Source organism: Saccopteryx leptura, chromosome 8, assembly GCF_036850995.1.
Source record: "Saccopteryx leptura isolate mSacLep1 chromosome 8, mSacLep1_pri_phased_curated, whole genome shotgun sequence".
NCBI lineage: Eukaryota > Metazoa > Chordata > Mammalia > Chiroptera > Emballonuridae > Saccopteryx > Saccopteryx leptura.
In genome coordinates this window covers 22215437-22359615 of record NC_089510.1, presented here as the reverse complement: position 1 = coordinate 22359615, position 144179 = coordinate 22215437, and the positions used below count along the sequence as shown (strand labels likewise).

The 144179-nt window shown below is 38.4% G+C and overlaps 3 protein-coding genes across 5 annotated transcripts; 1 reads left to right on the top strand and 2 right to left on the bottom strand.

Moving 5' to 3' along the window:
• Positions 1-35094: 35094 nt before the first annotated feature.
• C8H3orf38 (chromosome 8 C3orf38 homolog) lies at positions 35095-42315 on the bottom strand. Its single transcript, XM_066347400.1, has 3 exons — positions 41828-42315; positions 39022-39263; positions 35095-35769 (listed from the first exon to the last, which is right to left on the bottom strand). Exons 1-3 carry the CDS (start codon positions 41952-41954, stop codon positions 35161-35163), a joined length of 978 nt encoding a protein of 325 aa, XP_066203497.1. The 5' UTR covers positions 41955-42315; the 3' UTR covers positions 35095-35160.
• Positions 42316-51239: 8924 nt separating this feature from the next.
• ZNF654 (zinc finger protein 654) lies at positions 51240-129348 on the bottom strand. 3 transcript variants are annotated; one of them, XM_066347633.1, is made up of 9 exons: positions 129025-129348; positions 98485-98630; positions 80611-80692; positions 69812-69947; positions 67033-67235; positions 66304-66443; positions 56752-56893; positions 51852-54195; positions 51240-51279 (listed from the first exon to the last, which is right to left on the bottom strand). In XM_066347633.1, the coding sequence occupies exons 1-9, from the start codon at positions 129211-129213 to the stop codon at positions 51272-51274; spliced, it is 3390 nt and encodes a 1129-aa protein (XP_066203730.1). In that variant the 5' UTR covers positions 129214-129348; the 3' UTR covers positions 51240-51271. The 3 variants fall into 3 exon arrangements, with proteins under 3 accessions (XP_066203730.1, XP_066203731.1, XP_066203729.1); XM_066347632.1 differs by lacking the exon at positions 51240-51279 and having other exon boundaries at positions 51482-54195; XM_066347634.1 differs by lacking the exons at positions 69812-69947; positions 80611-80692; positions 98485-98630; positions 129025-129348 and adding an exon at positions 68858-69719.
• Positions 129349-129533: 185 nt separating this feature from the next.
• On the top strand, positions 129534-134508 carry CGGBP1 (CGG triplet repeat binding protein 1). Its single transcript, XM_066347635.1, has 3 exons — positions 129534-129718; positions 130291-130493; positions 132326-134508. The coding sequence occupies exon 3, from the start codon at positions 132345-132347 to the stop codon at positions 132846-132848; it is 504 nt and encodes a 167-aa protein (XP_066203732.1). The 5' UTR covers positions 129534-129718; positions 130291-130493; positions 132326-132344; the 3' UTR covers positions 132849-134508.
• The last annotated feature ends 9671 nt before the right edge of the window (positions 134509-144179 follow it).

The following is a 144179-nucleotide window of genomic DNA, read 5'->3' as shown; positions in this document are numbered from 1 at the left end:
GGATTTCCCAGCTCTTTGAGTCTCTTACTCCCCAGGCAGAAGCAGTGGCAGCCTTGTGGCTGGATCGCCAGGCTGCTGGTTCAGGAGGGGGGGACTGGGAGAGAGAATCCACGAAGGCGAACTCTCTCGTCGTTAGACCCTGCAGACGCCGGCAGGCCTTGACTACCAACAAGACTAAAGCCAATTGTGTGACATTGCCATAGAACCCCATCAACTGCAAGTCCCTGCCTGGGTGTGGCGCAGGGGCAGGGCCTGGGGTGCAGAGCCGCCGACCGGGAAGAGGGAGAGAGGAGAAGGAGGAAGAGGTTGACATCTCAAAATCAGGAAAAATCCACAGACTTTGCAGCTTGTTCCACTGTTTGTTGTTTTTTTTTTGTTTATTTTTTTTTTGTTGTTGTTGTTTGTTCCTTCTATCTTATTGCCTTTATTTCCTCCACCTCAGTCCTTCTATTCTCTGCCCATCTTATGCTTCCCTTTTCTTGAACTACACTACCCATAAGTGTTACATTTTATTTCTCTTCTTCATCCTCACCCTCCTTTGGGGTTATACTCCAGGACACTTAATTCTCACTCTCTCCTCTTTTGTTTTTTTTTGCCTTATTTTGTCTTTTTCTCTTCCTTTTTTATTTCTTCCTTCGTTTTTATCTTTTTCTTATTTTTTCCTTTCTATTTGTTTTTTCTTTTCTCGTTTTACTTTCCTCCCATTTAATCCTCAATCACGAACAAATTAGTTAATTTGGGACTCAAGGTTTTTTTTGGCTTTGTTTTTCTTTTTCGGTTTTGTTTTTGTTTTTTTCTGGTTGGTTTGTTTTTGTGGCATTTTGGATCCTCCCAACCCAAGGTCTCCATTGTATTTGGTCTTTGCTCCACTTAATACAACGTATTTTTACTTATTATTTTTATTTTTTCTTATTGATTATTCCTTTTTTTGTCCTTTTTTCTGGTTCCCTCTTGTCCCTCTCATTATATCTCTTGGTTGACCGTCACCCGCAGGCAGATCAACTTATGCTTGTCTAAGATTTTCTTCCTTTTTTTTTTTTTTTTTAATTTTTTTTTTAATTTTTTTATTTTTTTTATTTATTTTTTTATTTTTTGCCCCCTTGAACTCTTCACCGCAAACCAGGCCCTCCATTATAGGCACGATATTTCCCTGAGGAGGGGAGAGGAGGGAAGGAGAACAAAGAAAAAAAAAAAAGGGGGAAATAATAAATTATTACTGCTTTTTTTTGTGGGGTGTTTTACCCTTTGGGTTTTTTTTTTGTTTTTTTTTTTGTTGTTGTTGTTTTTTGTTTTTTTTTTTTGTTTTTTTTTTGTTTGTTTGTTTTTTACTTTTTACTCTTTATTAATTCTAATTAGTGCTATCAACAAGACCACCCTCAGATGCCAATAAGAAAGAGGAAATCGAATATTATGGATACAAAAGAAAGAGAGGTAACACAAATAGATGTGGAAAAATCTATGGAGAAAAGACTTAACATATTGGAAGCCTTGGAGCTAAATGACAGAGAATTTAAAATAGAAATCTTAAAAATACTCAGAGATATACAAGAAAACACGGAAAGGCAATATAGGGAGATCAGAAAACAACTCAATGAACACAAAGAATATATTACCAAGGAAATTGAAACTATAAAAACAAATCAAACAGAAATGAAAAACTCAATTCACGAACTGAAAAACGAGGTAACAAGCTTAGCTAGCAGAACAACCCAGATTGAAGATAGGATTAGTGAAATAGAAGACAAACAACTTGAGGCACAACAGAGAGAAGAAGAAAGAGACTCAAAAATAATAAAAAACGAGAAAGCCCTACAGGAATTATCTGACTCCATCAGAAAGAATAACATAAGAATAATAGGTATATCAGAGGGAGAAGAGAAAGAAAATGGAATGGAGAATATACTCAAACAAATAATAGACGAGAACTTCCCAAGCCTGTGGAAAGAACTAAAGCCTCAAATTCAAGAAGCAAACAGAACACCGAGTTTTCTTAACCCCAACAAACCCACTCCAAGGCACATCATAATAAAGATGACACAAACCAATGACAAAGAAAAAATTCTCAAGGCAGCCAGGGAAAAGAAGAGTACAACATATAAAGGAAGGCCTATTAGATTATCATCAGATTTCTCAGCAGAAACTCTACAAGCTAGAAGAGAGTGGACCCCAATATTTAAAGCCCTGAAAGAGAGGAACTTTCAGCCAAGAATACTATACCCATCAAAGCTATCCTTCAAGTATGAAGGAGATATAAAAACATTCACAAATACAGAAAAGATGAGAGAATTTATCACGAGAAAGCCCCCACTCCAGGAAATACTAAAGGGGGTTTTCCAACCAGATTCAAAGAACAAAAGAAAACAACACCACAAGTAACAGCTCCACCAAGAACACAATAAAACCAAACTTAAACTGTGACAACAAAGGAAAAAAAAAAAAAGGGGGGGGAGAGAATGGAGATTAACAGTAGCAAAGGACGATGAAGTGCAGAAATACTTATAAGATAGGGTACTACAATGAATATGGTAGGTACCCTTTTCATTACTTAATGGTAACCACCCTAGAAAAAACCACCACAAAAAAACATGACTTAAAAAAGGTAGCAACAGAGGAAAGAAGTATGGAACACAAACAAACAGAAACAAATGATAGAAAAACAAAAGAGAAGAATCAAACTAGATACAAAACTAACAGAAAGCAATTTATAAAATGGCAGTAGGGAACCCACAAGTGTCAATAATTACACTAAATGTAAATGGATTAAACTTACCAATAAAAAGACACAGAGTAGCAGAATGGATTAAAAAAGAAAATCCAACTATATGCTGCCTACAAGAAACACATCTAAGCAACAAGGATAAAAACAAATTCAAAGTGAAAGGCTGGAAAACAATACTCCAAGCAAACAACACCCAAAAAAAAGCAGGTGTAGCAATACTCATATCTGATAATGCTGACTACAAGACAGAAAAAGTACTCAGAGACAAAAATGGTCACTTCATAATGATTAAGGGGACACTGAATCAAGAAGACATAACAATCCTTAATATATATGCACCAAACCAAGGAGCACCAAAATATATAAGACAGCTACTTATTGACCTTAAAACAAAAACTAACAAAAATACAATCATACTTGGAGACCTCAATACTCCACTGACGGCTCTAGATCGGTCATCCAAACAGAGAATCAATAAAGATATAGTGGACTTGAACGAAATACTAGAACACCTGGATATGATAGACATCTACAGGACACTTCATCCCAAAGCGACAGAGTATACATTTTTCTCTAGTGTACATGGAACATTCTCAAGAATTGACCATATGTTGGGCCACAAAGACAATATCAGCAAATTTAGAAAAATTGAAATTGTACCAAGCATATTTTCTGATCATAAAGCCTTGAAACTAGAATTCAACTGCAAAAAAGAGGGGGAAAAACCCACAAAAATGTGGAAACTAAACAACATACTTCTAAAAAATGAATGGGTCAAAGAAGAAATAAACGCAGAGATCAAAAGATACATACAGACAAATGAAAATGAAAATACGACATATCAGAATCTCTGGGATGCAGCAAAAGCAGTAATAAGAGGAAAGTTCATATCACTTCAGGCCTATATGAACAAACAAGAGAGAGCCGAAGTAAACCACTTAACTTCACACCTTAAGGAACTAGAAAAAGAAGAACAAAGACAACCCAAAACCAGCCGAAGAAAGGAGATAATAAAAATCAGAGCAGAAATAAATGAAATAGAGAACAGAAAAACTATACAAAAAATCAATAAAACAAGGAGCTGGTTCTTTGAAAAGGTCAACAAAATTGACAAACCCTTGGCAAGACTCACCAAGGAAAAAAGGCACAGGACTCAAATAAATAAAATCCAAAATGAAAGAGGAGAGATCACCACAGACATCATAGATATACAAAGAATTATTGTAGAATACTATGAAAAATTATATGCCACCAAATACAACAATCTAGAAGAAATGGATAAATTCCTAGAACAATACAACCTTCCTAGACTGAGTCATGAAGAAGCAGAAAGCCTAAACAGACCAATCAGCAGGGAGGAAATAGAAAAAACTATTAAAAACCTCCCCAAAAATAAAAGTCCAGGCCCAGACGGTTATACTAGTGAATTCTATCAAACATTCAAAGAAGACTTGGTTCCTATTCTACTCAAAGTCTTCCAAAAAATTGAAGAAGAAGCAATACTTCCGAACACATTTTATGAGGCCAACATAACCCTCATACCAAAACCTGGCAAGGATGGCACAAAGAAAGAAAACTACAGACCAATATCTCTAATGAATACAGATGCTAAAATTCTAAACAAAATACTGGCAAACCGAATACAACAACATATTAAAAAAATAATACATCATGATCAAGTGGGATTCATCCCAGAATCTCAAGGATGGTTCAACATACGCAAAACGGTTAACGTAATACACCATATCAACAAAACAAAGAACAAAAACCACATGATCTTATCAATAGATGCAGAAAAGGCTTTTGATAAAATACAACACAATTTTATGTTTAAGACTCTCAACAAAATGGGTATAGAAGGAAAATATCTCAACATGATAAAGGCCATATATGATAAACCATCAGCTAACATCATATTAAATGGCACTAAACTGAAGGCTTTCCCCCTTAAATCAGGAACAAGACAGGGTTGTCCACTCTCTCCACTCTTATTTAACGTGGTGCTAGAAGTTCTGGCCAGAGCAATCAGACAAGACAAAGAAATAAAAGGCATCCATATTGGAAAAGAAGAAGTAAAGGTATCACTTTTTGCTGATGATATGATCCTATACATCGAAAACCCGAAGGACTCCACAAAAAGATTATTAGAAACAATAAACCAATACAGTAAGGTCGCAGGATACAAAATTAACATACAGAAGTCCATAGCCTTTCTCTATGCCAACAATGAAATATTAGAAAACGAACTCAAAAAAATAATCCCCTTCACGATTGCAACAAAAAAAATAAAATACCTAGGAATAAACATAACAAAGAATGTAAAGGACCTATATAATGAAAATTACAAAGCATTGTTAAGGGAAATCGAAAAAGATACAATGAGATGGAAAAATATTCCTTGTTCTTGGATAGGAAGAATAAATATAATCAAAATGACCATATTACCCAAAGCAATATACAAATTTAATGCAATTCCCATCAAAATTCCTATGAGACTTTTTAAAGAAATGGAACAAAAAATCATCAGATTTATATGGAACTATAAAAAACCCCGAATAGCCAAAACAATCCTAAAGAAAAAGAATGAAGCTGGGGGCATTACAATACCTGACTTTAAACTATATTATAGAGCCACAATAATCAAAACAGCATGGTATTGGCAGAAAAATAGACACTCAGACCAATGGAACAGAATAGAAAGCCCAGAAATAAAACCACATATATATGGTCAAATAATCTTTGATAAAGGGGCCAACAACACACAATGGAGAAAAGAAAGCCTCTTCAACAAATGGTGTTGGGAAAACTGGAAAGCCACATGCAAAAGAATGAAACTCGACTACAGCCTGTCCCCGTGTACTAAAATTAATTCAAAATGGATCAAAGACCTAAATATAAGACCTGAAACAATAAAGTACATAGAAGAAGACATAGGTACTAAACTCATGGACCTGGGTTTTAAAGAACATTTTATGAACTTGACTCCAATGGCAAGAGAAGTGAAGGCAAAGATAAATGAATGGGACTACATCAGAATAAAAAGTTTTTGCTCAGCAAGAGAAACTGATATAAAAATAAACAGACAGCCAACTAAATGGGAAATGATATTTTCAAACAACAGCTCAGATAAGGGCCTAATTTCCAAAATTTACAAAGAACTCATAAAACTCAACAACAAACAAACAAACAATCCAATAAAAAAATGGGAAGAAGACATGAATAGACACTTCTCCCAGGAAGAGATACAAATGGCCAACAGATATATGAAAAAATGCTCAGCTTCATTAGTTATTAGGGAAATGCAAATCAAAACTACAATGAGATACCACCTCACCCCTGTTAGATTAGCTATGATCAACAAGACGGGTAATAGCAAATGTTGGAGAGGCTGTGGAGAAAAAGGAACCCTCATTCACTGTTGGTGGGACTGTAAAGTAGTACAACCATTATGGAGGAAAGTATGGTGGTTCCTCAAAAAACTGCAAATAGAACTACCTTATGACCCAGCAATCCCTCTACTGGGTATATACCCCAAAACCTCAGAAACATTGATACGTGAAGACACATGTAGCCCCATGTTCATTGCAGCACTGTTCACAGTGGCCAAGACATGGAAACAACCAAAAAGCCCTTCAATAGAAGACTGGATAAAGAAGATGTGGCACATATACACTATGGAATACTACTCAGCCATAAGAAACGATGACATCAGATCATTTACAGCAAAATGGTGGGATCTTGATAACATTATAAGGAGTGAAATAAGTAAATCAGAAAAAAACAAGAACTACATGATTCCATACATTGGTGGAACATAAAAATGAGACTAAGAGACATGGACAAGAGTGTGGTGGTTACCAGGGGTGGGGGGAGGGAGGACAGGGGGAGAGTTAGGGGGAGGGGGAGGGGCACAGAGAACTAGATAGAGGGTGGCGAAGGACAATCTGACTTTGGGCGAGGGGTATGCAACATAATTTAATGACAAAATAACCTAGACATGTTTTCTTTGAATATATGTACCCTGATTTATTAATGTCATCCCATTACCATTAATAAAAATTTATTTTAAAAAAAAAATAATAATGTTAAAAATATAAAACATTCTCATGTATTACAATCCATTCATTTCCTACCGCTCATGTTCATGGTTGCAGGTAGCTGGAGCCAATCACAGCTGTCCTCCAGGACAACACCAAATTTTTATAGGATAATGCATAAGGTACACGGGTCGTTGTATGGCTCTCACAGAATTACATTTTAAAATATGTGGTGTTCATGCCTCTCTCAGCCAAAAAGGCTCCCGACCCCTGCTTTAGGGAATATATAAAATTTGACTTGTATAAAACTGAACTTTCTTTTTAAAACCGGCGTATTCTCCTGATAGTTCTATCTCTATTAATTCCATAATTACTCTTACTCTGTCCTATAACCTCAAAAGCTTGGATTAATTCTGTGCAAATCTTACATGCCATCCCCCACCTCATCCTCAGTCAGGTTCTGAATTATTTTACTCTTATCTTAAGACTATTTCTCAGGCCCATCCCCCCCACCACCACTTCCAGATCCAGCCTCCTCGCTATAGGTAACTCTCCATCACCTGTGGTCTGGAGTATTGTAATGGTTTAAGTATCACATATCAGATTCATCAGTTTTGCATTTCAGGTCTTGATTAACTCTGTACCATTTTAGTATTTCTGAAGCAGACACAAAATCTTATAATTCCCTGCTTATAAGCCCTAGATATCTTCCCATTCTATATGAATAATAAAAAACCCTAACAATCAAAGCTTCTCCTGAAACTTACTAAATTGCATTTCCTCTCGTTCTCCATCTCCATAGTCAAGAGAAACTGGGTCATTCCCTGTACTCCAAGTTTACTCCTAGTTTCAGGGAGTAGTGCAAGGTGTTTCCTTCTGCTGTGCTTGCCCTCTTCATTTCCATCTCTGCCTTTCATCCTTTGGCTTCTTTGGCCAACTTCTCACTCAATTCTTTCCAGTCAAAATTCATCTCCCCAACCTCCCCTAACTCTTATAGTCCCTTTAAAAATGATATATCCCACGAACCAGTGCAGCCAGTAATTCCAGGTCCTGAGTGACAACAATGCGGGATGAAGAAAATAGACTTAAAGAGAAATAGAATGGAATCAGGAGGGCTCTGCAAGCTGATGGCAAGAACAGAGCAAAACAGCCCCCCCCCCAGTTTGCTTTATTATATAGTCATATGCAAATAAGAGAGTCTCAGATACATCTGAGGGCAACCCAAGAATTCTCCCAACTGCAGAAACCTTCCACTCAGCATAACTGAAATCAACCAACATTAGGACAAACAAGGGGTGAGAGGAAGGGCATGTAAATTGCTTCTAGCAACTTAAGCAAGCAAGTGAAGTAGGGGGATGGGATGAGTGCAAATACTCAGCTTCTTAGCCAATATGGAGGTCGGGTTGGGGGGGGGGGACTTAGCCTTTTGCTAAGCCTCGAACTGCAAAGGGCTTTGCCACTTGCAGTCTCCCACATATCCTCCCTTTTTTATTTTATTTTTAATTTGTGTGCTGAGATTTGCACTCATCTGATTTCCTAGGTTCCAATTCAGAAATAGACTGACAAGTCACTACAGCTAACAAAGCCAAAAATAAATTGTCCAGGGTCATTTCCTTTTCATGTTGCCTGAGCATCTCTTCCCATCTATCCTCAGCTTCTTCAGTTGCTGATAGCAGTTGCTCCTGGCCTGGCAGCTGGGGTGGAGGCGAAATCTCTCTAACCTGGTGTCAGATCTTTCTCTGGAATCATGGTGTCTCCCCAGATGTTCAGGAACCACCGAGGAGCCTCAGCAGACCTAGGAAGAACACACACATATCCTCGGCCCCACAAGAGAACAAGGTGGGTAACACTTTTGCAGAATAACATGAAATTTCTGGTGTTCTGGTCCTGACTGGCAATTGAAAAACATCGCTCTAGAGCACTAGTAGTCAACCTGGTCCCTACCGCCCACTAGTGGGCATTCCAGCTTTCATGGTGGGCGGTAGCGGAGCAATCACAGTATAAATAAAAAGATAGATTTAACTATAGTAAGTTGTTTCATAAAGATTTATTCTGCCAAACTTAGCAAAAATATGACACAAGGTACTTGATAAGTAATTATTATTATATGCTTTAACTTGCTATAACTCTGCTTTATAAATTTTATAAAGTTACTTCCCTACTTTATAAATCACCATTACTGTGAAACCGGTGGGTGGTTAGAAAATTTTACTACTAACAGAGATACAAAAGTGGGTGGTAGGGATTAGGTTGACTACCCCCGATCTAGGGTATGAAGCAAAGTTCTGATGATGACCTATAAGGCTGTGGCTTTGTGCCCCGTACTACGTCTCATTTTCCATTGCTCTTGCTCACTGATCCACGCTCACCATTTGTCTCTTTGGTGTTCCTCAAACCTGTAACCATGTTCGGACGCCAGGGTTGTGGACTTACATTCCCTCCACCTGGCTGGCCACGTGATTCAGTCTTGCATCTCTTTTAACTCTGTTTAAATGCTACCTTCTTAGGAAGTTTTCCTTCATTATTCTATAGAGAAAATAATCTCTCCTTCACAACCTGACCTTCTAGACTGCTGTTTGGTTTGTTTTCTTTTCCCAATAGCACTTACCACCACCTAGACTGTGTTATATTTTTCATGTTCATTTCTTTTCTTGTTCTACTAGAATATAAGCTACATGACAACTGAAATTTTTTGGTCTCTTCTGTTCATTGTTCTTTTATTTACCACCAAGACTAGTGCTCAGAACATAGTAGACACAGAATCAAATCTTAGTGAACAAATTATTTAATAGTTAAGTTAACATTGCACTCAAGAGGGAATTCAGTGATTGGTTGGTTAATTTTACATTTAGAGTAGCATCTTATTATTTACATAGTTCTGTACAACAGATTTTGGTCAAATCATGTTTTCTAGTCCTGGGATAAAATCCAAATTTAAAAAAAAATTTAATCATAATTCTATTAATTACTAATAAATATTAAAGTTAATGTTTTATCTATTCCTCTCTTTTCATTCTCAAATCACTGCTGAGCTCCAGATACATTCTGCCTCATATTTATGCCCTTGCTATACTCTTTTAACTTCTCTACCCCAGTTGTTAATACTGTGTTCTAATCTATTTACATACTCTGCCAAATTAATCTCTCTAAAGAGCACTATGACAAGCATTCCCTGGCTTAGAAAATTACTGAGGTATCTCAATACCTAACATAAAGTCTATCAAGCTGGCCCTAACCTACCTCCACTCTACTGACTTTTATTCTTACTTATTCCGTCATGCTGTACCACAGGGCCTTTGTGTACACCATCAATCCTACCTGTAAAGTTGCTCTTCTACATCAAACTTTAACTTACTGTGTTAAACATCAGATAACAAATATTTTAGGTTTGGCAAGCCACTGGTCTTGGTCATACTCCTTCTACTTTGCCCTGCAGAGCTAAGGCAGCCCAACAATAAATGAATGAATACAGGTATGCCCCAATACAATCTGAATTGCATATAACTTTCATGTTGCCAATATTCTTTTAATTTCCTTCAACCATTTAAAACCATTCTTAGCTTGATATGTTATGCAAAAATAGGTGTGGGACAGGCCCTGGCTCTTGGACAGTTTGCTAACCTCTGTTATACATGAATCTAAGTCTCTCTCTCTTCATTTATAGTTCAGTCTATTCTGCAAATGCTTCAAAGTCATTAGTACTAACTGTGCTGTTCTTTCATTATTAAAATTTATTCTCTTTATATAAAAATATTAACCATAATTTAAAACTCTGTGTAAGGTTTATGCTAGCATTTGCTGTTTGCTGTGAATAAAGATAAAGTCAATGTTAGTCACATCACGTTAAACATTGTCACATAAAAAAAGTAAGATCTGTTATTGAAAACTTGTGTATAGTTTATTTCTTCAACTGTAAGATAATTCCTCACCCCCCCTCAGCCCACACACATACTTAACATTTCTGACATTGTTTTTTCTTTATATATCCATTGAGCACAATGTTCATTTTTAGCATCAAAAAGTAATTGGCCTGACCAGGCAGTGGCACAGTGGATAGAGCGTTGGACTGGGATGCGGAGGACCCAGGTTCGAGACCCCGAAGTCGCCAGCTTGAGTGTGGGCTCATCTGGTTTGAGCAAAGCTCACCAGCTTGGACCCAAGGTCGCTGGCTCAAGCAAGGGGTTACTCGGTCTGCTGTAGCCCCAGTCAAGGTACATATGAGAAAGCAATCAATGAACAACTAAGGTGTCACAACGAAAAACTAATAATTGATGCTTCTCATCTCTCTCCATTCCTGTCTGTCTGTCCTTATCTATCCCTTTTTCTAACTCTTTCTCTGTCTCTGTAAAAAAAAAAAAAAAAGTAATTGAATGAATATATTTTACAGTAAGGCAAAAAAAGTCACTTTGATTCCAATCAGAAAAAGAAAAAACTTCTGGAAACTTTCCTTTTAGTTTGATTTATAGCTTATACTATGATGACCACAACTTCCTAGATCTGGGACTAGAATATGGTATTGGTTTGAGATGTTCTATAAAGTACTCAGATAATATTACCATATATCTAAAGCATGAAAGAAAGCAGTTTTCCTCCCAAACATTGTCTAGCTGAGCCAATGAACTGAAGGTCAAGTTAAATAACATAAAATTGTGCTCTTCAAATTTGTTTGCCTGTTTATCCCCTCAAAGAATATTGAATATCCACTGACCTGTGGTGGCGCAGTGGATAAAGCGTTGACCTGGAAATGCTGAGGTTGCCGGTTCGAAACCCTGGGCTTGCCTGGTCAAGGCACATATAGGAGTTGATGCTTCCAGCTCCTCCCCCTCTTCTCTCTCTCTCTGTCTCTCTCTTCTCTCTCTCTCTCTGTCTTCCTCTCTCTCTCCTCTCTAAAATGAATAAATAAAATTTAAAAAAATTTAAAAAAAAAGAATATTTGCAAATTTATCCCCTCACAATTTTTTTTTTAATTTATTCATCTTTAGAGAGGAGAGGGAGAGACAGAGAGAGAAGGGGGGAGGAGCTAGAAGCATCAACTCCCATATGTGCCTTGACCAGGCAAGCCCAGGGTTTTGAACCAGCGACCTCAGCATTTCCAGGTTGACGCTTTATCCACTGCGTCACCACAGGTCAGGCTCCCCTCACAAATTTTGAGTTGACATCTGCAATATTCAATTAGTTTGAGAAGAGTAATTTCCATTTTTAAAATAAAAGTGTTAAATAACTTTAAAATGTAGCTAACTTCATTGGACTCTGTACCCACCAATATCTATTTAAATATATATAAATAAGCTTGTCTTTACAGTTAGAAATTATATTTGTACTTTTTTAATTTCTATTTTTATTCCAGTTGTCCCACAGAATTTTATCCCAATGTAATATATTTTATGCTTAAAAGACTGATTGATCACAGCACTCCTATGTAAGAAAAACTTCAAAATTAAAAAAAAAAAAAATTCCCTACAATGGTATTTTAGGTCACCAAAGGAGAGATGCACAAGGCTTGATTAGTTTTATAAGAAATTTACTTATACATCTGCAAACAGGTGGGGAGAGGCCAAAATGGTGTCAGCAGTGATAGAAAGGAAGAGAAACCCTAGAGGATGGGGTTTGGTGGTAATTCCTGCCACAGAGTGAAAATCTCTGTTGCCTGTGGCAGTTAAGCGATGGAGGGGGTGATAACTGACTCAGTAACAGAAGGTTCAGACAAGTGTCGGGAGGTGACTCACTGGCAGGATGTCCAAGGAATCAGGTATTGAAGCCAGAGGCCAGATTCCTATGTTGTGTGTGCATGTGTGTAGGGAGTTTCTTTCTTCTGGCCTGACCAGCCTTACATTCTAGCCTCTTTTTGTTTGTTTGTTTGTTTTTGTATATTATGTTGGAAAAGGGATGAGGGTCTCTTCTTTTGTAGCTGCTTCCCGTTGAGTATGCAGGTCATCTTGAGTGTGGGAGAAAAGACGATGTTGACCAGGTGCCTGTGGGAGTGGCTCTGTAGTACCATGATTTTGCCAGTGGTTTGGTTGGTGAAGGCATGAATGAGGTCTTGAATGAAATTGGAGAGAAATATAAAGACATAGGATTCAAAGAGAAGTAATAGTAGCCATAGAATTTCCCTGTCCTAGACATCACGTGGAAATAGCAGTTGGGTTCCAGGAGATTTTTTTCCCCGTGGTCAGGCCTCCCCCACAGGGTCCCGTCTTATGGTTTTGTTGGGCCTTATCACCAGAAACTCAGGTGCCAACGGACACTAGGTGGTTGAGAAGGAGGCACATGTTGGATTGGGAAATTTGTGCCGTGGGGCTATATAAGAGAAAGGTCATTTCTGTATTGGAGGACAGTGGAGCCTGGGAGGGGAGGGAAGCTAGATCTTTGGTCAAGACCAGGCCAAGGAAGTGGGGACAGCCCAGAATCTTTGGGGGAAGACAGTCTAAAGGAACTTTGGAGATATGGGGTTTAAGCCCTACTTGTCCTTGCCATGGGATAGGGTATTGCGCTCTGGCTGGGCAGTAGATGGTTTTTTTAAGGAAACTGAAATAGGGGAATGGCAGGCAGATATAACAGGTTAGGAGGTATCTCAGGCTCAGGCATCTGTGCCATCCAGCATTGGACCAGGGCTGAGGTAAGGATGTAGAGGTTGGAAGAGGGAATGTCAGGCAGAGGCCCAGTGAGGATGGTATCAGAAGAGGAAAAGGAGAGGGAGGATGTTGGGCCAGTAGCTGCCACCATCGTAGCCATTCACATGCAGGTTCTCATTGAATTCAGGCAGATGATAAAGAAACAGTGGAGCCAAAAAATGGTGGGCCGTTCCTTTATTAAAGTCTTGCACTGGCCGACGAACAAATACACAGGGCTCTCAAAGCCCTTGATGCATTCTCCGGTTCCATAACCAGAAGAATCTTCTCCGGTTCCTCCTAGAATCAAAGGCCCCACCAGTCTTAGCAGAGCTCACAAAGCCCCTCAGCTCTGGTTCCCCATCTGCACACCTTCTCTCTCTCTGCCAACATGGCTTCTCCTTCAGCACTCTGCATTCTCTCTTCTCTCACTCTGCAAACATGGCTTCTTTCTGCCTCTTCTCTTTTCTTCTCTCTCTTTTCAAAACTTTCTGGTGTGAAAACCTCTTCTCCAGCAAACATTAGCAAAACAATGGCCCTTCCCAAGCAGGAAGGTAATTTGCAATTTCACAGACCACATATACCTGGTGCTGCCCAGCCCCCAATGCAAACTATAAGTGAGCAAACATAAAAATCATATTTTACAAATTATTTGACCAACAGAGGGGACATAGAGGGTAATGATGATGCAGAATTGGGTGAGGATGTCTAAGGCTAATGATGGAAGTGGGACATCAAGGAAGAATAAGGAAAGTGTGGATAAAGGGGTGACTTCTTGGATGACAGAGGAGAGAGGAGGGATCAGTGAGTTGGAGGGAATACCATCGAGTTGAAGGGAATACCATCAACTCCAGTCATTGAGATGGAGGAAGGAGATAGCAGCCCTGAAAATTTGGGGAGTGTCAAATAAGTGGCACCCATATGCCTGTATCTAATAGGAAACGGCCTTACTGGACACCTGTGGAGTTACCTGAGGCTCCGTGATTTGGATGGTGGGTGTGAAAGCCTGTGGTGAGGGTGGGGCCCCTTAAGTCTTCTTCCCTCAGGATAACAAGAAGTGTTGCTGTGTCCAGGCCCATGCTGGGGAGAAGCCAGGGCTGGGATGGAACAGCCCCTGTGCCTTGAGGGGCTCGTGGGTATTCTCACTTCCAATGGCCCCACCTGACGACAGAAGCCAGTTTCCTTCGTTGTGTGTGTGTGAGGGGGAGGTGCTTTCTTCTGGCCCGATCAGCCTTACAGTTTTAAGTACTAAAATTTTCTTCTGGATTGTTATAATTTTTATTATTATATAACTTATTAAACAATTAGTTTACACGTTTTACTGGACATTTTAATTTAATTATATGTCAAGAGTTCATCAATTTTATTACTTTTTATATAAGCATGAAAAATCATGCTTAATAACTGGAGAGGAACAAAAGTATAATATCACCCAATATTTTTACACACATTCCTAACTAAGATCTGCACATTACAGTGTGTATAAATTTTACATCAAAAGAAAAAATATCTATCACGTGGTGATTTATTGCTAAGATTAATTTTTTTTTTTCTCACAGAGACAGAGAGTGAGTCAGAGAGAGGGATAGACAGGGACAGACAGACAGGAACGGAGAGAGACGAGAAGCATCAATCATTAGTTTTTCATTGCGCGTTGCAACACCTTAGTTGTTCATTGATTGCTTTCTCACATGTGCCTTGACCGCGGGCCTTCAGCAGACTGAGCAACCCCTTGCTGGAGCCAGCGACCTTGGGTCCAAGCTGGTGAGCCTTGCTCAAACCAGATGAGCCCACACTCAAGCTGGCGACCTCGAGGTCTCGAACCTGGGTCCTTCTGCATCCCAGTCTGACGCTCTATCCACTGTGCCACCACCAGGTCAAGCTTTTTTTTTTTTTTTTAAATCCTTGATTTTTTTATTTTATTTTATTTATTTATTCATTTTTTTTAGAGAGGAGAGGGAGAGAGAGAGAGGAGAGACAGAGAGAGAGAAGGGGGGAGGAGCTGGAAGCATCAACTCCCATATGTGCCTTGACCATGCAAGCCTAGGGTTTCGAACTGGTGACCTCAGCATTTCCAGGTCGACGCTTTTTTTTCCACTGCGCCACCACAGGTCAGGCCAGCTAAGATTAATTTTAGTGAATGACCAAATGAAACTGCAATTTGTTTTCTTTCTTTAATTTTGTGGAAACTGAATAATATCAAAGAAAGTTTAACAGCCACCTGACTTGAAAAACCTCTGTTGAACATTCTGTCCTGATTCTCTTTCACTACACCAGTCCCAGTAATTCAAAATTCTCTGTGCTAACCACAGAAGAGGTTTTGTTACCACCAGGCAAAGCACTATAGTGAGGCTTGGGAGAGGCAGGAAGTAGATCTTTCTTTTGTAAAGTGGGAGAATGGTAACTATAAATGAAAGATTGAAAAAAAAAAAGACAGTTAATAATGCTAGATCACAGGTATAGTCAAGGTCATTAAGGGAAAGTGCAGGAGATTGGAAATAAAGTCTTTTTTTGTGGCAGAGACAGAGAGTCAGAGAGAGGGACAGAGACAGGAAGGGAGGGAGATGAGAAACATCAATTCTTCGTTGTGGTTCCTTAGTTGTTCATTGATTGTTTTCTTATATATGCCTTGACCGGGGGGGCTACAGCAGACCAAGTGACCCCTTGCTTGAGCCAGCAACCTTGGGCTCAAGTTAGTGAGCTTTTTGCTCAAACCAGATGAGCCCGCGCTCAAGCTGGCGATCTCGGGGTCTCAAACCTGGGTCTTCTGCATCCCAGTCCAACACTCTATCCACTACACCACCCCCTGGTCAGGCTGAAGATAAAGTCTTAACACCAGTTTAAAATTTCAGAAGTCTTTTGGTACCCCCTAGAAGTACATGTGTTGCAGGTGGAAGTCCACTATAACAAAGCCAACTATGACACAGACACCGAACAAGCAGAGAAGTCTTGGCCACCAGATGTCACTAAAATTCCACACTCTAAGATGCTATCTCAAGCTTCTTTCCTTCAAAAATAATCAATGGCAGCATTTGGGTTCCAAACAAGAAGAGGTTAAAGTCTCCTTGACTTCTTAATTTAAAAAGAGAAAATAATACGATAGAAAAAGAAAGGCAAGGTGGTTTTGGGCCTTCACAAATTTGTGTCCAGCAATATGTAATCCCAAAAACATGTTTAAATGTAATTAAAATTTAATATTTTAAAGTAGCTATTCTAAAATGAAACAACTTGTAAAAACAAACATTTTGTTAAAATCCTCAGAAAATTAAATTGTTTTATAGATAAAAGTCAACCCATCCATTAAAGCAAAAATACCTTAGAAAATGAAATGTATTTGTTTATTCATCTACAAAGCGTTATGCAGCCCCTGAAAGTTTTTATAACTCAAGTTTCACTTAGTGTTGAAAAATTAGCTATTGCTTAGTTATTCAATAGTGGTGTATATTTATAGTACTCACTATATTTTATGTACCTTGACTACTTGTTTATTGGTATGTTACCTTTACTACGGGTAAAAGTTAAACTCATCGCTATGCAAAGTCTAGTAACTGGGTACCAGAAGTATTTTGAAGATGCTTGTGAACAGCTCTTGTTCTAAGTCCAAGAGCTTCAAAAATGCCAGCCTTCCAATACTACCCTCTATATTATAGAGTCTATAATGAAGAAAGATCATAGCTGACTGTCTGAATACAAATACAGAAATATGACATACTTATGTATTTACTAATTATGATAATAGCTTTATTTTGACTATGAAATAACTGTTGTAAAGTGACCAGTGAGTTCCACAAAGACACCAAGTCCAGATGAATTTTTGAGGAGTTTATTGGCCGGTGGCTACAGGGGGCTAGGACAAACCCAAATCCTGCAGCCCCTAACACAGCTCTGAGGCCCCATTTTAAAGACAAAATTATACACTGGCTGGGCTTGGGAGTAGGGGGAGCACGGTACAAAAGTCATTAATTTCATAACAAGCTCATTGAATTTTACTGTCTTGTTACAACGTTTATCTATAGGATCTATTAAAAGGAGAACATTGCTACACCTTAAAGAAAAGAGAAATGAAAAGATTCTCTGATCAGTTCCATCTTCCTTGCTCTGGAGTTAAATTATGACTTAGCTGACCCAGCTGCCCTTGTAAGCCCTCCCTCCTGCATTCTTCTCTTTCCTTCCTCCACAGAAAGGAGAGGGTATGAGGCCTGACTTTTCCTCTTTAAAATGGCGTTGCTAATGCTAAGTTTTATAATTTCTTGGCACCTTATCACATAACAAAGAATATAAATATTCTTTGATGAGACTCTCCCCTCCTCCCAATATATTGTACAAAACAGATCCTTGCTCTACATACTTCTAAAAGACTGTCTCTTGGTAAGTATCATGTCATTAGTCATTCTATAATAGTTCATAGAATGCGCACAAAAGAAAATAGTTTTTTAAAAAATATTTTTAAATTGTTAATTAAAAAGTATTTTTCATTCCAGTACTGAAAATGTCTCAGACTAAACCTGTAAAGCCAGTAGCCGCAGCCACTATCACAGCCACCAGGCCTTTACAGGTTTGCATTTGATTCAGATAGACAGTAATGAAACAACGGAGCCAAGAACTGGTGGGCCATCACCTTTAATCCTAGCTTGCATCCAGTAGATGAGAAATACACACAGTGAGAAAATAGTTCCCTTTCCATTCAGGGCTCCCAAAGCCACTGACACATCCGAGTATTCCTAGAATCAAAGGCCCCATCAGTCTTATTCACCTCTGTCCCCCATCTCCCTCTCTCTGCATAAACTCTGCATAAACTGGCTTCTCCTTTAGCATTCCACCTCTTGGCTGCCTCTTTTATGCACTGCTGATGGCAGGATTTGAGTGAGAGTGTCCCCGTCTGCCTTACTTTATAGTGTAAAAATTAAAGCCTTTAAAGCCAATATACAAATAGGGAAGTCTCTGATACAAAGCCACTTATCTGAGGCATAAATGGGATTCCTCATATGAGTGCACCACCCCACATCATGCAACAGTCAAGGGTGTGGGGAAAAGCTTAGTTTTGAAAAGATCTTAGTATTAAAAGTGTGGGAAATGCTTAGTCTTAAAACTAAGCCTTAGGCTATAAGGACCTTGCCAACTTACAGCCTGTCTCTCACACCCATTGCAAACTATAAGCAAGCAAACATAAACATCATATTTGCAAACTTATTTGACCTACAATTCACACATAACATTCTTTAGTCATATACTTTACACAATAATATTCTTACATGGAACCACCAAAAGAAAAATCTATCTGCAGATATTACATGGATTACCAATCTGTTCCTTTGCATTCAGCTCAGGAAAGTATTTATCATATTATGTTTCTGTATTTAGATGTGCTTTTAAATAAGTTTTCAAATATATTATGTTTCTGTAGTAAGCCAAGAAAATGAGATTGGGAGAAGGAAGGTGTATAGAACTGAGTGTTGGGCAGCATAATAAAAATATATTATGCTCACTTTGTTAAAGATGGCACTGCCCATGTGGAAGCCCATCGCCCAGGTGATTATATTAGTTGCCCTTCTTGCTTGTGATAGGTGTGATTATGTTAATGTGTGTTGGGGGAGGGCCTTCACGCCAAAAGGTTTTAAAAGGAAGAGAGATCACGTTGTTCCAGGTGAAGAGTGATTATGTTCTAGGAGGAGTCCATGAGAGAGGACAGCAGAGAAAGGCTACGTGGAGGAGAGGGGAGGCAGCCAAAATGGTGGAGTGCTGAAGGAGAAGCCAGTTTGTGCAGAGTTTGTGCAGAGAGAAGGAGATGGGGAACAGAGGTGAATAAGGCTGGTGAGCTAGAAACCTTTGATTCTAGGAAACTCGGATAAGTCAGTGGCTTTGGGAGCCCTGAATAGAAAGGGAAGTGTCTTCCCACCGTGTGTATTTCTCGCCTGCCGGGTACAAGCTAGGATTAAAGCTGATGGCCCACCAGTTCTTGGCTCCATTGTTTCATTACCATCTGTCTGAATCTAATGCAAACCTGCATGGACCAGGCAGCTGTGATGGTGGCCGTGGCTACTGGCCTTACACTGAGTCATTTGCACAAGAGCTATGTGAACTTAAAATCATCAGATCTCCCTGCCATTATAATTCGCATTATGGACCTGGAGGGATGTCATTTCAAAACAGGATATAGATTGGTTGATATCTCACCTGAGCAAGGTACTTACATCAAGAAAAAGCCATTAATGACATTAACAATATCATAAAGAAATGTTTTAATCTCTGCTTTTATCTCAAAACCTCATGTGAATACTCTTCCTCTAAGCAAGCAGTATTGAAGAAAATACAACTTTGTAACTTCTTGCCCAGTTTTTTCATACAGCATGTATAGCCAGTGGCCAGGGTCACCATCACAGCTGCCTGGCCCATGCAGGTTCGCACTGGATTCGGACAGTCAGTAAAGAAACAACGGAGCCAAAAACTGGTGGGCCATCATATTTAATCCTAGCTTGCACCCGGCGGGCAAGTAAAAACACACATGGGCCTCCAAAACCCACTTACATTCAGTGCTCACAAAGCTACTGACTTATCCGAGTTTCCTAGAATCAAAGGTTTCTAGCTCACCAGACTTATTCACCTCTGTTCCTCATCTCCTTCCTTCTCCCTGCACAAACTCTGCACAAACTGGCTTCTCACTCAACACTCTGCCATCTTGGCTGCTTTTTCTGGCCTCCTCCACATGGCCTTTCTCTGCTCTCCTCTCTGCTCTCTCCTCTAATATTAATCTCAGGAACCAAAAGAGCAAGCTCCCGTTCTGCCCCCATTTTATAGTGTAAAAAGCAAAACCTTTAATCCAATATACAAAATAGGAAAGTCTCTAATACAAAGTCACTTCTCTGAGGCATGATGGGATTGCACCACCCCACATCAAAAAGGGTGGGAAAGGCTTAGTCCCAAAACCAAGCCCCAGGCTACAAGGATTCTGCCTGCCCAAAGCCTGCCCCCAACACACATTAATATCACCTGGGTGACAGCCTCCACGTGGGCAGCGCCATCTTTAATAAAGTGAGCATAATATATTTTATCTGCCCAACACAGCATGATAAAAAATATGATGTAGATGCAAGGGAGAAGATCAAATTATATTTCATTCCGTTCAACACTAAGTAAGTATCTTGATGGTTAATTACTGAAAAATAACTGCTTTCTTTTAAAAAGATGAGTTGATTGGCTTTGTTGTATAAGCCTCTTATTTACCAAAAAACCACCTTCATTGCTGCCTCCAAACTGGTGTTCCATCATTAAAGATTGACACATTCATTCTACTCCTCACCTAAATGTATTTCCTAATGTAATCTTATTTTTCATATTTAACTGCTTTGCACTTATATATCTAACAACACATTGGCCAAATAATGATTCAGACACTGCACATCAATGATTTTGTCTGTAAAATAAAATGTCCTCTTGGACTGTTCATCATAATTCTTATTGCTATAGCTTTTACCCCAATAATATTAAGATTTTTAACACAATTTCTCTCCAACAGGTACACACCATATTCATAGTCCGGTGTTGTGAAGACAATGACTTCTCAGAGACCAGCTGGAGTGCACTAGGGACCAAGGGGAGACCGCCTCACCATCTCCTATACAGGTTTCATGAGATGGCCCAACCCTAGTCCTCACAGGTATTTACTGATACACACAAATAGAAGCAGGGACAAGAATGAGGAAGTCAGAAAGCAGAGAAGAGAATAAGGAAGTCAGGAAGGGGAACTTCTTTAGAGCAGACAAAAGGGCAAGGGAAGTAGCTCAAATATCCCCACCTATTGATTAATTAGAATAGCTAATTATATCCCTATTGTGCTGTGTTTAGCACAAACTGAGTACTGCATTCAGTACTTTCCACCAGTGATGCCATTGTGGCTTTTGCCTCAGAACACTGTACTCTGTCCCTATTCTCTGTTCCTATTCAAGGCCTTTACACTCCAAGAATACTGGGAATGCTGTTCTTTGCCAACTTTGGGCACCATCTGGCCAGCAGTCACGGCCATCGCGGCCATACAGATGCAGGGGCCCATTGGATTTGGGCAAACTGTAAAGAGACAGTGGATCCAAAGAATGGTGGGCCATTCCTTTATTAAAGTCTTGTACCGGCCGATGAGCACCACACAGGAAAAACACTTCCCTTTCACTCATTCAGAGCTCACATAGCCCTGACACATTCTCCAGTTCAACAACCAGGAGAATCTTCTCTGGTTCCTCGAGAATCAAAGGCCCCACCAGTCTCAGTGGAGCTCACAAAAGCCCCTCAGCTCTGGTTCCCCCTATGCACACCTTCTCTCTTCTCTGCACCAACATTCTGGCCAAAAACCTCTCCTCCAGCAAACATTAGCAAGACAATAGCCCTTCCCAAGCAGGAAGGTAATTTGCAATTTCAGAGATCACAGACCTGGCGCTACCCAGTGCCATTTTTTAACACTAAAAGACAGCAAACTAAAAAAATACAAATTTTACAAACTCATTTGCCCAACACCATTCCAACCTCTTTTCATGCCTGTTGGGCAGATAAAATGTATTATGCTCACTTTGTTAAAGATGGCGCTGCCCATGTGGAGGCCATTGCCCAGGTGATATTAATGTTTGTCTCTGTGGGCTGTGGGCAGGCAGAATTCCTGTAGCCTGGGGCTTGGTTTTGGGATTAAGCCTTTCCCACCCTTTTTAATGTGGGGTGGTACTGTCCTATCATGCCTCAGAAAGTGACTTTGCATTAGAGACTTCCCTATTTTGTATATTGGATTAAAGGTTTGGATTTCTACACTATAAAATGGAGGCAGAACGGGAGCTTACTCTCTTGGTTCCTGAGATTAGCAGAGCAGAGAGCAGAGAAAGGCCAAAGTTTTCTTGCCTATGGAAGAAAATTCCATTCCTCTTCAGCAGGAAGCAACTACATGAGAGACCCAATGCCCCTTTCCCTTAGAGAATTCAGAGCCAAGAATCCTTGAGTGGGGCAAATGCAGTAGGTAGTTAGGACAGACATCAGACATGAACAGAGCAGGAATGATAGGCCAGGTGTAGAGGATCACCAGAGCAGAGCCCTGAGTGCCTAGCAACAGACAAAACCACAAGCCCTTGCACCACTCCCTTAAGCATGAACCCCTAGAGAAAACATCTGTGCCTCAGTGTGTTTCAGCTCCTGGCCCAGAGAAGCAGCAGTCAGGCAGAGCAACATGGCTGACATCAGAACCAGCTGCTTTGACTCATGTTCCCCTACCCTGGTGCTGACCAATCAGTGACCATGATCCAGAGAGGGCACACCAGGGAAGCTGATGAACATTCTATTGAGATCCTCCGGAAACCTCCAGATAAACTGTCACAAGGGCACAGCAAGGGCACAGCATGGCCTTTTCTCCTCCATTAGTCTCTCCAGGAGGATGTCTCTCTCCTCCCTCAACCCCACCCCCAAGCTCCAACGGCCCTTCCTTTGCTTCAGTAACTCATTTCCTGAGCCCATTTCTTCTATGGCTCAATTTTACTGATAGATATGTGAATTCCAAACTGCCCTCTTGATGTTCCGCTTATCTGTCAGACCTCACCCTAACTGGACTATCGCCCCTGAGACAGAGGAATTCCAAGAAGCTGGCAAGCCCCCCAAGGAGGAGCATTCCGGACATACCAGGACTTTTGATTCAGCACCCACTTGCTCGAGACTCTCCCTTTACCCTATAAATTCGCCCCCCTAGATTTTCTCCTCTCAGAACTGTGACTGAAGGCAAGGACGCCCCTGTCTTTCACCAGTCTCCTCTACTGTGGGTTCCTCTCAGTCCAAACCGTCCAGCCAGACTCTCCTCGGAACACGGGCTCCTCCCAATCTCAGGCCTCATAGACTACTCCTCTACTCCTTCAGGACTACTCTTTCAGGATGCTCACTCTACTCTCTGAGGTTCACAGTTTGGGAGGTTTCTACTCCAAGCGGCTACCTTCTACAAGCTTCCTCAAAAGTCTAGGCGCCTAGCCAGGTTGCTTTCTATTACCATTACAATATCCTAAAAAATCTTGACAACTTTTGCCACCAGACAGGGAGGGCATCAGAGATTCCTTATGTGCAGGCCTTTCTTCCCCCTTCGCTCCTGTCCTTAATTTCTGTGCTGCTTGTTCTATGCCCAGGCCGTTTTTGGCCAGAGAAACCTCACCTAAAACCTCGGCTCCTAATCCTTCCTTCTCTGCAGACTCCCAACTCTCTCCCCCTCCTGCCTGATCCCTGGGGACACCCCTTTCTCAGGACTCCTCTCTAGTCCCTTTGCAAATCTCTATTGCTCCAGTCTCTTCCTTCCAGAAAGCCCTATCTCCTCTCTTAACTGAATCCTCTTTCTCATTCACCTGCAAATATCAGTCTCTTTTCTCCCCTGCTGGCCAGGGGCCCCTCCCTTCTCCACTGTGTTCTTAAATCCCTCCTCCCTCCTTAAAAGCTGTGGATCTGGCTGCAATGCCTGTCTCTCTTCTTCAACCCCTCCCCACCGGCTTTGGCTGTATTTACCCATTTTCCTCTTGCCACCAGTTTCCACTACAGCTATGCCCTTCTCTCCCTCATCCTCTCCCCTCTCTTCAGAGCTCTAGCACTTTAACCTCCTCCTCCTCCTCCTCCTGCAGATTCTGACCCTCCTTCTTTCCATCCAGCTATTCACGCTGTCCATCCATCTGCTTTCTCTCTTCCTTCCCTCTATGCTGGCAACTCCCTGCTATCTCAAAAAACTAAAAAAAAAAAAAAACAGGGCCCTGGCCGGTTGGCTCAGCGGTAGAGCGTCAGCCTGGTGTGTGGGGGACCCGGGTTCGATTCCTGGCCAGGGCACATAGGAGAAGCGCCCATTTGCTTCTCCACCCCCCCCCCTCCTTCCTCCCTGTCTCTCTCTTCCCCTCCCGCAGCCAAGGCTCCATTGGAGCAAAGATGGCCCGGGCGCTGGGGATGGTTCCTTGGCCTCTGCCCCAGGCGCTAGAGTGGCTCTGGTCGCGGTAGAGCGACGCCCCGGAGGGGCAGAGCATCGCCCCCTGGTGGGCAGAGCGTCGCCCCTGGTGGGCGTGCCGGGTGGATCCCGGTCAGGCGCATGCGGGAGTCTGTCTGACTGTCTCTCCCCGTTTCCAGCTTCAGAAAAATACAAAAAAAAAACCAAACTAAAGAAAAACAGAATTATATATTAACGATGTGAATAAGTAATCTGTGTTGTCTCTTTGTTTCTCAGAAAATATCTCTAATATAATTTATTTTTATTTATTTATTTTTTTAGATGCTGCAACTAAGAGTTGAGGCTCCTTTTTTTTAAGACTTTATTTATTCATTTTAGAGAGGAGAGAAGAAGAGAGAGAGAGAGAGAGAGAGAGAGAAAAGGGGAGGAGCAGGAAGCATCAACTCCCATATGTGCCTTGACCAGGCAATCCCAGGGTTTCGAACTGGCGACCTCAGCATTCCAGGCCAACGCTCCATCCACTGCGCCACCACAGGTTGGGCTCTAATATAATTTTAATTGAAACAAGTAAAGCACACTCATTTAAATTCCTTAATTTATCATTTATATATAAAATCTTTGTTTACTGTGTAACTGTGTCTGTTTCCAAGGCCTTAAACCAATAATTACCCACCTCTTAAACCAGGCTTACTCATCCTCATGGACTCTCCCTGCAATACCCCTATCCTTCCTTGCGATACCCCCATCCTTCCTGTTCAAAAACCTTCAGGGGCCCTGGCCGGTTGGCTCAGCGGTAGAGCGTTGGCCTGGCGTGCAGGGGACCCGGGTTCGATTCCCGGCCAGGGCACATAGGAGAAGCACCCATTTGCTTCTCCACCCCTCTCCTTCCTCTCTGTCTCTCTCTTCCCCTCCCACAGCCAAGGCTCCATTGGAGCAAAGATGGCCCGGGCACTGGGGATGGCTCCTTGGCCTCTGCCCCAGGCGCTAGAGTGGCTCTGGTCATGGCAGAGCGATGCCCCGGAGGGCAGAGCGTCACCCCTGGTGGGTGTGCCGGGTGGATCCCAGTCAGGCGCATGCGGGAGTCTGTCTGACTGTCTCTCCCCATTTCCAGCTTCAGAAAAATACAAAAAAAAACAAAACAAAAAAAAACAAACAAAAAAACCTTCAGGGGCTTATTGCCTCATACAAGCAATACACCTGATCAATGAGGCAGTAATTCCCCTCCATCCAGTAGTCCCTAATCTCTATAAATTACTGTCACACATTCCCTCAAACACCACTCACTTCACAATCCTAAACCTCAAGAATGCCTTCTTTACCATTCCTCTACACCCTGACTCTTACTTTCTGTTTGCCTTGGACTGACCCAAACACTAATGCAGCCCAGCAATTTATGTGGACTGTCTTACCCCAGGGGTTCAAAAACAGCCCACACTGTTTGGGAGGCACTAGCTCAGGATTTAGCAGCATGCAATCTCAAAACTAGTACTCTCTCACAATATGTAAATAACCTACTCCTCTGCAGCCCCTCCCTGTCTGCCTCAAGGAGACACACCACCACCCTTCTTAGCTTCCTCTCTGTAAAGGGATATCGTGTCTTCTCTGCTAAGGTTCAACTTCATTCTCAGTCTATCTAGGCATCACCTTAACCCCCACCACCTGAGGTCTCACCCTAGATCAAACTCAGACCCTCCACAGTCTCCAACCACCTACCACCGCAGATCAAATCTTTTCTTTCCTCAGTCTAATAGGCTTCTTTAAACACTGGATTCCCAATTTTGCTCTCTTAGTCAAACCCCTCAGTGAGATCTTCTGAGCATGGCTTTTAAGGTCTATAATGGCCAAGGAAGTAACAGATAAGGCAAATGAGGCCCAAAGAATTCAGGAAAGACCAGCTTTTGGCATACGCTCTTAAAGGCTCCAGTGCCCTAAAGGGCTTCATAGAATTCCATCAGGGCCCTGCTCCAGAGTGGAAAGAAAGGTCATTGAACTGAAGTCTGTGAGGCTACCCTGCCCCACCAGTTGACACGTCTGTGCTGTGGAAAAGGGACACAAGAAGGTAAGCTGCCCCCTTGCTCCATGGAGGGAGGGTTCAGTCTCTTCTAGCCCTGCTCCAGCTACCTGTGACCTGACCTGGCCCAGCTTACTGGGAATTGCCACTGAAGGCCCAAGGACATTGTTCACGAGCCTAAGGTATTTCTTCCAAGTAGCAGATAAACTGATCTCATTTCCTGTGAACACAAGGGGCATCTACTATGCCTTGCCTGAATATTTGAGTTTTATTTATCCCTCAAAGATCTCTCTATTGTGGGTATTGACAGTTTGATTTTGTTGCTTTATTTAATGTATAGTATCTCCTTTATTCCTCTTGTCTCAATGCCTCGTGCCTATTGTAGGCTGGGACCTGCTGCTAATTCCAGCTAGAAGCAGTGGTCATTAGGACTTGAACTCTAACTGCAAAGTATAGAAATGTAACCCCTCTTTCCCTAAGTACTTGCAAGATTTAAAGGTTACTCAGCAAGCTGTCCAAAGACTGTCCAAGAGGTGCTTCCAGAAGTACATCACCCAAGGACTGACTTTCACATGGACAGGTCCACACATCATGATCCTGACAACACCCACTGCTGCTAAAGTAGAAAAGCAGCATAGCACCTATATGTGTCTTTCTATTAATTGGACAGAAACCTGTACCCTAATCTATCTCACCCCAAATAATCAACCTAATCCCACCCCATGAGCCTCTTCCAGTTCCTAGTACACTACCCATCAATCTAAGGACCAAACGAGCTGTACAAGTAATCCCTCTTCTTGTTTCTTTAAAAATTTCTATAAAAGTAGGTCTAAGGGCAGGGGGACTGGCCACTTCCCTGTCTTATTCCTTCTCTCTCTCTGAAGCCCAGTGAATTCGTAAACATGGAATCAGTGGTTTCACACAATCTGGGTGTCTTGACTATTGCCTTTCATTAGTCCACTCACTCTCCTATTTATTTTTCTAACTTTTGGACACTGCCCCTTATGTTTGTTCACTAGTTTCTTTACAGAACCGCATGCAGACCTTAGCCAATCAAAAAATTGAAAAAAATCTACCTAACCCTACACACCAACCCTGAAACCTGCCCTCGTGAAACAGAAAAATCTGAAACCCTATATCAGCAAACCTCCTAAATCCTATCTACAGGTCCCCTAACCCTAAAGCTCTCCCGTATCCCTGAAGAACTAAGAGAATGAATAGCATTCACCTCTTAACACTTCTCAGTCTTTTTACCCTTCACATAAAAGGGGACAAGATCACTGGATCTTCTTGGCTGAAGAAGAGCCTACAAACGGACATGAAACATTTCTTTTAGCTCAAGCTAACTGCTCTCTCCAGGGCTGCCAGGAAAGAATATCTCTAACTTTACCATGGAAGAACTTTCACCCCCGCTATACAACCCTACTTATCTCTGCATTCCTAATCTCCAAATACTTGCCTCCTTCTTTATCAAGTTCCTAAGGCCAGGATGAGAGAAATCTCTAGGATTACCTACAATCAAATGCTCCTACACTTCTATTCTCCAATATCCCAAGGAGAACTTCACGAGGGAAATATCAAATAGGTAGGGATGACAGCAGGAAGAAGCCGCCCCTCAGCCCGAGAAGTTCCCTCCTGAATGTTCTCCAAACCCCCTTCCTTTTAAACCACACATATTCAGTCCTTCTAAAAACTTACACCAACAGGTTCCCTGTCTCTAAAAATCTCCACATGTCCTCCCATCTGAGAGGAACCAGACCAGCACGTCTCATGAGGCTCATCTGGGAGACCATGTATCGCTATGTCACTCTGTCCACTCGGCACTCGCAGCAAGCAATTCACAATTATTACCTCGCAAGATTTTTTTACTTCCTCACTCAGGTTTTCGAAAACATCACCTGGTTCAGACCTTACAGCATGGAAATTGACGACCTCCGAAACTGGATGGGGAACTGGCTTGGCAAGGTTCCCTTCTTGAGTTCTCTCCAGAAGAAGCAATAATTTTCCAATTTTTTTCTCCTCTTTCTTCTCATCACCCCTCACCATATATTATAAAATTAATAACTGCCTTTCTTTTATATATAACCACAGAGTTGAGAAATTATAGATAGGTGAATTCCAAACTGCCCTCTTGATGTTCCACTTATCTGTCAGACCTCACCCTTACTGGACTATTGCCCCTGAGACAGAGGAATTCCAAGAAGCTGGCAAGCCCCCCAAGGAGGAGCATTCCGGACATACTAGGACTTTTGATTCAACACCCACTTGCTTGAGACTCTCCTTTTATCCTATAAATTCGTCCCCCTAGCTTGTACTGAGGCTCTTCTCCCCGGAGAAGTGCCCGGCAGGGTTCCTTTCTTCCTTTCAATAAAGCCTGTTACTCTGGTCTTTTCAGACTCTCATGGATTCCAACATTTACATGTGACTTTTTTTGCCATAAATAATAGTTAACAAGGTCTGTTTGTACAGAATTCTCTCATTCTCAATTTCCTATGGTTTTAATTTTTTTAAATTGATTTGAGAGAGGAAGGGGGAAAGAGTGAGACAGGAACATGGATCTGTTCCTGTATGTGCCCTGACCAGGAATCAAACCAGCAACCTCAGCATTTTGGGATGAAGCTTTAATCAACTGAGTCATCCAGACAGGGCTCTGTGACTTTCTCAATAAATTTTCTTTTATAGTTTGAAGAAAAATCCTCTAGAACACATATAATAGGAACTGCAACTTTCTCTTTGCTAGAACTTTCCCAATAGCTTTTTTTTCTGATTATTCTGATTATACTTGTTTAAAATAACATTGAAACTTTTTACAAGCTTCTTGTCAAATTATTTATTACTTTGCTATAGATTTATTTAATATATGAACCTAGTCTACAAATTCAGACCGACATGTTACAGCTTCATAGTTGTCAGAGGCTAGCATGCATTATTTCTGAGGAATACATGTTTATGACCCAAACATAAAACACATACAGAAAAATAAGCATAATCATTAAGACAAAAGATGTTAAAGTGTCTTAAGTGTCCAAATAATGGACCCAAGGTGGAAACCCCAGGGACTGATGTTAAGTGACATGGCTTCCTGCCATCAAGTGCTCAGTGTGCAGGAATGCATCTCTGGGTGATACTTGTGATTTTGGACTCTTCTTCACCTCGTATGACAAATTTTAAACTAAGATGTATTATTTTGCACTTGCTCAGGAAATATAAAATTACTTAATTCATTTATCAGATGTGAAAAATCTTATAGCAATATGCAAATATTTGACAGACCACATGCTACCTACCTGTGGTAAATGGAATGCAGGCCAAAAAGAAGTTTCAATATTCATCACTGTCCTTCCTTATAGTTCAGCTGATGTTTTGAAAACATCACACCGAGAATCTCTTGCACAGCACATGAACATCCTAATTGGGCATTCACACTGGAGTTGTTTTTTTTTTACTATTTAAATTATGACATTTAACTAATAGTGGTTTTTGTTACTATCTTCATTTTTCAGTGAGTCATTTTTGTGAATTGGTATTAAAGAAATATGTATCAACCGCAAAAGGCAAATTCAACCAACTTTGAAATTAATACACAAGCCCATTACTGAAGATGAACACCAAGTTAACTTCATGCCGGATGAGGTAAACTGATCCACATGGTTCTTGTCATGTACACACCCACATAACGACTATAAACTAAAGAACATAACACAATTAACTTCATGAGTTTTTATAAAAATCATCTTATATTAACAATTTGCAAAATCTGAATTATGTGCATAAAGTTGGTCAAATATAAGTTTGGTATGTGAAAACAAAGTTTCAGTGCATTTTTTTCCCTCTAAAATTGCCAAAATATTTACCAAGAATCTCCATTCTTTTGGCAGCATTGCTCTAATCCCAGGGTTAGGATTTTCCCTATAATTCTGAGGAAACAACACATGATGACAACGGGTCAAGTAGTAACAAGGGCATCAATGAGATCACAAAGAAACATTTTCTAATAAAATAAACTTTATTAAACAGGAAACATTATATAAGTTAAACAAAGTGAGAAAAGCTTAAGAAACCAAACGAAGATACATTATGTGCCATGTGTTGTCTGTTAAAATACCCGGTACATGGGAAGTGCTCAGTAAATGTTTACAAATTGAAAGAACATTTAAGAGAAAACACTGATATATTTAAAACCAACTTTTTTCTTAGTCCTAAACTTTTGTAGATTAAGGTTGCTTTTAGAGTTAAAGGTATGGCTCATTCTGCAATTTCTCTTAATTCCTTAGAAGTCCGTAAAATTTCTCCTAATGGTTTTGTGATTGTTCCACTAGTTGCAGCATTAAAGCTCCTGACATGTTTACCTTCTGTTACCTTGTTTCTGTGCTAAAGCTACTAAATAGTATCATACAACTGTATTACTCCAGGCCCTGGCCGGTTGGCTCAGCGGTAGAGTGTCGGCCTGGCGTGTGGGGGACCCGGGTTCAGTTCCCAGCCAGGGCACATAGGAGAAGCGCCCATTTGCTTCTCCACCCCCCCCCCTCCTTCCTCTCTGTCTCTCTCTTCCCCTCCCGCAGCCAAGGCTCCATTGGAGCAAAGATGGCCCGGGCGCTGGGGATGGCTCCTTGGCCTCTGCCCCAGGCGCTAGAGTGGCTCTGGTCGCAGCAGAGCGATGCCCCGGAGGGGCAGAGCATCGCCCCCTGGTGGGCAGAGCATCGCCCCCTAGTGGGCGTGCCGGGTGGATCCCGGTCGGGCGCATGTGGGAGTCTGTCTGACTGTCTCTCCCCGTTTCCAGCTTAGAAAAAAAAAACAGAAAAAAAAACCTGTATTACTCCGATCGGTACAATCACAACAGTAAAACCTCATCTCTGCTCAATAAATCTTTTGTTAAAACTTCCTAGAATTAACCCAATGACCTTATGAGCAGAATTTACCCAGTGCCATGCTTCCCACAAAAAATCTTGTCCAAATCTACCATCTGTCTCCAATGTCACTCTTAAATATTTGTCCACTCCTATTCTCTTTGAAGAAATTATCTCTATTTTATTATTTTAGTAATGTCTTTATTATTACTAGAGATTACTTGCAGGCTGTAATTTGGACTTCTGTCAACGACTTTGTAGTTTTCTAAACTAACACATGGAAATATATTTAGACCACATGAAAACAAAGCAAAAGTTATACAGAACGGTAATTTCAAACAACTTCAGGATTTCTAGTGATTAGAAAATAGAAAAATATTTTAATGGCTTTGTACTTTTTTCTCTTTTCTAGCCTAGATTTGAGATATGTAATATTTTCACTTCTTTGTTCTTTCCTATAAGTAGAAATACACACACTAAACACATACACACGTACCCTTAAAAATGTATGTTAGAAAAAACAAAGAATAAAATGTTTTTCAATAAGCATAATTTATGAGGAAATAATAAAAAATTTCCTCAACAATGAACTTAAAAGTATTATTCTTGCATTGCTAAGACTGAAACAAATAAGGTGCTCTGATAAATATTAACAAGAGGGTCCACTTGATCTGAGGGGAAGAAACACTTAAGCCAAATCCTCAAAATGAAAACCAAGCAGCCACACAAAAAGCTAGGGAAAAATTAGACAGATGATGTGCACAAAAAGTCTGAAAAAAAAACAAATGCTCGACTTACTGAAATTTCCAGTTGTTAAACTCCATTTCAATCATAATTCTTTTCTTTCTACAGTATATCGTCAGACTGAAACAACAAAAAATTAAATTCTTCAATTCTGTACACTTGCCAATAGAAGCAAAGGGCTAGGTAAACGAGGATAAATAAATACAGACTACATAGTAGATGTCAGATCAAACAGTGTGCACAAATGAGTGGAATCAAACCTAGACGGTGATGAAAACCAGAGTGTGAAGTCTGGTCTTTGTTTTGGAGGTGATGAGACACCACTGAAAGTTCTGAGCATGGACCAAATGGCGACAGTTGTACCTTAAAGACATTTTAATGTCACAAGTATCTAAGAAATATTTAAGCAAAAAACCCCAAAAAACTAAAATAAGTCTAGGTTTATGTAAAGAGAGTCTAGTTACAGAAGCAGCTGAAATAGAAAATACTGCAGACAAGGCAGAATTCCTCCAGTTCTTTTTCCAAACTGGGAAGTATCCACTTTCCCTATAGTAGTTTCTAGGTAATCTTAAAGCCCTCCTAGTGTATGTCATTCTGACCTCGGGGTTCTGAAATTCAGCATATTTTAAGTGAAAGTTAAAATATCTCCCAGATCTGCATTAGTGTAGGGCCTAACTTTTTGTATATCCACATGAAAAACTCAAATAGACTACATAATCAAAAACCACCACTGATAAAGAATCACCAAAGACAAAATCTAGATGCAGAAGTCTTTTGTTCACTCTATTCACTCAGTTCAACATCAGGTCCTATGGGTGTGTCCAGCTGTAGATATTCACACAAACAGTTCCTAATTTAGTCTAAAGATTTCAAAATTTTAAGTGTGACTGAGAGAACACATGCAGAGATTACAGCTTTCCTTGAACATTACACACATTCAAAACTCAATATTAAAGATAGAAGGCAATTTCTTCCCATCCTGAGCACATGTAGTTACATTTCTGCAGCTCTTGAATCAACGGCACAAAGAAAACCAATGGGGATAGTTTTTAATTCATCCTTTACTTAGCAGATGACTTCCAATTTTTTTTATTTTTTATAATTTTTTTAAAATTTATTTTTAATTTGTTTATTTATTTTATTTATTCATTTTAGAGAGAAGAGAGGGAGGGAGAGAGAGAGAGGAGAGAGAGACAGGGGGGAGGAGCTGAAAGCATCAACTCCCATATGTGCCTTGACCAGGCAAGCCCAGGGCTTCGAACCGGCGACCCCAGCATTCCAGGTCGACGCTTTATCCACTGTGCCACCACAGGTCAGGCAGATGACTTCCAATTTAAAGAAAATTTGGCTTTAACTCTAAACAATACACTATTCTAATAGCAGACAAGAGAGATTTCCCTCCTTTATTAAGTTTTAATTTGGACCATATCAATTTGTACTCCTTATAAGAGGCGTAACATTAAATAAAAACAAAAGTTTTTTTCCTCCTGCTTCAAAAATTCTTCTCAGTAACCCTAGATGAACACGAGCAGTGTTAAAGGCAAAAAGTTGGAGAACACATAAAAAACATCATTCCACCATTTCCCAGTTGAATATTTTCCCAAATGGCATTTTTGGAAATTCAAATACAAACTAAGGCAAGTAGCTGCTGTAGGGTGATGAGTCATTTAAACTTTAAAGCAACTATGTAAATATTTTGGCAATTTAGCCTCTTAAACCTAGAAAATCAAATTAGAGGTGAAAAAAATCCTAATAATTTAATTAATGGTGTAGGATTATATGCCCACATTATAATTTCTTTTCTTTTTTTCTGGTCACCCCATCTGTTGGTCAAATAAGTTTGTAAATATGATATATGTTTGCTCGCTTAGTTTGCAATGTGTGTGGGAGACAGGCTGTAAGCTGGCAGTTATTATAGCCTAAGGCTTAGTTTAAAACTAAGCTTTGGCCCACACCCTTGACTGTTACATGATGTAGGGCGGTGCACTCTCATGAGGAATCCCATTATGCCTTAGATAAGTGACTTTGTATTAGAGACTTCCCTATTTTGTATATTGGATTAAAGGTTTTGATTTCTGCATTATAAAGTGGGGCAGACCGGGAGCTTGCTCTCTCGGTTCCTGAGATTAACATTAGAGAGGAGAGCAGAGAAAGGCCACATGGAGAAGGCCAGGAGAAGCAGCCAAGATGGTGGAGTGCTGAAGAAGCCAGTTTGTGCAGAGTTTGTGCAGGGAGAAGGAAGGAGATGGGGAACAGAGGTGAATAAGTCTGGTGAGCTAGAAACCTCTGATTCTAGGAAACTCAGTATAAGTCAGTAGCTTTGTGAGCGCTGAATGAGTGAGTTTTGGAACCCACTGTGTGTATTTCTTGCCCGCCGGGTTCAAGCTAGGATTAAAGATGATGGCCCACCAGTTCCTGGCTCCGTTGTTTCATTACCATCTGCCCAAATCTAATGCGAACCTGCACAGGCCAGGCAGCTGTGATGGTGGCCCTGGCTACTCGCTTTACACCATCCCAGATCAAGTAAGAGGAAAAAACAGTAGTAAATCAGTTAAAAGTCAGAAACTGGGAACACCTTTTCAAAATTTTCAACAGTATGTTTCCTTTATATGATGTTACTACAATAATTAAATACACCATAGGCTGTTTTGAGAATAGCATTTGTAATTGTTCAAAATAGTTCAAAAAATGCTGTAGGTTATATTTACCTTGGCCTACAGTGTAGAACTTTAAGTATAATCCTCAAATTTTAAAAGTAAATTTTTCTACACTTGCTAAATTATTGGGACTTTTTACAAAAGAATGTCATTCAAGGTTTCCAAAATAAGAACTGAGTTTACATTAAACAACTCTAAAATACGCACTTTTAAACAATACTGTCATAAGATGTGTTTGTAAGCCTATCCAGATTGTTAAAAGAGAAGGAAATTTGAAACAGGGAAGGCCTGAACACCATCCCTCCTTTCCCACATGGAAAGTACACACAGTAGCAGAATATCTCAGTAAAATGAAAATATTACCTGGTTTCTAAGGCACACCGTTTATAACATCTAAAGTACGATTTATTTGATGAACTACATTAAGCTCTCAGAATATTTGTTGCAATCAGGTAGAAAGAGGCAAGTATTCACATATGTTAGTTTGCAGTCAAAAAAGATATTTCAACTAAAATATGTCACTGTAGTATCCGGCGGAGTTCCGTACAGCCTGCCATCCAGGGCTCAGTGCCCCGAGGGTCACTCAGCCTCAGCTCTGTTCCGCGACGCCTCACGTCCACTGCACGGATCGGTCTCCCCCAGTGGCACTGCCCAGCGCCTGCCTTACGTTCTGCTGTCCTCCGCTGGTACACAGGGAAGTGACTGCATTATGAAAGGCCTCCAGATCACCTGGTTCAAAGGTTATAGATGGTCTCCCTAGTGCTCCAGGAGCAAGGGAAGCCTCTCCAATAATCCTCAGGTTGACAAATTTGATTTTCCAAATATGCGCTGCAAAAGGGCAGCGGATGAGTCCAAATATTTGTTCAAAAATGCCCAAACAAGTGTCGCCTCGGTGGACAGTTCCGGCGACTCCAACCATAACCAGACCATGGGGAGAAGAAGTACATTTCAATCCGTGGGAATCAAGGTTGGGACTGAGGAAAAGATACTCTTCTTTCACTAGCGACAGCAGACGGAGGCTCACAATTTCTGCTCCTTGGAAGTCTGTCACGTTTTGTTCCGAGGTTCTGTAATAGAACCTGAGCTTGACGTCATGCCAGAAGTGCTGAGGCCCCCATTCCTTCCGAGGTGGTCCAAGAAACGGGTTCTGGGAATTCAGAAGCTCAAAGAACCAGCGGCAGAATTCTTCTCCTAGTCGATGAAAATCAAGTTTTTCCTGCTGATTAAGATAAATACAAAATAAAGCCAAGGTTAATCCTCATATCTATTTTTCTATCTTGTCTGCTTGAGAACGAGGTTTTAAGGTACTAATTATAGCACAAGTGAAATGAACTACATGAAAATTCACTGAGCCCATCATGCATAGTAAGTTCTTTCTGCAGAAAGGGAAAAAACATTTTAATATTTCACAGCTTAAACAACTAAAAGTCAGCTGAGAAACTGAGTTTAACAAAGCCTCTTAAACTATCGCACAAACAGTCAACAATAATGATTTACAAAGCATTTTCTGTTGATTGTGGGACTGGTTTCACAGGTGAGGAAAAAAAATGTCAAAAAATGTATGCTTTACATGAATATACACTGTGGCCATAAATCATACCACAATGAAGCTGACAATAAACAATCATTACCATCGTCTTCAAACAAATACTTCTAACATTGAAATAGGTTACATTCTATGATTGTAATGAATTTTACACTACTAGTTCTCTTTACTTTCCCAAATAAACTGTTGTGGCAAAAGAATACCTGACAGGCTAGATTTTAATTCTCTGATTTTTCCAGAGCACATGTTATGAAATCCTGTATTTACTGAGCACATGCTATTGAATAGACTGGGCACTGTCCTTGGCACTTAGTGTTATTTCCTTTTATCTTCGCAGGCCTTACTATATAAATATTATCCTTACGCCCATTTTAAATAAAGAAAATGGGGCTCAGGCCCTGGCCAGTTAGTGCCGTCGGTTAGAGTGCTGTCCCAAACACCAATGCTGCTGCTTCTATCCCTGGTCGGGGCTCTTATGGAAAGCAACCAATGAATACACAACTAAGTGGAACAACAAATGAATGTTCCTCTCCCTCTCCTTCTTCCTCTCTGTCTAAAATCAATCAATAATAAAAAAAAAGGCAGGGCTCAGAAAACTCAAGTTACTTGTATAATTCACACCCAGTATACGGCAGATCCCAATTTGAAGTGACATGTTATGATTTCAAAGTCAAGATTCTTTTCAGTACATTAAGAAAGCACTTGTTAAGATCCTTTGCTAATGTGAAGGTACTACTATCATTCACTGTAAAATCTCATTAATTCCAAGTTATGTGGTATGTGGTTTAAAAATCTGCAAATAACCTTGGGGTTCATTCAGTCAATATTTAAATATTCACATAGTACCTAAAATGTAGAGTGGAGATATAAAAAACTAGAAACTGCCAGTATCAGGCAGAGGAAATTAAAACAATTTTTTCTAGATTAAAAAAAAATATCAGGAGATGACGTCAGAGTAATGGCGGGGTAGGAAGCAATACCGATAAATCTCCCCCAAAACTCAACAAGATCTTCAACCAGAAACAGAAAAACCTATCCTTGGAGCCTCCAGATGTTTTGCAATACACCCGAAGGTATGGTCGAGTGAAAAATTGGCTAAATATATAATCAAACCCCGAAGGAAATAGGGAGTAAGAAAATCTCCGCCTTCCTCACTAACCTAAACAGGGCGGCTTTCACTGGGAACTGAGAATATAGAAACTAAGGCAGGCAAAGGGGGTGAATAGATCCAGGCCGCGGCACAAACGGCCGAACCAGGCTGTGGCATGGAGATCCAAGCTGAGGAAAAACTGTTCCTGTGGCAACCCAGGCAATACAAGCTAACACTCGCGCCAAACCCAGACAAAGAAAGACAAGTGGGGCAGCCATTTTCCCCGATCCCCTGGTCGGCGCGTGCAGATAGTGGGCGAGAGATTCCTTCCAAAGCCCCGGGAGTGGGCGCCCGTGTTATCCCACAGAGAGGCAGAGTCAGAGGCCTCTGTGTGGGCCAAAAGCGGAATCTCAGGCCGCCCCAGCACCCTGAGGGAGCCGTGAACAGGGACAGAGCGAGAGCCAATTCCAATGCTGGAACTTCTCCGTGCCGGTGGGGGTTTCACTCAGAGTGTGAGACTTCCGGCCTGATATCCTGGTCTGCGCGCGCAGATAGTGAGCGAGAGTTTCCTCCAAGCGCCCCGGGAGTGGGCGCCCGCCTGTGTCACCGGACAGAGTGGCAGAGCCAGAGGTCTTTGAGTGGGCGGAAGCCCCGCCTGATTATGCTAGCAGCTCTGACTGACTGAGCCTTACCCAGAGCCCTGTGCTGAGTGGAAATAGAGTGGGGAGTGGCCAGCTCTTTGAGCCTCTTACTATCCAGGCAGAGGCAGCAGCAACCCCATAGCTGGATTATCAGGCTACTAATTGAGGAAGGAAAGACTAGGAGAAAGGCTCCAGGAACACGGACTCTCTCACTGGAGGAGCCTATAAATGCTAATGAGCCTCGACTGCCAACAAGACTGAAGCACAATACATGACATCGCCATAGAGACTTATCAACTGCAAACCTCTACCTGAGCGTGCCAAAGGGACAGAACCCGGGGTACAGAGTCACCGACCAGGAAGAGGGAGAGAAAAGAAAAAGCAAGAAAGTAACCTCTCAAAATCAAGAATAATACGCAGACTTTATAACCTATCCCATTTTATTGTATTTGTTTGTTTGTTTCTCTTATCTTCATTCTTGATATTTTTTTTTCCTCCTCCAATTTGGTCGTTTAACACTCTGCCGGTTTTACCCTCCCCTCTCCTTGAACTACACTACCCATAAGTGTTACATCTCCCATTATCTTTTCTTTCCTCTTCCTTTCTCTCTATGAGGGTTGCACTCCAAAACCCTAACTCTCTCTCTCTCTCTCCTCTTTTTTCTTCTTTTAGTGGTTCCCTCTTTTTTTTTTCTCTCTCTCTCTTTCTTTTCTCCCTCTATATTAGTTTCTTCCTTTCTCCTTTACGTCTCCTCTCATTCAAAAAAAAATATCAAATGTAAAAAATACTTAAGTTTCTTTCATGGAATTTTTGCAATTTAATAAAATTTTTCAAAATAAGAAAGGACTTACAATAGTATTCTTTGAAAATAGAAAATAATTTACAGAGAACTAAAGGCTAAATTAAAATTAAATTGATCCTGCAGTCTATACACCCTCCCTTAGAAATCCAATAGCCCTCATTTGATAAGGGAATACAACTTTTTTCCCTCACAATCCAGAATATTTTATATACATTACTAAATGTCAAAAATATTGTCTCTGATGCTCTACTGGTTTGCCTTTAGGATACAAAAGATATAAAGTAAATCTGAAATTATAAAAAGCAAAGTATTATTAACATTTTACCACAGATTTAGGATGATGTAAAGAGTTTGAGACAGGGCTATGGTTCAAGTTATAAGATCAATTTTACCTGTTGAAAGAGTCTAATGTCCTCAGAGGTCTTAACTGGCTTTGGTGTTTCTCTCAATTTCAGATGTGACTGCTTTTTCCAATAATCCTTTGCATACTGGATAAGACTGTGCTTTTCAGCAGCTGGAGGTGTAATAACCCCCTGTAATGCCAAGTATTTAAATATGACATCTCGATGAACTTTTTTACGCCTCAGAAGTTCTTCTACACTTTGACTGTATGCTAATATTGCACGAATGGCATCTAGAAGGAAATTGTAAAGATTAATAGAAAAAAAATCACGAGTCAATTGTAAGTTTTTACAGGATCAGCAGAAACTGTACCAAATGTTTATACTCTTGTCAGAGCATTTTTGCTTCTGCATGAGATGGTTCTTATTTTTAAAAAACAGGAAGTGGGTTGTCCGGTTTTGGGCTTTTAAAAAATTTCTCTATATTTTAAACTTCCCTACCTAAAATTTCTTCTTCCTTTCATTTCTCAGAACATATAGTGAAACTTGAGCATTTCTTTTAAAGAATGGTATGTTTTAAGAAAAAATTTGAGCCAGAGAAAAAAATGTTTTTCTAATAAGGGCAATGAACCTAAAATCAGTTACATCCCTAAAAATTGGTAAAATTAAAATATATTAGATGGGCAAAAACTTGTAGTTCAAGCTCCTCTCGCTACAGATAATAAAACTTGAGGATACATTCAGTATCAAAATTATACTTCTAAGAGTGGCAGAACCCAGAATTACATATTTTTAATTAAAAATTATATTGGATGACAGATCAAAAGATTACTTTCAATATATGAGGCATACAGAATAGCAATAAACTAGACATACCATGTACCTACCACACAGGCATGTTTTTACCCTTCCCTACTTAAAACCATTCCATCTTTCCACCTACCTCACAGGCAGCTGTTACCTTAAATGTCTCTAAACAATATAGTTTGGTATTTATTGAACATTCTGTAAACTCAACCTATCAACAGATTGTCTTTTGTAATCAGCCCTTTACTTAACGTTGTTTTTGAGACTGATCTATATGAATATACATAGCTCTAGTTAATTCATTTTCCCTGTTGTACCAGTAAATGATGTGACTGTAATATCACAAGGTATCCATTCTTCTGCACATAGGGCTTTACTGTGTGTGTCTCAATTACAAACACTAGTTTCATGTCTCCAAGCGCAGAGGGGCAAGCAGATGAGTTTCCCCTAGCCTAGGAGCTTGTTAACAATGTGGAATTTCTGGGCTCATCCCAAAACCACTGTAACAGAATCTGCACTTTTATAAGACCCCTAGGCGATTCATAGACACATCCAAGTTTGCAAAGCTCAGGTCCAGACTCTGTGCCTTGGAGCAAACAAATCTTGCATTTTAGGAGATAATGTTAAACTTATTTTCCCAAGTGGTAGTTTTAAAAGTTGTTCAGATGGTCACCAATGCTTGAAATTTATATACACTACTCACAAAAATTAGGGGATCAAGGAACGTGCAGATACTCCAGTACTTTCAGCCTTTTGTGTAGTGCATTTTTACCAATAAAAGTTGGTTTTGCATCTCATCCACATAATCAACCTTCTTTGACTTGTCGTTTGCTTTTCTGATGTTCTTGTTTAATAAAAAAAAATCAAATGCTTCCTTTTTTAATTGCTTCATATTCATTTTGAAATATCCCCTAATTTTTGTGAGCAGTGTATTTAGTTTTTTGCCAATTTGGTACAAAAAAATATTGCATTTTGGTTTCCATTTCTTTGCTCTCTAAAGAGATTACCTTTTCATATGTTTAGCAATCATTTTTCCCTTTTGAAGAAACATTTCTTCAAATCATCAAACATTTTTGCACTAGTAATTTTCTTTTTCGTATTTGCTTTTAGAGCCATCAATTAAATCCGGCACTTTGACCTATCACAATTTTAAATTCCCTCACTTTGACTTTAGAGGTGACAGCATGTAAAATGTTTAAATGCTGAAGAACTATGGTAAGTCTAAAATCATTTTCAGTCTATATTGTTAGGAATTTCTTCTTTCAATGTTCATGGTTCAAAGTTTCAACTGAAAGATGTTCTAAAATGACAAAAAATGTAAATCTGACTCAAGTAGAGAAATACAGCTTTTAACTGCATAGTCTTTTGTAGATAAATCAATTACTAATATAAGGCGGCCGGATTTTTCACATTTTAAAGTAGAACCCAGTAAGTTTAAAATAAAGCCAGGCAGGTGATACACAAAACGAAATAAACGCTTAGGCTATCCCATTGCATTTTTACCCTATTATTCCCTTACACTCAGGCCGAATGTTAATAACCCTTGAAATACACTCCACCGAAATGTTCACTTGGCTCTGAAAGTGATGTATTTCCTCTACTCAAAATCATCTCAGAAAAAATCTGGATCCAAAAAAAGACGTAACTTCGAACAATCTGCTTTTATTACGCAGCGGCTTGGACAGAAAGGTGCGACATCCTCTTCCAAGCTCGACAACGCCCGAGCAGAGGCTGACGCTCTCGTGTTGGTCGAAACAAAATGAGAAACTCGCTGGTCCCCTAAAATGTTAAAGTGACTATTCACGTACTGTGTGACTCCTCGAAACAACAAGCATTCGCCCAAAATACTGAAAACGAGCAAAACCAGCACGGCTTCCAGGGCCGCGACCCCCCGTCCCCCCGAGAGTCAGGGCGCGGCGGGGCCGCCCGAGGCCGCGGGACAGCTGCCGGGCCGAGACTCCCGAGGGTTCGGCCCCAGCGCGACCCGGGACGGGCGCGAGGAGGCCGGGGAGCGGCGGCCGCGCGGGGACAGGGGTCCAGCTGAGCTCACCCTGGCGGTCCTCGGGCTGCACCAGGCGGTTGGTGATGGTGTCGCAGAGGGCCATGATGTCGTCGTTGTCCAGCAGGCCGAGCAGGTCACGACAGCCCTCCCTCTCCGAGGGGCTGAGGGCCGACATCCCGGCCCCCAGGAAGGGGCAAGAGGACGCCGAGAATCCTGTAGCTCCTCGGGGCCCAGGGGGCCGGCGCCCCGCTAACAGGCACCGGAAGTGCCTTCCCGGCTGTTCTCCGCCAAAGCGCGTCGGTATTCCAAGCCCTTAAGCGGAAGTGGCCGCTAGCGAGGTCCAGCTGGGAAGTCGGCGCCCTCAACTTGTCGTTCCGGGCTGCCCGGGACGCAGCGCAGGCCCCCGGAGCTCACTTGAGGGAAGCACCCCGTTTACACCGCAGACATCGACCGTCCACCAGAGAGCTGGCTGCGGAAAGCGAAGCCCCGCCCTCCTCGGGAGGCCTCCTCCGAGAGAGCACCTAGGAGGACTGCGCAGGTGCAGGTGCGTGGACAGCGGGGCGGCCCCCAGCGCACGGCGGACTCCCGTCATGCCGCGGGGCCGGCCAATGGAGGCACCCGCTCCCCGCCCGCCGGCCCGCCCCGGGAGCGCTTGAAAGTCCTCGCGGGCACTTTTAAGTCGGGTGCGCCTGTGGTTTGATATTTCAGGTTGTATGGTGCTGTGTTAAAACAATTTGGTTTTAACATCGCCCGCAGAGAAGTTTTCTTGTTTGTTTTAAATCGCCTGTCCTGCGCCACGCCTGCCCGCCTTCCAGCCGACTGGCCGCTCCAGCCAGCCGAGGTCGGCCGCGGCTTCCATTCCGGACCTCGCGGGCTCGGCCGTGGGCAGCGCTGTCGTGTACGGGTGTAAGGTCAGCGTCGCTGCAAGTCAGAGTTGAGGGTTGTGATGGCGATTTACTAACAGTGACCACGGGCAAGCTCTTTACCCTTTTTGTCCCCCAGTTTCCTATCTCGAAGCGAATCTGTCAGATACCGACAAGGGTTGTTGGCGAAGAGGGTTGGGGGGCGGGTGAAGAACAGTGCCTGGCCCTTAGGAAGAGCTCGACAAATATTAGCTGTTATTATTACTATGAAAGCAACCCATATTCACGAGAGAGAAATAGTCATGCCATGCTGGGCCAAGTCCGGGTTAAGAATCAGACTTAAAACACTCGTGTCTGTCTCCTTCCATAAGTATGTTTGTTAACATTTAGTCAGTGTATTTATTGTCAGTTAGTAGCTGAAATGTATGCACATCTGCGATCCCGTGAGCAAAGTTAATATTTTTTAGTGGTTTTTTTTTTTTTTTTTTTTTTTTTTTTTTGTGGCAGAGACAGACAGAGAGAGGGCCAGGTAGGGACCCACAGACAGGAACCGAGAGAGATGAGAAACATCAACTCTTCGTTGCAGTTCCTTAGTTATTCATTGATTGCTTTCTCATATGTGCCTTGACTGTGGGGCTACAGCAGACGGAATAACCCCTTGCTCAAGCCAGCGACCTTGGGTTCAAGCTGGTGAGCTTTGCTCAAACCAGATGAGTCCGCGCTCAAGCTGGTGACCTCGGGGTCTCGAACCTGGGTCCTTTGCATCCCAGTCCTGTGCTCTATCCACTGCACCACTGCCTGGCCAGGCAAAATTAGTATCTTTTTTTTAAAATTATAGTTGTCAATCTTAAAATGTACTGTAAATATGTTCTCTAAAATAGGCATTTAAAGCGTGGGCGTTATTTGGGGTATTTTACTAAACAGATACCACTTCTTCATTTTTCATTAGGCCTAGTATCTAGGTATTTAAGATTCATATAAGTGATACAAACTTTCCTTCGAGGACCTTTTGGGAATTTGTTAAGGAAAGAGATGACAAGTAAGTGCTCATAATGCTAGTATGGAACCACATGGACGACATGCCCAAGTTTTTTTCCTTTCATTCATTCATTCAAAAATGTATTTATTGAGTATCTAATTGCTTGCCAGGCACTGTTCTTTATGCTTCAAACAAATGCAAGTCCTCTGGAGCTTGCATTCTAGTGCAAGGAAACAAACAATACATATATAAGAAGCTATATACTGTCAGGAAATGCTATGGAGAAAAAAACATCAAAATGAGGGTGATGGAGGATGTTGCTATTTTATTCAGGCTGTCAAGAAAGCTTTCTTTAAGTAGTATTCCAGGAAAGACCTCAAGAAAATGAACATGAACTACAGAAGAGTGTCTAGAGGCAACAGTAGACCTAAGAAAGGAATGGGGTACTTGTCATGTAGGAAGGAGGCCAGCAAGCTGGAGCAGCTTGTGGAAGAAGGGATTAGCAGTGAGATTAGAGTTGTAGTCAAGATTGATCTAGAGCAGGATATGATAACGCTTTGTTGTGGGATGCTTAACAGCATTGCTGATCTCTACCCACTTGATGCTAGTAGCACTGCCTCCCCCAGTTATGGATAACAAAATATATCCAATTTACCAAAGGTTTCCTGGGGGACAAAAAACACCACTTCCAGCTGAGAATCACTGATATTGAACCACCTGTTCAAAAGTGCTTTCTGAGATGGTGTAAATATTCTGTATCTGCTTTGTTCACTATAGTAACCATCAGCCACAGGTGGCTTTTGAGCTCTTGTAACATGGCTAGTACAACTGAGGGACTCAATATTAAATTTTATTTGAATTTTAATTAAGTTTTAATGCCACATGTAGCTAGTGGCTACTGTATTAGTGCAAATCTAGAGCCTTGCAGGCCATTATAGACTTTGCCTTTTTTCTCTGTCTTCATCTCCTGTTATTCTCTTGCTCTCATGCTAGAGAGTGTTTCTCTTGCTGTTCGTTTCTTAAACTTATCTCTTGCTATTTTGCCTAGCACAGTCTTATCTCAGATCTCTGAATGGTGCTCTTTTCCTTCCTTCATTAAAGGTTGTGCTCAGAAATCACCTTATCAGGCCCTGGCCAGTTGGCTCAGCGGCAGTGTCGGCCTGGCATACGTAAGTCCCAGGTTTGATTCCTGGCAGGGACACAGGAGAAGTGCCCATCTGCTTCTCCACCCTTCCCCCTCCCCTCTCTCTCACTCTTTCTTTCCCTCCCGCAGCCAAGGCTCCATTGGAGCAAAGTTGGCCTGGGCGCTGAGGATGGCTCCATGGCTTCTGCCTCAGGTGCTAGAGTGGCTCAGTTGCAACGGAGCAACGCCTCAGATGGGCAGAGCATTGCCCCCTAGTGGGCATGCTCAGTGGATCCCGGCCAGGTGCATGCAGGGGTCTGTCTCTCTGCCTCCCTGCTTCTCACTTCAGAAAAATACTCCCCCAAAATCACCTCATTAGAGACTTTCATCCTGCTTAAAATGATCACCCACAATGCCATCCTGATTTATCTGCTCCCTACCCCCTTAATTTTTCTCCATAGCACTTATGTTTGTTGTCCTGCAGTAGAATGACAGTTCTGTGACTCAGGGATTCTTTTTTATTTTATTTTATTGTCTAGTACAGAGTGTGGCACATATTAAGTATGCAATAAATATTTATTGAATAAATGATGGTTTGCTAAACTATTGTGGATTTTAAACTGAGGAATGGCTTGGTATCACCTGTTTCAAACAGGATCATTTTTGGCTGCTGGTCTGAAGCACAGACTGAAGAAGGGCAAGGTGAGAGAGAAGGAATCCAATTAGGAGGTTAATCCAGTGAGAGAAAATGGCGGATTGAGGTAGAGTGGAGGACACGATCATGAGTCAGGGAAGACTGGAAGGTTTTGGTTGTGCACGCAGAGTTGCCATTTACTGAGAGGAGGAAGGCTGGGAGAAATAGGTTTCAATGGAGAATAATGAAGTCTTCAGATGTGACCAGGCTCCTGGAGAAAGTGATGCCCAAGGGTATAAGCAAAGAATGAGGGCAGGTCAGAAAGAAAGTGAAGAATTACAGGTAAAGGGAGCGGTAGTGAAAAACGCATGAAATAAAACAGCATGGCTGTTTTTTTTGGCTGGAACCAAAGACAGTACAGGAGCCATAATGTGAAGAGAAATTTAATAGGATTTTAACAGTAAGGGCTCAGCTCTGGGCCCTGCACAGATTTAATTCCTATAACCTTGCAAGAACAGCTCTTTTAACAGATGTGGAAGTTTGAGTTTAGGAATGCACTTAATTGCTTAAGGCACCACAAGCATAAATAAATATAGCTGATCCCTACACCTCTTTCAGCTGTTTCCATTAAATCATGTTCTGGCAGTTTCATTTACTGAATGCTTTTTGAGGAAAAAAGTTTTCTAGATTAGAGTGATTTGGGGTATTATATCATGCTATTAAAATATCCGTTCACCCAAAAGTAGTTAAGTACCTATTAACAGGAGACTGCTTTAAATTTCCTGGAAACTGAGAGTTTCTGAAAAGACTGAATTTAAAGGGAAAGAGTTCATCTTATAAATAGGAAGAAACTTGCTCTAGATCTGCCACTTTCAAACCTAACAGTGCACCAGTCACCTGGAAGACTTCTCAAAGGGACAGATTGGTCCCCACCTGCCCAATATTCAGCATTTCTTACAAGTTCTGAGGTGATGCCGATTCTGTTGCTCTGGAGACCACACTAAGAATCACTGCTGGTAGAAGAGAATAAAACAACAAGCAGCTATGTCTGTAGCCAACTTCATCCACTGTCTCTGAAATCACTGATCTTCAGATAAGTCTAGCCTTCTCAATTTGGATATATTAGATCCACTCATGCTCTACATTTGTAGGGAAAACTGTGTGACAGAATGGAAACTGCATGGCATTATGGTTTGGGGACACATCTGATTTTTCAATTCCATCTGTTTATAAGCTGTTTGACTTTAGTCAAGTTATTTAACCTTTCTCAACCTTCATTTCTGAAAAGTAGTGTTCTTACCGTTGTTTCAACAATTAGGGATTACACATGTAAAGTAGCTGTTACACAGTAATTTAGTAAAACAAGAAGCTATTTCTTCTCCAGTGTGCAGCACCCATAGATAAGACATGAACCTCTCTCCCACTTTTAGTTTTCATTCCATGTACTGTTGGATTTTATTCATTTTAGAGAGACAGAGACAGAAGGGGGAGAAGCAGGAAGCATCAACTCCTGAAGGTGCCTTGACCAGGCAAGCCCAGGGTTTTGAACTGGTGACCTCAGTGTTTCAGGTCAATGCTTTATCCACTGCTCCACCACAGGTCAGGCATCATTTGGTTGTTGATATCAGTATGGATCTTATGTTACGCTATGAAAAGCAAGATATCTGTGAACTTAGTAATATTTGATTGCTTCTCAGAATTCCTGAAGTTTCAGAAAAGAAAAATTGAAAGTGTAGTAACCGCAATAATTTTATCTAAATACCTCAAAACACTTAATAGTCTTAAGTTCATATGACCATAAATCATAGTCTGAGAATTGTAGATCTCAGCTCTAGAATGCTTTAATAACTTTCTCATAGTGTTTTTCAAAGTATAACATTTGTAATATGTGCAAAACACTGTATTTAACACAGTACATGTTCTTTTATTGATGAGTGCTAGCTCATCGAATTAAAGAGGTTCTTTTTCTATGTCAGGCCTATTTTTTCCAGTTGCAAGTTATAGCAAGTAGTGTAGAGGTTTTCCTTTGTCAGTGCACCAACAAAGTAGGAGCCCTCCTACCCAAGGATCTGACTTTTAGATATAGATCAATTGGCTTAGTCATTTTCCTATTGAAATGCTTTTGCAGATAGTAATTTTCATCATCATCATTTACATCTTATTTCCAAATGAATTCACAGTTTTTCATTTTTTTCTTTAAGTTCCACCAGAAACTCTTCATCTTTGAAGAATTATCAGCGTAGATAAATCCATCCAGTGTCTTGTTTTTGGAGTTCTGACATTTGTCTTGTACCTGCTAACCCTGCAGCAGGTACTGTCTCACCCTGAAGCCATGTACCTGACAGGACTGGAGTAACCAGCATGCTTATCAACATGTAATCCCTGCATGTGGGCATTAGGTAAAATAATTTCTAAAAAGGTCTATTTATGTAAACTTGCTTTTTTCTCTATATTTTTTAAATCACTCAATAATCTGAATATTAACAGAAATACCTCATTCTTTTAGGAGACATAATAGAAACTTCTTACATATACCTTAACCCTAATTCCTTTTGAGGCATTGTGCTACATAAAACTGAACACTTCATTACCAACGAGGACAATGTTTTATTGAACAAATCTATGTACAGTACAAAAAATTTCTTGAAATGAGACACTATTGTTGATTTATTGCAGTTCAATGGCTCAGTTTTAACCTGTACTCTTATAAAATGCAAAGTAAAATAATTTAATGTTCAACAAGGAAGCACAAATTCCTTTCTTGCTGAATCTGTAATATCTTTCACATAGTAACAATTCCAGAATGCATATGCAGCATTTAGTCATTCTGAGAAGGTGTTTTACAGTACCAAATAAATTAAAAAATAAACACTATCATCCCTTTTAGGTTTCTCATCCATACAACAGTTTAAGCAAAACACGAAAGGAGTACTTCTGAACCTTCAAGTGTGATCTGAGAAGAATCACAAGTTCATTATTATAAATTATCTACTAATTATATAATTGGTGGTTTAAAAAAAAAGAATATGGCTAAAGCCCAAAGTACCAGTGTCCTTGTCCACGGAGATTTCTCTTTTCTACCTCCTCCATAATATCTGAGCAGCAAAAATTCAGATTTGCTCTTTTCTTGACCTTACTGAAACAAAGCAGAAAGCTAATATTTAATGTTTTGAAGGCAATTTTTATTTAAAAACAAAGGATGGAAACTTGGTCCATGTAAGATAAACACATCCTCAAAATAGTAGAAAAGAAAGAATAAACTGAGGAAAAAGAAGCTTTTCTTCTGGATTCCAAATTAGAACTGTTGGAAGTTTATGTATCCTCTAAAAGCAAAATGATGTAAGTTTATGTTTTATAATACATATATAAAATGTACACATTTTTTCAATAGCAATCACTTGAGGAGTATATGAAGAGGTTAGAACAGGGTGGTCAAACAGAATTTTATAAGACATTTCTTATGTATAAACCAATTTGATCTCAGTCTTTCAGAAACAGTTTTCCCTTAGCAACACAAAAGTAGAAATAAAACCAATTAAAGACAAAAAAAATAACCTATGGAATATGTTTAAAACATCTTGGTATGAACTGGAAAATGAAGGTAATTTGTAGACATCATAGTTTCAACTTACAAAAAAAAAGTTAAAAATGTGATAGAATGTTAAGTTGTAATTTTAAACTTCTGGAAAATGAAATAAAAAATATATTAAAAAAAAAGAAAACAAACCAAAAACTTCATTGTCCAAATGAACTAGTTTCCAAACAGACTTTTTATTATGCGATTATTTTATACTAAACTTAAATAGGTCTCTAGTACTAGATTTTTAGTGTAAGGAGTATGGAAAACATTTTAAGCTGACTTTAAAGAATTTTAAAAATCTGATTTGTTTACTTGTTATTTAAGTATGATTCTACAGCCTAATGTAGGCTACATAAAAAGACAAAACAAACCTAAATTTTATTGGAATGAATTTATGACTGTCAACTATATAGTACTGAATGCCCATGACAAATAAGCTAATAAAAATGGGAAATTATTTAGATATGATCTATCATGATTTCAAAATCCTAGTTAATAGAAGTCTTGAAGCTACTGTGAAAGAAATGTCCCACAAGGGTATCACTCAAGAAGCTTTAATATCCAAAAATCGAATATTCAAAATATTTGGATGTAGTAGGGCCTGATCTGATTATCTGCTTTGAACAAAAATGTGTCAGTTGGAATACTGGACTATTTGGCCAACACTGGTACTTCACTAGCTCAGGTTTTGAAGAATCTGCCTTCGCATCTTGATTCGTTTCTCCCTGCTACAGGTTAACGCATTATTAAGTAAAAGGAGGTCGTCAACCTTCCTCTTTTAAAGAATGTACAACACATCCAAGAGGGCATTTTAAAAAACTTTTTCTGTCTTAATGATTTATTGACTATTAAGTTAAAATCTTCCTTAGGAAAATTACTGGTCATTAAGGAAAATAAATGCATCAATATATCTTATTGTGTTCTTGCTGTGCAAATTTTTGTGTAAATATTTATTTTCATATATATATATATAAAAATTACAATTCAGACCAAATTCATCACTAATAAATAAGAAAGCATGAGTAGTATGGCTTATTTAATAATTAACTTCCCTAACTGAATAAAACCAATTCTTGACCTGATTCCTAGCTTACATATTTTTTTACAGCTAGTTATTTTTATAGGACTGTACTTAGATAACTCACATTAATGTCTAAAGGACCTTACTATGAATCATCAAGCAATGTCCTAACACTACTCTATATACAGATAAAAATATCCCAGTGTGCTTATACCATTATTCACATTGAGAAATTTGTAATTCAGTGTTTTCCTTCAACTAGATAGCCTTTAATGGTCTTAGATTCCTCCCATCTGTCCCCAAAGTTACCAGTGGTACTTGTTCTATTTAACCGACACTGCTGCCTTTTAAATAAAATTCATTGGTATTGAAAGGTCCTCTCAAAGCACTGTTTTATTCTTTTGCTTTTGTTTTTAGTTTTCAATGTTAGCATGCCATTCATTGAACTGTGACCTATTTAATCATCTGAAAATAAATTACCATCGTTTATGGATAGAATGATGATAAATCAAGTTTAATTTTCATGTGTCAGTTTTTAAAATATAATAAACTAAAGAGCAGTGGATTCCTTAAACCATGTTTGACCAGAAGGGAAGTCATAATCAGATTACACATGATAATAAAACAAATTTCATTTGTAGAATACTATAACTTGTTCATTGTAAACCAACCTCTCCTCTTTTTTAAATACAGTGGTACCTTGAGATACAAACAGAACAACATATGAATTTTTTTAAGATACGACCTATGACTCAGTCCGTATTTTTGTTCGAGATCCAAGCGAAATTCCGAGATATGAGTGGTGATTGGGGAAGCCGCCGCTAGGTGGCGCATTGGCGCACGGGTCCAGTATAGGCAGTTTGATATATGAGTTGACTGACTTACGAACTCGGCTATGGAACGAATTAAATTCGTATCTCAAGGTACCACTGTAATGGGTTAACTTTTCCCTTTCTGTAAGGCTATAGCTGGTTTCTCTTTCTGACTAGTTGCCTGAACATGTTTCTCACATAAGCGAAACTGAACATGCTGCTATCAATCTCACAAACTTTTTTTAAAATGTGGTTTTCTGGATAACTGGTACTTTGGGAGTTTTGTAATAACACTTTTGGACTCTAAACCAGCACATCTCTGTGAGTTCATTCTAGACAATGTGCTTTGTCTTTATCTTTGTTATCCGAGACCACTCTAAAATTAAGGCCATCAGGGAAATAGCAAACTGATGATGCATTTTCTTGTAGTGCTTTTTTCACACTACTGCTTGATCGACAGATCTTTCTGAAACATTTTAATCAGGCACCTGTAAAACAGAACACATCTATTAATTCAGATTTTCTAGATGTTCAACTGGAATTCTAAGTCAGATTCCTGTTTTATACTCTTACACATTCAAAGAATATTGATATCAGCAGAAAGGCAAGCTCTTTTGCTCATTTTTGTTTTTCAGTTATTTTGTGATTCTTGTAAACTGTCTTTAGGCTCAATTTTATTTTGGTTACATTTTAGCAGACAGATGAAAGACATTTCCATCATAATTACTTTGTTACTAGAACTTTAATTACATGAAGCTCAGAATGAAGAAAAGCCTCAGATACAGTGAAAGCATAATCAAAGAGAATGAAATACGTGTGTACAAGTTATGGCTCCCACAAGTTCACAGGCCTGTGCCCATGCAAATTACTTAATTTATCAATTTCAGTTTGATCTAAAAAACAGGACAGTACTATCACCTCATAATGGGAGTATGGACTAAAGAAAATATATAAGACGTGCTTTATTATCTAAGCTCCACAAATGTTATTTTTTAACTTCAGAGACCTATGTCATTTTCTATTTCTACAGATATAACTACTGAGAAGGTAGAAGACTTACTTTCATCATCTGAATCAAATCCAAAGAGTGTCTGACATTTCTTTTGTGCAAGGTGAGCCTCAAGTGCTTCTGCATTACAGTAGGTGGTCAGGCATTTGCCACATCTTAATCTTTTCATTGATTTTTTACAAATGTTATCTTGATCAGAACAGGCGTCTATCCTATCAGTCAGAAATTTTCTGCGTTTTGGCATACTAAGGTACCGTTCATCAAGGTAACTGGGAGGCAAGGGTCTGACATATGGCTTTGACACAATTAAGCCATATGAAGTACGTTCACTCGTCCGATTTGGTTTGGATGGTGCCTGAGATACTGGCAGGGGACTGTGTTCTTGTGGTACAACAGTGGGTAAAATGGAACCGTTTTCTGTCCTGGTTCTATTTGTATCAATTTTCAAAGCAGGGTCTGATGAAACTAAAGGTGTCTGTTCTATTCCACTGTGTCCATTGACTAAATCACTAATACAATTATTTTCAGAATTTGGCTCTGTGTCAGGCATCTTTTGGTCTATCAAGCTTGTATCAGAAACAGTGTCATTAGAATGTTCATTTCCATTCTGAACTAAATTGTCTGTCTTCTTCTCCCTACTTTCTAGATATGTCTTTGGTTCTGTAGAATCTTTCCTTGATTTGCTAGTAGAAACTGGCAGGCTAATAGCTTGTTTCTCATTAGTACATGAGTCTTTTTCCTGATGATTAGGATTGGAGTCTGTAAGAACATCCCAAACAACTGCTTCACCTGGTTGTGCAGATGATTCTGGCGTTTTACTTAAATAGTGCTGAGCTTCATGTTCATATAGCAGAGGAAGATCTTTGAAAAGCTCATGGCATTCTGGAAAACTACACTGAGCTTGAAATATCCTGTGACTTTTGATGTGCTGAGCAAGCTGGAATGGCAGCTTAAATGACTCACTGCAATTAAAATGCAAACAAAAGTACACATTGGGATAGCTGTGTCTATTGAGGTGATCTATGAAATGCTGAGAATCTTCAAACTGCCTTTGACAAAATTTGCATTTCCCTTTGCTCCACTTCATTATCGTTTGCCGCACATTTAAGTCAGTTGGATGTGCAGTTCTTGCATGTTTATTTAGAAATCCAATTCTTTTAAATATCCTGACACAGCCAAGAGCAGGGCACTTAAAATTTCCTTCTTGATCTGTATCATATATGTCTTTTGGATGGCACACAGTTCCATTGATTTTATGAAGTACTGAAGTTTCTTGATTCAGATCATAATCGTCTTCTTCATAATCACCTTCTTCGTCCTCTTCCTCCTCATAGTCATCCTCACATACAGGTAAAGGCTCCAATACATTATTTACATAGCTATCAGGACTGCCATTTTCAATAATGTTTTCAACAGCATTTTCCGATACACGTAAGGGAATTTCAGTGAATTCAGCCACACACGCAGGGGCCACTTCTCTGTTTCCATCACTGGAAGTATTAATAATCTGCCCTTTCAAATCTTTATCACCAGAATTCCCATTTTCAAATGAAATTAAAGAATTGGAACAATATATTTCTCCAAAGGCAGAAGTTTCCTGATCCTCTTGTTGAGCTGCAGCAATCTGCTGTCTTTGTATTTTTTTAACATGATTCTTTAAATGCTTCTGCATAAGTCCTTTGTTTCTAAATTTCCTACCACATATAACACAGGAAAAACTGCCCTTTTTCTGATGCGCCTGGGCATGCCTTACAATGTGACCACCTAGAAATTCCTTGTTACATAACATACAGCGGTGCCTCGGGACGCTGTGATCTCCTTTAGAAGCGTTAAGAGCGGTCAGGTTTCTCTTGGTGATAACATGGCCTTTAGGTTGTACTCCACACCCATCATCAGGGTCGAGCTCTCCAGTGCTCTGGTCTGTAAGCGAGTCAAGCCCTTCATCTAAACCTTTCTGTTCCACTGTTCTTTTAAGATTACCTGTAGAATTCTCCAGTGTATTTTCATTTAGAAATCTAATTGCTGACTTATCACTCAGTAATGCTACACAGTTTTTCTTAATCATTACAAAGTTCCAGAACTCAGGATCAAAAAACAATCCCTTTTTCAAAATTGGAAGTAATTCAAAACGAACACGATTTTGAACACTACTCGTGCCTTCATTATATTCTTCATCTGGACGTTTGTAAAGCTCTTCAACAGTATGATAAGCTTCCAAGGAGCGCTCAAGAAAAAATATTGAGAGTGCACAAATCCTGAGGATCTCCAAATCATTTGGCAAAAAATGTGCAATTGTTTTATATATTAGACACTTAGTTTTGGGATCATCATGAAGGTCGAGTTGTAGAGCACAACCACATATTTCAACACAAATTTGTAAGCCTTCTTCTTCCACCTGTAAAAAGAAAAAAGTATTAGTACTAAATACCTTTTAAAAAATGTGTATCTTTTTAAAACACAGCTCTGAAATGAAAACTAAATACATTGTATCTCAAATGTGCAATTTTCCTCAATGGGTATCCTTAATTCTTAATGTAAAAAGAAATCGTTTTAAATTTGAGAATTACCTGGAAAAGATAGCATTTTCACTTTCAATGTATTTAATTTTCAAGTTTGTTAAGCCATACTATCCGTAATACAAAGTGTTTCATAACCTTATGATGATTTAAAATATAAAATGCATCGTAAACTTAAGAAGATTAAAGTTTCTTATAAATCTAGATCCTGTTTATTTTAGGTACCAATCTCACAATCTGACAGAAGGATTAAATGATATGTATTTAAATACACTTGTCAATTTTTGATGTTAAAAATATAATTTAAAAATGCTTAAAGAAACTTTCATAAAGCTGCACTAAATATTACTTCTTTTACTTAAGTAATATCATTTATTCAAGGAAGAGGAGAAATGTAGAACACTTGAAGAGGGCACTTACAATCTTTTCAAATCTAATAAGGTTTCAGAATAATGAACCTACTGGAAGTTATCTGAAATTTATCTAAGCTTTGAAAATTTTATGTATGACACAAAGATAGTAACTGTATTAGCTTTTACTGGGGAATTTGTTGTCTGGCCACCCTAATTCAAGTTATAAATAATGATATTAGTGATTTGGAATGATTTAAATGCTTATTTGAGTAGAAAGAGGTACAAAAGTAGTATTCCTTAAAATTGTTTGTGTGTGTACACATCGTACTTTCCTATATATGGTATGCCAGAGACGACAGACAGGAAGACTACCTAACTAATAGTTTCATGTCCTATTAGTCCTTTACATGCTATGTAACCCTGCTTAACTATTTACAGTTCCACAAGTAGATCGTAACTTCGCACATCATATTCTTGTTTTATCTAGATGCTAAATTCCTACCTACCTCCTGTTCGTTCTTTGGGCATCAGTTGTACTCTGAACTGATTTTGGCCCCCGCGCTGGAGTAGAATTAAACATTCTCCGTTCTCCAAAGTCCAGTCTGCACCCTCTCTCATCTCATGAAATTATAATATACACAGCTGCCCAAGTTTATAATTTTCAGAAACATGAGAAAAGGACAAAAAGGAACAGGACACTCTTACCTGACATCCTTTAACAATTCCAGTATATTTATGGATGGAAACTTCAACTTTTAGTGTAATATTCAAGTCCCTTTAGTATAATATTTCCAGCACCTACCCCCACCTCCTGCAGGCCCTCTGATTAGTTTCATCTCCTGGGGACTCCACCTAGGTTTCTTTAATACACTACTAATGTCACTGGACAGTTGTGAGAAACCATAAAATGAGGCAACAGTGCTCTGTAAAATACAAATGTATTATCCTCCTTTATTATTCAAAACTCCGTTTAAAGCACCCTCTGTGAAGCCTTTTCACATATGCCATCTGTAAGGCCTCCTCTGACTCCTTCGGCCTCTGTGCCCCTCTCCACAGCCCTGAGGCACGCGCATGACCTAGTCCATTAGATAGAGAGGACTGTAAACATTTAAGCACATTTTTAATATTTATTTCATCTTTTGAGTTTTTCCTCTTATAATGTATTCTTAGGTTGACCAGACTTGTGAAAATAAGAAAGCTTTATGAGAATTGGCTGGACTTCACCTATGTTAAACTTTCTTTAATAAGTTAAAGTCTCTTCATTTTGGTGCAAATTAGTATCATATATAAAAAAAATATATAGATACATCTTTATTTTTTTAAAAAGTTTTACACGTGACTCTGATGCACTTTAAATGTTGAGAAGTATACTGTAGCATAATTTGTTTTCTCCCTTTTTTGGCAGGGAGAGAGGTTAACTTTGACAATGCATTTGACTGACATTTCACTATTTAGTAATGAAGTTATTAAGGCTATTAGCAGAAGAAATAGGAAAAAAACAAAAAACCACTGATACTATGCTGCCAACTTTATGTCATGGGACTATGATCTCTACATGGTCAGCATCTAGTGAGTGACGTGATAATGAATGTGATAAATAAATAGATACAGAAGAGAAAAAAATCACATATATTATTTAATGGATGCCTCCTTATATATTTAAAGTAACCCACATAAAGATTCAGTTAAAATGTATGTTCTACTCAAACATACATTTGTTAAATATGTTAATATTTGAGGGGAAATAGTTAAAGGAGCTGCAGGATGTATTTTTATGTCTATATAAGAGTCATGTAGAATTGCACTCGCAGTTGGCTCATTAAAAACTTCAGAACTATTTTTAAAAACAGATAATGGGCTTATACTACAGTATTATATAAAATAAACACTTTAAAATTTGTCCTTATGTTTCAAAATGCCTTGTATTCATGGCTTCTTTTCACCTAAACGTCAGACTTAAAACTATGAACCGTATTTCTTTTTGACAGTGAGTTGGTATTGCTGATATATAGTTTGTCTGCAAATTAGTTAACTGTCATTTAATTTTCATTTAAAATAAAGGGGTAAATATATCCTCTTTACCTCATCCTTAATGATTTTCATGAAAGGAAATATGACTCTCACATTAGTTGCTGTTCTTAAAAGCTGGTAGCATTGATCTACAAAAACGTGCTTTGAAGGATTGGACTTAAGCTGAAGTTTACTCCATATGAAAATCAACTCCCTGTAATTGAGAAAAAAAGAGAAATATCAAAAACACAGTTTATAAAAACACAGACATTACTTCTCTAGTGCCCTGACTGAGACGCACAGCGAGTAGGCATCAATGGGTATCATGTAAAACCCCCAGGCTGCTTCTGCCGCCTGGATGACACTAATGGGAGCTGGGAGTGGGGGTGGGGAGCTCAGAAATGACAGTTTGCAGTAGTAAGGAATGAATTCCAATCATATGTTGACAAACCTAAGGCATCTCTAGTACCTAATCAAAACAAATTCTCGTACCAGTGTACCAATATTATGACATTACTTTAAAAAAATAAACAAACTTTGGCCATTAATTAATACCCTACCTGCAAATTTAGAAATCAATGCTATAGACTTTCAGCAAAGACATGGTTCTTATTTTTCATCTATTAAGATACCAAAAGTATACAGATTGAACGTGTAAGTATATTAGAGTATTAATTCTGAAATGTTTTAGGTTACCTGCCTTTCCATTAAGATGCAATACTTTCAGTAAAGACAAGCTATGTGCCATTTAAAGTGTTTCAGAGGTATATTATTTTCTAAAATATGGCCAAGGTTATTATATAATCAATGCTATTAGATGAAGCAATGGGTTTTGAGGCAAAGGATATCATAAGGTATACTTGATATATTTATATTTGGATATCACATTTTAGCAAATTAGAACTCTTTAAACATATCATTAAAATTACATAAAGTACCTCACCAGGCGGTGGCACAGTGGATAGAGCATTGGACTGGGATGCAGAGGACACAGGTTCGAAACCCTGAGGTTGCTGGCTTGAGTGAGGGCTCATCTAGTTTGAGCAAAGTTCACCAGCTTGAGCCCAAGGTCGCTGGTTTGAGCAAGTGGTCACTCGGTCTGCTGTAGCACCCCCCATCAAGGCAATCAATGAACAACTAAGATGCTGCAACAGATAATTGATGCTTCTCATCTCTCTCCCTTCCTGTCTGTCCCCATCTGTCCCTCTCTCTGTCTCTGTCACACACACACAAAAAGTTACATAAAGCATCATAATCTGAAAAGTATTAAAATAATTAATGAAAACATTCTTTTTGAAAAAAGTGATTTACTCAGTATGTACTTTGAGCCCAGTATATACACACACTATTAAATCTAAGGACAGCTGGACTGTCATGAAAATGGACAGTCTACTTAAGACAAAATAGAAAACACAAAACAGAAAATGATGGCAAGCAACATATTAGCACTAAACCCAAACTTCCACCTCTGTTTCATACTAGCTATGTGAGTGTTCATAAGTTCAGTCTACCACCCACTTTTTGTTCTGCACACATACTCCTTTGAAAACTCACTGGGTTTCACACCTTGCTCTCAACTCTCTAGCTCTTACTTTACCAATTTCCGTGCCTTGGTATATTTCAATTAAGATTGCTTTCTATCACCTTAACCCTCTTAGAACAAATAATATTTCTGCAAAATTGATGATCTTTTCCTACATCAGTCAGTGACACTACACATTCCTCCAACCTATCTATTTTTCATAGTCTTTGCATTTTGATTCTACTTTTCCTAACAGCCACCCCATTTTTTTCTCTATGCCACCACCTTAGCCTTGTATTTTACACAAGTACTTCTACAGCGTTTTTAACTGACCTTTTCCACCTTCCCGGTCATTTCCTTAGCACTTACTCTATAATGCCATATAGTGTCAATAGCAATGGAAACGGGTTTTAGAATAAGCAGCATCAGGATTTGAATCCTGGGCACTCTTCTAGGTTGGTTCCTCACAGTTAATTTGCTTCTTTTAGTCACACTTTTGTTTATGTTGATTGCTCTCCTTGGAAAGTATTTCTCTATTTCTAAGATAAGCTTATCTTTTCAATGTCCATATCAAGTGTCTCTTCAGGAAAGCTTTCATGAATACAACTAAACTAACGTGGTAAGACTTCAGAACAGATCTTATCCTTCTTTCTGATTTCATGCCTTTGTATATTTTCTTGCTTAGGTCCTGGTTGCCCAACTACTAATAACTATAAATCTCAATGATATACTCTATAGAAATAGTGGCAAAAAACCTGAGATTGGGAATAAGAGAGCGCTACAATCAATAGGGCACGATATGCTACCTCTATGGAATGGCATCACCCAGTTTGCAGTGAGCTACCTTTACCTGGCAGTACCCCTAATACACAAGGTTGGAACCCCAGTGACCATGTCTCCTATGTGACCCTCCTTTCCCCATTTATGCCACAGGTTGAAATTTTTGAAATTCAGTTCTTCAAAAATTTTCTTAAAATTCACATCACTTTGCCTGACCAGGCGGTGGCGCAGTGGATGGAGCGTCAGACTGGGATGCAGAAGGACCCAGGTTCGAGACCCCAGGATAGCCGGCTTGAGCGTGGGCTCATCTGGTTTGAGCAAAAATTCACCAGCTTGAACCCAAGGTCGCTGGCTCAAGCAAGGGGTTGCTCGGTCTGCTGAAGGCCCGCGGTCAAGGCACATGTGAGAAAGCAATCAATGAACAACTAAGGTGTTGCAATGCGCAACAAAAACTAATGATTGATGCTTATCATCTCTCCATTCCTGTCTGTCTGTCCCTGTCTATCCCTCTCTGACTCTCTCTGTCTCTGTAAAAAAAAATAAAAAAAATTCACATCACTTTTTGACAAGCGCCCAGGCACTCCAGCCTCGGCAGCAATGACTAACTCTGTGCATGATGTGATAACATCTACTCTCAGGAGGCAGACATGTGTAAAAACTCAGACCTTGAGCAATAGGATATAAATAACTCCCATGTCACTACTGTTCCAATTATTTATAATAACGGAACAGAAGGCGTAAATGGGTTAAAATATTAATTCAGGAATAGGAAACTGACCCTAGTCAGTTGCAACTCTGAAATGTTCTCAACTCTAAACTATGAAGCTTGGGGTCTATTAGCATTCCTTCTGGTCTGCAACAGGAGAGACTGGAACCAGCTGGCATAAAAGACAAAGAGATTTTTTAAAACCCTAGCAATCTCAGTGTCCCTGGTGGCACTTCTTTATTGAGGACCAACTATATATCCCTGTCCTTTTAATGGTTCATGTCATACCACGTTATCTTTCCAATAAGTATAGGCATACCTAATATTTTTGCACTTCACTTCAGTTTGATTCACTGATGTGTTTTTTACAAGGTGAAGACGCTCTCCAAGTAAAAGATTATGACTGCCTTTATCGCAAAGTCACTGTACTGCGATACTTGCTGTACTGTGGCGGCTGGAACCAAACCTGCAGTATCTCCAAGGTATGCCAACACTACGGTCCCCTAAACTGTTAAGACATAGGGTGCTATCATTTTCAGACTGACGGGTTTAATTCCAACCTCATCTTGTTACTAGCTGTGAGACTTTTATCTCTTTTATCCAGTTTTCTTATATATAAATGGAATTAAGGAAGGTAAGTGAAAAGTCCTGATCCATGGATAGAGCATTGATCAGGGATGCTGAAGTCCCCAGTTCGAAACCTTAAGGTCACCAGCTTGAGTGTAGGCTCATCAGCTTGAGCATCGACTAGCTACATTAAGAGTAGGGTTGCTGGCTTGAGCGTGGGATCATAACATGATCCCAAGGTTGCTGGCTTGAGCCCAAAGGTTGCTGGCTCGAAGCCCAAGGTCACTGGCTTGAGGCCCCAGGTCAAAGCATGTATGAGAAACAGTCAATGAACAACTAAAGTGAAGCAACTATGAGCTGATGCTCCCTCCCCCTTACTCTCTCTCTCAAATCAATTAAAAAACATATATTACTGCCTGTCTTAACCTTTAATAAAAAGAAATTAAAGATAAGTGAAAACACCTGGGTAAAATGTCTGATATATAGTGTGTCTGTAAAGTCATGGTACACTTTTGACCGGTCACAGGAAAGCAACAAAAGACAACAGAAATGTGAAATCTGCACCAAATAAAAGGAAAACTCTCCCAGTTTCATACCTAGTCAGTGCAGTTCGATGTGGGCTCACGCACAGATTTTTTAGGGCTCCTTAGGTAGCTATCCTGTATAGCCTCTACAGACTCGTCACTGACTGATGGCCTACCAGAACGGGGTTTCTCCACCAAACTGCCGGTTTCCTTCAACTGCTTATCCCACCGAGTAATGTTATTCCTATGTGGTGGCGCTTCGTTATAAATGCACCGATATTCACGTTGCACTTTGGTCACAGATTCGAATTTAGCGAGCCACAGAACACACTGAACTTTCCTCTGTACCGTCCATATCTCGACTGGCATGGCCGTGGGCTGCTCTGCTGTATACATGGTGTTACGTCATCATCTGTGCATGCACACATGCTGCCACATCATCCTACAGAAACTGGGAGGGTTTTCCTTTTATTTGGTGCAGATTTCACATTTCTGTCGTCTTTTGTTGCTTTCCTGTGACCGGTCATAAGTGCACCATGACTTTACAGACACACTGTATACTGATGTTTAAGACTCACTAGTTTCCTGTATTCTTTCCTTGTCTTTATAAATATTTTTTTAAATTGAGAGGGGGCAAGGCAGAGAGACAGACACTCACATAAATCCCAACTGGTATCCACCCGGCAAGCCTCGTATGGGGTGGATACTCTGCCCATCTGTGGCTGCTACTCTGTCACCGGCAACTGAGCTATTTTTAGCACCTGAGGCAAGACCATGGAGCCATCCTCAGCGCCTGGGGTCAACTTGCTCAAACCAATCAAGTCATGGCTGCAGGAGGGTAAGAGAGAGAGAGAGAGAGAGAGAAGGGGCAGGGGTTGAGAAGCAGATGGTCGCTTCTCTTCTGTGCCCTGACTTGAATCGAACCCAGAACCATCCACATTCCAAGCTGACACTCTACCACTGAGCCAACTGGCCAGGGCTTGGCTTTATAAATCTTACTAGTACCAAGCTATGAGATTTGTTCAATAGATGTTTGCTAGTGATCTAAAAAAAACAGTCTTCTTAAATGTTCAAAGCATTTAGAGGAAGCCTCTTGAGGAAATAGGGTAAAGGAAAATGTAGACATGGAGTGAGATAAAAGATGATGGTGGACATTCTAAGGAAGGGGTATATTATCAACAAAGGAATATAGATGGAAGAATACAAACTGATCAACTGTATCTAAAAACACATGACATAATCTCTGCAACAGATTTAAAGATAAAAAATGGTAGTTGGAAATTATGGGAAAGTATTTCATTCAATATTATATAAATGAATGTTTAATATATTAGAAATGTATGTATTTATTCTCCAACTTATTCCAAAAAATAATTTGAGACTCCTTACAGAGATATTTTCAAGGTACAATATAATTTTTTTCTCTTTTCCGAAGAGAGAGAGATCTTCTCTTTGTTTCTGTTAACTCAGGAGGAAGAAACTTAGTAAACAAAATGTAATACAAGATACAGTCAATTTTGCAGGAGAAGCTACCAGTATGGATTTTAGCTTTCTAGCAGGCAAAGCAGAAACGTCAGGCTGTGCTTGTGAAGCTCCCTTCTGACTAAATTTACAAAAGGAGGATCAGGCTTTACTTGTATACTAGGTTTTGAAGGAAAACATGAACAAAAAACAAAACACCCTAAAGACCACTAATATTCTTCTTTGTGAAGACCCAAAGGGAATGTTTCATGAAGCTAAAATTTTTTCAAACGAGAGTCCTTTAGAAAATATAGCACCAGTCTGGTGCACAAACTCATTTACCAGGTATCAAGTACTAATAAAATCAAAGCCATCATTTTATCTGGTTCCCGAGTGTAGGCTGTAACAGCTTTCACAAACCACCCTTACTACATAGGGTTTTTGTTTTTCTTTCATACTTGACCCATTTATAGTAAGTGATATTTAAAAGCAGAGGCTGTGAGTCAGGCTACCTGGGATTGAATCCTGGCTTTATTATCTATTAGTTGAACAGCTTGGGTATAATATAATCTATCCCATAAAACTTTGAATAAATGAGATAATGCACATATATAGCAAAGCTTATAGGAAGCACTCAGCAAATATTAGCAGCTGTGATTACTACATCATTGTTATTCTAGTGATGGTAAGAGAAATAGGTTTAGTAGCTTACTCTACTAGCTTGAGATAGAGCAAAACTGGACTGGGGATCAGGTTCTGTTCTTAAAGGGGAAAGATAAAGGGTAAGCTGACTCAGGGAAGGTCCAGACGAAACAGACAACACAGACCTTGTAGGCTGGAAAAAATCCCGCTCTTCAAGTTACAGTGAAAATCAACTTTGAGAAGAAAAAGGATCTCAGCATTAAGAACTATAGAGCAGAGGTGGAAGAAGTAAGAGGGCAGACCATCAGAACTCGGCCTGCTCAGAAGCAAGGACAGAGAAGCAGGCTCAGGATCCCTTCCCAGCCAGGCAGCTGCCAGCTGCATTACCCAGCTTCTATTCTCGGAGGGCAACTGGCCAGGAGCAGCAAAGATAGGCACTGTTCTCTTTTTAAGGTCCCTCCTCTGAGAGTAGAAATTGGTGAGCCAAGGAAAGAGAAAATAAAATGTTTATTGTTGTTTACACGTGATTCCAATTTACTTAAGAGTAGATTAAAATGAAAGACTGAAGATACCTTGTTTAAATATTTGAATACCACCAAGGGTAGAGAACATTCCTATCCCACAGGAAAAGATCTACTGTAATGACCACATTCTGTCTTAGAGTAACTACATATCAAATGATAATACTTAAGTGTATGTATTACCACTGCCTCCTGATCCCCTCCTGTATTTGGAATTCCAATTTCCCAGGTAAACTTTTGAATAAAAACTTCCTTAATCTAACCAAGTATATTCAGCTCTGTTACTAATTAGTTATTTGACTCTATCTCTTAATCTGAAGATTTTAATCTGTAAAACAAGAATACTAAATGAGGTTTAGCTTTAAATCCCCCTTTAAGCTATTGTTTTAAATATTTAAAATTAAAAAGTATTGATTAAAAAATGTCTATAGCCCATTATCATTTTAGATTATTATGTTCAGCAAATGAAACCTAGTTTTCCCTTACAATTTAATCAATTTAATGAAACGTCAAAGTGGAAGGGGTAGTGTATATGAGTGTGTGTGCGCGCGCATGCATGCGTGCACTGGGGAAGAGAGGGCAGAAGTTATTAGAATCTTTTTACAATTATTATTCATAGTTTCATTTAATACCACTTGAAGGATAAGTACTAAAAACACTCTCATACCACATTCTAAATTACATGATTGTTAGGTATATTTGATGCTTCATATATTCTACTAATAACTTCTAAGTAATTCTTAAAATGTTTTTTAAAAATACTTAAAATGTTTTAAAAAAACTAACACAATACCATTTACATTATACACAGGTATAAATTTAACAAATATGTACAAGATTGTATGGGGAAAACTACAAAACTTAGGTGAATTTATTCAAAGAACTAAATAAATGTAGAGATTTTCCAGGATAAGATACAATATTGTCAAGATATAGGTTCTTCCCAAATTGACCTACAGATTTCTTGTAATCCTAATCAAAATCCTGGCAGGTCATTTTATGTATATTAACAAAATGATTCTAAAGTTTATACAGAGAAGCAAAAGACCCAGAATAACCAAGGCAGTATTGAAAAATAACCAAATTGGAGGACTCATCTACCAAACTTAAAGTCTTACTAAAAAGCTAATGAGGACACTTGTTATTATTGAAAGAACAGACAAATAATCAATGGGACGGAATAGGAGTCCAGATATGGGCCCATATATACAGGCAATCAACTGATCTTTGATGAAGGAACTACAATGGAGGAAAGACACTCTTCAACAAATGATGCCGGAACAACTAACTGGACTTACGCATGCAAAAAAATTAATCTAGACACAGACATTACAACTGTCACAAAAATGAACTCCAAATGGATCATAGACCTACACATAAAATTCAAAATTATAAAACTTTTAGACTATAACATAGGAAAATACCTAGTTGACCCTGGGGATGGTGATGTCATTTTAGACATTACACCAAAGACATGGTCCATGAAAGGAAGAGCTGATAAGCTGGACTTCACTGAAATTAAAACACCCTGCTCTGTAAAACACAATATCAATAAAATTAAAAGACAAGCCACAGACTGGCAGAAAATATTTTTAAAAGACACATCTGGTAAGTGACTTTTATCCACAATATTCACAAGAATTTAAAGAACTCTTAAAACTCAACAATAAGAAAACAAGCAACCTGACTAAATAAATGGGTCTAAAACCTTAACAGACACCTCACCAAATAAGATACACAGATAGCAAGAAGCATGTGTAACGGTGCTCCACACCAAATATCATCAGGGAAATGCAAATTAAAACAACGAGATACCACTACAGACCTATTAGCAGAGTCAAAATTTGGAACCCTAACAAATGCTGGTGAGAATGAGTAACAGGAATTTTCATACATTGCTACTGGTGGGAATAAGAAATGGTACAGCCACTTTGGAAGACAGTTTGGCAGTTTCTTATAAAACCAAACATATTAACATACAATCCAACAGTTGTACTCCTTGGTATTTACCCAAAGGATTTGTAAACGATCCATTCAAAAACCTGCACACGGACGTTTATAGCAGCTTTATTCATAATTCCAAAACTTGGGAACAGCCAAGATGTCCTTTAGTATGTGAATGAATAAATAAACTGTGATACATCCAGACAATGGGATATTATGTAGCACTAAAAAGGAATGAGCTATTAGGCTATGAAAAGACAGAGAAAAACCTTAAATGTATAGTACTAAGTGAAAGAAGCCATTCTGAGAGGCTACATGTTGTATGATTCCAACTATATGATATTCTGAAAAGGCAAAATTATGAAGACAGTGAAAAGATCAGTGCTTTCCAGAGATGGAGGCCAAGGGGAAAGATGAACAGGCAGGGCAGAGGGGCAGAGGGTAGGGGGCAGTGAAACACTCTGCATGATACTACAGTAATGGGTATGTCCTATCTGTCGGAGCCTATAGAGAATAGAACACCAAGAGTGAACCGTAGATGAACTGTGAGCTTTGGATGATTATGACGTGCCAGTGTAGCTCATCCTTGGTAAAATCTGAGCCATTCTGGTGAGTGACCTTGATACGTATGTGTGGGAGCAGAGCGTACATGGAAAACATCTGTACCTCCCTCTCAATTTTGCTGTAAACATAAAGCAAGTCAGATAAAGAAAAAACTAACAATCTAAATTTAATTTAAACAACTGTTTCATTTTAACACAAACCTTAAACATTTATAGTATCAATGACCGGTATATGATCTTTTTTTTTTTTTTTTTAAATCTTTGGGTCTTATAAACTATTGCCTCTTATTTAACATTTTCACATAACTTTTAAAAAAATATCAAGTCTAAACTCTGCTGACCGATTCTCCTTTGGTTCCCCATCCTATTTCCATTTCTCTATTAGAACACTCACCAGATACAGTACATGTCCCCGTTCTGGAGCTGGGGAACAAGAAAAGATTCACAGAGTTGCAAGGCTAACATAGTCTTGCCTTCTTTTTCAGTGTTACAGATGATATCAATTCCACTCTTACGATCAGTTTTCAATAAATGCTGTAAGAGGAAAAGAAAAATCAGTTCACATCATTAAAAATATCTAAAAAGTTAGTTGCAATAAATGTTTAAACATTCAGAAGAAATTAGATTTCTAGTTTTTTTTCTATAAAGACTAATTAATTGTAGAAAAATTCTCATGGTTTCAGTTTTACTATATGGAACCTACACTTTACAATGATTACTTTTAATCTCATTAAATGTCTATAATTTGTAGGTCATTAGGGTCCATATTAGGAAAAGATTCTTTCATTTTGAAAGAAAATAACAAACATGAATATTTATTTTAATATTTTATTTAAAAGGCACAGTAATAATGCTTTTCAGTTTTTATTTGATCTGCGTCACATTAAAAACTCAACATAAAGAATGATTATGAAATGAATATTTTGTTAATTTCATCATGTTACTATCAGATTTTGTCTAATTCAACATGAGTTTAAAGAATGGTGCCAAAGAGAATTCATCTAGATAATGTAATTTAGAAACCTTTGGTGTTATTATAAAAAGAATTTAACAAAACTTGGCTACATTTTCTTTTCATTATTGTAAGGTTAAAATGATAGGCAAACAAAGTATTAAACAATACCTCCTGGAATAGCTGATCTTCTACAGGTGACATAAACAGACACGTGAAGAGTGCTTGATGGAAATACAAGTCTTTGCTGATTTCTGGGTGATTTATACAGGATTTAATAAGAGCCACTGCTTCAGGTATGCGTTCACAAGCAATTAGGTATCTGGCACGTAGTTCAAAGAACAGTGGGTTTTCAGAACTTAAGTATTTGTTCACTATATTAAAAAGAGAACAGACTCGTATTACTCTCAAGAAAAGATTCTCTCAAACTTTTGATTGTTTGAAACTTTATCACTAACATGTGGCACCTAATTAGATTAACTAGTTATTTAATTAAATAATACTTTCTTAGGAGTTTACTTTTGAAAAGAATATACAATTATTTGATTGGAAAAATGGAAATATAAATGACAACAAAACAGTGCTCAAGAAACACCTGCGATTTCTTCTCAGTCTAAAAAAAGTAAAAATAATTTTTAAAAAACCTGAAATATTATTTTTTCAGTTCACTAATATGTTAAAATAACAGAGTCTGGATATCCAGTCTAAGATTATGTACTTCTCATTCTTAGTGCTAAATATTTTCCTTACACTTAAGATGAAAAGGCTGAATCCTAGCCACTAAAACCATATTAGTTCAGATTAATTATAGAGAAATATATCTGAATTAATAAAAAAGTTAAATCATACATATATTTTACTTTTCCACAAAAGATTAAGCCAAAAGGACTACTTAATATATGCTCATGTGTCACTAAGAATAATTACTATTAAATACTTTCTTTTACGCAATTTAAAACAATACAAACACATCTTTATCTACATCAGTTTATTTAGACCTAACAACAACCTTATGACAGGTAACATAGTATTTGTTTTAGAGATCACAAAACTGAGTCTCAGAGAGGTCAAATGACTTGCCCAAGGGCAAAAATTAAGTGGCAAAGCAGGAACTGGAACCTATATTTCCTGATTTTGGACCCAAAACTATTTTATTTAGTTATATATGTTTACATTAGCTTCTAAAATGCTATGAGTGATGTTTTATTTGGTCTTCAACATTTGCCTTGCAGTTGTTTCCAGTGTATGATAAACATTGATTTCTACAGTTAATGCAGAGATACACTTCAGACTAGTCTTTACCCTAATGATCACTAACTAGAAGTCACCGTATTAATGGGGCTCTAGAGCAGCTTTTCCCAGTGAGGTATGTCACTGTAAGCATGAAAGGATTATGTATAAAAAATGATATAGACATATATTAAGGCCATCAACCCTCACAGAAACCCACAATATGTTCTAGCTCCTACTCAGAGAAGCCTAAAAGCTCTACTAAAAGCCCAAACTTTCTTGTCCCGTTTTCACTCCTTGTAACGCTCTTTGTAAACCTCCTGCTCACTGGCCTCATTCCCTAGTCTCCTCAGAGCTGCCTTCAGGGTGTCGCTATGGCCTCACCTATACTTGACTCCTCATACCTTTCCTCAATAATCCAATTCTTCCTTCTCAGTTCCAGCTGCCTCCTTCTTCCCTTCTTTTATTCCTTCCCGAGACCCCCACATCCAGTTCCAGTCTCCTTTGATCCCTTGGGCAGACATCACTAGACCGCAGTCACATACATACCTTCGCCCTTTCCTGGCCTCGTCCCACTCCCGTCTCACCCCACCACTGCACTGCTTCTGCGGCCTTACCTCCCCCTCCTCTCACATCTGCCGTAGGCCTCGTACTCGTATCTGGGGTCAGCTTGCTCCTGAGCCCAAGAGGCACAGCTCTTCTCCACTCCGCTCTCCTCACCACCCGCCACCACCCCTTGCGCTGGGACAAATGGAAAGATCCTAACCTGCTCAGCACAATCTGTGGTGGGAAGTGTCTTTCTCACCAGACCAAGGTCTGAATGGTTCCAGAGCGGGGAGTTCTTGTCTTTCCCTTTGGCCATCTTATCATTGCACTTCACAGGGTCTCCAGCTTTCAAATGTTTCCAGTTTTGAGTTTATTTTCTACTGCTCAGCTTATATTCTAAGTTCTGGTGACCAAAAATGTTCTGCAGCTCAGGAATAATATTGCAAATTTTTTAAAAAAGAATTAACTAGAAGCAGTTGACAAAGCCTCCTTCCTCAGAAGCAACTGTTGGCCCCCAGGAACCACTGTGCATCTAGGTTTGAGAGGAGGTGATGTCAAAGAAGGATGCAGGTGGTAAGGGGATGAGAGAAAATTTAACTTCTATCAATGGAGGAAGTTTGGGAAATACTGCTCTACAATATTTGGAATTGAAACTTATCAATTAGTCACCATGTGGCCATTCATTCAATCAACATATACATATACTGAGCACCTCCTCTGTGCCAGCCCCTGGGCTAGGTGTAGTGACAGTGACAAAAATCCGACAACTTGCAGCCCTCACAGTTTCCCGTGTAAGGGAGATCTCATGTGCTTCAGTAGGGTGGTTTTTGTTTTGTTTTAAATGGGTGTTCCTACTTAAACAGATTTTAAAAATACAACTGAAGTGACAAAAAAAATGAACTCTCTGTAAGTAACATATGGACAGTAAATATGTTAACACTCTGAATTCCCATTAGAATGGGAAATGACTAGAAATAAATGTACCTATGTCTAGTGTCAAAAATCACTCTCAGGGCAGGTTAGTACAACAAATGAAACATACTTCATGTGAAAATATATAATCTTACTCAATATTATAAAATAAATAAAAATAACTATTACTGCTCTAGTTAGAAAAGGAAATTGTGTTTGCTTCTCACAAATGGTGGTTTGGATTTTGAGTCCCCTGAAGTACCTAGCTCCTGAGATGCGGGCTGGGCTTTAAGAACAGCTTGCAACACTGGATCTTCCCATGGGCCACCATCTCTAATGATTCGAGTCACCAGTTCCAGATTCACATTTCCATATCTGCGGAGGTGATTCTGGCATTCCTAGGAGAGAAAAATCATTTTGGCTTTGTGAATTTAAAGGGGTTAAAAACTAAACTTGATCATCATTGTCAATAAAATGACTGATGGCCAATGAGGCAGCTATTAAATTATAAAAGAGAAAGGGTTGCTAAGTAACCTAAGGAGGGTATCAAAACCCCATTAGTACACAAATCGACTTCAATACCAAAGGTTACACAGTTTGTACATAACTGGACTTAGGGAACCCCATTATAATAGGGATCAAGTGTAACCTAAGGAAAAATCTTAAGGGATGCATCATTTCTAGGAAAAGAACCAGGTTGCAAAATGTAAAACTTAACTGCTCAATTAGGTTTACATGAGGGCTCAGAAAACTTCTGTTGACAATGGCCTGACAGTAAGAAGGGGGCAGAGGAGTCCAGCGCAGACTCTGAGTGACAGGTAGACATGGGTGCCCTGCCCCGATCCCAAATGTATAACCTTAGTTGTGGTAGAAGGTTGAAAGATGAAAACTCTATTCCCCTTTGTTGTGTTAGTGCATTTGCAGTCTTGGGACAAAGAAATGACAAGCTAAAGGAATGAATCCAACCTATAATACAAAGATTTTGCATTATTAAGATAAAAATGTATTGATAAGTTGGACATTAATTGATAATTTGTCCATGCATATTCTGGATTTTTTTAAAAAAATATTTGAAATGTTTTTAGAGAATGTGATATCTTAGACTTCAGATTATAATATGAATTATGTAACAAGTTTATAAGCATTTAATATTTAGGAGAACTTGGCTTAATGAATTTATAAGTTTGATTTTATTAGATTTAGATTTACAAGAAGTAACTTTGATTTTGCTTTTTAATTTATTATAAACTTTGTTCAATGTTGTATCTTAAAATGTTTCAGGGTATTTAATTTGGTAATTGGAAAAGATTGACTGAAGGCCTAGTGAAGTTAATAAATTCATTTTTTTAAATGCATAAACTGAGCTTAAAGCCTTAAGAAAACACTAGATATTAAAACTGGCAATTTAAAATTTTAATAAATTGCACATCAATTAAAGCAAAAAAGGCAGAATTTCTTTCTGTTCCAAAAAAAAACAAAAACAAAAAAACCCTCAGACATTAAAAAAATCAGTAACAGTTGTAAAGCAATGCTTCAGGATAAAACAATATACAGGGATGGGCAAAAGTAGGTTTACAGTTGTGAATATGTGAAAAGAGAGTTTATTCTTATATAAATATTATCATTAATTATTGTATTGTTTATTTGTATTATAACTGTAAAACTACTTTTCCCACCTCTGTATGAATAGTAACACATAATACTTATTGGATAAATCACCAGGCTGCCTATTCAAAGTGGCAATAAACACTATGCTTTTTACTAAATTGTTATGGTCTTTCATCATTTGCATGTTGCACATATATGTCACTTCACATCTGCATGTTCCATATCTATATGTCACTTCACATTCCTTGTTAGAATATATGAGGTTTTGTTATAAGAGAATGAGGTAATAGAAGAAATCAAATTTAAGATAAAGAATCATTCAGTTAAAGAAGTCAAAGGACCCTTAACTCAAAACATGAAAACAAGTATCATCTAAAAGTCATTTTTAGGACATTCCCAAATTAAAACAAGCAAGCAAGCAAATGAGCAAGCAAGCAAACACCCTATAAACAATGGGCAAGTTACTTAACCTCTCTGTGCTCTTTCAGTTAACTCCTCTGCCAAGAGAATACTAAAAACACCACCTTCATAGGATTGTTGTGAGGAGTAAATAATAAAAAGTACTGAAAAGTGTTTTATACAGTGTCTAGCATACAGTAAGCACTTAAACACTAGGTATTGTTTCTTCTAGTATTTTCTAACATTTTGAATAAATATTCTATTTTAGGACACCCAATTGCCCTGGCATAAAATTATGTTCCCCTGTGTCAGCTTGTTATAGCTGACTCAAAAAATAAGATATAATGCTATTGATCAGCTATGCTTTTTTAAAAAAACATAGTAATGTTTTTTAAAACATAGCAATGTTTTTAAAAAAACATAGTAATGTTTTATTTACAGAACATAGTAATGTTCTGTAGCAAAAGCTTCATGGTTAAAAACAATCATCAATTTCAAACCTCAAGGTCAACAAACTCCTAGATTACTCTAGACACACATATTGGAGTCTGTAGAATTCAAGTTGGCTTTTGGTCCAATCAGAGAACAAGAAATAGAAGGAAGGTGAGCTGGATGCTAACCCTGAATCCCTGGTGAGCTCTAGCTCTGCTGAGTGCTCGGACAGCCCACCTTTCCAACTGTGTTAGGGTAAGTGAGGCACCAATCATACGTTAACACTGTGGGACCTAGAACTGGACTTAGGCTGAAGTCAGGATATGGTGAAACAGGTCTGTTGCTAATTTCCTAAACTTAACTGAAAATAAGAATCACTTGGAGGTCTTGTTAAATAACAAGTAACAGATTCCCAGGCTCCAGTTCCAACCCACTGAATCAAAATTTCTAGGGGAAAGCCCTGATGACCTGTCTGTAAATCTAACAACCTTTACCCTATTGTCAATTTTGGCATAGTTTTTTATCACACCTCCTACAGTTACTGGGTACTTTTATAAATATTCATACTATAAACTATACACTTGTATTCCCCTCAATCTTTCCATTAACCGTTAGTAAATTGGTTTAAAGGTCATGTTTTCTAAAATAATTATAAATATGAATTTTGTTTTGTGTATGTGTGTACTTGAGTCAAGTATACTATATTTTGGAAGACCATTTCTATGAGAAATTGCTCTGGATAGGAAAGGAGATTAAATAAAATTTTATTTTGTTCCATTTAAAAAAAACAAGATGGAAGAGAACAAAGAAGTTTGTAAGTATCTTTTGGTTCCTCCTTCCTTACATAGTATGGTGGCTTTTTTGGATGATATTTAATTTAAAAGCCTTCAAAATGAAAAAAGTAGTAATGAAATTACTTTAGAATTCACATCTTATCTTTCCTAGAGTATATATACATATTTTGGGGGTTTTTTTTAGAATGTTTACTTAATGATTTGGACCTGTATATTAACCTAATCCTTTACTAAGTCATCTGTCTGCTGTTACTGATACCAACTGCACTGTGCTAAATATACAGGGAATTACACAGGGTGGGGAAAAGTAAGTTTATAGTTGTTCGTGTAGAAAAAGACAATAATAAATACTACAAGAATAAACTGTTTGTGTACTCACAACTGTAAACCTACATTTTTCCATCTATATAATTCCCTCAGAAACATCACTGCCAAAGGTAGAGAGGAAACAAGACTCCTTCTCTCACTCTTCTTTTGGAATCCATGTGATGTGAGCTTCAAGTTTTATCGGATTTTTCTTCCCTGAACTTGTTGCCACTTTGCTGAACTCTTGCTGGCTACGGGAAGATGTCTGTAAAGCTGCAGACCAGTGTTCTGACTACTCTGCACACTTGATCGGAACCCTTCACACGCTTACCACAGGATGAAAGTCTTAACGCTCCAACTTCCTGATTAAGGACCTCCGGTCTTACCTACACGCTCATTCATCTATTACACATCAGGAAGTCTTTTCTCTAGTCGGGTCTCTCCCATGTCTCTCAAACTCACTGTTTATGCTTTTTCTCATATGCTCTTTCTCTTACAACGTCCTATGAACTCACCTAAACCTTCCTGTAAACCTATCTAAATCCTTTCCTAACTAGCTTCCCACTAACATTTTTTGCTAAGAAGCCTCCACTAGCTACCTTACTCCTAAATAAACTGAATTCCTTCTCCTGCAGTATTGAAAATCTCCACCAGTCCAGTCTTCTGGTGTTTATCATGTGAGAGAAGGGCCTTGCTTTATTTAGTGTTAACATCACACTTCCTGGGTAGTTAAAAGCTTCAAACAGTCAGGAAAGGAAAGACATACCAAAGAAGATATATACTTAATAACTTCTTAAATCAAAATAGGGTTTTATGGAAATATGTGTAAATAGAAGCACTATGCAATATGTCTTACTTTTAATAAAATGCAGATTTCAGAGTAAAATTACAGAATACCACAGTCAGATTCATCCATAAGCAAGTTATTGTAACAAATCAAAGCAAAAAACATAAAAGGTCTTTTTAATGGGGTTAATTTTATAAAAACAGAGTCTTTAAACTATATTAAAATATTTACAATATTTTGAAGTGAGATGAGAATGATCATGACATCTTTTATTACCATTTTCATTGGTTACCTTATGGTGAAGCACTTCAAAATTTGTAAAATTTAAAGATGTTATGCTGTTTTCTTTTACAAAATAAAAAAAAAAATAATTGCAAGCTTGTTCTTTTCTGTGATTAAGTTCCTATGGAGTAATTACATATTTTAGAAAAAAACACTCTGAGTTTACCCATATAAAGAGGATAGTATAAGAATGAAAAGTTACTGCTTTTCAAAGGAAAGTTTTTATGAAGAAAATCATTTTAAATGAATGTTTAGAAGTGTTTGCATCATTACATGGCTATTGTTGCCAAAAATCAATGTCATCTATAACGCCTATATCTATGCCATAAAAAACTTAAAATTTTTTGTTGAAAAATATTTCACCTGGACCATTTTAATGAGTTTTCAATTCATTTATTAAAAATGGTTAGTATTCAAGAAAACACTGATTGACTTCAGGAACAATGGATATTTAATACTCAAGTTTCAACAAAACTATAAATTTGGTTGAAGACATTTAAAATGGAGAATCATAACTTAAAAACAAAAGTTTCCATGTAGGTCTACCAAAGGTATCTTTTTCACCTATATGATGGGTATTAAAACAAAGTAGCAAACTCAACTCAACTTAAAATTACTCTGAATTATTACATGACCAAATATTAAAAATTTTTAAAAATACAGCGTACTTACTCTGGTGTTAAAGTTTTTACACTATTAAACTACTGTATATTTTAAATGTATTTTTATGTTTCATAATGTATACAGTATTAGTACATGTGCACATAACAAATATATATAGATAGGGGATATCTATATATCAAACTGAAAAAAGAACCTAGATGCATAAGCTATCAGAAGTCGGGAAACTCCTAGTTTTAGGAAGTACTTGTTTTTAAACTCAGCTTTTTCTGTTGATCCTAATGTCATGTCAGTTTTCTTTTTCTTTTTTTCCTGAATTGAGAAGCAGGGAGACAGATACACTCCTGCATGCATCCAACCGGGATCCACCTGGCATGCCCACTAAGGGGCAATGCTCTACCCATCCGGGGCACTGCTCCATTGCAACCAGAGCCATTCTAGCACCTGAGGTGGAGGCCATGGAGCCGTCCTCAGTGCCCGGGCCAATTTTGCTCCAATGGAGCCTTTGCTGCAGGAGGGGAAGAGAGAGACAGAGAGGAAGGAGAGGGGGAAAGGATGGAGAGGCTAATGGGCGCTTCTCCTGTGTGCCCTGGCTGGGAATCGAACCCAGGACTTCCGCACACTGGGCTGCTGCTCTGCCACTGAGCCAACCGGCCAGGGCCATGTCAGTTTTCTTTAACATCTCCTGACCTGCTTCTTCATTGTCACTTTTATAGGCTTACACTCTTGTCTAGACCTCAATCTGCTATTACTCAGATAATCATAGTCAAGTTTCTTCTTCCTCCTTCCCAATAAGGCAGTTTTTAGAAGGTTTCAAAAAGTCAGACCATGAAGTATTTAAGCTAGTAGTATAAATTAAACATTTCTTTATCCCTTTTCTTTTGACATATACATTATTGCAAACACATGGTTATTACATTATTTCATGTAATAGATTAGAGAATACTGGAAAGAATGCTGGACTGAGAGTAAGACACAGGTCCTTGTTCTGCTTCTAGAAACCTCACTCCATTGAAGCTTAATTTTCTGATATGTAAAATAAGGGATATTTAATTAAACAATTTCTAAGGTGAATCCCAGTTTCAAAAATTTAAAAATACACGAATACCTATAAACTAGATATACTAAATTTTTTATAAACTAGAATCATGTACTTAGTGAACTTTTTAACGTATCCCTTATGTGACTTTTAAAAAAATGAATATTTAAATTATGTCACAGGTTACCTATTTAATAAACATAATTACACTTTTATACATTAAAAAATTTAAGTAATAAATGTAAATGTTACTTAAATAAGCAATCACTTTTATCTGAGAGGGAAGCCAATCATAAATATAATAAAAACATCAACTGAGAGCAGCTACATTTTAAAATTAGTGAGTGCCATGCTATGAAAGCGTATACCTCCATTAACATTTTAAAATAAAAAATGAAATAATATGGCTAGCAGAGAAGTGCTATTGTTACCGTTCTAACCTCCAAGACAGACCCTGAAGCAGAATTAAGGGGTATGCATGATTTGAGCACAGATTCCTACACAAAGAAATAAATTCTGTATAAAAACTGATTCAGCAGAAAGAGCTCTAGAGTCAGTCAGGAGAGCAGTCACAGTTCTGGCTATGCCACAAACTGGACAAGTTATTTCATCTCCAATAAAGACTGTTAACAGATGAATGAATGAATCTTCTGATCCTTGGTTTCATCATTTATTAAAAAATTAGATTGGATTTACTGCCCTCTGCCATTCTTTAAAGCTAAATCTTCTATGCCCCAATATTTTATCTGGGAAAACATAAACTACTCCAAGCACTAACATGCTAATTCTAGTTATCTTGTATTGGTACACTCTTCAAGTATGAACAATGAATGCCTCACTGATCCTGATGTGCTTTCAGAGCTAGTCTCAAAGTGTAAATCCTGTCATTGATTTTGAAGGCACCTACATGCCTATTCCTGACAACACAAAATTGCAAGATGTTCAGAATATAAGATCTTTATGATTGGAGGCTACAGGCATGAACAACTGTTAATGCACACTGATGAGTAGTACCCACTTAAATGACTGCTGTTCTATGTGTCAGGGTACAGTGACCACTCCTGAAATGCAGAACTTACTGACGCTGACAACCCTATCTTCTGGAGGCTAGCTCTTGGTCCCCTGAGTTTAAATGTCTAATTTATTTATTATATAGTATTTTAAGCTTGAAATCAGGCTTTCATGTGTCTTCAAGTGATTATAAAACCTCACCAGTTATACTGAAGTAAGGTATTTCCCTCTCAAACAGGTTAATTTTTATTGATTGATTTTAGAGAGAGGAAGGAAGGGAGAGAGAGAGGGAAACAAGAACATCAATCTGTTCCTGTACGTGCCCTGACCAGGCATTGAACTGGCAACCTCTGTGCTTTCAGGATGCCACTCCACCTGATCGAGCTATCCAGCAGGGGCTCCACAGATTACTTACTAAAATATATACAGGAAGTAGAAAATATTTCTGAGGTCATGATATATGACAATTATTAATCATGAGTAACAGTTTCAAAGAGATAAATGCCGGCCTGACCTGTGGTGGCGCAGTGGATAAAGCAGTGGAGGATGGACACAGAAGGAATAACTAACTCAAGTTCAGGAAGTAATATTAGTCGTTGCTTACTCAGTGTGGCCCTGAGACCCACATATCAGTGTCACCTCAGAGCTTGTTTGAAATGCAGACCCTCAGGCCCCACTCCAGAATACTGAGCCATAATCTGCATTTTAACAATATCCCCAGGTGCATGGCAGAGAAGAAAGCACGATCTTATGCTGGTATGAATCTATGAAAGATGCACAGAAAGAAACCACTTGGAGAAAGAGTTTATATTAGCAGTATAAAATTTCAAAAGAGGACACTGAGACTGCTATTGGATTTTCAAAGGTCAGTCAAAAGCCTGGAGAATTCGCAAAGCTTAGTAAATGCAAGGTTTTAGTGGGAAGCACATGATGGACTGCAGGTTGGCCCTCCTGGCTCTCTAAGGGCACAGCTCAATTCAGAAACTGGAGGACAATTCTAGAGGTAGAGCTAACATGAAAACAGATGGTGAAGTCCCTCCTAAGAAGAAGATGCAAAAGGCACAAGAAATGCAGAGTGGGAAAAAGCCACAGCAATGAAATGGAAGAAATGGAAGAGAAATTAAAAAAAAAAAAGAAAAAAAAGCACAACAAAAAGGAGTAGCTTTAGATTTTAAGCAGGAGCTAGAAATGGTACAAAAACCATAAACCTTCTTTGAGGAAATAATTATATACTTTTTTAAAATCATTTTTATTTATTTATTCATTTTAGAGAAGAGAGAGAGAGAGAGATAGAAAGAGAAGGGGGGAGGAGTAGGAAGCATCAACTCCCATATGTGCCTTGACCAGGCAAGCCCAGGGTTTTGAACCGGCAACCTCAGTGTTCCAGGTCGATGCTTGATCCACTGCGCCACCACAGGTCAGGCAGGAAATAATTATATTGATAACTGAATGGAAACCCTGCTTATAAGAAAAAATAAGAAATATATTCCTTCAGAATGTTATGATTTCACAGACTGAAGACAAGTAGACACTGCCTCTCCTCTATTCTACAGACACCTCACTCGTTCCCACTGTCAACGCTGAGCCAACATCTCCACGAAGGATTCCCTGACGACTCATTTAAACCTGAAATTTCCTCCCCAATTACTCTGTGCCATCGGTCACATTCTAAAATACGCTAATATACCAGTTTGATTTATTGTCTTTCCGTTTTCACTACAGAATAAATTCTCCAATAGAAAGATTTTTCCGTTTGCTTGCTATCGTTTGTCCCAGAACTCAGTACCTAGCACATAGTGGAAACTCAACAGGTATTTGCAGAGTAAAAGTTTAGAATGGATTATCAAGAACACAACTGTCAGAAGAAAAACTGAATGGGAAATTAGTAAGTTTTAAATACCTGAATTTAGGTTCTACTTGAAATGTAAGCTCCATGGCAACAGGTATTTACCTCTTTGCTGAACGTAAGAATGGATAAAGTAAAATGTTCATATAACGTTCCTAATTTCACTAATTCTAACATGCATTTTTTGTCACTTCGCACAACTCTAAAATCAGAATATGTTGTATATTCAATATCTTAGAATCCATGTCAGCATAGTATTGGTCATAATTTTTAAGCTTTTAAAAGCCAAGTACAATAGCTTTTAGTTATTTTATTAGAAAATGCTGGATCACTCATACTTTTAATGTCACTGAAGACAAAATGGTACAGAAAAACAGACATGGATGACTGAGTGGAAAAGCAAATTGGCCCTGGCTGGCTGGCTCAGTGGATAGAGCACTGGCTCGGTGTCTAGATATCCTGGGTTTGATCCCAGTCAGGGCACACAAGGGAAGCAGCCATCTGGTTTTTCCCCCGTACTTCTCATTTTTCCCCCACCCCCTCACAGCCAGTGGCTCAACTGGTTTGAGCTTCAGCCCAGGCATTGAGGATAGCTTGGATGGGCTCAGCTTCAGCCCCAGGTGCTAATAATAATAGCTTGGCTTATTTGAACAGTGGCCCTAGACGGGGGTTGCTGGTGGATCCCGATAGGGGGCACATGCGAGTCTGTTGTTTGTCTATCTCCCCTCCTCTCGCTAAAAAAAAAAAAGAAAAGAAAAACAAGAAAAGCAAATCTATACTCAGATCCTGAATGTGAAGAAGTTTTAGATATGCCTTAGCCAATTAAATTTGCTTATAATTTTTCTATTTTGTGTATGTACCAGAGTGATTGATCACAAAAATCTATTTAGTCTAAAAGCTTGCTTTTAATTAATATGAAATAAAAACCCTAGGTGAAATAAAGCACTGCATGCCCTGGCCGGGTTGCTCAGTGGATAAAGCATCCACCTGGTATGCCAAAGTTGCAGGTTTGACACATGGTCAGGGCAACACACTAAATGGAACTAAGAAGAACAAGTTGATGCTTCTTTCTCTTACCTTCCCTGCCCCCTTCACGCTCTCTCAAATCAATGAAAAAAATTTAAAAAAAAGAAAAAGAAAGAAAGCACTGCAGGACTTTTACGTTATTCTGCGGATCAGGAGATCACCTAAAGATGGACAGTAGTACTCCTGCTTGACCACCAGCCTTTCTTTTTTACACCATAGGAATAACTAACTGTAAGATGTGTTGTCTGAACAATTTACCTCTAGGGGGAGCTCAAAGCACATCTTCCTTTATTCTACCCAGGAGCTGTGCTGATGAGATCATTCCAAGGACACATTAGTGAGCCACAGTACAAGGTATTTCTTCCTAAGTAAATGGTAAAATGATCAAATGTTCTTGCTATCTACAGAGAAGTCTTAGATATTTTTTACTCTCTTCTCTCATATAGAATGCCTCCAGAATATCTGCCTTCTATGTTGGGGCAGCTATTGAAAAAATGGATGAGAAAATAATGGTACAACCAAGGAGAAAAGTGGCATGGAAGAGACAGCTTCAGTCTAGTCTAGGTAAGGGCTGAGCTCTACATGGGGCTCTGAAACCAGAGCCTAAAGCATTAAAAAAAAAAGAATGTATGTCCAGGGTTTACGTAGGCATCTACAAGAGCGGTGGCAGCAGGCTCCAGTATAGCAAATGTAGAAATGGAATCCGATACCAATCTATGAACTGCTTAGAAAGACAGCTGGAAGTTCATTTTAAGAAACTTCCTTTTTCCACTTAGTATAATGGGATCCAAAACATCATCACCTTAGCAAATATAAAAACATACAGGCAATAACCAATATACTATTTTTAGGGGAAGAACAAAGGCCTGTTTTAAATGTAGACAAAATGTGAAGTAGTAAATTGTTTTACCTGGAACGATCCAAGAATATCCTTTAAGGGCTCTTCATAAAACTCATCTCTTCCAAAGAACAGCAGCAACTCAAAGAAACTCCTAGGAAGAAAAAGTGAATGATAACTTTCATTACTTCTTTGACTTTTTGTCCCAATTTAAGAGTCTGAAGAGATAACAACTATGTGATATCAATTATTTAGTTTTAAAACAGTTGGTTTTGAAACATGATATTGATCATTTAGGATTCATGTTTGTTTTCAATAAAATTTTAATAGAAGTGTCTTCAAGGAAAATTCAAAGAAATACACTTACTGTTCTACAACAGAATACACAATTACATTAATCATGCCTCCCAGTGTTCACACTGCAGAAAAATGCAATAGGATACTTACTAGGTGGCAAAACTGTGGCCACACATGTGAAGATGATCTAAAATGGGCACATACTCCTATTATAATCGCCCCCCCAAAATTCAAAATCTAATTTTTTCAAAGGGATATAGGGATGAATAAATTGACACAAAAATCTATTATTGAGTTACCGTGAAACTCAGCCAACACTTATATTATAGCACTATCACCAATTATGTATTTAACTAATGGCACATGGATCCTCAAACTCGAGGCTTACGTTAATTATAATATCCTACTATGACAGACTGCCCCAAATCCTCATTTTTAAATAAGCTATTTGGAAAATATTGTTACTAAATATTTTATGTGCCTTTAATAATTCATTAGTTCATACATAAAAAAATTGACTTATTTCCTAACCATAAACATGAAAAGCTATAAAATTATTAATGTATTATAGCAATCCTAAATGACAAATCCCTCAGGATCTTTAAAATTTAATTCCTGTAGAAGATACTCAACTAGGAATACCTAAAGTATTTTTATAAACACTTTTTGCTTTTAACCTAAATTAATCACTAATAAAGACTGAAATTTTTAAATGCAAACATAACTATGAGACTGTATTGTTTTAAAAATGATATAAAAGACCTAAGCATTACACAATAATTACAAAGACCCTTCGAAATACAGCATAGCAACGGTGCCCCACCAACTGATATTTTTATGAATTTGATTTAAAATTTTTAAATGTCAACAAACCAAAAACCATAAAAGCAGTCAAAAGCACAATGATACACTGAAAAGGAATCTTTGCTGATTTCCTTAATTAAAAAGCTTATACAAGAAACTTTTTAAAAGGTAAATAACCCAGTAGAATACTGGGAAAGACTACTTCACAGTAAAGAAATGAAGGTGGATTTATTTTTCAAAAATGAAAACATGTTCTACTTTACTCATAACTAAATAAGTAATTATGAACATGAACTACAATTTTTCCTTCATATTTTTAAAAATAACAATGTTGACACAGTCCATGATGGCTTTGATATGGAGAAAAAGACTCTTGATACTTTGTTGGAGGGGCAATAAATGGTACTCTGCAGGGCAACAAAGTAACAGTCATCAAAAATTTAAATGCATCTGATTTAGTAATTCAACTCATAGAAATTTAATTCTCAAAATATATACATATAAGCTCAAAGATGTGTACATAAGAATATGCATCCATAGCTGGTTTTTAGTAGCAAAAGAATGGAAACATATTAAATGCCCATCCCAGAGGACTGGGTAAATTGATTATAATACACCTATACAATGAAATATGCAAATCTGAATGAAAATATTATTGAGAAGATATGTCTATATGAATAGATAAGGAAGAAATTTCAAGATATACTGCTAAGCTAAGATGCGGAAATATATTCATTTCATTATCATTTGTGTAAGTAGAGGGTACATGTACACCCAATGTATATTGTCTACTATCAGAGGGATATGCAACAAACTGATAAAAGAAGTTGCCTCTACATAGGAAAAACAAATGAGGTCAACAATGAAAAGGAGAATTGTTTTTCATTAATAACCCTTTTTGCAATTATTGACTTAATAAGTATGAAAAATGCCCCATTAATGTATCTCTGCAATCTTCTCCATACGTATTAACAAAGCATTAATTCACATCTATCTCTTCTTTAAATTTCTAACAGAATAGGCCTTTCGATCTCCAGTCTAGCAACTCCCCACTTAACTAAAACCCATGTCTGCCATTGTTATCTTCCTGAAACAGAATGAGCTGACTACTTTCAGACTCTACAAACTGCTGTTTGAATTGTACCGTCTAAAGCAAAGACCTTCTGCTGACACAACTGCTTTGTTTGGATAAAATCATTATTCTAAAATATTTCACTCAGTGGCAAATATTGAAAAACTGTGATGTTTCGGATGAAACCTGGGTTTCTTTGTGCTCTTGAAAAGCAGGAACCCCTGTAGCAGGGCTGGCATCTCCCCATGGCAAGTAAGCTGAGTGGCGGCTGCGGGGCAGAAACCTCTTTTCCAATTTGCCAGCCTGCACCCACCTGTCCAACACAGGGCCTGCTTGGCTGAGTTATTACTTATACTGCCTCCCAATTCTATTTAGGTATTTGAGACCACTGAGCTAGAGCAGGAAATTGAAATCCCTCATCGTAACATAAGCCTTATGTCTGATCCAAAACTGCACTTACACACGTAGCTTTTCCCACAAATTCCATGCTCCCCAAGCACACTAACTCCACTCCCTAATACTCCCCTGCTCCTAAGTCTTTAGATCTGTTGCTTCCCCAAGACCTATTTATATACTTTCACCTAGGAACTTGGCCTAAAATTCCCGTCCTTTTCTATAGACAAGCAATTGGTTGATTCTTCTATACTGCCACAGTACTGAACTTTGCATGTTATTATAACACGGAGGCGTTAAATCTGCACTAGGTAGAAGGGAGTGGGGCTGCATCATTATGTTGAGTAGATAGTACTGCTGGCCGAGCAATTGCGTTGAATTGAAGACAGAGTTACAGAGGTAGGTTATTAGTAGAAATAAAATGTGTTATGGCAGTAAATTTAGAGATAAGTATGTAGACCAACATGACCTTTAGGTAATCAAACAAAATATGCAGAATTATATGTCTGCATTATGTGAACATGAAAGGGGAACCGACATATTTTCCAAAAGACAAGTTTGTGCATGCGCCACAATCAGCTACCTCAATAACAATGCGCCACTCCATGATAATGATATTAAAATGAGAAAAACCACATGCAAAATAAGTAAAGAGTAAACAAAGACAAAACAACATGGTATAGCGAGCTCTGCCTTCGAGTAAGATTCAGGTGAGTCAATAAGCACTTATGCAGTAGTGAAATCAGTAGGGGGGAAAATCCTCGATTATATGTAGAAGTAGAAATTTCGTATTTCATGCATGTTGTATTTTCTATTGTCTAGTGTTATAAAGATGAACTGTTTAGAAACCACGCTGTCTAGCATTCATGAAAGAGAACTCTACAAGGTATGGGTAAATGAGTCCAAAATAGAAAATAGGACCCGAAAACATACACAGCAGTCTACAGCTGGTCTGGCAAACTACTGCCCACAAGCCAAGTCTGGCCCAAGGGAGGCCTGTTTCTATATAAGAATAGTTCGCCATATTTAAATTGTTTTTAAAAATCAGGAGAATATTTTGTAACAAGTAAAAAATTGCATGAAACTTAAATATCTTTTTCAATTAATAAGTTATTGGAAGACAACCACACCCACCTATTTACATATTAATTATGGCTGTTTTCACACCATAATGACAGAATTGAGTAGTAGCAACAGAGGACTTATGGGTTAAGCCTAAAATATCTGGCCCTTTTACTCACCAGTAGTCTTGAGCCACGCTAAGTTTGAATCTCAGCTCCACCACTCGCTTGATATGTAACTCTAAACAAGTCTCTTAATATTTCTATCTCTTGGTTTCTTTATAAAATAGAAACAAACAGTAATAGTAGCTACCTCTTGTAAAACACTTAGAACAATCCCTGGTAGTACTCTAGGTACTAATTTGCTAATAATAATATAGTACTACTATTTTTATTATTAACATTGCCATCCAAGTTTCCTTCAGTAATCTAAGGAAACACAGATTTTCAGATTTGTTCTTCTCAGCTGTGCATGTGTCAATTTTATTGAAATATAAACATTAATTTTTCTTCGTTTAAATTATGAAGATAAAGACATCTGACTAAATTCAAAACAATTTGTTTCTAGAAATATTATATGATATAATATCCGTTTTTAATGTTGAATGTTTAAGACATGTTTGTATAATATGTATTTAATGATTAATATATAATAGCTTATACATTAATCAATTTATAATTAGTTCTAACCCAAAATACAAGTTACCTAAAGTTCACTGATCTAAATTAATTATTCAAGATTGAATTACCTAAACAATTATTTTTAGTGGGAAAAATACATTATAGATGGTATGCCTTCTGAGTTAAAAACAAAAATACTATATATAATCATACCTATTTACTTTTCATACATCAGTATATTCCTGTTAGCTATGAAAGCTTTTATAATTAGAGTACCTATTTATGAAACAGACTATATTGTCATTGGGATGTCTGGAAGTTAGACTACATTTTTGCATATATTACAAACGATAATAAAGTACCAGACTTCCTTAAAATACACAGACACTAAAGTAGATTTTTTTGGTAGTTAGAATTACTATTCTCTTTTAGGTATCTGTGGCATATAAATAATTTTCACACTGAAGAATATGGATTTGACATCTATCTACCATAAGAAAATTCCAGTAAATTATGATGCTAAGTTCTCTAATACAAGAAACCCATTTAGCAACAGAGAGTGCAACACAGAGAAACAAAGAAATGGAAAATAAACAAGAGTTAAAGACACAGGAAATGGAATGTACCAGTCTAACATGTTTAATTGGGTTTCCACAAAAAGAGAGAGAATGGCGAAAGACAAAAACTGAGTAAGAATTTTCAAAACTGATGAAAGACACCAATCCTAGATCTAGGGTAGCCAAGAAATCTCAATAAGGACTAATAAAAAATAAATATATACCTAGCTAATGTGACAGTAAAGTATAAAATAAAATACTAAGAGCAATGTATAAAACAACCAGAGAAAAATATAGACTGTTTACAAAGAAATAGTTAATTGAATTAGGAAGAAGAGTCTAAGACACAAAAATGTATAGACTAGAAAATTTGCTATAATAACTAACCTTAGCTTTAAAAATTATATAGTAAAAATACATGACATCAATAACATTTAAGTTGCAATGAGAAGTTTCAGTATAAGTGTTTCCGTGTCCTAGACTGTAGGAATGTAAAAAGCATATAAAGTACACACTTCAACAAGTTAAGCACTAAATTCTCCTTAACTAATTTATAATTTACATAAAGTAAAACTTCCTTCAATTTTTTTCTAGAAGTACTGTACACAAATTGATGACAAAGGTGAATCTCTAGAAAAACTATGACATAACAAGAGTAATGTAAAAGGAACTAGTCAATTAAAACATTTCGTAAACCCTCTACAATCAAATCTAAGCATTGTATTGGCACACGGACAAACAGCCTAATAAAATCATACAGAAAATCCAAAAATAGCAATTCATGTGAAAAGTGAGTACATGAGAAAAGCAGCATCTCTAATCTGCTAGTAGGGGAAAAGTTGACTTCTTCATATTGAACAGCTAAACATAAGAAAAATTCAAATTGAATGAAAAAGTTAAATATAAAAATTAATTCAAAAAAATCCCATATAACCTGATTATAGAAAACTTTCTGAACTAGGAAAATTCAAAATTCAGAAGCATAGAGGAATACTGATAACATCTAGTTACATTTTAAATGTCTAAAAATATAAACATAGCAAAAGTTAAATGAAAAATATACATTTGCAACTTACATCACTAGAAGGGGTTGAAAATATACCTAATACATAAAATGCTTATAAAAATTAAGACAAAAACTCCAACTTACAGAAAATGGACTTGAAATATATGCAGTTCATGTAAAAGGAAATATGGTCTTTAAGAATAGGCAAAGAAATGTTCAGCTTCACTCCCAATAAAATACAAATTAAAACTACAATGAGGTCCCATTTCTCTTCTTTAAATTAGCGAAATATCAAAAGTTTGACAACACAAAACTGTGGTGAGGTCAGAGGTAAATAAGGACTCATTTTGTGGGTAAGAATGCAAAATGGGACAATCTGCATAGAGGGAACTTTGGGACTTAGCAAAATTACATATCTATTCATCCTTTGACACAAATTCTAGGAACCTTCCCCCAAAACCTAGCAAAAATACAAAGTGATCCATGCAAAAGGAAATTAATCACAGCATTATTTGTGCTATGAAAAAGAATGGAAAAAATTCAAATACCTATCATTATAAGACATTGAGTAAACTATGGTAGATCTACAGAATACTATTAATTATAAAAAGGTTTACTTTTTGCCCACTCCTTACTATTAAATGAAAAAAGCACAGTAAAATATGTATTCATTTATCTACAAAAAGGTCATGATGTATGGATGTATATCTGTTACATGGATCTTGCTTTTCTATCCAACCAATTTCTATCTTTTTAAATAGGTTTAGAATATTTACATGTAATGTAATATTTTTAAGTTTGGGTTAAAATCTATCCTAATAGTTGTTTTCTATCTGTTCTAGCTGTTCATTGTTCTGTTTGACCTTTTCTTACACCTTTTATGGATTGAGTAATTTTATGATTCTATTTTATCTCCACTTGAACTTTATATATACACCTCAGTAGTCAATGTTTTCAGTGATTATCCTAGGGTTGACTATGTACATCACTAATAAGTCCTAGCCTATCTTCAAATAATATTATCTGCTTTAGGTACAATATGTTTGTGCTATTTTTTTATTAATTTTAATTTAAAATATACTATAAGCCAATAGTACACTTCACTACAATTGTTGGCTTAGTCTTGGCATTTAGAAAATATAAGCCGTAGGCTGGCTACCAGTTTTTGTAAAGAGTTTTACTGGAACACAGCCACGTGCATTCATTTCTGTATTTGTCTATGGCTGCTTCTGTGCTACAAGAACATAGAGCAGGGGTCCCCAAACTATGGCCCCCGGGCTGCATGCGGCCCCCTGAGGCCGTTTATGCGGCCCCCACCGCACTTCCGGAAGGGGTACCTCTTTCATTGATGGTCAGTGAGAGGAGCATAGTTCCCATTGAAATACTGGTCAGTTTGTTGATTTAAATTTACTTGTTCTTTATTTTAAATATTGTATTTGTTCCCGTTTTGTTTTTTTACTTTAAAATAAGATATGTGCAGTGTGCATAGGGATTTGTTCATAGTTTTTTTATAGTCCGGCCCTCCAACGGTCTGAGGGACAGTGAACTGGCCCCCTGTGTAAAAAGTTTGGGGACCCCTGAATAGAGGAATACTTATAACAGACACTCTACGGTGCCTAAGTTTAAAGTATCTGGCCCTTTAAAAATTGTTTTCAAGCTCCAGCTTTAGACAGTTATGTTTCAGTGATTAAAAATAAGTAAAATTCCACTTTATATATATGGTTCAGCTTTCACCATTTCCAGTTCTCTTCATTTCTTTGGGTAGATTTTCTGTCTGGCATCATATTTGTGGTACATTTTTTTTTGTAGTTCAGGTCTTCTGGGAACGAATTCTTTCAGTTTTTGCTTCCCTAAAAACATGCTAATTTCTCCTTCTCAAATTGAGAGTTAAGACTTTTTTACTTCCAGCATTTTAAAGATGTCACTTTGTTGTGTTCTGGCTTACATAGTTTCTGAGATGTCTGCTGTGTTTCTTATCTTTAGTGTTCTAAGTTAAGTAATATCTTTTTACTTTGGTGGCTTTCAAGATTTTCTCAGTGATTTTCAGTCTGAATGTCAAGCAGCTAGGTAAACTTAAAACTATATAGGTAGATACATTGTTATTAACTTAATTAGGGTACTCCATTTTTTTTACTTCTTCTTTGTAGCCATGTCAGGCAGAGCACCTAAAAAATGTTTCATTTTATAATAATAAAGCCACCAACACAAAATAATTACAATTCTTAAATTGATGACAAAAATACCTGTAGGATTTGCAGCTGGCTGGAAAAATACACGTAACTTTATGCTTCAAGTAGGTACTTTTGTCACCCACGTGCGATTTGTGGCCCCGACTAGCACTAACCACTGCACAAAGAGACTGCTGACTGACGGGCTCACTCAACTCATGCATGAATCGCACGCCTCCCCACCAACACACCTCCCCCGCCCCGCTTGTACCTGTGCACCCGACCGTGGTATTTTGTGGAAGAGCCACACCGACTAAGTGATAGGAGGAAGTGTGTGTTGTAAATGATCCTGCTTATGTTCTCTGAATTTCTTGAATCTGTAGTTTCAGGGTTCTCTTTAGCAGTAATTATATCTCTTCTGAGGCCTCCTTCTACACAAGTCAGTGGTTCTTCTCATCAACCATCTCGAGTCTCTGGGCTCTACCAATACATTCTCTTTCCTACATTCTTCCATTTTTAGGGTCAACAGCAACTTATTAGAGTGCTAAGTCTGATTCACCATCTTCTCTTTGTCTCTTCTCTCAAGGAAGAGGGTCTATAAATTAAATTCCCTTGATTGAATTCTCCATAATATATGATTACATTTCCCTAACTAGTTCTTGGCTAAAATAACTTATATATCTTAATGAAAAAGGAAACAAAAATAAGTTTATTGATGATCATTTCCTACAAGACCAACAGGAAATTATTTTCTGTCCTCCCATGTTTCAAAATTAGAATGGAAAACTTTTCCAGAATATCATAGCAAAGGAAAACCAGAGCCAACAGAGTACAGTCTACATAAGTCACACATTTATTTCAATTATGTAAAAAAATACATAAGTTTGTCTTGGTGCTTTGATCCTGCAGGATTTTCTTTTTCTTTTCTATTGAGCTATAATTGACATGTAACATTGTATTAAATTCAGGTGTACAACAAAATGATTCAATATTTGCACTGCAAAATTATTATCACAAGAAGTTTAGTTAATATCTATCACCACAAGTCACAATTTTATCTTCTTGTGATAAGTGCCAAGATCTACTCCCTTTAACAACTTTCAAGTAGTATTAACTAAAGTTACCATATCCCATTACATACATATGTGCATGTTTGTATGTATATCCAATGTTCTTTATCCATTCATACATCAATGGGCTCGAGTCACTTCCATGTCTTGGCTATTGGCTATTGTAAATAATACTGCAGTGAATACAGGGGTGCAAATATCTTTTCGAGTTAGTGTTTTTGTTTCCTTTGGATAAATACCCAGTAACAGAACTCCTGGATCAGATAGTAGTTCTATTTCTAATTCTTTGTGGCACTTTCATACTGGTTTCTACAGTGGTAGCACCAATTTACACACCCACCAACAGAGCACAAGCAGTGGTGGGAGTCAATTTAACAACCGGTTTTCAGTCCTAATGACCGTATTAAATATAAAAAAGTGATTTACCAAAAGGTAGTTTATTATTCAGTGCATTTAATACTTAAACAAGAACAATAAAAGAGGTACACAAAACTAGATTATGTTATAGGAAAGAATCTTAAAATACAAATGAAAAAATATCAAATAATACCTGACAAAAAACAATAAAACTGTTATTTAAGCTATTTCCATAGTGCTTCTTGATTGGTGTCCTCACTTGCAATTTTTTTCACCTTTGGGTGGAATGATCATTACCACGGGCACTTAGCATACACTGTTGCACAGATGAACATTAAAAAAGAGTAAAGAATATAAATTTGTGATTTCCACATTGGGAGGCTGCCCAGGCACCCCCCTTAGATAGAACCCTGATAACAAGTGCCATTTTAACAACCGTTTTGCCGAACTCCACAAAAAATTAGGTATCAGCTCTGCCAAACTGGCTGAATCCCACCACTGCACACAAGGGTTCCATTTTGTTTACATCCTTGCCAACACCTGTTACTGTTTGTTTTTTTTAAATGTAAACAACTTTATTTAAAAGATATGCTTTCCTGAAAATGTTTTTTTTTCCTTTTGTGCTCTTTCCCTCCACCTCCCCCATCCACTCCCCCCCCCCCCCCTGCAGCTGTCAGTGTGCTCTATGTATGAGTTTAAAGCCTTCTAACAGGTGTGAGGTGATATCTCATTGTTGTTTAGATTTGGACTGGGTTTCCTTTGCTGGGCAAAAGTTTTCATAGTTTTTTTTTAATTTGATGTAATCTAACTTGTTTACTTTTGCATTTGTTGCCGTTGCCTACAATGTCAAATGAAAAAAAAAATCCCCAACATTGATGTGAAGGAGCTTACTGTCTACGTTTTATTCTAGGAGTCTTATGGTTTCAGGTTTTATGTTCAAGCCTTTAATCCACTTTGATTTGATTTCTGTGTAAAGTGTAATTAGTGGTTCAGTTTCATGCTTTTAAATATGGCTGTCCAGTTTTTCCAACACCATTTACTGAAAAAACTATCCATTCCCACTGTATATTCTTGCCTCCTTTGTTGTGTTTTACTTGACTACATATGATGGGTTTATTTCCGGGCTCTCTATTCTGTTATCTATGTGTCTGTCTGACCTTTATGCCAATGCCATACTGTTTAGTTGGTTGTGTAATATAGTTTGAAATCAGGAAAAGTGATTCCTCTAGCTTTTTTCTTCTTTCTCAGTACTAGCTTGGTTATTCAGGATCTTTTGTGGTTTTTTCTAATATTGTGGAAAATGCCATTGGATTTATTATAGAGATTGCATCAAATCTGTAGTTTGCTTTAGGTAACATGGACATTCTAATAATCTTCAAATTTATGAACATGTTTTTATTTATTTTCTTTCGAGTTTCTTTCATCAGTATCTTATAGTTTTCAGTTTATAGGTCTTTCATCTCATTGGTGAAATTTATTACCAGGTATTTTATTCTTTTGGATGAAATTGTGAATACAATTGTTTTCTTAATTCCTGACAGTTATTAGCATATTGAAATGCAAAGAATATTTATACATTAATTTTGTATCCTGAAACTTTACTGAATTAGTCTATTATCTAACAGTATTCTGGTGGAGTATTTAGGATTTCTACATAATATCATGAAATCTACTAACAAAGACAATACTTCTACCAGAGAATATAGTAACATGTTTAACTATTTTATTTATAGATATTATATAGATATACTTATGTACAGAATAGTGTAAATATTAATTTAATCCTTTAACTTAATTATAATATTTATATCTCAAGTGATTTAAAAATTAAAAATACATGATATATATTATAAACAAGAATTCTACAAACTGATATGAATTATAATTAAATATACTAATACTCTAACATCCCATCTAGGCACTTTGAACACTGTTTGCCATCCCTGGGAGGCTCTACTGCTCCTTCATCTAAGTTATCACAATCATTCCTTCAGAGCTCAGCTCAAGTGTGAGCCCCCTAGCAAATTTTCTCTGACTTCCCAGACCAAGTCAGGTCCCTTGTTATATTTCCTCACTGTAACCTGTAATTCTTTCATGGCTATAATTACAGAATAATGTGACTGTTTAATATCTTTTAGCTCTGTCAAGTCTTTGAGAACAAGGACTTAACTACTTTATTTTCTATTTTATTCCTAAAACCAAATACAGAGATATACAGAATAAAGGAATGACTATGGAATAATTGTTAGAAGGATTTTCTGGCTTACATATTTATTTAAATAAAATAGAATTACAGAGTTACTTTTTTTTTTTTTGTATTTTTCTGAAGCTGGAAACGGGGAGAGACAGTCAGACAGACTCCCGCATGCGCCCGACCGGGATCCACCCGGTACGCCCACCAGGGGGCGATGCTCTGCCCCTCCGGGGGGGTCGCTCTGTTACGACCAGAGCCACTCTAGTGCCTGGGGCAGAGGCCAAGGAGCCATCCCCAGCGCCTGGGCCATCTTTGCTCCAATGGAGCCTTGCTATGAGAGGGGAAGAGAGAGAGAGAGAGAGAGAGAGAGAGAGGAAGGAGAGGGGGAGGGGTGGAGAAGCAGATGGGCGCTTCTCCTGTGTGCCCTGGCCGGGAATCGAACCCGGGACTTCTGCACGCCAGGCCGACGCTCTACCACTGAGCCAACCGGCCAGGGCCTACAGAGTTACTTTTAATACCACCATGTTGCTATTTCCCCATTTTTCTTCTGGTATTAAAAATACAATGAACTTTTCTACTAAAGTAACTTTAAATAATGCAGAAACTTTTCTTTAAAAAAACATTACTACTTGACAAACCAGTAAGATAATTTACTTTCTTTTGTCTAGCACTGTCATGTTAGATATGATTTGCTTCTGCTTAATTCATTATTCTTTTAATGAGATATAGCAAAAAGTCGAGCAAACAATAATACAGAAGTCAACAAACAACTTGATTATTTTCTTTCTTTCTCTCTCTCTCTCTCTCTCTCTCTTTCTTCTTTCTTTTTTCTTTTATTAAGTGAGAGGCAGGAGACAGAGAGACCAACTCCCACATGTGCCCCCAACTGGGATCCACCAGGCAAGCCCCCTACCAGGCAATGCTCTGCCCATCTGGCACCACTGCTTCATTGCTTGGCAACCAAGCTATTTTAGCACCTGAGGCAAGGCCATGGAGCCATCCTTAGTGCCTGGGCCAGTTTGCTCAAACCAGTGGAGCCATGGCTATGGAAAGTGGAGGAGGGGGGAGAGGGAGAAAGAAGGGGAAGGGAAGGGTAGAGAAGGAGATGGTTGCTTCTCCTGTGTACCCTGACCAGGAATAGAACCTGGGACTTCCACACACTGGGCCGGTGCTTTATCACTGAGCCAAGCCGACAGGGCCGTTGACTTAATTTTCTTTAAAAGTACTTTTATAATCCTTAAAAGCACTTTCACATTACAATACTAAAGTTAACAAAGATTATATGGAAGGGGAGAAAATCTACATAGTCACTAAAAGAAGAATACTTTTTCCTTATAAATAATGTATTTATATCAATATTTATTTTATTTTCCTCAGAAATTAGTAGAAAATAACTGAAACTGTTTTAGTAGTTTTCAAAATAAACATATAAAAATATTCCTCATAGTTACCTAGTTCTCTTTTATACTATCTCACTCACTACTTATGGAAACTGACTATCCCTCCACCATTTCATGGTTCTGGTGGGGCTGCCCATGGAGTATACTCCTTTCCCCTCGCCATTGGTGGACTTGTCATCAAGCCGAGACAAAAATTTTAACCACACTCTCCTCAACACAGTGATTAGGTTCAAGCAGTGGGCACACACAACCTTGGCTGAGCCTGAGTCAACCACATATTTTGGGGGTTAGAGGTGGGAGTGGGGTTTCTTCTCCCTTGGTTAATAAATTAAACAATCTCAGAATTGTCAGCAGCCCAAACAGAATGAAACCCAAAGAGAAAGATGGAGAAAACTAGTTCTAGTCTTTGCTTTTTCATGGTTTAGTCCAGTGGTTCTCAAAGTGTGCACCAGGGCACACCGGTGTGCCCTAGGAGATTTCCAGGTGTGCCCTATGGTATTCCAGAGAAATTTGTGCCTGTTGGGGACAGAGATGTGGGGAATTGGCTGTAAACTGACAGTCTGCCCAACCCCCCACATCACTTGCCTGATTAGGTTGCAAAGGCTGTTAAGCTGTGGTGCTGGATTATTCACACTGCCCCCCCCCCCCATGTTCCCCTGGAAAGACTGGAGGCAAGTTTCTTCTATCCTTTGTTTGGTGTAAAGTTAACATGATATGTATGGTGGGGGTTTTGGATTGATGATTAAACATAAGGAATTGTTTCTTAAAGCCTTTTAGATTTCTATAGAAGAAGAGTATGTGGCAATATCTTAAAAAGCTTTGAATATTTTACTAGTTTTCAACATCCTATTTATGTGAATTAGGATTTTCTACCCTCAACACAATTAAGAGTAAAAAGAGAGGAATTCTTCAATGTATTGACGAGGAAATGAGAGCTTGCCTTTTAAATTTATGCCCAAACATTGAAGAAATCGCTAGGACACATCAGGCTCATGTTTCTCATAAACACAAGAATGAAAACACTTAACACATTCGTGCTGGGACCTGCCAAATTTACAAAATCTTACTAAAAATGTATCTCTATATATATAAAAACGTAACTTTTTTGTCATTTTTAAAATTTTTTAACCCCTCTTTTCTACGAATTCTAAAAAGCATAACAAAAAATGTAACATAAAAATGTTTTTTAATGTCAGAATAAATTTAATTTTGTCACGCTTGGACTTTAAATATCACCACAATCAAGGTGATTAACATATCCATCACCTCACATAGTTAGTTCCCTACTAAAATTTTAAATATATACAAATAAACCTTTAAAGCATAATGAACATGTACTCTATTGAGTCAATCTTCTAGATACTTACATGCCTGGAAACATTCTTGCTACTTTTACATTTACCAGTTAGAATGAGTATAAAATTATACAATGAAAGTAATTTCCCCCCAACTCCTTACATATACTTACTAGTTATATTCTACCACAAACTTTTGGTTGTATAAGACTGATAACATCTTCCCTGGCAGGATAGCTCAGTTGGTCAGAGCTACGCCCCGAAGGGCAGAGGTTGCCAGTTCCATCCCCAGTCAAGGGTAACAGATCAGTGTTGCCATTTCTCTCCCTCTCTCTCAATAATTAAATAAGCAATAAATTAAAAAAATAAATAAATAAATTTCATAAAAGACTGAAATCAATCTGATATTTGTTCCTTTATAAGTGACCCAGTTTTTCCTCTTTAGGTGTTCAAATCTGTTTTTCATTTTTGATACTCTGATGCCAGATAATGATATATTAGATGAATATCTTTCATATTCATTCTGTTGAACACTTGCTGGGTTTTTTTCAGCCTAGAAGTTCATGACTTTGAATTCTGGGAAATTCTTTTATTATATCTTTGAAAATTTCCTCCTATATATTTTATCTAAGTTTCTCTTTTCTGTCTAGCTAAATCATGAACTTCCTACATGAAGCCAACACCATTTCTTTTCTGACACATTCCTTCTCTTTGGTTTTGATTTACATTCTACCTTAGATTGTCAACTTGACTTTCCAACCTTCCTACAGAACTTTTTAGTTTCCACAAACTCATTTCTAGTATTTTGAAATTCCTTTTATACAACATGCTGTTAATGTTTTAATACTATATATATATATGTGTGTATATATCTTTTCCACTCTCTCTGAAAACACTAATTACAGATTTTATAATTCTTTTAATTTTTTTTCTGTTTTAAATATTAACATTTTCTTACAAAATTTTGTTTGCTCGTTTTCATTGTATTTTTTCATGTTGAAAGTATTCCCCATGTGTCTGATGATTCCTGAATATTCATTATTGTTTAAGAATAAGGTCATAAGTAAATGAATTGGGGGTCCTCTAACCATGTCTACAGTTTGGTGACTGGTGAGGTGTTTTGTTTTGTTTTTTAGGATAATTAAGTACCCAGCTAGCTGTCTCAAAGAGCTAGAATGTAAAAAAAAAAAAAGTAGCAATACCATTTTTCCACCCTAGCCTTGGGCCTAAAGCTTGGTGATTGGCCGGTGTGCAATTAATGCCTGTATCTACACCCTCCCAAAGTATTTCATTCCCTACTCTCTATTTCATACCTTTTCTGTTCAAATTCTACACCTTTCTCGGATGCTGTGGGTAGGGAGGAAGGGCAGATGACTTCCTCCTATCTTATAAAGCAAAGGGATAATTTTCATTGCTACTGGCAGTTTTAAAAAAATGTTTAAGAAATAAGTGATAAGTTGCTTAACAACAGGAACACGTTCTAAGAAATGTGTCAACAGGCTGTTTTGTCACTGTGTAACTATTAGATGGTATGAGCCTATTGCACCCCTAGGCTATATAGTATAGCCTATTGCTCTTAGGCTATAGCCTATACAGCACGCTACTGTAGTGAAGACTGTAGGCAAATAAGAAGTATCTGTGTATCTACACGTATCTAAAAATAGGAAAGGTCCAGTAAAAAGGACTTTAAAAAAGGCAGCACCTGTATAGCTCACTTACTGTGAACAGAGCATGTAGCGCTGGAAGTTGTGTGGGTGGGTGAGTGAGTGAGTGGTGAGTGTGAAGGCCTAGGACACTACCGTACATTATCGTAGACTTTATAAATAGTATATATTTAGGCTACTCTACTATTATAAAATAAATGGGGGTTTTTTTTGTTACTAAATTAACCTTAGTTTACTATAACATTTTTACTTTCCTATATAAACTTAAATTTTTTTAAACTTTTTAATTCTTTTAATAATACTTTGCTTAAAACAGTGGTTTTCAACCTTTTTACACTTGGGGACTGGTGAAAATCAGAAAATTATTTCAGGGACTGCTAAGGCAAAAGTCAGCGTGAGCAAGAGCAAATTCAACTAAGATCATTGTGTCTATAGTCTTCATACAACGTCAGGGTGGTTAACTTCCGCGGACCGGCAAGAAATTTCCGGCAGACTGGTCCATGAACCAGCCGCTGAAAAATACTGGCAGAAACACAAACAAATGTTGTGCAGTAGTACAAAAGTAATTTTTTTTTAAAAAGAATCTTTTTTATTTTAATATATTGATTTCAGCCGGGGGGGGGGGGGAGAAAGAGAGAGACAGGAACATCAATCTGTTCCTGTATGTGTCCTGAACAGGGATCAAATCGGCAACCTCTGTGTTCAAGCCAATGCTCCAACCAATGGAGCTATCCCGCCAGGGCAGCAATTTCTTTCTTTATATTCTTATTCTATACGTTTTATTTTCTATTTTTAAATTTTTACTGTTTATACTCTTTTTGTTAAAAACTAAGATACAAACATACACATTAGCCAACCCACATCTTGTCTCACGGGAAGGTCTCCAGGGCAGTAACACACATGAGCTGTATTCTCCTGTGATAGCAACGCCTCTTCTGAAGGACCTGCCTGAGTCTCTTCCTGAGGTCTCACTGTTTTCAGAAATACATCCGTGATCATTTGTTTGGTTTCTTTTTACCTCGTAGATTTGCTTGTAAGCAGATAATGCACCATGAACCTCCCTTTCTATTAGTGAAAACCACAGCCCTGGTGATTTTTACAGCCTTTGCACTAAGACATCAGGATGGCTATACCACTAAGCAATGGGAAATTTTCAGCTCCATTATAAGCCTCTGGGACTTCCGTGATACATGCAGGCTGTCATTGACCAAAACGGCATTATGTAGCACATAACTACATAAAAATAAATATATATAAATACAATAGTACATTTCACAAAAAAATACTTATTCTATATGATGTACCCATATATTCTACTGTGTTTTGTAATGTTGATAACTGATTTCAAAACCCATTGTGATGTGGTTGCAATCTGAGGCACAAAAAGGAAATTAAGTTGTAATTGCTCTGCCATGTTTGAAGGACCAACTACTCATCTATCTGTTTTCTGTCCCTCAGAAAATTGTTTAAATCTTTCATTCACTGATGACTCTTCCCTCTTTTCTCTTCACTGTATCTCTCTCTTTTACTTCTTTACTATAAATTGTAGTAGGATCTAGGAGGGTAAAAGGATAACCACAAGTCCTGAGTCTGTGATCTCTAACTCAAAGTCCTCTACAGTACAAGTATTTTTAAAAACCAGGCGTTTCCTAACCTCTTTCTAGCCTATTTAAGGTCCCTCTGCTAACTGTGGTGGCCTTACTGGCTGCAGTTTGGGACTTACCATTACAGTCTGGCAATGCAATCTGGGGAATTCAAAAGGAAAGGAAAGTGCTGGTAGTGACCATAAGACTCTATAGAACGATTCCTTTTACAACCAAAAGTAAAAGTAAACTTGTGGCTAAATGTTCAAAATTAAATGTAAATACTTAAATGAAGAAATGGAAATTTCTTTTTGAGGGAAGACTTTAGGAAAGGTGCCTTTCTCAAAGAAATAATCAAAAACCAATTTTCAAATACACCATTATAAGTAGTAAAGAGTACTTACAAAGCAAGGCTACTCAGAACATACTGGACGTGCTCACATTCATCTGGGAATGACGCGCTGGCCGACGTGAAGCAGCAAAGTGCGGTCTGCAGAACCTGCAGCTGTGGCAGAGGGACCTGCCAGCGCCCAGCGTAGTCTTCCACCACCTGCCAGGGGGGCAATCCACACGGCACATTATTACAGACATGCTCGCCACGATCCCATCTGGAAAATCTGAATAAAACTTACGAGATAAATTAGGTAAGCATGAACATAAATGATGGGGAAAGGGACTTTTTTAGATTTCATCTAAAAATAAAATTATCTTTGAAAATGTGGAAAGGAAATATATCATAACTGGCTGTATTATTCAGTTGCCAAATCTTTACCAAACTTTCTAGCTGTGTCAAAATACCAATTAATATTACATAGCTAGACAGCAAAATATAGTAATAACAAAAAGTAGCAATGAGTATGCAGTATTATTATCTTTATTTGTAAGACGGCACTCTAAGCCTTCTGACAACAAATGAGTAGTACAAATGTAGTGGCATGATGCTCTATGAAAGTTGAAACTGTACTATATATATGAGGAGAAAAGAGCCTATAATATAATCAGTTTGGGCTCCATCAATGGGTAGGTCATTTACTTTTCTGTTTATTACTTTTCTTCCCATAAAATGAAGATACTAATGCTTATCTTTCATGTTTACTCTGAAGATAAGTTGGGATAATTTATGACAAAACATTTTAGAACCATCAATTACTATAAAATATTGATTTATATCTAGTATATATCTATAAACCTATATACAATTATATCATGCAAGACTGCCGTATTAAAACAATGTATTATATAAATATTTAAAAAATTTACCACATAAAATGGGTTGGCAAACCATGGCCTATAAGCCAAATTTGGCCTGCAACCTGTTTTTGTACAACCCACTGCTTAAAATGGATGTGATATTTTTAAATGGTTAAAAAACATGTTTGTGATATGTGAAAATCACATGAATTCAAGTTTCAATGTCCACACAGTTTTATTAAAACATATCCAGCTTCATTCATTTATGTATTACCTATAGCTGCTTTCCTGATAAACAGCCAAGTTGAATAGTTATCAAAATTACATGGCTCACAAAGCCTAAAATATTTAATGTCTACCCCTTTACAGAAAGTTTCCCAGCTCTGATTTAAAGGCTGGTAAAACTAATGCAGAGTAAAAAGGAGAGAACACCCAGAGCTCAAGGACTTTTCATCCTAATCACTTCCTTTTGGGAGACATATAATTTTTCAAAAAGACTGTCAGCCTTTATCTTTTCAAATATATTTTATAGAAAATGACCTTGAAAAATAGAGATGACAGCTCCCTCCAGACCAATGAGCCTGTTTACTGTCCTGAATCTTCATGATGTCATCTCCTTCTGGCGCAAAGGGCAGGCAGATCTGCTTGCAGACCACTATAAAAGACTAGGGTTCCCTGCGCTGTGATGGAAACCTATTTTGAATGCAGGATCCACCTAAGCTACTCACAACACCTTTGTATGACTTGCGGGGCGAGTAGAAACATCACAGACACAAAGCTCAGGCTGCTTGCTGTACCGTGAGGAGTGAAGTCACTTATATCTCCCCCCGAGATTCCTGTCTTCTGCCAGCACTCCTGAGTCGGTGCAAGCTTAGATAAACTCTCAGACCCTTCACTGTTCTTTGACAATTACAAGCCGCAATATCAGGTAGTAAGCACATGTCTCCAATGTTTCCAGGACCATGTATGGATGAAAAATAGCTAGAGGGTATTACCTCTGTGAACCTGTACCCCCTTCCAGATCTTGTAGTCCTTACTAGTTGGAAAGTAAAAACTCCTACTAACTATGACGACCCCAAGTAGGGCAGACTTTTCTAAACCTCCACAGGCTGAAAAAGAATGTTAGATAAAGAGTGGTTTCCTAGCTCCAAATTTCCTCTTCGCTACAGGGTTTGACCAGCTTTACTGCCTCTTTTTGGCCACCTTAGCACCATTTTTGTCCCATGAAAAAAAGTCAACTGATAGTCCCCAAATCTAATACAATAAAAGTCCTTGGCACCAACACTTTCAATGTTTGCCACAAAACCCTTGAAGAGGCATAAAACTGGCTGAAATTTACATATCTTCTTACACTGTTTAATGACATGGCTGATACTATTAACATAACACTGTAACACCATTTCTCTTTTACATATTTTTCTTAAAATATGTAATACTATATACATTATATTGCCCTTTTACCTTGAATTTTTTCTCCTGCACTATAAGCGCTAGCATTAAGCATTCAGCTAATGAGAACTGATACCATGACATTATAATATGCTGGCCATAATGCAGCAAACAACACATCTTCCATTTTTCTTTTTCTTTTGTATTCTAATAAGAAATAGTCCTAGCCTAATAGCCAGAATAATGCTAACATTGCTGCAAAGAAATAATACTTACTTAGACTTCTAAAATCAACTATTACTACAATTTTAAACCCTCTGAGAAATGGTCTAAGAAACAGAGGGTCAGGATCAGCAGTCCATTTGACACTGGTAGAAACTTTTATTTTCCTCTTTTGAAGGGCATAACAAACATTACTGTACTGCAATTTACTATAAATTATAGAAACTATATGAGTACTGCTAAAAGAAGTTCGAGCCAAAGCCAACAGAAGTAACCATGACATGAGGGGAGTTGAAGGGAAGAGCAGAGCTCCTGCCAAAGAACGAGGCTGAAGATTCCAAAGGTCCTACAGCACCTTCTCAGCACTCCTGTTTACAGAAGTACATACCTTGCTCTATCAGGATACAGCATATACTACACGCTGCCATATTATTTACCAAGACAAATTATTGTGAGAAAGAGCAGATTCATTCTGTGTCAAAACTGTAAAACAGTCTTAAGGTAAACCTATTCAGTTCAAATTATTTATACATTCACTATTTAAGAACATTAAAATACATCATTCAAAATAGTATGAATTGTGTCTCCCTAAAATTCATGTATTGAAGTCTTAAACTATATTTGGAGATAGGGCTTTTAGGAGGTAACTAAGGTTAAATGATGTCATAACGAAAGGGTCCTAATCAGATAGAACTGTGGCCTTATAAGAAGAGGAAAAGGGGTCTCTCTGTCTCCCCACATGTCTGCCCTGAGGCAAGGCAGCCCTCTCTAAGCCAGGGAGAGTCTTCTCTACAACCCGACTGACACTCTCATCTCAAACTTCCAGCCACTAGATTCGAGACAAAATTACCTTCTGTCGCTCAAGCCGCCAAATCTGTGGTATTTTCTTATGGCAACTGGAGCTGACTAATATACAAGTATGTAAAAATAATACAAATGTAGCAAATATAAGAACCCCACCCCAAAATGTTTCTTTATTGATCTCTCTTTTTTCTAACATAACAATAAAGATTACCGAACACAAATTTGTCACTGAGCAAACACCCCTCTTGATTTTTATCTAGGTAATGATCGATTAGATCATTAACACAGTATCAAGCATGACTTTATTTCTATTAGTTGGCCATTCACAACCCTGTCAGTTTCCTCCCTGAAGTCTCCCATTCTCATCAACTTTCAATGTTTCACACCTCACAGTTCCCAAGTGTCAAACTGTTCATTCTTTTTTATTTATTTATTTTTTTTACAGAGACAGAGAGAGTCAGAGAGAGGGATAGACAGGGACAGACAGACAGGAACGAAGAGATGAGAAGCATCAATCATTAGTTTTTCGTTGCGTATGGCGACGCCTTAGTTGTTCATTGATTGCTTTCTCATACATGCCTTGACCGCGGGCCTTCAGCAGACCAAGTAACCCCTTGCTTGATCCAGTGACCTTGGGTCCAAGCTGGTGAGCCTTTGCTCAAACCAGATGAGCCCGCACTCAAGCTGGTGACCTTGGGGTCTCGAATCTGGGTCCTTCTGCATCCCAGTCCGACACTCTATCCACTGTGCCACCGCCTAGTCAGGCAAACTGTTCATTCTTAATTTCATTGCTTGTTTGTATAGTGAATCCATCCACTTTCTAAACCTGATTAAAGAAACCAGAGGACACACATTACTATTTCCTTCCATTATAAGAAAGTCAAAAAATGGCTGGTACACAGGCCTGTATTAATCTGTTGAACAAAGATTAATACAATCTGCCTATTGAGTAAATTTGTTAATTTTCCTAAAATAAACATTATAATGAACACTGAGTTTTTCCCTACCCCTTTCAGTCTGATTATTCATTTGTAATGTATCTATCATATATATAAAAATATATATATATATTTCCATGTTCTGTCTACTGAGAGGGCCTAGGAGCAATGACATTCCAGTAACATTCAGTAATATTATGCATACTTAGGGCCTAAATCTTGGTTACTAAACACTGTACTCAAAAAAAGAAAAAAAGAAACTTGGGCTACTCAAGAGCAAGGAGGCTGGGCTCCTAAAGACCTCCTACAGCAGGGCTAGAGCAGGAGAAATACAAGATGAGACTGGAACATTTTGTGGTGCCAAAAAGTAATGAAATGCTAAAAGAGAGGGGGGGGATTTAAATACACATGGGGCTATCCTGAATGGGCTCCTAATTGCTAAAGATGGAACAATTTGAGCAATAAAATAAAGGATGGTAATACTGGACTTTAATCCACGGAACCAGATAAATATCCATGAGTCCATACTAATACAAATAATCAAATAAATAAATAAATGCCAGACATGAGACAGCTCTTCCTCACAGTAGAACCCCAATAAATAAACGTGGAAGAAAAGAAATAGGTAATCACCATTAGACAAATATACAACAATGCAGACAAAATCCATGGATCAACACTACTATTAGTGGGGGAAAGTTTGAGGAGATGCAGAATTTGTAGTCTCAAAGTATCTCCCGTAAAACATTTATCCACTACAAAGAGAAATATACTAGCTTAGCTTTAGAAGTAGAGAAACCCCATAGACACAAATTTAACTAAGGTTACCAAGGTAAATATGACAGGACGTAATAAAACATATTATCATAAATTTCTTGATATGATATAACAAGACACAATGGCATTTTTGTGGTACTTTTGCCAAAATGCATAAACTCATTCCAAACATGAGAAATCATTAGACAAATTCAAACTGAATGATATTCTTTTTAAAATATATTTTTTAGATTTTATTTATTGATTTTTTGGAGGGGGGTTGGGGGGTAGTGAGGGGGGAGGGAGAGAGAGGGAGGGAGGAAGAGTGAGAAGGAAGGGGGAAGAGTGGGAAGCATCTATTCATAGTAGTTGCTTCCTGTATGTGCCTTGACTGGGCAAGCTCAGGGATTCGAACCAGCGACCTCAGCATTCCAGGCTGATACTTTATCCACTGTGCCACTATAGGTCAGGCCTCAAACAGAACAATAGTCTAAGGCAGTGGTCCCCAACCCCCGGGCCGCGGACCGGTACTGGTCCGTGGGCCATTTGGTACCGGTCTGCAGAGAAAGAATAAATAACTTACATTATTTCCATTTTATTTATATTTAAGTCTGAATGATGTTTTATTTTTTAAAAATGAACAGATTCCCTCTGTTACATCCATCTAAGACTCACTCTTGATGCTTGTCTCGGTTACGTGATACATTTATCCGTCCCACCCAAAAGGCCAGTCCGTGAAAATATTTTCTTTTTTTTTTTTTTTTTTTATTTTTCTGAAGCTGGAAACAGGGAGAGACAGTCAGACAGACTCCCGCATGCACCCAACCGGGATCCACCCGGCACGCCCACCAGGGGCGAAGCTCTGCCCACCAGGGGGCAATGCTCTGCCCCTCCGGGGCGTTGCTCTGCCGCGACCAGAGCCACTCTAGCGCCTGGGGCAGAGGCCAAGGAGCCATCCCCAGCGCCCGGGCCATCTTTGCTCCAATGGAGCCTTGGCTGCGGGAGGGGAAGAGAGAGACAGAGAGGAAGGAGGGTGGGGAGGTGGAGAAGCAAATGGGTGCTTCTCCTATGTGCCCTGGCTGGGAATCGAACCCGGGTCCCCCGCACGCCAAGCCGATGTTCTACCGCTGAGCCAACTGGCCAGGGCCGAAAATATTTTCTGATCTTAAACCGGTCCGTGGCCCAAAAAAGGTTGGGGACCACTGTTCTAAGGGAAGACTGATTAGTTTATCAAGATCATGAAAAACAAGGAAAAACTGAAGAACTGTTATAGACTAGAAGAGACTAAGGAGGAATAAAAGCTAAGTTCAATGTTAGATCAGAAATAACATCCTGGAATAGAAAAAGCATTTAGTGGAAAAACTGGTAAACCCTTTTTTTTTTAGTGTGTGTGAGAGAGAGAGGGTGGGGGGAAGGGAGAGAGATGAGAAGCATAACGTCATAGTAGCAGCACTTTTTAATTGTTCATTGATTGCTTCTCATATGTGCCTTGACCAGGGCCTCCAACTGAGCCAGTGACCTTTGGGCTCAGGCCAACAACCTTAAGGCTCAAGACAGCAGCCATGGGATCATGCTGATGATCCCAACTCAAGTTGGTGAACCTGCATTTAAGCCCAGTGAGCCCACACTCAAACCAGCGACCTCAGGTTTTCAAGCCTGTGACCTCAGCATGCCACTGTGGATAGCCAGTGGTCTACCCATTGCACCGTCACCAGGGAGGCAAAATCGGTAAATTTCTAATACGGTATATCATTTAGTAAATACTACCTCAATGTTATTTTCCTGTTCATGATAACTACTGTTTTCTATTAAGCTCAAATTTTTAAGTGTTATTTAAAAATAAAACTATTTTGTTCTAACTTTTTACCTCAAATTTCAATGTTATTTATTTTCTGAAGGTTATTTTATAATATAAGTACAATTCTATATTTACTTTCCCTACTTTGTTTCCTGACTACACATGAAGATTTAACCTTGCTCTTTGTCAGATGGAAAAATAAAGCAGGTAGGTTGGCCGCACTGTGGAAAGAGTATAGGTTTTGGAATCAAACAACCCTGGCTTTGTCAATTAATAGTTGTGTTATATTAACTAAGTTATACTTCTCAGTCTAGGTTTCCTGTAAAATGAATTTAACATCTCTTGAATCATAGAACTATTGGAAGAACTAAGTAAGAAATATATTAAACACTTGGGTAATTCCTGGCACATAACAAACAAGAGCTATTATTACCAGTATATTTTGTTTCAAGAAAATGGCAAGGTTAAACTTACTATGATGACGACTTCATCACATCATTCTGAACTATTTAGTTATTTGTCTCAAAGTATGAGTAAGTACAACAAATTTTACTCACTTTTGGCCAGCAGACAGGCCACTCCCAAATAAATTCTATTTAAAAATTACCGCTGCATTTCACCTATTTAGTTCAGCACTCATTGACAATGAAGCATACCCTAGATACAGCAATATAAATAAAACACTTCATGCCTGAGCATAGAGCTGGGGATTCTTTTTTCACCCCACAAGTTTCTAATGAGAGTCAAGATGATAAAGAAAAGCTCTGTTCAAAAAACGGAGAGTCACTTGTTACTTGACTTTTTCTAAAATTAAAGTCATGTTAAAAAAAATTAGCAATGGTTCAGAAGTATATGCTAGTAAATTAAAGTTGTATGAAATTTGCAAAGGGCATAATCTTTAGTAATAAGCAACCTAAAACCTAGTTCTTTTGGGGACTAAAAAAAGCATACTATTAGTTCAGCTCGTTACTCCTTACTAGTTCTATAACATTAAGGTCTTTAATAGGTTCTGTAAATGTAATATGACTAAACTTTTTACAAAATGGAAAATGGAGTAAGCACCTCCAAATCTTTATTCCATATCATCTTAATATTAAAAGTAATCTTCATGATTAACTAGTCAAAGCTACCAAGCATAGCAGGAATATCACTGTCAGAAGGCTCTAAACTACAATAAATACTTCCTTGCGTTCTCTGCATCCATATGCTTATGAGGCAGGCCATGGTCTTCCACGGACTCCCTGAGTATCTGCTTCTTAAGCAGCTCCAAACAGGGTAAGTAGCAGTCTCATTTTTAAGGCTTTAGATACATTTTGATCCCAAATTTTTCATTTGATTCCAAACTCACTAGGAATAGTGAATATATCAAACACTTCCTCTTCACAAGTATTAAAATTGACACATACACAGGGGAACTCCAAAATATATGCATAAGAAAACGTATATGAATGTCAAGTGGGAATGTAGGGTGAACAAATCTCCTTGTGTGAACACGTTAATGTCTTAATCACCCAGGCGAGCCGAGCAGAACTGCCTCTGACTTCAGTGTAGGATGGCCTGGCCACGGATGATACTGTACAGCTGAGGTGATGATTGTAATTTTGCTGTTTTTAATGTCTTTTAGTCAGACACATTTTTTAGATATTGGTAAGTGGACTTTTTTTGTTGTTTCTTCTGTCTGGTTGCTCAAAAAAGACTACAAGCCAGAGCTTGGGTCTTATCACATTAATGTGTGAATGTCTAGCCTTTAAACCGTTAATATTAGTCCTAGATTAGTTTATCTAATTCTATCCCTCTCTCTTAATTTAGTTCTCAAATAACAGCTCTTCATTTCATGTGGCTTGTACAATGGCTTCTAGAATCACTTTCATAATATGGTCTCAAGTAGCTCCTGAGACTGATAAGGACGTAAGTGATCTAATCAAAGCTGTAGATATCAAACTTTTATCTGAATTCAACAAAGATAGCCAATGGATTTTATGAAGTGAACAGATAAAGAAAGGCATATTATTATATACACTATATAAATCTATTTCTTATGCAGAAGAAAAACTCAGTAAAATTATTACAAATCCAGAGACCAAAGGGAGACTTTAAAAGGCCTGTGCCTCAAACACTATAGGTACCAGGTATGCTCAGTCTCAAGAACTAAACTTGTTTTAAAAAGATTACACACTTACAATTAAAATAACAGTTTGAGAGTTAAAGAAATAAAGGTTATGATAAATAAGATAGAAAAAGGGGACTCCTTTAAGAATAAGTTCACTCTAAGCAGCTAAACTATACAGATCTGAAGAAGAAATACATATACCAGAACCATGTGTTCTTGAAGATGAAATTGGGTGGGAGGAAGGCGTATTTCAGTTGTTACTCATTAAAAGGAAGGGTTAACTGGTTCCAAACCAACCAACAGAGGATGGAATCTCAGAGTGAACCAGAATGGAAATCCATTATGGCAAAATGCTCTTTTAAAGCAAGTCCATAATAAGTGCAAGTGAAAAACCACACCTTGAAAGCTGAGACTGCTATATAAGGTAACATAAAGTCTGTACAGATTTGAAAGGTTAAAAAAAAAAAGCTGAAGATTACTTTAAAATACCTGAAGCATTTCAGGTGCATTTCAAATTACTACAGATGCTCTTTGACTTACAATGGAGTTATAGCTAGTTAAACTCATCATAAGATGAAAATATGTATTAAATGTAGAAATTCATAACCTACCAAACATCATAGCTTAGCTTAGCCTACCTTAAATGTGCTCAGAACACTTACATTAACCCAAAACTGGGCAAAGAAATCTATCACAATGCCTATTTTATAATAAAGTATCGAATATGTCATGTAATTTATTGACTATCGTACTAAAAGTGAAAAATAGAATAGTTATATGGGTATTTACTGTTAATGGACATAGCTGAAAGCCCACTGAAATATAGGTGGGCATTTTGTACACATGAGGGGATATAAAAACACAATATCCAAAAATAATGGCAACACAGTACTATAGGGTATCAGTTGTTCACCGCATGATCACATGACTGACTAGAAGCTAAGGCTAGCTGCCCCTGCTTGGTGTCATAGAGAGTCTTACCACACATATCACTAGCCCAGGAAAAGATCAAAATTCTAAATTCGAAGTATGGGTTACTGAATGCATATTGCCCTTGTACTGTCATAACAAAGTAAAAAAAAACCTAAGTAGAAGCATTGTAAGTTAGGACTGTCTATGGTTATCACAGAGCACAATGTGCAGGATGGCATGGTGCCACAAAGCCAAGTGCCCCCAAACTCCAACTTAGGCCTCTGGGTGAGAATAAGGAAATGCAACACTGAAGAAAGAATAGGGGGTAAGTCCCAGGTTTGAGGTTGAGCTGTAAGATCTTCGTAAGTCAGGAAGATGAGAGTGGGCAAAATCAGTGTCCAATGAATGCTTCTTGATGCACTCAGAATTAATTCCCTGACTTCCATATCTGACACCATGGGAGTCTTATAAAGAGATACTTGAAGAAAAATAAAACCAGGGCTCAAAAGCTAAAAGAAAGGAAGAGGACAACAGGAGAGGCCAATTTAGAATAGGCTAAATTATAAACAAAAAGAAAATCCAACTATGTTTATCTGAAATGTCACAGCCTGTTGCTACTGAAAGAAATAGACAAAAAAGTAATATTTATTCTGCTAATGGAGTAGGACTAATTGTGCAAGGCCTAGAACAGTTAAAAGCAGAGTTAAAAAAAAAGTCTAGAGCTGGTGGCAGCAGAGATATTGTCTTCAATAAGTTCCTATGAGAGCAGACATTAGAAATATTAAAAACAGCTTTATTTCATGTACTTTCTTACAGTTATTATCAAAATATAGGGCATAACAAGACTGCTTTTATGACTTTAGTTCAATAGGCCTAGAAATTGCAGGGGGAGTGGCAACAGCCAGGGTAGAACAGGACTAAAAAGGATAGAGAAATCCAGAGACAGAGAAGGGCAGAACACAGGCGGGGGGACTGTGCTTAGAGCATGACATACTAGAAGTGATACACTCTTCACAGCAGGCAGTATAGAAAGTGCGACTCTAAACGGAACCCACACTTAGCGAGGCACAGGCGTTCAGGACAGCACAGAAGAGATGGGCATGAACCTTTTCACATGAAGGAAATCTAGAGGAGGAAACATGAAGACCTGCTACCTGAGGCTGCCAGCCATGGAAATTTGTACACTTTGCAAGAGAGAAATTCAGATACAACTTTCGAGTAAGTAGATATGTTGGGGCTAAGCACTACCACCCACAAAAATATGGTAAAACATACACACTGGCACAATTAATTAACACTTGATAAATTTTCCCAGTAAAGCTTAAGAACAAGTTACAGGCTTTGGCAGGTGGTACAACTGACTGGCACCCGGGTGAGGCTGAAGACAAAACTGACTTGGTACCGTTTCCTGTGTCTTCATCTTCCCTCTGCTATCACTATTTCCTACCAGCAGAAGTAATGTGAGTGAACTGTACTGTGTACTACGTTCAAGGAACTACTAGTGTTTCCAAATTTGATGGGTACTGGGCTGAGTAGAATAATAAATGTCTATCCTCCTGACCTTCCTCTCCTCTCTCAAATCAATACATTTTTAAAAGAACAATGCATTTTTAGGTAACCAATGATAAAGATTTTTTGTTTCTTACATTTTTAAGAATCAGGTGTCCTCTGGGACACCACCTATGATGGTCTCATAGGATGCCATCTGGGTCCTGCTTCAATAGTGGAAAGGAAGGTCACTGAGCTAAAGCCTGCCAGGCTTACATGCCTCTGCTGTGAGGAAACAGGGACACTGGAAGGTAGGCTTCCTCCTCGCTCCTCTAAGGGAGGGTTCAGTCTCTTCCAGCCCTGCTCCAGCCACCTATGACCTAACCTTGCCCAGAACCTTCCTGATTCTTAAAAAAGTAGGATACAAAAAATATTGGGGGTTAAGTAATTCTCGTTAGGAGGTGTAAGAGAAGCCACTCCCATCAAAGGAAAACAACCCAAGGTACAAGTGAAAATCTCCAGTGCTAACCAGAGGCATATGAGCAACCCACTGGCTTTGACTAAGCAATACTCTGGGAAGGTTGTGGGTGCTTAACCTCTTTGGACTCTAAATATTAATTTCTCTGTGAACTTCATAGTGGCAGATGATTCATTTGATCTAATTAGACAGGACTGTTATTTTTTTATAGATACTTGGCCCACTATCCACAAATTAAAACGTGACAGGAAATTTTAAACTTAAAAACTATTATAGGTAAACTAACTCTCAAACACAGAAACAGTCTCTATTAAAAAGCCTTATACTCTAAGTACTGAAGTATTTCTAAAAATAGAAAAGAAATTTTGAGTTCTATAAATTTCAATAATCTTTATCATTGGTTACCTAAAAATGCATTGTTCTTTTAAAAATTTATTGATTTGAGAGAGAGAGAGGAAAGAAAGGAGAGAAACACTGATTTGTTGTTCCACTTATTTACGCATTCATCAGTTGATTCTCATATGTGTCCTGACCAGAGATTGAACCTGCAATCTTGGCATATGGGGACGACACTCTAACCAACTGAGGTACCTAATCAGGCTGAAAATGCAATGTTCATAAATGGGGATCAGTAGCCTCAAGATGAATAAAAATGTCCGCCAGGGCTAATGACTAGCAATTTTGGGGGCTCTTTCTCTCTCTCTCTCTATCTATCTATCTCTTTCTTTCTCTTTCTTTCTCTTCCTCCCTCCCTCTCCCTCTTTTTTACTTTCCCTCCCCTCCCTCCCTTTCTCTCTCTCTCTCTCTCTTTCTTTCTTTAAGAATGCATTCACTCTTTAAATCCAAGTCAAAAATCCACTGTCCATTTAGGCCCCTTAACTGTTCCTTCTACCATTTACTGCTAATACTACCACCACAGCCCCAGACATTTACACTAGAACCCAATGCAATTTCACAAAATTCTTTGTACCTTGTCTTCACATTCAACCAGATGCCCTTTACTTCATTTCCATTATCCTTGAAACTGTTCCTGGATCTCCACTTTCATTGTCATTACCCAGCCAGGCCCTCAGCGCTCGTTTTCTGAAATATTGTAATCAGGTCTTTTCGGTATAGGCTTTCATTCTTTAGCTCCTTCATCTTCAAGTTTGAGATTAACGATGATACTGCCTTGCACTTAAACCTATAGATCAGGGGTCAGGAACCTTTTTGGCTGAGACAGCCATGAATGCCACATATTTTAAAATGTAATTCCATGAGAGCCATACAACGACCTGTGTATGTTACACATTATCCAATAAAAATTGGGTGGTGTCCCGGAGGACAGCTGTGATTGGCTCCAGCCACCTGCAACCATGAACATGAGCAGTAGGAAATGGATGAGATACATTAATTCTCATAATACATGAGAATGTTTTATATTTTTAACATTATTTTTTTTATTAAGATTTGTCTGTGAGAGGGGAGTAACACCGAGGACAGAGGTTATGGGAGCCAAATTCTGCCTACTACATCTGGCTGTTCAGACTTCTGGAAGATCGTTTGTTTTCCTGACAAAAGGAACAGAAATAGATTGAGACAAGATGGCGCTGGAGTAGGCGGACATACCAACATCTACCTCCCAGAACCAAAGTGGATTACAAACTAATTTTAAGAACTAGCATCTGGAAAAACCAACTTTGGACTAAACTAAGAGGACTCTTCAACCAAGGAACACTAAAGAAGCCACACCGAGACTGGGGTAGTCATATCCTGGAACTCCTACGGGTCTACCATATCATACATTTTACTTAAAAAAAAAAAAAAATTACATTTCTTTTGAATGCTGATGAACAGGAGACACCAAATCTTTTTCGCCTGCAAACTACTACCTTCTTTATTAGATCCAGCTAATAACACTGTTTTGTCTTTTTCCAAATAGCTCCAGATATATGGAAAAGATTTATATAGGCAGATGGGGATCCTCAAACCCCTCAGCGAGATCTTCTGAGCATGGCTTTTAAGATACCTAGAGGCAGAAAAAGCCCAATAGAGATCAGGGGAACTACCAGCTTTTAGGATACACCCTTAAAGGCTCCAACGCCCCAAAGGGGTCTCATAGGATGCCATCTGGGTCCTGCTTCAATAGTGGAAAGGAAGGTCATTGAGCTAAAGCCTGCCAGGCTTACACGCCTCTGCTGTGAGGAAACAGGGACACTGGAAGGTAGGCTTTCCCCTCGCTCCTCTAAGGGAGGGTTCAGCCTCTTCCAGCCCTGCTCCAGCCACCTATGACCTAACCTTTCCCAGAATGCTGGGGTTTGCCACTGAAGGCTGAAGGTGCCCAGGGCCGTCGGCCCCATCTACAACACTGTGGACGAGCCTAGGGTATTTCTTCCAAGAAGCAGGTAAACTGATCTCATTTGCACAAGGGCCACTTAACTATGTTTTGCCTGAATAGTCAGGTTTTTTATTCTTCCCTCAAAGATCTCTGTTGTGGGTGTTGATAGTCCTATTTTCTGCTGCTTTGCTTAATATATAGTGTTTCCTTTATCCCTCCTACCTCAATGCCCCACTCATATTTCAGGCTGGGACCTACTCCTAATTTAGAGCTCTCTTTCCCCCTTTTGCCAACTTCTATTATGAATCTACCTTTGCCACCCAGCTTAGTGTATCCCAAGGTTCTCTTTACCATGCCACAGTCGCAGAGCTCCAGGGAAAAGCAACCTGGTCTCATCTCTCCAGGCAGAGGAGAACAGAAGCTCCATATTCACGCATGCTGCAGATGGCTTTTCCAGTCTGCCTGAATCATTACCAGCTAGAAGTAGCGGTCATTGGGACTTGGACATGAGCTGCAAAGTATAGAATGGTGACAACTCCAGTGCCATGAGGACTTTTCCTGGATGTGGACTTTTCCTGGACTCCTGCTCCCTGCGACAGCTCCTAACAGACTGAACTGTGGTTGGGTTGCATTTTTCAGGGATTTGGCATGGTGATGGGGCCAACTTGGACTTGGTGAACATGTTAAGGACACTACTCTTTTATGGATTCTTGCTGCATTGGCCAAGAGTTTGCTTAAAGGCTTTTAATTACTGTAAAAAACAATAGAAGACTGGATAAAGAAGATGGGGCACATAATCACCATGGTATACTATTCAGCTAGAAGAAATGATGACATCGGATCACTTACAGCAGAATGGTGGAATCTTGATAACATTATGCGGAATGAAATAAGTGAATCAGAAAAAAACAAGAACTGCAGGATTCCATACATTGGTGGGACATAAAAACAAGACTAAGAGACATGGACGGAGTGTGGTGGTTACGGGGGGGTGGGGGGGGTGGGGGGTGGGGGGTGGGGGGAGGTAAGGAGGGAGAGGGGGAGGGAGAGGGGTACGGAGAGAACTGGATAGAGGGTGACGGAGGACAATCTCTCTTTGGGTGATGGGTATGCAACAGAACTAAATGACAAGATAACCTGGAAATGTTTTCTTTGAATATATGTACCCTGATTTATTGATGTCACCCCATTAAAATAAAAATTTATAAAAAAAAAAAAAGATTTGTCTGTGAGCCAGATGCAGCCATCAAAAGAGCCACACCTGGCTCGCAAGCCATAGGTTCCCGACCGCTGCTATAGATCCTACAAAATTCAAACTATTAAGTCATGATCTGGACCAGTCCATTTTTCTAATTTTAATACCCACAAATACTTTTCTAAATATATATTGTAACCTAGTGGCTCTCTACCTTAAGAACACAGCAGAATGATCTGGAAGGCTTAAGAAAAACACAGATTGCTGGGCCCCAACCCAAGTGTCAGATTCTGCAGCTCTGGGTGAGGCTGAGAATTTATATTGTTAATGGTGTTTAGGTGGTGCTCCTGCTGGTCAGGAGAAGCCCACTTTTAAGAATCACAATTCTAGATAATTAACTGCCACCATTCATAAAAATACCATGCCATCTACCTTTTCACAAATTATACCATTTCATTTTTCATACCATTCATTTTTCATACCATTTCATTTTTCATGACATTTTAACACTAACAACTCTTTACTATTCAATTCAAATGTTATCTCATCCACTAAAACTTTCCAAAATTATCAAGTATTGTAGTATTAACAAGTGAACTTCAGAACACTTCATATACATTGCTTCAGTGGCAATAATCACCGTTTCCCTGTTTTAGGGTTTATTTATATTTACCCATTCATTTATTCAGACCTTAGTGAGTGCTCACTATACTCTGATGCTCACCAAGTACTCTGACGCGTTCAGTTTTAGTCGAAGAAAAAGAGGTACAAGTATCTATTAGACGGTGTTATGTACCAGGAAAACAATAAAACACAGGTGAGGGGAAAGGAGAATGCTAGAGGTGGGATGCTACTCTATACTTCATCTGTAGTGTTCAGAGAAAGCCTCCATTTCTCTTATAAAAGGACACTTGAACAGTGTCCTGGAACAAACCATACAGATATCCAAATGGAAATGGTTCATATAGACAAAACAAAAGCCCAATGCAAAGGTCAAGAGCCAGGAGAATACTTACTCAGTTGAAAGAAGGGCTAAAATGCTAGTGTAACTGAAGGAAAGTAGTGTAGGCAATGAGTGACAAGAAACAAGTCAAAGAACTAGACAGAACCTGGATCAAAATGCTAGTGTAACTGAAGGAAAGTAGTGTAGGCAATGAGTGACAAGAAACAAGTCAAAGAACTAGACAGAACCTGGATCAAAAAGTCCTGCAGTCCACTTGAACGATTTGGGCTTTGAGTCTGAGATACAGAAGCATAGAAAGTATGTCTTTAAAAGGATCACTTTGGCTGTGTGGAAAATAAACTGAGAGAAACTGGAAACAGGATGTTAAAATAATCCAGGGGAAAGATGACTGGTTCGGATCAAGGTCATAACAGTAAATGCAGCAGTCAGATATGCCGGTTCTCCCTAACTAGTCACTCAGCTCCTTGAGGGCAGGGGTTGTGACCTGTTCCTCCCAAATCACCTCTAACCATTAGGATGAAGTTTGTCACCTAGTACACAACCAAACTCTTATTTTGGGAGTACCTTATACAACCCTTTTATTGTACTTTAACTTGATCTATGCCTAAAATAATTAAGGATACTTCATTTGCTTGATAATAAGAAAAAGTAAATTATGTATTGTCAGAGATATACGAAGCATTTTATAAGCACCTACTAAGTTATGAGCACTTAATAGTTGAAGTTAACTTCCAAATATAAAAAAAAGGACAAAGAATTTCAAGAGTTAAGGAAAAAATGGCTTCAGTTTATATATAAAGTTTTAAAGAATCTATAAATAGAATAATTTCTTATTTTTTCATAAAATTAAGAGTTAAGAAGGCATTACAAAATAAAGGAAGTGCCCACAAGGGAAGCAAAAATTGCATATCCATTCTTGTTTATAGAAACAGATGACAGAGTAAGAAATCAAAATAATAAGAAAGCACGAATGAGTTTTAAGATTCTCACAACTCAGTTCTACCTAATTTTTTTTACAACTTTTTCCCCTCTTGATTTATATTATACACACTCACTGTAGTAAATTTGAAAAAAATAATAACCATTCTTTTACTGCTCACATATACCCACGATCATCATCCTGGTGTATTTTCCTTTTCTAGAGTGTGACTTGGTGTTAGTTGTTTAAGCTCTCTGAGTCTCAGATGTATCATTCATAAAATGAAGATAAAAATAGCACTTATCTCTCAGAGTTGTTGTAAAGAATAAATGAGAAACTAGGACAGGAACTGACATACTTTTCTTAAAGGGCCACAGAGCTGCTTACGGGCCATATATCCTTCCCCACCCCAACTACTCAGCCCTCCTCTATCATGAAAGCAGCCACAGGAAATATAGAAATGGAGGGGCATACACCAATGAAGTTCTATTTGCAAAAACAGGCAGTGCTACTTGTATCACAGCTTAGAGCAAAGGTCCACAATATTGTGGTGTGTTTGGATTGTTGGGTTGAGTTTGTTCAGCAAGTTTTGAAATTCTTAAGAGAATCCGTTAAAAATAACAAAAAATGTTTATGGACCTGCTTACCATGAAAATACAAATGTAACTTCTTACAAATAATTTCCGAGAGTTCAGACTTCCAGAAGTATACAAATGGCTCTGAAGGTTTATCATCAAGAAATGCTGTTTCTGGAAAAGTAGCTCATTTGACTGTTCTTTACAGCATTTTCCTCCTCTAAAATACACATGTGAGTTCAGTGGGAACGGCCAGCCTACGTTCAAGTTGTAAAATCCTGCTACAAACAAACTTTCCCACCTAATTTATTTTTAAAATATTTTATTTATTGATTTTAGAGTGGGGAGAGAGAGAAAGGCAGTGGGGGAGGAGCAGGAAGCATCAACATGCTTCTCACATGTGCCTTGACCGGGCAAGCCCAGGGTTTCCAACCCACAACCTCAACATTCCAAGCTGACACTTTATCCACTGCGCCACCACAAGTCAGGCAACCCACCTAATTTTTTAAAATCATTTTTTCCTTGGTCATTATATAGTCATTGAAAACACCATTTTTAAGGCTGAATAACATTTTAGTTCGTAAGGGTTGAGAAGTTTTAAACTATTTAGATGTTCTGGTGTTCTTTCATTTTCGTTTTTCCCATTTTCCTTCAAGTGAGAGCAGGGGAGAGAGACAGATTCCTGCGTTTGCCCCAACTGGGATTCACCTGGCAACCCCTACCTGGGACCAACACTCAGACCAACTGAGCTACTGGCTGACAGAAGAGAAGAGAGAGGGAAGGAGGAGAGGGAGGAGAAAAGAATCAGATGGTCGCTTCTCATGTGTGCCCCGAATGGGGATCGAACCCAGGACTCTGCACGCCAGGCAGATGCTCTACCCACTGGCCAACCCGGCCGTGGCCAGGCTTTTTTATTTTCAATTCATTCCTTTCATTTATTATAGTTAATGCTATGATGTATGGCTTTATGTTCAAATTTACCTTTCCTGAGAAATTAATATTATATAGAAAATTACTAAGTCAAAAGGTACAAATTATTTTTAACATTTCTAATATATTTTGGTGGATTATGGTCCAGAAAAGTTCTGGTGAATTTTACTCCCAGCAGCTGAAAACCAGGTACCCATTTCACCACACCCTCATGATCATGGTATATAAAGTTTAGACTTTACTAGTAAGTTCCATAACCTGAGAAATTATTGGCAAGATTTTCAAAGCATGATGAAAGAATGGATAATAAAGTCTAAAACTGCACATCTATTGTACTCTGGATCAGTAAGATTTTCATATATACAAGGTTAAATCTAAATACTACAGAAAGACCGAAACTTTAAAATTTAAGATAATCATCTAAAACATATTCAATACCCTTCTTCAAGAACACAAGATAAATATATCAAATAACTTCTACTGGTTTGCAATGACCATAACTCTTGCATTTTAAGAATAGCCACATCAGTGAGCCATTGCTTCTGAGAGAAGTGTTATCTCATTAAGGTGTATTTGAAAAAATAAATAAATAAAAGGGTTGAGAGTCACTTCTCATAGAGAACTTTCAATAGCAAAAGTTTGATTTCTCTCTCTTTCTCTCTTATATTCATGAACATCTTTAGTTTCTGCTGCCTTGAGTTTTTTTAATCACATCTACTCAGTCAATAATTGTTTTAGTATGTGTTGAAAAGATATGCATAGATGATATAATAGATACTAAATGCATAATTCTAGATACAAAATAATGTGTGCATATCAGAATAGCTAAATACACAGGTTCTTGACAATCAGACTGGCCAGACTCCAATCTATCACATACTAGCTATGTTTACTTAGTCAAGCCATTTAATCTCTCTCATCTTAGTTTCCTGATCTGTAAAATGAGAACAATGGCACATATCCTGTAGGGTAGTGGATGAAATGAGATAAAATAGTTAAAGGACTTATCATAATATCTGAAAAGTCAAAATATGAGCATTCCAATATAATAATCTTCCAGATATTAAAAACATAACACACACATTTCGTCAATAGAGGGAAAGCAGGGAGAGACTCCTGCATGCGCCCGACCGGGATCCACCCAGCATGCCCACCCGGGGGACAATGTTCTGCCCATCTAGGGCATTGCTAGGTTGCATCCGGAGCCATTCTAGCACCTGAGGCAGAGGCCATGGAGCCATCCTTAGTGCCAGGACCAACTTTGCTCCAATAGAGCCTTGGCTGCGGGAGGGGAATAGAGAGACAGAGAAAAAGTAGAGGGGGACGGGTGGAGAAACAAATGGGCGCTTCTTCTGTGTGCCCTGGCCTGGAATCGAACCTGGGACTTCCACATGCTGGGCTGACACTTGACTGCTGAGCTAACTGGCCAGGGCCTCATCCACACAGTGTTGAGGGCCAGACCTCACTTCTGAGCTCTGGATTCTGCAAATCTAGCTTTACAATCTTTCCTAGGATAAGGAAAGTTACCTTAAAGTCAACATGTTCAAACTAAACCAAAGAATTTTAGTTGAGTTCAACTTGCCAAGAATCCAAAAATAGATAAGCCTTTTATTATCCCCCATTTTGTATTACAGTAGTCCCCCACACCCTTATCTACCATCTCACTTTCCAGGGTTTCAGTTACTCACAGTCAACTATAGTCCAAAAATATTAAATGGAAAGTTCCAGAAATAAACAATTCATAAATTTTAAATTGCATGCTATGCTAAATAACATGATGAAATCTTGTGTAATCCTGTGCCTTCGCAGCCAGTAGGGGAACCATCCTTTGTGGGGTGTATTATCTCACTTCATCTCATCACAAAGGCACTGTATCATCTCGCATCATTACAAGGATGAGTATAAGAAGAACACTTTGAGAGAGAAACAATATAACTGATACTATATTGTTCTAATTGTTCAACTATATTGTTTTTGTTAATCTAGTGTGCCTATTTATAAATTAAATTTTATCAGAGTTACACATGTAAAGGAAAAAGACATGGCATATTTAGGGTTTTATACCATTCCTGGTTTCAGATGTCTACTGGGGGTCTAGGAATGTATCCCCCATGGAGAAGGGGGGACTATTATATGGTACACCTTTTCTTTATAGAACACCTTTTCTTTATCAAAGTTCTAACTGTATACAAAAGCAGGGATAATGCAGGTTTGCTTACCACTATATGCCCAATGTCCTACATAATCAAAAAGCTTCAGTCCTAACATCAACAGAAACTTTTTCTATTGCTTAGATGGGAGTCTTTCAGCTTTTTTCATATTTACTGCTGCTTTAGAGAGTTGAGAAGATTGAGTGTTTGGTACAGAGTGTCAATGTAATGGACTTTAGGATCCTACGTAACAAACTACACAGGATCAACCGCCTCTCATGTTTAGTTTGCCACCAGTGTTCCACCATGGCTCTAATGCAGGGGTCCCCAAACTTTTTACACAGGGAGCCAGTTCACTGTCCCTCAGACCGCTGGAGGGCCGGACTAAAAAAAAAAAAAAAAACTATGAACAAATCCCTATGCACACTGCACATATCTTATTTTAAAGTAAAAAAAAACAAAACGGGAACAAATACAGTATTTAAAATAAAGAACAAGTAAATTTAAATCAACAAACCGACCAGTATTTCAATTGGAACTATGGGCCTGCTTTTGGCTAATAAGATGGTCAATGTCCGGTTCCATATTTGTCACTGCTAGCTGTAACAAGTGATATGATGCACTTCCGGAGCCATGACACGTGCGACCCGCGTCACTGAAGTAGTACTGTTCGTGAGTGATGCTGCGCTTTGTGGATGCATCCTGTGCTCCTCTCACTGACCACCAATGAAAGAGGTGCCCCTTCCGGAAGTGCAGCGAGGGCCGGATAAATGGCCTCAGGGGGCCGGATAAATGGCCTCAGGGGGCCGCATGTGGCCCATGGGCTGGAGTTTGGGGACCCCTGCTCTAATGAGATGACACTGATTGGGTCTCATCCCAGAGATCAGATCCACTGAACAGAGTGTATGTACTGCATAAGTAAGTGGAACAACAAATCAATGTCTCTCTTTCTCTCTCTCCCTCCCTCTCTCTTTAACATTAATAAGTAAAAAAAAAAAATTTTTTAATAAATTAAGACTGCCTCTAAAAAAGAAGATTTAGCCCTGGCTGGATAGCTTGGTTGGTTAGAGCATCATCCTGAAGTGCAGGGGTTGCCAGTTCAATCCCTGGTCAGGGCACATACAGGAACAGGACGACGTTCCTGTTTCTCTCTCTCCCTTCCTCTCTCTAATATCAATAAATACAAATTAAAAAAAAAAAAAGACTTAGTACCAGCAATACTAGTACAATTCGTGCCTGGCTTGTTTGGCAGACCTGCAAAATGATGGTATCATTAAAAACAAAACAAAACAGTGAACTTCATTTAAAAATATTTTCTACATTTTATATAAAAAATTAAAATTGAGTTAGACTTTTTTTTTAGCCAATGTATGAGTAGAAGTTAGAAAGCAACAATGAATGTAAGTCTAATTCAAGATTATGTATAAAAAGGTTAAGTTTAGGATCTCATTGGTTAAACTATAATGACTTTCATAAATTCACTTAATCAAAACACATTTCACGTATTTTTAATTAACAGTGTACTTAAGCCTGACTGGTGGTGGCACAATGGACAGAGCTTTGGCCTGGAATGCTGAGGTACCTGGTGTGAAGCCCTGAAGTCTCCAGCTTGAGCCCAGGCTTGCCAGCTTGAGCATGGTTCCTGGCCTGAGGCCAAAGGTCGCTGGCTTGAGCCCAAGGTCACTGGCTTAGCTTGAGCACCCCCCCCCCCATCAAGACATTTATGAGAAGCAACCAATAACAACTAAAGTGAAGCAACTATGAGTTGATGCTTTTTACTCTTTCTCCACCCTCTCTCCCTCCCCCTTCCTGTCTTTCTCTCTCTCAAATCAATAAGGAACAATGTGAACTGAGGAACAGGAATTAAACCTGACGGAAGGGGGAGGGAGCTGTTTGAAGGGGGGCAAGGGAGATGTTGAGGGGATTACGGGGGAGGCAGGATGCATTTGGGGTAACACTAGAATCTATGTAAACACAATAAATTAAATAAAAATAAATAAATAAATAAAAATATATAAAACAGTTTAGTTAAAATTTCATCATCTGCAGAATATTTATCTTACATTTATTCACAAAAAATAAACAATCTCTGAGGTAGGGAGAGAATAAAATGTATTTTTGATTCTACTTTATTTTTCCTTTGATTATAAAGGCCATGGATAATCAAGAAAATATAAAAATAAATAAGAATAAAGGCAAAAATAAAATTCAGCTATAAGTATATCAATAAGAAGTTATCCACTGTTCCATCCGTTTGGTATATTTCTATTTTGTTTACACAAGTGAAACTGCCTGGCTCCTGTGCCTTCTCAGTAGTTATACCATGAACAGTTTCCCATGTGACTAAATATTCTTTACAAACATGACTGTTAGGTGAACACAGTATTCCCTTATACGTAACAACTCCCCTAACTTTGGTCACTGAGGTTATTTTCAATGATTTGCTATTACATATACTTGTAAACAATTAGTACAATTAAATTCTAAAAGTCAACCTAAAATATCATTCAACAGCAATAACAGATTTAGCTCCCTAAACACAACCATCAAGATCTAAGGTTCATTTTTTTTCCTAATTATAACAAATAAGTTAATGTCTTCCCATGGAATTTACCTTTCACGAACACTGGAAATGTGGCAAATGTGTCAAATTCTGAAAACAATTTTAAAAAATAAAATTCTAATTTACAATTTAGTATAAAAATAATTTTGCCAAAGGGAACACATAAACTCATGTAAGGAAATTATTTCTGGCTCAAAATGTTTATTATAGAGTGGATCAGGAAGTAGGATACTCTTTTTTCAAAAGTAAATAATCACTATAAATGAATTTACGTTGTTTTTCATAATTATTCTTCTTTATTGTGCTAAAACACTAATTTGAGACTTCTAGTTAAATGTGGTAGGTTAAACACATATTTACTTCTACTCAAAAACTTCACTGAAATAACTGTAAAAATATTTTTATCTTAAAAAAATCTAATCCCATAAGGAGAAAAAGAATGAAAAAGGAGAGATGACAGACAACATTTAGGTAGCTATTATTTAGAAAAGAGGAAGAGAGTTCAGGAACAAACTGATTTATGCTGAACCCAGAAAAATCTGAGGAATCTGAAACAAACACCACAGACCTCTAAAATTAGAGGTAAAAGTAGAGTCAAAAACAGAAAGATCAGCTAACATCTTTCCCAGATCCCCTTCCTGATCACATCAATGGAAACTAGTTCTCTGGAGAGGCTGAACTCATAATGGGGCAGAGAGGGGTTGAAGGGAAGAAGGGAGGTAGAGAGAGAGAACACTCAGGATAAAATCAAAGTGCACACATTGAACAGTAAGAGGGTAAGGCAGGCCCCACCTCCTCCGTCAACCAGGCTGACTGATCATATCTAAACTAGAAAAAAATTACTTATAATCATAGTGGTAAGTATCATAAAACCTAAACAGTTTCAAGTGATTGCCTCTGGGGAATAATGTGGGGAAGAAAAGGAACAGAGTATAAATCTCTATTTTTTTATTATTATTATTATAAGCTGTGGGGGAGCTGGTTCACTCTACAAGATCCATTCTTGTTTTCGTCCTTCCTTATTAACAGAATCACAGACATGTTTTTATCAGAAAAAAATACAAAATTCTCTAACATTTTGGGGATAGGTAACAAGATGGAAGTGGTAGTTACTGAGTAAGACTTAGGAAAAGGTGTTTTTGGTCTACCCTCAAAAAAACCCTAATCTGCTATTTGGAACTCAGATGTGGTGGCTGAAACTCCAGCAACTATTCTGGATCATAAAGCAAACATGAGGTAAAAAGGCAAGGATGACGTAAGAAAGAAGGAGCAAACGATGATACAATGATGGTAAAGCCACCATAACACCCCCATACTATCTATTCAAGACTTTACACACGAGTAAAAAGTTATGTTTAAGCTACTTAAATCAGGTCTCTATTAGCAGCAAAATGCAATTCTTAATATGTAAGTCTTATATGACTTTTTAAACTAAGTATACGGCATGAGAAGGCTGTGGTGCAACAGAGAGAGCGGCCTAGGACACTGAGAACCCAGCTTTGAAACCCTGAGGTCACTGGCTTGAGCACAGGGTCACCGGCTTGAGAGTGGGATTATAGAAATGACCTCATGGTCACTGGCTTGAGCCCAAGGTCGCTGGCTTGAGCAAGGGGTCATTGGCTTGGTTGGAGCCTTCTGGTCTAGGCACATATGAGAAGCAATCAATGAACTAAGATGCCTCAACTATGAGTTGAGGCTTCTCATCTCTATCCCTTCCTGTCTGTCTGTCTGTTTCTCTCTCACTAAAAAAAATTAAAAAATGAACTAAGTATAAATAAAACATTTCTAAAAATATCAAAAGTAAATTTTAAAGTAATTCTAATCAATAGCAAGAATTGTTAAAAAATATATTATTATACTATAAGAAACTACTCAAAGAACTATATATAAACATCATATAAATTATCAACACTAAGAGACAAGAATGTTTTTCTAAAACAGTTAAAATTTAATTTCTCTAAAGTAAAAGACTTAGCACATATTTTAGAAGATTATGAGGCAAACTCTTTTTTCGATTAGATCGTCTCTTAGGCAACTATTAAAGTACCTTGCCTGGCCAGATTGCTCAGCTAGTGAGAACGTTTTCCTAATACTCCAAGGTTGTATGTTCAATCTCTGCTTCAGGGCACATACAAGAATCAACCAATGAAGGCAAAAATAAGTGGAACAACAAACTGATAGTTCTCTCTAAAATCAGTAAATAAAAATGTTTAAAAATAAAGTGCCTGGAGCTTTGGCCGGAGGGTTCAGCATATAGAGCACTGACCTAGCGTACAGGCCTCCCAGGTTCGATCCCCCATCAGGACACACATTAGGCAACCATTTGCTTCTCTCTTTCCCTTCCTCTCCCTCTTCTCTCTCTCTTCCCCTCGCACAACCAGTGACTCAAATGGTTCAAGTGTCAGCCCCAGGTGCTAAGAATAGCTCTGTTGGTCCAAACTTGGCCCCAGACAAGGGTTGCCAGGTGGATCCTGCTTGGGCACATGTGGGAGTCTATCTCCCTTCCTCTCACTTTAAAATAAAAGAAGAGGTAGGGAGGGAAGGAAGGTGGGAAGGAAGGAGGGAGGGAAGGAGGGAAGGAAGGAAGGAGGGAGAGAAGGAAAGAAGGGTGGAAGGGAGGGAGGGAGGGAGGGAAGGGGGAAGGAAAATAAAGTGCCCGGTACACAGTAGTTTAAATTTATTTGATGATCATTAAATACCTTTTTAGCCACTTAAATCTGCATTACAAATATAAGTATCCACTAAGAAATCCAAAGCAAGAGTAGACCAGGTGTCTCAATTCTGGCACTATTGATATCTGGACCAGATCATTTTTGGTGGGGCCACACTGCACATTTTATCAATAGGATGTTGAACAGCATCCCTAGCCTCCACCCACTAGATTCCAGTAGCGATCCATCCCATTTAGGACAGTCAAAAATATCCCTAGACATTTTCAAATGTCCCCTACAGGAAACAAAATCTCTGAGAAAAATGGAGCTGTTTTTGCAAATCATTTAGTGCTTTATCAGGAGCATTTAGCTCTTCTAGTTAAATAACAGAATTTTTTAATTGTAAGATTTCTAAATTTCCTCTCAAGTTTACTGTGGGATACAAACTATAAGTGACCTGCAGACTAGATTATCTCTAATGTCCCTCTTAAACCTTCAGAGGATTTCACATGGGAAATATTAATAGCCTCTGTCTATTTAAGCCTATCTATGTCCTAGGTATAGTACTGAACACTTCACGTTCAAACTCTCAATTTATACTCATGACATTCTCATGGGATGACTATTAACCCCATTTTAGTAAGAAACAATTTTACAGTCTTTTAATCAACATAGCAACGTGTTTCCAGAAATACTGACCATTCACTGTAGTTATTCTAGCACTAAACTAAAAAGAAAAGTACCTTAGCTTGCTTAGTTTACAACCAATTTCACTTGTTCAGGCCTCAATTTCAATTATGTATGAAAATTACATAAGAGGACCTATCTAAAGGCCTTACAAGTTATTAGACCCTCAATAAAATTAATTTCCCCATTCCTTTCATCCTCAAAGTAAATTAAATATCAGTTAAGAGCCAATTCTATTTAAGTATTTGTTGAGAGTCTACTAATAAAAGCCAATGGGAATGTGATAGGGACAGTTAGTTGACATTACACCATGTAACTATTTGGATATCAACACTAAGATCTCCAAAATCCATCACCATAGAAATCAGTTGAAGCCTAAGGGACTATTCCCTTAATTTGAGATTTTATAATTACTAGTATTGTTTCTCAAATGAAGAAGTAGACCCTCAAATGCATTGAATATATGCATAAGTTATCACGTTATCTATTGTCCTCTGTTTTCCCTGTCCTTTTGGTAAAAGACACAAGAGCCTCTCTGGAAGTATTCTTTCCTCTCTCCCTTCACCCACACAACTAACTGCCAAGAAATTTTTATTCAGATTTCTCTCTAAGAGGAGGAAGAAAAATTGGAGCCTTTCTTTTCAGTGCCACAAGATTGTGTGTATAAATCATGTATTTAGTTAACTGTCATAACCCAAGTGCATATTACTCATTTTATAGATTACTCACAATTAAGTAATATACTAGTAAGTGCAAGTTACTTTATACCACCTTATCCTTACTAAATATTAGGAAACCAAATGTTAAAAAAAAATCTTTGGAAATTAGATTACATAATTTACTTATTCCCTTACTGGCAAATAAAACAGAACTACTATACCATTACAATTCTATTAATCAATGGATAAAATTCAACTTATTACAGGCAATCTTTTTATTCTACCTTCAAGTTTTAATGCAAAACAAGACTTCACAAAAAACTCACCTGCCGGTTGGAATCAGGACAGTAGCCCTAGAAACAGATCTACTGCTAGAAAATTAGAAAATATGTCATGAGGTTTCAGGTAGAAGTTGGCAACATAGCCCTGGCCAGTGGTTCCGTTGGCGCCAATATGTCAAGTTATAGGGTTCGATCCCAGTCAGGGCACACACAAGAATCAAACAATGGGTGCATGCATGGGTGGAACAACAAACTCTTTCTACCTCTCTCTCTTTCCCTTCCTTTCTCTCTAAAATCAGTAAATAACACAAAACGGTTTATTTTTAATTTGGTAAAGTTATTTTAGTTAGTACTATTTAGTTTTATTTCGTTGTTTACTTAAGTGATAGTGGAGTTTTTTAAAATAGACCTCTTCATTTATTCTTAAAATAATTTACTATCACTGTTCAGACACTGTATTTTACAGGCTAAATTTATTTATCTGTTCTTAAACTGATTTCATTAGAATAAGAGTAGTTAAATATTCTCTAAAAATGTTCAGGCCCTCAAAATTTCAATGCAGTTTCAGCAATTAAGGGTTATCTGATCAAGTAAATTAAAGCTAAAAGTAACCAAAACCAAGTTGCTCATTAATGACAGCAAAAGCAAAAAACAGGAAAAAATAAATAAAAAATCTTTCAGCCTATGACTACATTAAAAATATCAATTATAACCTAATTTTCATACGTTTAAAATTATTGTACATAAAAAGTCTATCAATATCATGGTTTCTAGATATAAAACATAATTAGGCCCTGGCCGGTTGGTTTAGTGGTAGAGCATCGGCCTAGCGTGCAGGAGTCCTGGGTTCGATTCCCAGCCAGGGCACACAAGAGAAGCGCCCATCTGCTTCTCCACCCCTCCCTGTCTCCTTTCTCTCTGTCTCTCTCTTCCCCTCCCGCAGCCGAGGCTCCACTGGAGCAAAGATGGTCCGGGCGCTGGGGATGGCTCCTTGGCCTCTGCCTAGGGCACTAGAATAGCTCTGGTTGCAACAGAGCAAAGCCCCAGAGGGGCAGAGCATCGCCCCCTGGTGGGCGTGCCGGGTGGATCCCGGTCGGGCCATGTAGGAGTCTGTTGATGCCTCCCTGCTTCTCACTTCAGAAAAATACAGAAAAAAAAACACGCCAAAACAAAAAAACCATAATTAGAAACAAGTACTGTCAAGACACTGAACCTCTACACCCAAGTGAATGCCAATACCAAAAATAAATAAACAAAAATACATTTTCAAGAAAATCACTAAATAGCAATGCCAAAGAAAAATGACATACTTTTATATATGAAGACAATTTCTACCTTCAAATCAATTTAGCTATGGTGGGGAGGGAGGAATGAAATAAAAATCAAAAGACAATTTAAAGTATTAACAACTGGAGGGTGGAGGGATTGAGCAAAAAAGGACAAAACAAGAAAGAAAAACTCATGGATACAGACAACAGCGTGGTGGCTGCGAGGGGGCAGGAGGACACAGAGGGGGTAAGCGATGATGGATGAGCACTGGGGGGCGAACACACAATATGGTGTAGAGAGATGTAGACTGCGCAGCTGAAACCTATATAATTATGTTAATTAGTGTTACCCCAAAAATTCAATTAAAAAAAATTCCCTGAATATTTCAACTCCATCCTTTTTCTTTCAGTGCTTGGAAAAGCATAAAATCACACTTCAGAAAATATGGTGCTTCCTTCCTGTTAATTTTATTTCCTACTTGTTACCAGGATGAAATAGCTCATTTTAATTAATATGTGAGGATCCAAACATATTACATATTCACTCATTTCATTACTATCCCTATATGACACAAATAACCAAGGCACAGAGAGGTTAAGCAATTTGCCCAAGGAAACAACTAGGAAACGGGGGAGCATGATTTGAGCTCTGTACATCCAAGATAATAAACAAATAAAAAAAAAAAAGAATGGAGTGAAAAACGAGTAAAACTTTTTGTCCAAAACAATTTGTGAAACAAGATTGTTGTGAATGAGAACAAAATGTTCAAACTATAAACATATCTAGATGTAAATTTTGATTACACGACTTTTACCCAGACAAGCACTTTGGTCCTATTATACTGTATTTGATTATGGTTACACACTTTAAATTACATCATATTGTAGTGACAGTCGACCAAATAAACAACGTTCTGTCACTGTTCGAACACTGTATTTTACACGCTGAATAAATACATCGTCATTTAAAGAATAAAGGGGTAACCTGAGCAATAGTTAAAGGAAAAATACTTTACTAGTAGTTAATTAAAAAACAGAGTGAGTGTGTTGCAGAAAGACGTTAAGAAAAGATGACAATCACAGTGTCTCAAACCCCACCTCCCCCCCCCAAAAGTAACAAATCACCACGGGTCAGCGCCTAAACCAACAGAATTGGCCCACTGGGATCTCGTGAGGGGATGACAGGAGACCCCCGCGGAGGGGGAGGGGTGGCGATGACAGGAGAGGGGGCAGAAGAGAGCCGGCACGCCTCCGATCTCCGAAAAAGAGGAGATTATGGGGTGCAAGGGGCGGGGAAAGCAGGCAGGAAACGTTGCCAGAGACTCCTCCTGAAGTGAGAAGGGACGGGGTAGGGAACAAGAAGGCGGGACCCTCGGGCAGAAAGGGGTCTATTTGGGGAAGGGGAGGCATGTCAGTAGCACAGGGCTTCCTGCCAGCGGACCCCCTCCTCCAGAAGCTGCCCCCGACAAACTCGCACTTTCTCAGCAACCCCAAGGCGGCGGTCACCCGCGTCCCCCTCCCCGCCCCCCGCCCCCACCCCGAGCCGGAGAGGCGGAGGGGGAAGCTTCACCCTCACTTTCCCGATCGGGCTGGCGGACTGAGCACTGGACACGGCCCCGGCGCGAGGACGAGAAGGCCGGGAGATGCAGGGAGGCCCGGAGCACGGGTGACAAGTCCCAGCGGCCGACAGGCGCCTCACCTGACAGAAGCGTCGGCAGTAATCCCGACTGCTGATCCCGACGCCGCCGCCAGCGCTGCAGCCGCCGCCAGTGCCGCCTACGTCGTCGTCCGCAACTCGAAGCCCCGCGGGGCCTGGCGGGGACTCCACAATGGCTACGAGCTCTTCTCCGAGGCGTTCGGCCTCTTGATCGCTCTCTTCCTCCGCCATGAGGCTCTCGCCGCCCAGCGCGTACCAGCCCCTGCGCCGCCGCCGCTGTAGCTGCCTCGGCTAACCTCCTCCTCCTCTAGTTCCCTCCCCTTTCCCTCCGCCCCAGGCGGACAGGGGCCTCTCGTCTGGCTTTACTTCCGGCTCCGCCCACCCACGCCCACAGCTTTCATTGGAAAAATTTAGCCGCCAATCATACACATGCCTGACTTTCCACGACCATTGGACAAACCAGCCATCTGTTTAATAGAGCCGCTGTCCATTGGTCCCTGCTGCTCGGCGGTTGCTGGGGTCCACCTACGAGCTTTGCCATAGGCGGCTCAAGAGGACGGGGTGCGGTGGGGGACACGGCGGCCGCCGCGGGGCTCGACCGGGCAACGGCGGCGGCGTCGGCGACGTCGGCGGCGGGTCTTCCTCTTCCCTCACGCCTCGCTCCTTTTTCTCTTTCTCCTCCTTTCCTTCCAGCCGGGTCTCGTCTCCTTCCCCTAGCGGCCGCCCGGATCCTACGGTAACGAGAAGCTCGGGAGGCCGAGGGTGGGCCCGGCCGTTGGTGCAGGCTTTGGGCCCCGGGCCTTCCTTCCCGAAGCGGAGCCGGGGGCGGAGCCGGGGCGTCGATGTCGGCGGGAGGAAGAGGGAGGAGACGGAAAGCCTGACAGCGGCCGCCTCCGTCGGGCGCCTGCCGCCTCCTCCCCTGAGACTGCCGCCAAGTCGGCTCTCGAGTGGCCGGGCCCGCGGCCGGCAGCTGGGACGCGGCCCTGCCCAGCGAGCGGCCCGGGGCGGGCGCGGGAGCCGGGCGTCTAGACTGCGGGGACGTCCCGCGCCCGCCGCTCCCTCCCTCGGGGCGCCGGGCCTGCGGCGCGCGGGGCGGTGCAGCCGCGGGGCGCACCCGCCGGAGGGCGTGGGCCGGGGAGTGTCGGGGCGAACGTCGGGCCCCGGATTTGCGGGGTCGAGTTTCCTGGGGGGGAGGTTTTCCAGACACCTGCGTGGTGGTCGTTGATGTTGGTTCACGTTGTCATCCACCCTTCTTTCTCTCCCTGCCCCATAGATCTATTTTTTTCTGTTTGTTTTCGTATTTTGCAGCAAAGGCATGACTTCCCAGCACCGCAGGGAAAACAGGGTGCAAGCCCAGAAACTATTTCCTCACCACCACTTGTTGAAAAACTGATTTGAAAGCTTCTCCGGTTTGAACAAACAGCAAGTGCCGGGATTTCATGCGCCTCTGGGTTTGCGCTGGGACCCTTTAACTACTAAGTTCAAGACGAAAAAAACTGGAAACGAATCCGGTAAACATTCAAACGGAAAACTTCAAATGATTTTTACTTTGCTCTGCTAAGTGATGTGCTGCTTTTGTTGGCTAATTCCTGCTCTTCGCTTTTTAACGTCCGCTTTAAAATCATTGCACCTTCTTTTGAAAACACTTGTCTTTCTGGCCTAACCTCGAGCATCCTCTGCTGTGTAGATATTGTCTTCTGCAGTAACACACAGACATTTAAAAGTTACAGGACATTGGAATGTATAGGCCTTTCACATTTATAGGTGATGGAGCATTTTAGGACTCAGAATTATGAACTTTTTTTTTTTTGTAAGTTTCAAAGTCAGCTATTTAAAGGCTTTTCACGTAGAGAGATTTAGGCCTTACTGTACACAAAAATGCAATGTTTTTCATAGCTCTTTTAAATGCATTACTAATTGGGACTGATTTGCTATAAGAGTATAAAATGCAAACCATTAACGTAAAGTACAAACGTGTAATGGTAACTCACTAAGTACTTACTAGGCAGGAATCATATCTGCCATTGAAAACCTATAGCCAAACACAATATTTGGCACATGAAAGCCATAAATGAAACAGATTTTTAATGGAAAAATAGAGTTAAACCTGTTAAGTCCTAAACTTTATTATACTTTTTAGAATCTCTGTGGAATATTAAGTCCTTCTCTGAGTTTATGTTCATAGATGTCTAATATCTAATACATTGTCAATTTAAAGTACTTTTGAGAGAGATTTCATGTTACCCAGCCATGAATTCTCTAGTGTGGATTTAACTTACAAAACATAATTCTTAAACACACACTTAAGAATTTGTCTCTGTCTTATTTGAATTCTACCAAATTCATTTTAATTTCTTATGTCTAGGTTAATGTAAGTTTAGCCCAGAGGCGTGGCCCTAGGAAACAAATGGTCACCAACAACGACATTTGTTCAGAATATCAAGTTTTCAGTGCCCATGATTTTGGCAATGATCATAAAGTTGATGATTAGGATAAATTTAGAAAGTATTAAGCTGCTTCTGAGTTAAGTATTTGAAAAAATAGCGAACATAGTCATTTATGTATTCCATCAACAAACTGTGATCGAGCATCTTTTATATACTGGGCGCTGTATTAAGAAGTTCTCAGTTTCTTTTCCAACTTACGAGTTAATAAATGAAATAAATATTAACAAAGTATTAGTCTTTAATGGAAAAAGTATTAGTCTTTAATGAAAAAAAGGAAAATGTTAGAAAAAGTTATAGATAACAATCATTACCTTTTAGAAAACTAAGTAGAAGTATAAATGCATTAAAAAATTTACTTTGAACTCTATTTTGGCTTTAAAACGTAATGATACTGTTTTTGAGGTTAATGTGTTTGATCTGTCTTTCTCGGTTTTACTTTTATTTGAGCAGTTTTGGAAATTACATTTATCTTCATATAGAATTATGTCAGTTTAGTTAACTCAGCTGTTTGAACAGACTTTGTTAACAATTCTCTATGGTTGTGTTTCTAAAATCAGAACTGTGTCCCAGAACTGTCAGGGAAAAAAGACTCTTAAACTTGAATACACATCTAAATTGGATAAAAATAATCTATCTGATACCCTAAATATTGATCTGTGATTAGGTTTTCCTAAAGATAGTGACATCTGAGATTGTTAAATATTTTTTCATAGTTCTAATTTATTTGAATTTTATCAAAATCAAGTAATGGATGTAGTTCTTAATGGACACATAGTCTGTTCATTTAAATTAAGTCTTCTGAAATCTTTCATCTTAAAAATGCTTATACTTTTATTGTTAATGCTTCCCGAATGAACTGTTGTTAATAACACTTACCATTTCTCTTCTCTTGAAAGAACCTTATTCAAAGTCAGAATGGAAAGATTTGTAGTGACAGCACCACCTGCTCGAAACCGGTCTAAGACTGCCCTGTATGTGACTCCCCTGGATCGAGTCACCGAGTTTGGAGGGGAGCTGCATGAAGATGGAGGGAAACTCTTCTGCACTTCGTGCAACGTGGTTCTGAATCATGTTCGCAAGTCTGCCATCAGTGACCACCTCAAGTCCAAGACTCACACCAAGAGGAAGGCCGAGTTTGAAGAGCAGAATGTGAGGAAGAAGCAAAGGCCCCTGACTGCATCCCTTCAGTGCAACAGTACTGCGCAAACAGAGAAGGTCAGTGTCATCCAGGACTTCGTGAAAATGTGCCTGGAAGCCAACATCCCGCTGGAGAAGGCTGACCACCCAGCTGTCCGTGCTTTCCTGTCTCGCCATGTGAAGAACGGGGGCTCCATACCTAAGTCAGACCAGCTGAGAAGAGCGTACCTGCCTGACGGATACGAGAACGAGAATCAGCTCCTCAATTCACAAGATTGTTGACCAGGAGGTTACCACCATTGTGATCAAGAGAAATAATGTGGCGTATTAAACTTATGTGTTGATTGTATGGTTCATTTTTCTATTTATTTCATTTAAAATCATGTGATACAGAATAGTTTTTCAGTGTGTATATAGTTGCAGGCAAAAAAAAACAAAACAAAACAAAAAAACTCACCTTAAAACTTGTTAATTTTAGTCACCAATGGTGTAAAGCAAAACTTAGGGTTTAGAGTGTGTTAGGATACCTTCAAACCTGATGGTTATCTTTCAAAGGAAGGTTTTGCTCCTGAGATGTTTGCATGGAAGAACTGCCCTCTCTGACCCTCTTGCCACGTATTCCTGGTGAGATTACTTAATCTCTTGGATTGAAGACTAGCCTAGGAAATTGAAGCTGCTGCCAGGCAACGCCACTCACAGTAATTTACAGGAATTACTTCTGATTAGAGGGTCCTCCTCCAAAAGGGAGGGGTGGTGGGAAGCTGTTCTCGTATATTCGGATCCCTAGCAGAAAATGACTGTTTATTTCAAACTCGGCTTTACTTGTATGTGATGTAGTTACCTTAACTATCCTTCAGTTCCTCCTTTTAAAGGCTTGTTGTTTTATTTTAGTAGCAGCTTCAAGTGACCAAAAGACTAAAATCTCTTAATGTCAGTGCCAAAAGCCATAGGGAATTTTGCAGTGGCATGGTTTTTAGTCTCTTAATATAAAAAACTTTTGAACCATAGCTTTCATTTCAAGCATCCTCTTGAGTTTGTAAGCTTTTTTTTTTTTTTAATGTCTTGATGTTAAAAGACCAGGATTGTCAATTTAAACAGACATTTTATGTGAATGAGTTTTCTATTTTTACAGAAAATTAGTACTTTTTTGGCTGACAGATCAGAAAATAAGGAAATTGCTTTCTCTAAATTAGTTTTTTCATATGGTTTTATGAGTTTATTTAGGTTAAGTAAACTAGAAATAAGTTTACTTTCATGTTTATGTGCTTTGCCTCTGGTGGTTCAAGGTTTTTAAATGGATGGTAAACAATTGTGTGAAAATACTGGCGAGAATTTTGTAGTGGAGATCTGGCAGTATTCTGCGTAACTAACTGTTTTGGTGAGGAAATAATCAGTTCTGTTAGAGGTCAGCTATGTTCTGGAAATGATCTCTATCTGAACCTCACTTTCCTAAGGGTTATCAGAGACCCAAATTATATTTTTTAAAAACTGAACAGCTGAAAACCTGGCATAGAGCTTTAAAAACTTAAATTCTTTGAAAGCATTCAATTTAAAATACTTATAAAATATATTTCTATTACAAAGCATTGACAAATGATATCCTGTGTAACAGTGAGAGTTATCTTTAAGGTTATTTTACCACAAAACTGCATTTAACAATAAAGCCAAAGTGAATAAGAGCAAGGTTAGATTTTATATTTTTCAGAACCAGCTTTTCATGTCTGAATTTCTTTCACAGACTTAAGTTCCTATTTCAGATTGTCAAAGTGTCCATCTGATATTTAAATTCAATGTGGACTTATTTTCCATTTTAAAATAAGCCTGCCACCAAAAAAAAAAAAATCACTTGTTAAAATTTGAACTATCAATTTTCCTCATGGTCAGTTATGTTAAAGTACCACAAAAAATGCCTAAAGTAGTGCTCTCTTTGATAAGGCACACACATGAGACCAGCAAAACAATCAAAATGTACAAAATGTACTTTACTTTTACTTTTAGTTCCTCTAGAATAAGAATTTGCAGGCAACCATGTTTAATTTAAATTATCTATGATGGTAGAAAGTCTTAAGAAGCCTGGAAAATATATAATTGAATTTTATAGCACTATTTTCAAAATACAAAAGTAAGGTAAAATATGCAATCATTCTAAGTTTTCAGAACTCATTGGATTGAGACTGCTCCCTGTTTGGATATTAATTTGCACTTACAGCAAATCTGTCAAGGCAGAATAGCTTTGAGTAGTCCTAAGCCATAAACTGGGTGATGTTCCACTGGAAAATGCCAACAATTCACATTTAAGTTTCTAGTAATTACAGTCCCATATATCTTCATGTATTTCACTAGGCTCCAAACTGTTACCACATACACTATATCTAGGGGCATAATCCTTCCTGTTGGGATTATATCATGTCCTTGGATGCATTTTTCATCTTGGTGTGGAGGTTTAATGTGTTTCTTGACTTGATTATAAAAGTTTTTGTTCACTGAAACTGGTTGATTGCCTCATAGATAAAGAAGAATGATTATTTTAGCCTGCTCAAATACAAATCTGAAACCGTGGTCACATATATTAGATAACAAATGAGAAATATCTAAGAGGCATATACTGCTGTCGAGGTGTCGTGGACGTGTGTACAGAAACTTTCAATCTTAACTCTATAGTGTTAGTGTGATGCTATACTATTTGGGAAAATAGCATTTTCTATTTTATAAGTTGTATGCATAAACATAAGATTTGTAATGTTTCATTATAAACTGCCTTCTTCAGCAGATGCTTACCTATTGATGATAGTGTTTTCTCGAAGTATAGTAGTATGTCTTCCAGAATTTCACTTTATCCTTACAGTAAATAGTTCCTAGCTAGTTGAAATGTTAATTCCTTGTTGGTTTCTTTTGACTCTATGGGGCATATAGCAAGCCTGAAGGACATTATAATCACTTAATACAGGGTGAAAATTTAGAAAGATTGTGTATGAGAGCCCACATAGTTATTTTACTCATTTTCATCTTTGGGCAAGACTTCCTTTTTTAATCAAATACTACTTCCAATTAATGCATTTGGCCCCACTGAATTTTCAGGGACCAGCATCTTAGAATTGTAATCAATTAAGTATACACTTGGGATTGTTCTGAAGTACTCATTGCTTAAAAACTATTGTAAGCAACTGTTGGCAAGACCTCTAAACAGAAAGTTCCATGTTAAAAACTTTTGCCTGAAGGAATTTGTATGTGAATGTTAATAGAAAACACATTTAAACAAAATAAAATTTAAGGTGGCCCAAAATGAAAGCCACAAAAAACTCCTTTGGTGCTTAGTCTTTGTAAGGGCTCTCCATGGTTTGACTTGCCCTAAATGCCTTTAAATGAGTACATATCACCTTCATTAAGTAGAAGATCCATTCTATAATTTCATTGAACACCTTAGCCTAAAATAAATTGCTTTAGCTTCTGGTCAGCACTGATTAAAATGTGAGTAGTGAAGTGGCTATCTTAAATCTTGGTTTATCTGAATCCATACTATCATAGAACTGAGGTAAATACTGTTCTTACTTAATGGTATTCCACTTGTATCCAGAATACTGTATTCATTAAAATTTTACTATGTTCATTTTTGTATTCCCGTGCTTATTTCTCTCTTTTCTTTTGCTCATGCATGTATTAGTATAAATGTGTCAGTTTTAAAGTTTTGTCTGTGACTTAGAAATAAATTTCAAAGAGAATTTGTTTCAGAAGTTTTTGAAAACACATTTTGTTTTGTGAGTGAATACTGTATTTCAAAATTCCAAAAATTCAACAGAATTTTACTAATTGAGTTTTATTTTTCTATTTTGTGTCTATAGGATTATTTGTCCTTATGCCCAATATAAAAGTATGTATTCTCTCAAGTCAGAATCACATCACAGAGATAGCCCTTTTCTCCAAAAACTATATAGATGATATTTAAATAAGCTTAATCAGAGCTTTTAATTGGAAACATTTTAATTTTCTACTTTTAGAAATACCAGTTATCAAAGATGGGCCTATTTGCATTTCATAAGTTTTATTGAGCCTTTGAAAGATTTGCTATATTCTTATTTGCTACTGGGTGTATTATATATATATATATATAATATGTTGAAAATTGCCTTGCTTTTTAATATTGTTAGGTAGTTGTAAGGGCTATTCATTTCTATTTGTCAAATTCTATTTGACAAAAAAAATAAGTTTATAAAGTAACATTTTTTCTGGAATCAAAATAGTACAAAGGACCTTACAAAATCAGTCAATACTTCTGCTTCCAGTAATATCTTCAATGGTCAGAGATCTGTCTTCATTTTTAAGAAATCTCATTGAAATCTTTATTAGATGTAAACCAGTTGAGTGTATGTGCCTCTGAGTCTCATAACCGTTCCCCTTTATTTCCTGTGTTATACACTCGTAACAGTAATATAGTGTGTCATGGCGCAAAGGAGCTCCTGCGATCTGACTAGCTAACCTAGCCCTGTGAAATCTAAAACTGGAAGCACAGTAGGACTGACATGATGAGATACATTTGATATGTATGACGCTGGCTTTCATCTGATTACCCCTCCAATATGTTACATGATTATAATTGTTTTATATGCATACTATTTAGAATGAATTCTTAACTCATTTTAAATGTTGGTATTAGATAATTTAAAAGCCCATATCTTTGAGTGTTTGGATAAATTTGAGTAATATGCAATCAACTAGTAATCATCGAGACTATCATGTGCCTGATACTACTTGAGCCAAAGAGGACACAGAGAAAATTTTTTAAAAATCCCTTTAATTCTATTGATGATTCATTGTCATAATGTGGAGGAAGGGGGGTGTACATTGTTTTTTCTAAGCAACTCCTTAAGCATTCCTTGTGAGACCAGTTACTTCCTAGTCAAATAGTTATTACTGGTTTCATCTTCTCAAAGTCTTATTTCATTAAAAAAAAGTAATAAAACTTGTAGATTAAATGGTCTGCATGTTCTTTGAAAATCTGGTAGTCAATGTAAACTATAAAATAGCAATTTCAAGATTAAAATCTACAGTGTGTCTGTAAAGTCATGGGGTACTTTTGCCCAGTCACAGGAAAGCAACAAAAGACGATAGAAATGTAAAATCTGTACCAAATAAAAGGAAAACTCTCCCAGTTTTATACCTAGTCAGTGCAGTTCGATGTGGGCTCATGCACAGAATTTTTAGGGCTCCTTAGGTAGCTATCCCATATAGCCTCTACAGACTCGTCACTGACTGATGGCCTACCAGAACAGGGTTTCTCCACCAAAGTGCTGGTTTCCTTCAACTGCTTATTCCACCGAGTAATGTTATTCCTATGTAGTGGCGCTTCATTATAAACGCGCCAATATTCACGTTGCACTTTGGTCACGGATTCAAATTTAGTGAGCCACAGAACACACTGAACTTTCCTCTGTACCGTCCACATCTCGACTGGCATGGCCTTGGGCTGCTCTGCTGTATACACGGTGTTACATCATCATCTGCGCATGCGCACATGCTGCCACATCATCCTCAGAAACTGGGAGGGTTTTCCTTTTATTTGGTGCAGATTTCACATTTCTGCGTCTTTTGTTGCTTTCCTGTGACCGGTCAAAAGTGCACCATGACTTTACGGACACACTGTATTAAACAGTGGGATTGATCAGTTTAAATGCCTGTAAAATAAGAAACTGCCACATATTTTAATTCAATGCCCATAGTAAATCAAGAATTTTATTGAATATTGGCATGCAGCAAAATAGTCACTGGTGTAACTAATCACATTAATGATTATTATAAGAAAACCTGAGCTATCAAATATTAAATAACAGACTCTCCAAACTTTTTTGTTTAAGCATAGAAGGAAATGTAAAATATAATCCTTTTTCCTCTGAAATTTTCTTACCACCCCTATGTACCTACTCAATAATTTTAATCTTTTTTTGATCTAGCAAATTCTACATTTATAAATATATTCTACAGAACAAAATAGCCAACCTGTAAAGATATATGTAAAGGGATGTTCATTTTAATACTATAATAGTAAATGCTATGAATGTCCAGTTATAGGGAAATGGTCCAGAACTTATGACACATCCATAGTATGGAGACTTAAGTTATTTAAAAGTAGGATTCAGAAGAGATTCCTACAATATTGCTCAGTTTTAAAAAATCACATCATATATTTTCTCACGTTTGAGAAAAAGAATGCTATATTTGCACTATGTATGATGTAATTGACACCATGTTAAAATTGCTGACAGTGGTGACATTGAATGGGGCAGAGGAGACTATTTGCCTTTTTTTAAATGCACCCCTATATATTGACTCATCTAAAACAAGAACATGTCATTTTTGTCACACACATAAATATCAAGTAGACTTTTATTGAAACCTGTTTGCACAATAGTTATATCCAAATTGTAAAGAACAGCAGCATCATGAAATTGACCTACTATATTTGTGAGAATATTAAAGAATTTTAATTTCTAAACAAATATTAAAAATATCTCTTTTAATTCTTCAAAATTTACTTTTATAAAATGTAGTTGCACATTTATAAAGTTGTCATCTCTATTTCTCAAGTTACTCATTACTAAATATGTAGTGGGTCAATTTCAAAGCTGTTACTTTAACATCCTTGTACTTTTCTTCCTAAACAGTCTAGTTGATCACAGTAATTGTGCATGTTACTCCACTGCACTTCAATAATGCCTATAACAACAATTTTCACCACTGCTAAACGCTGTAGATGTTTCAAAACCTGTCAACTAATGGAAATACAACGAATGTCATAAAATATCAGTTCCTTATAAGTTCTATATAACTAAGGTGACCAACTTTTTTACAATGAAAAGGACAAAAATAAATGGAAAATAATATCATAAATAAAAGAAACATTTTATTCATTACAACAATAATACACTATAATATAATAAATGCATAATAAAAACATAATATTTTATATTGTAATTTGCTTACATGCCTATTAATTTTTTAAATGTTTTTTTTTTATTTATTCATTTTAGAGAGGAGAGGGAGAGAGAAAGAAGAGAGACAGAGAGAGAGAAGGGGGGGAGGAGCTAGAAGCATCAACTCCCATATGTGCTTTGACCAGGCAAGCCCAGGGTTTCGAACTGGCAACCTCAGCATTTCCAGGTTGACGCTTTATCCACTGTGCCACCACAGGTCAGGCCCAACATGCCTATTAATTTTTAATAATAATTGTAAGAAAAAAGTACTCATTTAGATACAAATATGTCACATCACACGCAATGGATCAACTCTGCGTTGATCGAATACAGACAATTACAGATTAGTCTTCCAATATCAGAAAGGAGGACATGGCTTGATCAGGCAGTGGCGCAGTGGATAGAGCGTCAGACTGGGATGCAGAGAACCCAGGTTCAAGACCCCGAGGTCACCAGCTTGAGCGCAGGCTCATCTGATTTGAGCAAAGCTCACCAGCTTGGACCCAAGGTCACTGGCCCAAGCAAGGGGTTACTCGGTCTGCTGAAGGTCCACGGTCAAGGCACATATGAGAAAGGAATCAATGAACAACTAAGGTATCACAACGAAAAACTGATGATTGATGCTTCTCATCTCTCTCTGTTCCTGTCTGTCTATCCCTCTCTCTGACTCTCTCTGTCTCTGTAAAAAAAAAAAAAAAAAAAAAAAAAAGGAGGACATGTAGGAGGACACTTTTCGAGGGAGGACGGAACTTACAAAAGAAGGACTGTCCTCCCTAAAGGAGGACGATTGGTCACCTTAATATAATGCCTTAATTTCCCATATCAGAAAACCATCATTAGATCGGAATTAAAATTCCAAGTCTCGTAATTATTTGTTGTCTAAAACTTTCGCTCTCCATGAAGATTGCTATTTTGGATCCTACAGTCCTTAGAATACTCTCTTTCTCCTGGGGGATGGCCTAACATTTCCTTGCTTAATGACAATAATAATTCCTTTGCTGCTCAGTATATTAGTAACACAGAACAAGCAAGGTGCAGTCTTTCCCTTATCAATGGCCCTCTGTTCTTCATCTTTCTTTCCTGTCTGACTTCCTTTTTCTCCAGAATTCTTCTTCATCTCTTCCCCTTATCTAATTTTAATGCTACACCTTCAACTAAAAATATCAATTCACTGAGAAATCACAAGAGTTTCTAGCAAATTCATGTCTAGAATCCATGTAGTCATTCATCTACATTTTAGATAGATTCATAAAATGTAATTCAAACTTTAAATACTGGCAGAAAACTGCATCTAGGATCTTCACCAAGTTATACATGCACATGACTCCAGATTCTAATTTCTATAGAAATAAATTTCACAATAATATTGTTTGTCACTGCAATGAACTACAACTAATCTTAAACTCACGCCCTTCTCTATTCTTTAATTCTCCCAACACCTACTTTAAACCCTCGACCGGTTCATGCATCTATTTCTATGTTTCATACTATGTTTGTATTACAACTTTGACATCAATTTCATATATGATGCTTAAAAATTTAAATTTTGTTCTTTTCCACCAGCATAATCCCACACTTTTCTCACCATAGGATTTTTATGTGGTTAAAATAAATAGAAAATGTTTCCATTTTTTTAAAAAAAAAATGTGTTTATTCATTTTAAAGAAGCGAGGGGAGAGAAAAAGAAGGATGAGGGAGGAGCAGGAAACATCAACTCCCCTATGTGCCTTGACCAGGCAAGCCCAGGATTTCGAACCAGCGACCTCAGTGTTCCAGGACGACACTTGATCCACTTCACCACCACAAGTCATGCAAAAATGTTCCCATTTTTATTGCCATATAAATGAAGACTTACCACAGAACCAAATAGTATATCTTTTGCTTTCTCATAAAATTTCATTTTTTTTAGTTTTATCCTTTTTTATTATTTTATCAATTTCTATTTGCTTGTTTTCTCTCTTTCTCTCTCTCTCTCTTTTTTCAAATACACCAATAGATATGGCAAAGATCTATATACCTATATGTGGCAGGTACCTTTCAAATGCTTAAATATTCAAACTATCCACATCATTTACTTTTCTAGAGACCTTTCCTCTCAGCCTCCCTCCAACCTGCTCAAATCTGAACCTGTTTTTCTTTAGGTTCAAATCAGTGGTCATCCTCAGATGCCCCTTTGCTTTGCTGCTTTTCCTTTCCTATAACCCATAAACCATTCTTGGCTATAAAGCCAGTATCCACGGTCACCATCACAGCTGCCTGGCCCATGCAGGTTTGCATTAGATTCTGTAAAGCCAGTAGCCAGGGCCACCATCACAGCTGCCTGGCCCATGCAGGTTCGCACTGGATTCGGACAGTCGGTAAAGAAACAATGGAGCCAAAAACTGATGGGCCATCATCTTTAATCCTAGCTTGCACCCGGCGGGCAAGTAAAAACACACACTGGGCTCCAAAACCCACTCATTCAGTGCTCTCAAAGCTACTGACTTATCCGAGTTTCCTAGAATCAAAGGTTTCTAGCTCACCAGACTTATTCACTTCTGTTCCCCATCTCCTTCCTTCTCCCTGCCCAAACTCTGCACAAACTGGCTTCTCACTCAACACTCCGCTATCTTGGCTGCTTCTCCTGGCCTCCTCCATGTGGCCTTTCTCTGCTCTGCTCTCTAATGCTAATATCAGGAACCGAGAGAGCAAGCTCCCGTTCTGCCCCCATTTTATAGTGTAGAAATCAAAACCTTTAATCCAATATACAAAATAGAGAAGTCTCTAATACAAAGTCACTTATCTGAGGCATGATGGGATTGCACCACCCCACATCAAAAAGGGTGGGAAAGGCTCAGTTCTAAAACCAAGCCCCAGGCTACAAGGATCCTGCCTGCCCACAGCCCGCCCCCAACACACATTAATATCACCTGGGCGACAGGCTTCCATGTGGGCAGCGCCATCTTTAACAAAGTGAGCATAATATATTTTATCTGCCCAACAATTCAGACAGACGGTAATGAAACAATGGAGACAAAACTGGTGGGCCATCATCTTTAATCCTAGCTTGCACCCGGCGGGCAAGTAAAAACACACACTGGGTTCCAAAACCCACTCATTCAGTGCTCACAAAGCTACTGACTTATCTGAGTTTTCCTAGAATCAAAGGTTTCTAGCTCACCAGTCTTATTCACCTCTGTTCCCCATCTCCTTCCTTCTCCCTGCACAAACTCTGCACAAACTGGCTTCTTACTCAGCACTCACCATCTTGGCTGCTTCTCCTGGCCTCCTCCACGTGGCCTCTCTCTGCTCTCCCCTCTGCTCTCTCTTCTAATGCTAATCTCAGGAACTGAGAGAGCAAGCTCCTGGTCTGCCCCACTTTATAGTGCAGAAATCAAAACCTTTAATCCAATAACAAAATAGGAAGTATCTGATACAAAGTCACTTATCTGAGGTATAATGGAATTCCTCATTAGAGTGCACCACCCTACATCAAAAAGGGTGGGAAAGGCTTAGTCCTAAAACCAAGCCCCAGGCACAAGGATCTTGCCTGCCCACAGCCTGCCCCCAACACACATTAATATAATCATGCCCATTCCAAGCATAAGGGCAACTAATATCATCACCTGGGAGACGGGCTTCCACGTGGGCAGTGCCATCTTTAACAAAGTGAGTGTTGGGCAGATAAAATATATTATGCTCACTTTGTTAAAGATGGTGCTGCCCACGTGGAGGCTGTCACCCAGGTGATATTAATGTGTGTTGGGGGTGGGCTGTGGGCAGGCAGAATCCTTGTAGCCTGGGGCTTGGTTTTAGGACTGAGCCTTTCCCACCCTTTTTGATGTGGGTGGTACAATCCCATCATGTCCCAGATAAGTGACTTTGTATTAGAGACTTCCCTATTTTGTATATTGGATTAAAGGTTTTGATTTCTGCACTATAAAATAGGGGCAGAACGGGAGCTTGCTCTCTTGGTTCCTGAGATTAGCATTAGAGGAGAGAGCAGAGAGGAGAGGAGAGGAGAGGAGAGGAGAGGAGAGAGAGGCCATGTGGAGGAGGCCAGGAGAAGCAGCTAAGATGGCGGAGTGTTGAGTGAGAAGCCAGTTTGTGCAGAGTTTGGGCAGGGAGAATGAAGGAGATGGGGAACAGAGGTGAATAAGTCTGGTGAGCTAAAAACCTTTGATTCTAGGAAACTCGGATTAAATCAGTAGCTTTGTAAGCACTGAATGTGAGTGGGTTTTGGAGCCCAGTGTGTGTTTTTACTTGCTCGCCAGGTGCAAGCTAGGATTAAAGATAATGGCCACCAGTTTTTGGCTCCGTTGTTTCTTTACCGACTGCCCGAATCCAATGAGAACCTGCATGGGCCAGGCTGCTGTGATGGTAGCCGTGGCTGCTGGCTTTACAGTGAGCATAATATATTTTATCTGCCCAACACTGGCTTAATCCATTGCTTGGCTCAGCACACCCTCCAAAAGTTTCCTTAAAAAAAAAAAAAAAAAAAAATATATATATATATATATATATATATATATATATATATATATATATATATATGGAAGGTTTATTTCTTGATATTTTGTTTGACTAAAAAACAACTTCAACATTCCTTCACCGTTAATTGAAACTTCAGCTAAGAAGGTTGAAAATAACTTTCTTTGATAATAAGAAG

What these genes read in the sequence shown, in the direction of transcription:
- CGGBP1 (XM_066347635.1), top strand. Translation starts at nt 132,345, where the DNA reads ATGGAAAGATTTGTAGTGACAGCACCACCTGCTCGAAACCGGTCTAAG.
- ZNF654 (XM_066347632.1), bottom strand. Translation starts at nt 129,213, where the DNA reads ATGGCGGAGGAAGAGAGCGATCAAGAGGCCGAACGCCTCGGAGAAGAG. An exon ending in ACTGCCGACGCTTCTGTCAG is followed by an intron (nt 98,631 to 129,024) that starts GTGAGGCGCCTG and finishes CCCCCCTGGCAG; the next exon opens with GTGGTGGAAGACTACGCTGG. An exon ending in GCCCGCATCTCAGGAGCTAG is followed by an intron (nt 67,236 to 69,811) that starts GTACTTCAGGGG and finishes TTTTTAATATAG; the next exon opens with TGAACAAATACTTAAGTTCT.
- C8H3orf38 (XM_066347400.1), bottom strand. Translation starts at nt 41,954, where the DNA reads ATGTCGGCCCTCAGCCCCTCGGAGAGGGAGGGCTGTCGTGACCTGCTC. An exon ending in GCAGCCCGAGGACCGCCAGG is followed by an intron (nt 39,264 to 41,827) that starts GTGAGCTCAGCT and finishes ATTTCCTTCTAG; the next exon opens with ATGCCATTCGTGCAATATTA. An exon ending in ACATTAGACTCTTTCAACAG is followed by an intron (nt 35,770 to 39,021) that starts GTAAAATTGATC and finishes TATCTTAATCAG; the next exon opens with CAGGAAAAACTTGATTTTCA.